Source organism: Lampetra fluviatilis, chromosome 14 (assembly GCF_964198595.1).
Source record: "Lampetra fluviatilis chromosome 14, kcLamFluv1.1, whole genome shotgun sequence".
Classification (NCBI taxonomy): domain Eukaryota; kingdom Metazoa; phylum Chordata; class Hyperoartia; order Petromyzontiformes; family Petromyzontidae; genus Lampetra; species Lampetra fluviatilis.
The window spans coordinates 13,299,480-13,443,658 of record NC_136288.1 but is presented as its reverse complement, the minus strand read 5'-3'; the positions used below and the strand labels follow the sequence as shown (position 1 = coordinate 13,443,658).

Genomic DNA, 144,179 nt, shown 5'->3' with positions numbered 1-144,179 from the left:
AAAAGGTGTCAGTTTTGTTGCCAGATAGAAGGGTAAAAAACAATTATCATATTTTTTACTGGCAAATGAGGTTCCGATGGAAATAAGAATGGTTTATTTTATTATGGGCGGGGGGTGTTTGGGGGGGCTGCGAGATGGGAGGGGGGGCTGAAGTGGCACGTGCAGGCGATGAAACGGTGAAGTGAGAAATAGGCCCCCCAAGTATTATTTGTTCAGCCTCCAGCGCCTCGGACCGCGTTCGTATTAATTTGCCCACAAGCCTGGCTCGGGCCGCTGCTCGATGCGAAGGCTCAACGCTTGATGCATCGCCGTGCGGAGTGTTGACAATGCACGGCGGTGACGGCCCTGACACCGCCGCGTCCCACGTGGTTGTCCTGCTGCTGCTGCTGCTGCTCCTGCTGCTGCTGCTGCTGCTGCTGCTCCTGCTGCTGCTGCTGCTCCTGCTTCTGCTGCTGCTCTATGGATCTCCAATTCGCTGTCGGGTTGTAGCGCGTGTCGTCCTGCACGATGATTTCGATCATTACTTGCGAGCCGCACGTCCTTCGGACGTGTGCGTCAATCCCTATGTCCCTCCGGACGTGAAAGCCAGCCAGTAAAACGTAGTGTTGTTTTCTAATATAGTATGATAAGGCTATTGCCCAAGCTCTGAGTTTCTCTATATATTAAGGTGTTATCGGGCAATTAACGAGTGTTTCCATGTGGGAGAAAAACCGGAGCGTTCATTTAAAAAAATAAAACAAGTGTGCGAGGGGGAAACACTCTATCCCATGCAGGTGGAACAGGTGGAGAGTCCCACGTTAACTCTGCCGCCTCCACCTGGCAAGCCACGGCGTGGTGCCTCCTCCTCGACGCATTGCGGCAAGGGAGTTTCACAACATTTGTGCGATCCACCGACCCTCTCGTGGCGGAGGGAACACGTCTGATGGAGGACGAACAACAACCACGGAGACGGAGCGATGACATCAGCTCGCGCGCGCGCAGCCGCTGTGTGAATCTCCCCCGGCATCGTTCGAGCGGCGGCGGGAGACGGCTCCGGCTTACGGAGATCATCATCCAGCTGCGGATAGATCATGGCCGATGACGATTATTGAGGATGGAAAGAATCGGAGCGGCACGGATGTGCGAGGGGTCCTCGCAGTTGGAGACAATGGGGGGAGGAGGAGGAAGTGGCGTGGGGGTGCGGGGGGTGCTGTGATGGTGGTTTAGCGCTACGCTGCGCTATGAACCCGGCGACGCGAGTTCGATCCCCGCTCACGGCCACCAACACCGGTGACGATTATCTGAATCGGTCTTGGGCCTCCCCTAGGTCGACTCAGCCTCAAATGAGTACCTGGTGCGGTGTGTAAACATCGCCGCTGGGGAGACAAAGGCGGCCGTGCGTGGTGTTGGCCACCAAAATCCCCACGTGTTCCGTTCCGGCCTTCATATTTTGCTACTCGCTAACAGCACTTGCCCCAACAGTCTGTTAAGGCTTCACGGGGAGGGGATCTTTTGTCTTTGAGGGGGGGGGGGGTTGGAATGCATTTGATATTGTGACATCGACGGCGAACAACAATACATCAAGCGGTCGGACAATCTCGCAGAATGAAAAATAAAATAAAAATGCCACGTGTGATGCGCCACTCTAACAATAATAATAATTTTCGATTTAAAGCTTTCGTGACTGCAGGGAAGAAGAATAATAATAATAATCAACAGCAGCATTTCCGCACAGACGCAGCCACCCCCCCCCCCCCCCCGCGGAGCCCTGTCGCAGTGAATCAGCGAGGATCGCGGCCACGCGTGGCACGTGCGGGAAGGGGGGGGGCAATCGATTATTTACGTGGCACACTGCGCTCCACCACCACAATGCCCCCCCCACCTCACCTTATCCCTCCTCGCTCCTGCCTCCCAATGCCCCAATGCCCCACGTTCTAAACAACAATCAAAACCCATGCGCACACAAACACGAAGATCCAACCCTCCCCGCAAAAACCTTCAGGGATTGCTGGGGCGAGTTCTGTTAGCGAGCGCCTATTAAGGCCGGCATCGGGTGGGTGGACAGAGTCACGCCGGGCCGCCGTTTGCCTCCACATGACCCTTGTTGGACACGGCGCAGTTACTCATTTTTTTTAGGCCGAGCCGACCTTGAGGAAGGCCCAGGACCGGTTCAGATAACCATCACCGGCGTTGGCCCTGAGCGGGGTTTTAACTAGGATCGTCTGCCCTGGGAGCAGTTGGCTGCGTCACTGGCCCACACAAGCACAAAGACAAAGATCTACCCCCGTATAGCCTTAAGAGATGGCAGGGGCAAGTGCTGTTAGGGAGCACCTATGAAGGCCGGCACGGCACACGAGGGGGCCGCCTTTGTCTCGCGGGTGGCGCGTTTTACGCATCGCACCAGGCACTCGTTTGACAAGCGCGCGCACACACGCACACAGTCGAACAATCATCTCTCTCTCACTCTCTCACTCACCCCCTCTCTCACTCTCTCTCCCTCTCTCACTCTCTCACACTCTCTCTCTCACTCTCTCTCTCTCACACTCTCTCACACTCTCTCACTCTCTCTCTCCCCCCGCGGTTTACTGTGCAGCGCGCGTCGCGACTACGACACGGTCCGTGAGAGCGCCTCTGAATGCTGATGAGCCGCAGCTCCGCGCTGTTCGCTCCACACTCACAACAGGTGGGGAGGGGGTCCACCCCCCCCCTCGCCCCATCACCACAAGCAGAGAGCAGCCACTCTCTTGCCTCGACCGTGTGTGTGTGTTGTGTGTGTGTTGTGTGTGTGCGTTGTGTGTTTGTGTTGTGTGTGCGCGTTGTGTGTGCGTGTTGTGTGTGTGTGTTGTGTGTGCGTTGTGTGTGTGCGTTGTGTGTGTGTTTGTTGTGTGTGTGTTGTGTGTGTGCGAGTTGTGTGTGTGTTATGCGTGTTGTGTGTGTTGTGTGTGTGTTGTGTGTGCGCGTTGTGTGTGCGTTGTGTGTGCGTTGTGTGTGTGTGCGTTGCGTGTGTGTATGTGGGTTGTGTGTGTGTGCGTTGTTTGTGTGCGTTGTGTGTGCGTTGTGTGTGTGCGTTGTGTGTGCGTTGTGTGTGTGCGTTGTGTGTGCGTTGTGTGTGTGCGTTGTGCTGTGCGGAGCGAGCGGTGGTGCAGCGGTTAGCGCGCACCGCGTTAACGAAGCGTGCAGAGAGCCGCGTTCGATTCCCGCTCTCGAGACTGTAGCAGTAACGAATATCTGAACTCGTCCTGGGCATCCCCTAGGTCGACTCGGCCTCAAACGAGTACCTGGTGGGGTGAGTAAACATCGCCACTGGGGAGACAAAGGCGGCCGGGCGTGGTGCTGGCCACCCACCCCCTCGTCTGCCGTGCCGGCCTGCATAGGTGCTCGCTAACGGCACTTGCGCCCGGAAATCTGTAAAGGCTGTACGGTAAATATTTGTCATTTGTGTGTCCAAAAAAGTTAGATTCTAAGCCACAGCTAACATCGGTGGTGGAACATGATTCATGCACCGCTCCTGGGACTTTCCCCTCGATGGGTTCAGCCTCAAATAAGCGCCGGGAAGACAAAGACGGCCGGGTGAGATGCCACCCACGTGGCGCACGCTGCACATTCAGTTCCGCTGCCCGTTTCGTAACAACACTTGCCCCAACAGGCTATGTAGACTACACGGAGGGAGGGGGTGGGGGGGAGCCTTTGTCTTTGTTCTGTGATCCAGGGAAAAATGGGACGAGCTGAAAGCTCCTCTACCATCAATGGAGTCCCCTCGCATCTTCCACATCCTCCAGCACTCAGAGCCCATCGATGCGTCTCTTACGCACGCATTGTTCGAGTCTGGCTTTGTGAAGAATAACATGCTTTTACTATGATAAAAAACATCTGAAACCTCTATCATTCTCAGCTCCGGCTGAAGATAGAGAACACAAGTGCAGGAATACCCCTATTTACGTCTCCCCATTTTACGTCATTTCGCAACTACGTCGTCGTTTTATTATTAATACGACGACCCGATTTGCGTCGCCTCATCCCCACACGTACGTCGCTGACAGCGTCGTCCGTCCGTTCCCGTTATCCGTCGCCTCTCAGCCATCGCCTCCACCACCACCCTCGACTACCCCGCAAGTCGCTTCGATTGACGTCGTTTCGATATACGTCGTCGCACATTCAGGAACGCATCCCCGACGTAAGTCGATAATAACGTGGCGCACACTCGCTTATCGCCGCCGTGTCTCTTTGTTGGTTGGAGTCTGAACAAATTCTTCAGCTATTTAATCTGAACTATTTTTTTTAATTTTTTTAGATAAGACCCACTGAGTTCTTCTTTTTAGTTCTTTCGGTAAAGTCACGTAGAAGGAAACTAATAAAATAATAAAAATAAAACATAATAAAATAATTCTCACGACGTTTCGGCCACAACGACAACAACGGCAAGCAGCCAAACTTTGGAAAGCTGTGCCTTAGCTAACGAGTCAATCTGAGTCGTTATGAATATTTAGGTCTCTGTTGAAAACTCCCCTCTTTAAATCGGCCTTCATCTACCTCGCCTCGTTCTGACCGTGCACCCTGCAGGCTTCTGTTCATTTCCTGGTTTCCCATGCACGGTGAGGGCGCATTGGTACGGATGAAATGCGCCACTTTACAAATCTAAATTCATTATTAGTATCATCATGACAACAGTTGCGTCGAAGAGCGGATTAGTGATGGACGGTCAAGAAACACAGAAACGACTCGAATATTCGCGGTTCCAGCGCCGATGAAATCAGCACGCGTGCAGGCGAACCGTCGTCTCGCTTGGGCCATGCGAGGTGACGACATCTTGATCTATTCAGCAGCGGATAGATCATGACTGATGGCGACAACGATCAACTGTTGTTGTTCCATACCCTGCCGACACGCTACGCAACGCTTAAGCATTACGCACGCTCCGTTTGTTTTGTTTCTGGGTTGCATTGATTTTTTTTTCATTCACGCAATGATTTGTGCCCTTATCTGTTTATATCTGCAGTCCCCCTCTTGTATAAGGGGTAGCACGTCTCACATGGCCCTCGCTCGGCTATAAATAACGTCATGTATTTATTAATACATCTATCTCACTGCTTGTTGTTGTTGTTTTTTAGCTGCTTGGCTGACTCGTTGAGTAAATTGATGGTTGAGTGAATGGTTGGTTGGTTGAGTGAATGGTTGGTTGAGTAGATAGTTGATTGAGTGAATGTTTGGTTGAGTGGATAGTTGATTGAGTGAATGTTTGGTTGAGTGGATAGTTGATTGCCTGGTTGAATGATTCGTTGGTTTTTAATGGGTGGTAGTTGGTTGAGCGAATGGTTGTGTTCGTGGTTCGTTGGTTGAATGAGGCGCAAGTTGAGTGAATGGTACATTTCCTAATTGAGTGAATGGTTGAGTCAGTGGTTGAGATTGTGGTTGGTTTAATGCATAGTTTTTCGAGTGAATGGATAGTTGGTTGAGTGAATCGTTGGTCGGTTGAATGAGTGGATGGTTGAGTGGATCGTTCGTTGCCTGGTGTAATTATTAGTTTGTTTTGATGGGTGGTAGTTGATTGAATGGTCGATTACCCGTTTGAGTAAATGTTCGCGCTGCCGGTTATGCAATTTACGTGTCAGCCAGTTGGAACGTTGAGTGCATGCATGGCAGGCTCGTCAGAATCCTCCAAAGTCAACTCGCCGTATTTTTAATTATCTCGTCGTAAACAATTGCATGAATGTATATATCGGCCGCAGGCGACACACGCAGGAGCAGTTGCATTCACTCTGGTCAGTGAACATAACCATCAAACGGAATAAAATAAAATAAAAATTCCCGGGCCAAAACACGATGACGCGAGTGCAATTACATTGCAGGGATTTGAAAGAAAAAAAAAACGTGCAAAGCTATGTGACACAGAATTCCTCATCTGAGTGCGTATTGATTAATTCATACAAGGTATTCATTTTTACAACACACTTACGCTGCGCGCGCGGGTGTCAACATGATGCATGGATTCCGCTTGAGTGATCCTCAAGACTGATGAAAGATCGTCTCAATCTTGTGGCAGAAAACACAGCCTTGCCTCTGTCATTCGCAGCAGCTGCTGCAGCTGCTGCAGGGGTAGCAGGAGCGGCAGCAGCAGGAGCAGCAGCAAGAGCAGCAGCAGCAGGAGCAGCAGCAGGAGCAGCAGCAGCAGTAGCAGCAGCAGCAGCAGGAGCAGCAGCAGGTGCAGCAGCAGCAGCAGTAGCAGCAGCAGCAGCAGCAGGAACAGCAGCAGGTGCAGCAGCAGCAGCAGTAGCAGCAGCAGCAGCAGGAGCAGCAGCAGGTGCAGCAGCAGCAGCAGTAGCAGCAGCAGCAGGAACAGCAGCAGGAGCCGCAGCAGCAGGAGCAGCAGCAGGTGCAGCAGCAGGAGCAGCAGCAGCAGCAGCAGCAGCAGGTGCAGCAGCAGGAGCAGCAGCAGGTGCAGCAGCAGGAGCAGCAGCAGCAGGTGCAGCAGGAGCAGCAGCACGAGCAGCAGGAGCAGCAGCAGCAGGAGCAGCAGCAATAGCAGGAGCAGCAGCAGCAGCAGCAGCAGCAGCAGCAGCAATAGCAGGAGCAGCAGCAGCAGCAGGAGCAGCAGCAGCAGGAGCAGCAGCACGAGCAGCAGGAGCAGCAGCAGCAGTAGCAGCAGCAGCAGTAGCAGGAGCAGCAGGAGCAGCAGGAGCAGCAGGAGCAGCAGCAGCAGCAGCACGAGCAGCAGGAGCAGCAGCAGCAGCAGTAGCAGCAGCAGTAGCAGGAGCAGCAGTAGCAGCAGCAGCAGCAGGAGCAGCAGGAGCAGCAGTAGCAGCAGCAGCAGTAGGAGCAGCAGGAGCAGCAGCAGCAGCAGGAGCAGCAGCAGCAGCAGCAGGAGCAGCAGGAGCAGCAGTAGCAGCAGCAGCAGTAGGAGCAGCAGGAGCAGCAGCAGCAGCAGCAGCAGGAGCAGCAGCAGCAGCAGCAGGAGCAGCAGCTGCGTTCACTCCGCACCGACCGCCAGAGGCCACGTGTCTGTGGCCTGGCTCCGTGCCTCCGAGTCACCGTCATTTATGATGCCTGGGAAATATCGCCCAAATATGGCGGTGCAAGATCCTCTTCATCATATTAATATAAAAAGACGTCTCGACACTTACAGATTTGTCTTTTTTGTTCGTTTACGAGGTAACTTCATTGACTCAACACATTCGTCAGCAACACTTTGTCGAAGTCGTCTAGTGACCCTGTCTCAGAGTACACGCGATGGGAGAGGCCCGACAAAGTTGCTTCTCTCTGGCGTCTCGACGTGTGCTGTAAAGAAGGGCCGTTACCTGGAACGTCGCCTATTGTATATTTTCCCTTTAAGGCCACACAGACACAGTGTCGTCATCGTCGTCGTTGTTGATGATGACTGTTGAGATCGATGTTGTTTGTGCTTTGAGCGACACTGGCAACGCTCCGATTCCCGTTATCGACGAGAAATTTGGCCAATCAGCCAAAGCCAGGAGGGCCCTACTGAGATAGAGAAAAACAATTCCCCGAGAGACTCGGCGATGCAATCGGCGCGTGTGATCCTCGCCCACGTTACTCATCACGCACGCGTCACAGTGCACACAGCGCGCCCACACACACAAAGACAAATACGCCCCCCACTCCACCTCCTCCACCTCCTCCACCTCCTCCGTAATGCCTTCGCATAATCTTGGGGCAAGTGCTGTTAGTGAGCACCTAATATGAAAGCCGGCACGGCACACGAGGGAGTGGGTGTCCAGAACCACGCCCGGCCGCCTTTGTCTCCCCGGTGCCGATGTTCTTTTGAGGCTGAGTCGACCTTGGGGAATCCCAAGACCGGTTCAGATAATCGTCACCGATGTTGGTGGCCGTGAGCGGGAATCTAACTCGGGTCGGCCGGATTGGTAGGATGGTGCGCTAACCGCTACGCTGCCGCTCCCCCTCTCAGAATGTGTTTGTTAAATGATGGCAACGTTCATGCCGATGTGTTTCATTATCGTACGAACAATCGTAGGCTGGCGTAGAGAAGCGTGGACTTGCACACAGGGATGCATTGGCGTAGGTATTTCGATTTAAAGCTTTCGTGACTGCAGGGATTCATCTTCTTGGTTCTTTCGGTAAAGTCACGTAGAAAGGAAATAATAAAATAATAAAAATAAAACATAATAAAATTATTCTCACTTATAAAAATAAAACATAATAGAATTATTTTGTTATGTTGTATTTTTATTATTTTATTATTTCCTTTCTACTTGACTTTACCGAAAGAACCAAGAAGATGGCGTACGTATGTTTGAATTCCTTCGCACCTTGCGGAGACAATCACGCATACATAGAGACCCGTAGAGCGACATAAAGATTCACATTCACAGACGCACATAAATAATGATTTAGTTGACATAGAGACCCGTAAACAAACATGAAGAGCAGTTTAACACGTAGGCGTTGGCGACCAATAATATCCATAATATAGGTTTTTGGTCAATATAAATGCCTCGTTAAACCCGCCATCACCCGACACAGCCAATTAGTAAGGTTTGTCACGTAAATAAAACATGCCAATTCGTTACTAGTCCAGCACATCGGGGTGTTGCAGAGTAAACCCACAACGTTGGCATTGGGACCCGCACACTTCCACAGACGTCCACAGACTAACACAACATTCGCTTACACACCCTTGGGTTCACGTAGAAATGCGTGGACTTACATCGCGGGATTGCAAGAGATCGTGGAGCCTTGAGAAGGCCTTATCCAGCAGCGGATTTACCATGGCTGATGATAATAATGATGATTATATGTTGTTTGTAATAACAACAAAATGGATGTGCAGCCAGAGTCAGATCTCTCCACTGCTGGTGTGATTTTTTTTGGACGGGGGGCGGTGGTTGAACAATCCGCACCTCCTGAGTAGCACAGTGGGCTACGTACGGTGCGAAAGAAGTCCAACATGTCGATTTAAAGCTTTCGTGACTGCAGGGATTCATCTTCTTGGTTCTTTCGGTAAAGTCACGTAGAAGGGAAATCATAAAAATAAAACATCATAAAATACAATTCTGTGAGAATTGTATTTTATGATGTTTATTTTATTTTAGTATTTCCCTTCTACGTGACTTTACCGAAAGAACCAAGAAGAAGTTCAACATGCGTAGCAGCCGCGTCACTGGAGCTGATTCTAATCGCGCTGAGTCGACGTCGGGCCATCTGCGAGCGTTCACAGCGAGAGCTCTCCAATGTATGAGGAATTTATTTAGATGTCGATCGTGATTTGAAGTTTTCGTGACTGCAGGTATCCATACTCGTTGGTTATTTCGGTAAAGCCACGTAGGTAGGAAAAATAAATAATAAATCACGACGTTTCGATCGCAACACAAGCAATCGTCATAAGGTAGAAAGATACAGCCGTAGCACTGCTTGTTCAGCAGGTTAAATTAATTGCTTGTGTTGCGATCGAAACGTCGTAATTTATAATTTATTTTTTCTACCTACTTGACTTTATTTAGATGTATTCATTATTTGTAGACACATTTCCATTGCAACTCTGACCCCCCCCCCTCCCCCCATCACCACTCCTCCAAAAAAAATGAAACCACACGGACAAAACAGCGACGAGATATTTATCGAAACTACACCGATCATCATCAGCAGCAGCATCATCATCAGCATCATCATCATCAGCAGCATCATCATCATCAGCATCATCATCATCATCAGCAGCATCATCATCATCAGCAGCAGCAGCAGCATCATCATCAGCAGCATCATCATCAGCAGCATCATCATCAGCAGCAGCATCATCAGCAGCATCATCATCATCAGCAGCATCATCATCAGCAGGCGACCCACAGAGGCGATGCGCGTGCCTCGTGTTTCGCTCGTTCGGCCATCGACCCCTCCTCCCACCCCCCTACCCCCGTGTTGATCATCGCTCATTCACGCGGCGCTTGATGGATTTTTTTTGATTGTGTAGATCGCATCCCGCCCACGTGAACAATGGGGGAACAAGCCGGGCAATGTTAAATCATCTATTGTGAGGTTTTTTTTTTATCCCGCTGGGATGCGATCGTTATTTTTGTTTGGTGCGCGCTGACCCGGGTGAACGTCAGGTGGTGTGGGTCAGTGTTGACCAGACACCCACAACAAAGACAAAGATGACCCGTATAGCCTTGTCATTATTTTACGGGGCAAGTGCTGTTCGCGAGTAGCACCTTATGAAGGCTGGCACTGTGGCTCACGAGGGGGTGAGTGGTCAGCACTACGCCCGGTTCGCCTTTATCTCCCTGGTGGCGATGTTTACCCATCGCGCCAGGTACTCAACTGAGGCCGAGTTAACCTTGGGGAGGCCTAGGGCCGGTTCAGATAATCACTCGCTGGTGTTGGTGGCCGTGAGCGGGAATCCAACTCTGCTCGCCGGGTTCATAGCGCAGCGCACGAACCGCTACGCCAACGCTCCCCCCCCCCCCCCCCGCTATAATTAACAACAAACACCATCACATATTCTTAGGTTTTTTCGGTAAAGTCACGTAGGTAAAAAATAAAAGTAATATAAAAATGAAATAAAAATCACGACGTTTCGGAAGCAACACAGGCTTCCGTCTTCAGGTGGAACAGTCACAGCACGATAGCTTGTGTTGCTTCCGAAACGTCGTGATTTTTATTTTATTTTTATTTTACTTTAAATGTTCTACCTACGTGACTTTACCGAAAAAACCTAAGAATATGAATCCTTGCAGTCACGAAAGCTTCAAATCTAGAATTAAACACCATCACCATCCATCATGAGCGTTACGGTTACAGCCACCACCATGAGCACTTGAATCTGTTCCAATGAATTGGATTGCACTCTGCGCCAGAATGCTTCGAGAAACTGTGCTGAGAGAGTATCCTGCGGTTCCAACGCCTCCCTCCCCTTCATTTCATTAAATTTAAACAAACTACATTAATTATTCGGGCCCATCACTTGACCACCCACAACGGAGCAGACACTGCCCACCGACCGCGCTCGCAGAATTTAAATTGCCGATGCTACGTTTGTCTTTTGCAGCACAACAAAGACAAACATCCCCCGTATAGCCTTCAACAGACTACAGGGGCAAGTGCTGTTAGGGAGTAGCACCAATGAAAGCCCGAACGGCACACGAGAGGGTAGGTGGCCAACACCACGCTCGGACGCCTTTGTCTCCCCAGCGGCGATGTTTACACACCGCACCAGGTACTCATTTGAGGCTGAGTTGACCTAGGGGAGGCCCAGCACCGGTTCAGATAATCGTCACTGCTGTTTGCCGTGAGAGGGAATCCAACTCGCGCAACGCTCACACGCACAAAGTGTATGAGAAAAAAGGCTCAGCCTTTGTGCATTATGCAAACAAATCCCCGTCAGTAGTTCCTGAGGAACTGCAGTGTGATCCTCTTGTCTTACGTCTGCTGACAGTCATTTTATTTGCCAGAAAGGGTAAAACCTATTCTTATTTTGTCATACTTTTATACTGGCGAGCTGTAAATGTTCTGGATACGCGTGGCATTGTCTTTGTTCCGTTCGCCTTTTGGGGTTCTCTGGTCTGACTAGGCCATAGAGAAGGCTGCTGTCTCTGGCGTAGGCCCACCGGTTTCAAAGACAATGCATCAGGAATGATCACAGGATGTTTGTTTGCATGTTCACCACGAGTACTTGCGGTTGATGCAGGCTTGATTCCTTGCAAAAGGTATCAATTTGGCGTTTGAACATCTTAACACCTATTGTATTCTTGGTTCTTTCGGTAAAGTCACATAGAAGGGAAACAATAAAATAAAAAAAATAAAAAATAAAACATTCTCACGACGTTTCGACTGAAACACAAGCAATCGTCATCAGGTGTGAAAAACACGGCAAGAAAATTTGAAAAAAGTGGCGTTTTTTTCTATTTTTCTTGCTGTGGTTTTTACACTTGATGATTATTGTTTGCATTGCAGTCGAAACGTCGTGATAATTTTATTGTTTTATATTTGTATTATTTTATTGTTTCCCTTCTACGTGACTTTACCGAAAGAACCAAGAATATATATCTTAATACCTGTTTTATTGACAGAAAGGATAAAACCTCTTCTTATCTTTTCATAGTCATTTCACTGTTTTTTTTCTGCACGGAGAAGCACGCTGCCTGTCTGCAGGGGACTACGAATCAGTAAGGAGGATCCTCAATAAAGAAGATTAAACAAAATAAGGGCTTCATTTCCCTACCGCGAACAAACGCCCTCGTTGATCCGAGGCGGATCTACAAACCACCCAGATGGAGCGACGTGGTGGGGGTGAGCTGAAGCTTTTAATTAGAACCCAACATTCATGATAATTCCAAAAAAAATTAAATATATTTTCCCTCTTTAATATCAGTCACGTACCAATTTTCGGGGTCTCAAGGATGGGGGTGGGTGGGGGGGGGGTGCTGTTCCCCCATCGCCTCTCCCACCACTCTGCCCCACTTTGGATTCGCTCCAGGAGAGAGGTCGTTGAGAAACGAACGTCTCAAAGCCTCGCGCGCTGCTCCTGCAGTTGCGAATAATTATGACGATGGCGGTGATGATGATAGCATACAAAGAGATGATGATGATGATACTAATAAGAACGAATGACGCGCATGTCCTTCGGACGTACCGTCCGTCCCTCCCTCCAGCCAATTAGCAAAACTTTTTTTTAAATAGGCATACAGTATAATGACGATGGTGCTACTGCTTTTGATAAGCGCGCATTATTAATAATGAACTTACTGCCACTGATGTTGCTGCTGCTGCTGCTGGTGGATGATGATGATGATGATGAAATATTTAGATGTACAACATAATTACCTTCGTTCCTTAGCGTGCTTTGTCTATTAGGGCATGTGACAGCTCTCCGAGTGTGACCCCTCGTTATTAAAAGCACTTCTCGAAGCCCTTTGGCTGCCAGGTTCACATTACCAAGGCAGCCGCTCCCAAAGGCACGGCACTCGATGTGCCGGTGGCGCATCGCACCCTGCGCTACGTCGTGTTTGCAACACCATTTGCAACAATGCCCCGTGGTAGCCTCAGTTATTCATCGCCACCTAATGCGCTGCACATCCATTAGCAGGCACAACGACAATGAAGCCACCCCCCCCTCTCCCCCGTGTCGCCTAGCAAGTGCTGTTAGCGAGCACCTATTAAGACCGGTACGGTACACGAGGGGGTTGGGTGGCCAGCACCACGTCCCGCTGCCTCTGTCTCTCCCCCAACGTGGATGTTTGCACACCGTACCAGCTACTCATTCAAGGCCAGAGTCGCCCCGGATGTGGCTCAGGACCGGCTCAGATATTCGCCACTGACGTTGGTCGTGAACTGGAATCGAATTCTGCGTAACGCAGCGCGCTATCGACTGCGCCATCGCTTCCCAACATATCTATATATATACACACACTCACAAGCGCGCATGTTACACTGCGCTCGTAGATGCGCGCGCACAGTGCATTGCACCACAGTTGGTTAATGAGCCAATTACAGCGTGCTTGGCGATTGCAATGAAGAGTGAAATGGCATGAAAAGGTTGTTGCGTTTTTATGTGTTCATTTATTTTGACCTAAATCTCTGCCAGCGGCAGTTGCTGGGATTATTGCACGTGCGCCATCATCATCGGCCATGGTCAATCGACTGCTGGATGAAGGCCTTCCCGAGCCGCCGCCGGCGCGGACCGCTATCTCTCACGAGACAGCTGCGATGTAACGATCCGGTAGGAAACTCTGCTCACGATCCTGCTGATGAAAGAGTCACCAGACGCAGGAGGATTTTCTAGGGGCGGGGGACACAACAACAAGTGTAATAAATACGAAAGAGAATCATCAAATAATGCATCGTTTAGATTGATTCCCCTTCGCACGTGAAGGGCTCACACGTGAACGCCACAGGCATCTATCCCTCTATTTAAGGAACGAAACAGGAGGAGGATTTCTCCACAAGTCTGGCTGTCTGCCTGATAATGCTAGCTCTAGTTACCGGCGAAACGTCGTACTCAGTTTGTTGATGTTGTGTATTTGCTCTCCAACACACCGGTGGTGCTGTGCTAGTGACGAATTGGCCACGTTCTGTTTACGTGACAAACCTTACTAGTTGGCTGTGTCGGGTGGTGGCGGGTTTAACGACACATTTGTTAATCTTTACGCAATATATTATGGATGGAATAAAATAGTTTAATAACCAGCCGTCCACGAGCATATTTCTACCCATTCATATCCTCGCTCTTTGTTATCGCGTGCAAGACAGAAAACACGAGCGTCCTGGTGCTTTACAGAAGGGCCCCACAGCGTGTCGCGATCATACTAATGAGCACGGAGATAGGGAGGGCCCTGGCACCATTCGTCTGCAACCACGTGTCTCCCGCGGTACATCTTGAACGACTGCCCTGATACATACAGCACGCTGGCTCGGGAGAGGGGCGGGTGTTAATAATGGCCATTGTCGCACCTCTGATAAGCATGGTTGACCGTGTACGGTGCGAAAGAAGTCCAACATACATACAGGTCAAGAGGGCGACACTGCCGAGACCCAGGATTTCGAAACGTTATGATAGCCAGCCAGCGCACAACTGTGAATAAACCGGGTTCTCGTTTAGAGGCCCACAGACTAACAGAGAGACTCGTAGACTCACATAGAGGCCCACAGACTCACATAGAGACCCATACACTCACATAGAGACCCACAGACTCACATAGAGACCCATAGAGTCACATAGAAATATATAGGCTCACATAGATACCCATAGAGTCACATACAGACGCATAGACTCACAATGAGACACATAAAGTGACATAGAGACCCATATACTCACATAGACACCCATAGACTCACATAAAGACCCATAGACTGGCATAGAGACCCATAGACTCACACAAAGACCCACAGAATTACAAAGACTTCGGGGGCTGATGCATCTCAGCCCGGTCACCTAATGACTTTAAGCACACACACACGCAACAATCATGTTAAATTAGATTTAATTTAATTTGGCTAAATTCCAGCTGGGTGGAGGATTAAACGTGGGTTTGATGTATATGCGATTAACTATCTAAAATGAGATGGGTCTCTATGGGTCTCTAATTGAGTCTATGGGTCTCTATGTGAGTCTGTGGGTCTCTACGTGAGTCTACAGGTCTCTATGTGAGTCTACAGGTCTCTATGTGAGTCTATGGTTCTCTATGTGAGTCTATGGGTCTAAATGTGAGTCTATAGGTCTCTATGTGAGTCGGTGGGTCTCTTTTTGAGCCTACAGGTCTCTATGTGCGTCTGTGGGTCTCGACGTGAGTGTATCGGTCTCTCTGTCAGTCTACGAGGACTCGATGTGAGTCAATGCGTCTCATTACTGGTGGACCTGGGGGGGGGGGGGTTGGGGGGGGTCGTATTTCTGACTTGGGCATCGTGGACTCCACTCATCCACCCATCCATCCAGCAGCCAGTCAGCCTCAACCCCTACAATTTGTATCATGACAAAGCGACCGGGGTGTTCGCTGGCTCTTCTCGGTGTAAATGAACAGTGAGCAAAATGAGACCCCGGTTTTGACCTTGAGAGGATGGTGGTGGTGGTGATGGTGGTTGCAGTGGTGGTGCTTATAGTGATATTGGCTACGTATGAAAAATGATAGCAAAGCAAAGCCGTTGTGTGCACAGACACACACAGAGAGGCACACACGCACAACAAACACAGGGATTCCCCACGTAGCCTTCACAGACTGTTGGTGAAAGTGCTGTTAACGAGCCACTATGACGGATGCAGGGGGTGGGTGACCAGTACCACGCCTGCGCACACACACACAGGCACACACACACAGGAGACCACACACAGAGGCGCACACACAAACAGCGCCGCGCACACACACACGGAGGTGCACACACACACACGCAGAGGCGCACACACACACAGACGGGCACACACACAGAGGCACACACACACTGAGGCGCACACACACACACACTGAGGCGCACACACCCACAGAGGCACACACACAGAGGCGCACACACAGAGCCTCACACACACAGGGGCGCACACACACACACACACAAAGACACACACACAGAGGCACACACACACAGGAGCACACAGAGGCACACACACAGAGGCGCGCACACACACACACAGAGGCACACACCCACAGAGGCATACACAGAGGCACACACACAGAGGCACACACACAGAGGCACACACACACACAGAGGCACACACATACACAGAGAGAGAGAGAGAGGTGCGCACAGAGACGGACAAATCGCATTGTCCTCTGCGCACCTTTGGAGCGGAACGGAGTCCACGCGTGGCCCGAATTCCAAGCGCTCACGCCGAGAGGCGTCTTCCGTGTTGGGTTCGACGGCTACTGACGTGGGCCTCACCCAAAGAGCATGTACACATTCATTATTGAGATCAACAACAAACTCAATAACACCGTGTCTGTGTGTGACCTTAAAAGGACTATATATGTACTGTATACGCAAAAGGCGACGTTTCCCTTCTTCACAGCACGTACAATAAAAAAAAAACGGATACAGATAGTGCATTGCATTGGCTCCGGAAACCTACGTTTGAACACTTACGGAGTTTAGCTCTCTCTCTCTCTCTCTGACGTGTGTTTTTGGGTTGTAGCGCACGTTGTCCGACGTTTCGCTTCACGCGCAGCAAGAACGCTGAGCACAGAGGCACAAGGACCGACAACGAGGCGATCCATCATTGACAAATCACGCGACCAGGCGAAATGCTGCTTAGCTTGCAGGATCACTCCGGGTTGAATTTTCTCGCAAGATAAAAAAAAGATCTGTCACGCGCACACACACACCAAAAAAACAACAACCCCTGAACGATGGCAGGCAAATCGTAATTTCTATTTGGCTGCTTCTCGCCCATCCCATAATAGCCCTGGCATGTTTACTGGCTGCTAATGTCTGCTACATCTACAGCAGCAGCAAAAGCAATCAATTACACGTGATTTGCACTCACGTCGCTAATGGCTGCCTGGGTGAGCCGGCTAGCGTGTTGGTGGGTGGGCGGATTGGTGGGTGGGCGGATTGGTGGGTGGGTGGATTGGTGGGTGGGCGGATGGGTGGGTGGATTGGTGGGTGGGTGGATGGGTGGGCGGATTGGTGGGTGGGCGTGTTGGTGGGTGGCCTTGCGGGTTGGTGGGTGGATGGATTGGTGGGTGGGTGGATTGGTGGGTGGGCGGATTGGTGGGTGGGCGGATTGGTGGGTGGGCGTGTTGGTGGGTGGGATAGCAGGTTGGTGGGTGGATTGGTGGGTAGATGGATTGGTGGGTGGGTGGGCAGGCGGGTTGGTGGGTGGATTGGTGGGTGGGCGGGTGAGCGGGTGGGTGGGTGTGAGAAGATTAGGCAGCACAGAAACGACCCCTTGCGTCTGCCCTCTCTATCTCGCCTGTGTCCTTTCTGCCCCCACATCCCACATCAAAGATCCCCCGTATAGCCCTAACAGGCTGTTGGGGCAAGTGCTGTTAGCGAGTGTCACCTGTGAAGGCGGAAACGGTACACGAGGGGATGGGTGGGCAGCACCACCCCGGCCGTCTTTATCTTTTGAGCGACAATGTTGCTGGGAGGCCCGGTTCAGATAATCGTCACTGGCGTTGGCCGTGAGCGGGAATCGAACTCGGGTCGTCGGGTTCGTAGTGCAGCGCGCTAACCGCTGCACCACCGTATCGACACAGCACCACCACAGAGTACCACCACACAGCACCACCACCACCACACAGCCACACCACCACCACCACACACCAACACCACCACCACACACCACCACCACCACACAGCCACACCACCACCACACAGCACCACCACACAGCACCACCACCACCACACAGCCACACCACCACCACCGCACACCACCACCACCACACAGCACCACCACACAGCACCACCACCACCACCGCACAGGCACACCACCACCACACACCACCACCACCACACAGCACCACCACACACCACCACCACCACACAGCACCACCACCACCACACACCACCACCACCACACACCACCACCACCACACAGCCACACCACCACCACCACATACCACCACCACCACACAGCACCACCACACAGCACCACCACCACCACACAGCCACACCACCACCACCGCACACCACCACACAGCACCACCACACAGCACCACCACCACCACCACCGCACAGCACCACCACCACACACAGCACCACCACCACCACACAGCACCACCACACAGCACCACCACCACCGCACACCACCACCACCACCACACAGCACAACCACCACCACACTGCACCACCACCACACAGCACCACCACACAGCACCACCACCACCACCGCACACCACCACCACACAGCACAACCACCACCACACTGCACCACCACCACCACACAGCACCACAACACAGCACCACCACCACCGCAGCACACAGCACCACCACACAGCACCACCACCACCACCACCGCACATCACCACCACCACACACAGCACCACCACCACCACACAGCACCACCACCGCATAGCACCACCACCACACACAGCACCACCACCACCACACAGCACCACCACACAGCACCACCACCACCACCACCGCACACCACCACCACCACCACACAGCACAACCACCACCACACTGCACCACCACCACCACCACCACCACCACACAGCACCACAACACAGCACCACCACCACCGCAGCACACAGCACCACCACCGCACGGCACCACCACCGCAGCACACAGCACCACCACACAGCACCACCACCACCACCGCACATCACCACCACCACACACAGCACCACCACCACCACACAGCACCACCACACAGCACCACCACCACCACACAGCACAACCACCACCACACTGCACCACCACCACCGCATAGCACCACCACCACACACAGCACCACCACCACCACACAGCACCACCACACAGCACCACCACCACCACACAGCACAACCACCACCACACTGCACCACCACCACCACCACACAGCACCACCACCACCGCAGCAGAGTGGGACGAGGGGAGGTGGAAGAGACTAGAGAGGGGGGTGGGGGAGGGCGTGGAGAGGAGGGGTGAGGGATTTGTGGAGGGATCTTGTGATGGACAGGGAGCGAGATGATGAGAGAGAGATACACGGAGCGAGACGCACGCACACACAGAGAGAGAGACAGGCAAAGGGATCGACAGAGGTAGGGCCAGAGTTGGGTTAATGTAGTGGGTTGAGGAGGTGTCTTACAGAGGAGGAGTCGGATGCTAAGTGGTGGGGGTGTGAGTGTTTGGAGGATTGCGAGAGGGTTTGGAGATGGCAGGGAGGAGACGCAAGAGCTGAGAGCCGCTGAGAGGGCCAATATGCGAGACTGACGCCTTCGCCTCTGAGCCCACGGCCGTGCCTCCCTGGTGGGCAGCCACCAGGGCTGACATCGCTTTAGCAAAGTCCACTCCCTGCACATGCTCGACAATGGTGAAGTGTAGCCGCGGGAGCCGTTCGCCGAGAGAGCTTTAACTGAGTAACCCCCCAGATATTCACGCTATGGTGTGTGCAATGTCGTTGGGCTTGTCGCCTTTCGGCGGCCCTTTGGTCTATAGCACGGGCGAGATACAACCTGCACCAGGCCGTCTCTGGTGCGTGGTGATTACGGACTTGATGCGTGGCGATTGATGTGAATTTGGTGCTGGGTGCCATGGTGGCGAGATGTTAACTACCTCGCCTGGTATACAGGAGGACGTGGGTTCGATCCCAACCCTGACGCCTGCTGTATATTCGGAGTTTGCATGTCTCTCTCTCCCCGTGGTGTACAAAACGAGAAAAAAAATATGTTGGAAGGTGACACTGACGGCTGCTCTGTGCTTCCACACACATGTTGGTGATGTGCACGTCTTCTTCCAACGCTGGGGAGCCGGACAAGCCCCTCTCTGTACCAGCGTGGACGGCACCCTCGTGGTGTTCACCTTCTGAAGCGCTCGCTCGTCACCGTGGCGTGCGCGATGACCACCACCACCACAACCACCACCACCACAACCACCACCACCACAACCACCACCACCACCACGTGACTTTTCTTTCGTGGTGTGCGCGGTGCTTTTAGCGCCACAGCGCGTGGATTTGTAGCGTTTATTTTCATTTGTTTGCTGGTGACTTTGTATATTTCATATCGAAATCGCCTCCAGTGCTTTTGCTGCTGGCGGAAATAAAAGTTGTTTAAAAGTCAGTCTCCCCGTGGCCGCGTGGATTTTTCTCCTGCTCCTCCGAGTTTTCCCTCCGCATTTATAAACATGCGTTGAGAGTATTTAGCTGCTGTAAATATCCACGTGATAAGCCACTTCGTTGAGCTATCGTTTGTGACCAGGTCGCTTCCGCAAAATAACCATTTAACTCAGTGGGGCCTTACTTGGTAAAAAAAAAAATTTTGTTAAAACATTTTCACTGTTGTATTGACTTCAGAAGGAGTAAAACCTGTTTCATATAATTCAATAAGTGCCCGATGTGGTGACCGCGTGGTATGACTGGGCTCTCAAAGCCATTCACCCGTATTGGCCGTGTAAATAAGTGGGCACGGGCGGAGGAGTTCTTTGCTACGTGAGGTGACATCGATATCAGCTCAGGATCATGAACTATCTGGAGCTGCGTTCGATGGCTGTGTAATACCGTTGTGTTTTACCCCCGTGCGGAGAGGCGGATATGTATGAAGGAGACGTATCATCTGTTGATTTATTTCCGTATTTATATTCTCCCTATATATGTTGAGAAACATGCTTCTAGGATTTCGATTTAAAGCTTTCGTGACTGCAGAAATTCATCTTCTTGATTCTTTCGGTAAAGTCACGTAGAAGGGAAGTAATAAAATAATAAAAATAAAACATAATAAAATAATTCTCACGACGTTACGGCCACAACGCAAGCAGCCGTCTTCAGGTGGAGAACAGGTCTGTCAAGTAGACAGAGTCTGAATGGAGAACAGACCTGTTCTCCACCTGAAGACGGCTGCTTGCGTTGTGGCCGAAACGTCGTGAGAATTATTTTATTGTTTTATTTTTATTATTTTATTACTTCCCTTCTACGTGACTTTACCGAAAGAATCACGAAGATGCTTCTAGGATCGTTTTGCTGCTCTGTTTTAACACGCGAGAAGCCAACTTCGTTGAGCTCTCATTTGTGGCCAGGTCGCTTCTGAAACAAGAAGTTCATGGCTCAGTGGGCCTTTCCTGGAAGGATGAACAAAAATGGTTGATAATTGTTTTTTTTTATACCCTTTTATCTGGCAACAAAACTGACACCTTTTTAACACGGAGTCATGTTTGCATAGACCACACTACCTGCAGTCGGAATGCAAACAAAAAAACATGTATGCACTGTCCTGTCCTGCATACATTATCAAAACATAACTCTGATAATGTATGCACTGTCCTGCATACATTATCAAAACATAACTCTGATAATGTATGCACTGTCCTGCATACATTATCAGAGTTATGTTTTTTGTTTGCATTCCGACTGCAGGTATTGTGGTCTATGCAAACATGACTCCTTGTAAAAAAAGGTGTCAGTTTTGTTGCCAGATAAAAGGGTAAAAATGGTTGAGTTTTATTTGAAAACATATTTATTTTAAAGTGATTTTTTTACCTTTCCTATACTTTGCACGCCCATCGTGCTTTGTGTATTGTTTGTTGTTGTAACGTTCTGACCTGCCCCGACTTGACATCTGTCAATAAGAGCTTCATAGCTCATCGGATTCCGCCCTGATGAATACATTCACTCTGATTCTGAGCCACGTCAAAGATGTTGGTGATTGTGTACTCTCTTCCATTGAGCTCTTTGCATTGGTCACTCGTCTCAGTCGCATCCAAATGTTCATTAATTAGAAATAATATATATATACATTTCCCTACAATAACGACGCCCATGGTGATATTTGAGTGAACTCGCACAAAGACAAAGATCCCCCGTGTAGCCTACACAGGCTGTCGGGGCAAGTGCTGTTAGCGAGTAGCACCTATAAAGGCCGGCACGGCACACGAGGGGATGGGTGGCCAACACCACGCCCGGTCGCCTTTGTCTCCCTAGTGGCGATGTTTACGCATCGCTTGTGCCACACACACAAGACACACACACAAGCTATAGCTAACTAGATATAAACAACATCAACAACAAAGCCACCAAGCAAGCGAGAGAACGTCAATTAATTCCCGCGAATAAATTGATTAAGCGTCAATACATTAACATAATTGGCTCACCCCCCCCCCCCCATCCTATACCCCCCCCCCACATCTGAAATTTGTCCGTAAAAAATGTTGCGCTGCCTGTCTACTGCGACACGCGCCGTTAATTGAGCAGCTGCATCTCATAATGATCGTCTACTTCGCTTCTACTCGTGCCAATTAATGAATCGGTGAATAGGAACTGCAAGACGGGGGAGAGAGAGAGAGAGAAAACTGCCGAGATGAAATGATTGCAATGACATCTTTTGAACCGTGTCTACATCACGCGAAGGGGGGGAGCAGAGTCAAGGGTGTAATGCATGGGCAAATAACACGGAATGGGAAGAGAGGCGAGGTACGGGAGTCCACAAGACGGACAAAGAGGTGAGGGGGAGGAGGAGCGCCGGGTAGGAGGAGATGAGAGGGTGATGATGATGATGATGAGCACGTGGAGTAAGCCCGCGATTGCGAGGAGGAGAAGCGAAGAGAGACGGAGCGAGCAAAAGGGAGCTGCTCGGAGCAGCGTCTACCGCTCCACACACACACAGACGAAGACAAAGATCCCCCGTATAGCCTGAAGAGGCCGTTGGAGCAAGTGCTGTTAGCGAGCAGCAACTCTGAAGGTCGGCACGGCACACGAAAGGGGTAGATGGTCAGCAACACGATGTTTATACACTGCACCAGGTACTCATTTTGAGCCTGAGTCGACCTAGGGGAGGCCCAGCACCGGTTCAGATGATCGTCACTGGTGTTGGCCGTGAGCGGGAATCGAACGCGGGTGTGCGCAGCGCTACGCTACCGCTCCCCACACTCACTCACACTCACACGCGCGCGACACACAAAACACTCACTCACGCGCGCGCTCGCTTACACGCACACGCTGAAGCGCACTGACATTTCTCTGCGACGCGGTGAGTGAGTGAGGCGTGAGGCCTCCCTCGGAGGCATGAGAGCTCCCTTCCCTGATGCAGTCTTCGTTGCACGAAAAAAAGACCCCCGTCATGAATAAATGCCTCTTCCTGCCATCTTCCCCAGGGCTTATGAAAAATCCAAGCGCCAGATGTATTCCGCGAAGCTCAAGCGAGGCGTGTGATAGCGCGATTTTATTTGTCCTATATAACAATCATCCAAATGAAAATAATTTAAATGCTCACGCGTAGTTTTATATATCGCGTCGTCCTTCATGCAAGATGTAGCCACGGTAGAGAGATGTTAACTGCCTCGCCTGGTATGCTGGAGGTCGTGGGTTCGATCCCGACCCTGACGCCTGCTGCTGTATATTTGGTGGTGTGGATTTTTCTCCGGGTCCTTCCACATTTAGCAACGTTCGTTTAGAGGCTGTGGCTGCTGTACATTTCCGCATGCTAAGCCACTTCGTTGAGCTATCATTTGTGGCCAAGTCCCTTCTGAAAAAGAGCTGCATAGCTCAGTGAGCCTTACCTGGTAAAATAAAATTGATTAACTTTCGTTTAAGTTCCATCTCTCACAATCTCTGCGGAACTACGGACAAGCGGGAAGGCAGCAGCAGCAGCACCAGGAGGCGATGAGCCGGCACCCTACGAACGATTGCCCAAGCTTCCCAGTCCTCTCCATATATTAAGATGATGTCAGTCAATCTCTTGTTATTCATACGTGTGGCAGGAAACCCGGAGGAAACCCACGCCTACGAGGGGGCAACGCTCTATCCTCTACCGAAGGCACAGATGGAGATTAGCCCACACTTTGCTGAACCGCCTTCTCACGGGACGGGAGTTTCGCAACTGCATCTGTGTGGTGATCCGTCAATCCTTGATGCTGCGCCCACAGTGCTGGATTATAGGACACGTGCAGAGCCAACAGCGCCCAGCTATATTACAGGTTGCTTAAAAAAAATTACACTTACATGAGACTATCGTTTTTGATGGAAAAAAAATAACAACGGATAACACACTGGAACGTAATAACAAATGTAATGTTATATTATTTCGGTAAAATCACGTAGAATGGAAATAATAAAATAATACAAATATTTCTATTTTATTATTTCCCTTCTACGTGACTTTACCGAAAGAACCAAGAATATGAATCCCTGCAGTCACGAAAGCTTTAAATCAAAAATGTGATGTTAACAGCTTCAAAAAGTCAAAGAGTCTCCACGTGTTCGCCATCGTTGTCAACGCGTGGCCTGGAATCTTTTCCAGGTGGTCTCCAGAAACCGGAGGCGGCACATTGCTAGTGGCATTGTTGCAAATTCTCAGAAGTGTTCAACATGTTTTTGAAGCACCCCTTGTATATACGCTGCATTGCTTGTGTCGCCTTGGTAACCCAGGTGAGCGTTGTCATGGAGACTAATCCTGGTCCCTTGAATTCGCAACTCGTGTTTCAACAAAATCGCATCGAATCTCGGAACTCACTACCCTGCGATGCCATGATCTGCCTCTCACTGCTGCACATGAGCTGCACTATTACGCCTACCATCACCATCATCAATCATCACCGCAGCATCGTCGTCATCATCACCACTACCCAGGTCACTCTTGCAAATGGAACTCATCCTGGTCCCTTGAGGTTCGTTCTCACCTGGCTACACAATATCAATGTCAAACCTGAAACGTGTGCACATGGTATGCTACTGCTGCCCAATGCAGCCAAATGCGCATAGCGAGATGGCTATGGGCATTTTGATTCGATTGTCTACGGACGGTGGCGATAGATATTATCCTCTCGAGGCAATGCCTCTCTAGGCAATGCCTATGGACGCAGTGACTCCCCATCCGTGCCGCTACGAGCCGCTGCCACGACGAGGCCACAATTGCAAGCACACAGCGGCATGTAAACAGGCGACGTGCCAGGCTCAATGGGCTCACTGCTAAGAAGACGCCGGCCACCCGAGTTCGATCGCCACCGCTCGCCGCCACGAACACCGCGCGACGAATGTCTAAGCACGGCGAGCAGCACATCACCTGCGCCGCGTCATGTGCTGACACGTCGCCGAGGATTTGCTGCGCGCAACTGCGCGCAGGTGGCGCCCAGATAAACCCGCCGCGAGCCCGTTCGCGTTGAGCCATTGCCAGCTCTGGTGGCAAACCCCGTTCTTCGAGCCTTCCCTTCGGCGTGATTAAAGGTCTGTTTGCGTGCGCGGCGCCGCGTGCGCGTAGATTGAGGAAGATTTTAATGATGGCAAAGTGCTCTTTGAATGGCATCGGCCACCTCGGGGCCCGCAGTAAATTATCCCCCGAAGAGGTGGTGGTGGTGGGGGGGTGTGAAACTTACAGGGTTCGGTATCTGCGAAGTCTCCACAAATCACGAGTACGAGACGACACGTGGGCAGTGTGTGTGTGTGTGTGCGAAGGGAGGGTAGGTGTTCGCTCACAGCACTTGCCCTACACAGTCTGTTGAGGCTATACGGGGGATCTTTGTCTTTGGAGAGAGCTGGAAAAACACCCCACTATAGGACCGCAGAACTTGTGAAATTGTTGGTCGTAATCAATTATGGCTGCTCTTCATCGCTCCTTCCTGGTTTCCCGTGGGGAAATGCCCGCACCTTACAACATTCGACAGGGCTTTTGAGATGCGATTTGCACGGACGACGATTTATGACATTAAAAACTAAATATATAAAAAACAATCATATTCACAAAGGATAATACAAAGATCCCTCTATAGCCTTCACAGACTGTAGGGCAAGTGCTGTTAGCGAGCACCTATGAAGGCCGGTACGGCGCACGAGGGGGGTGGGTGGCCAGCACCACGCCCGACCACCTTCGTCTCCCCAGTGGCGATGTCTTTACACATCGCACCAGCTACTCATTTGAGGATGAGTCCACCTAGGGCAGGCCCAGGACCGGTTCTGATAATCGTAACTGGCGTTGGCCGTGATACGGAAATCGAACCCGGGTCGACCGTGTTTGTATCGCACCGTGCTAACCGCTCCCCCACCGCTCCCCCCACCTTACACGCACGCACACAGAGAACACGAGCATATCGTATCGCTCGCCACCCTCACGGGCAACACGTGCCATGCTAAAAATAGCCACCGCCTGCTCTCCAGACCGTGCAGACCACTGCGATTGATCTCCTCACTGTCAAAGCGACCGCCCCCGACTCGCGCAATGTCGCTTCCCTTTGCCAATTAATGAATGCGTACATCTGTCGGTGCCCCCCCCCCTCCTCCTCCCCACCAAGGAGTGGATATCCCTGGGATACAATAGCCATGGACAGGACGATGAGGGAGGGGTCAGGGGGGTGGTGGCACTAAACCGGCAGAGGCCGAGAAACCATCAAGATCAATGCCAACACAACGCCAGGCAATAGATACCGACCTCCTGACAGATATAAAAAAAAACGTCACACGTTCGTCAATAACACTTTGGACTGAAAAGAAACAAATATATGATAGGCGACGTTTCGGGCAACGGCCCTTTTTCGTAGCACTTTTTTTTTGAAAGGCGGTGTTATTGACGGAATGTGTTGAGTCTGTGTGTAGTTTACTTGCGCGTGGGCAGCGACATCACCCAATGCTTTTGTTTAATTTCCTCAACGGTCAAGTTCACGGGAATTGCATTCAGGGCTCTTCGAGTGATTGAGAGGCCGTTGTGACGATGATCGCATCCCTCGTTGCGCTCATCACACACAAAGTGGTTGCCACAAACAGAACCACGATACCTCGCTGATCTCGCATCAAGGAGCATCAACCATCATCACGCCATCTCGGAGAATCCTCGCGGCGACACCGGCTTTTTGCTGCGGCACTTTCAGATGCGCTTCTGCGGCCGTCTGGAACGCTCTCTTCCTTCCAATATGAGGACGCCACTGGGAGCTATGCACTTTTAAATGAAAATTAAAAAAAACAAATTTCTTGAGAACCGCGCTTCGTGTTTAGTGTTTGATGTCCTTACTCGCTGGCACCTCCGATTAGCACGGTCGGCTACGTACGGTACGGAAGAAGTTCAACAGACTCTGTCTTCTCGACAGACTTGCTCTCCACCTGAGGACGGCTGCTTGCGTTGTGGCCGAAACGTCGTGAGAATTGTATTTTATTATGTTTTATTTTTTATTATGTTATTACTTCCCTTCTACGTGATGGCTTTACCGAAAGAACCAAGAAGATGAATCCCTGCAGTCACGAAAGCTTCAAATCTAAATTTAAGTTCAACATACCTACACACAGAGTCAACCAGAGGAATTGCCTCTGAATGCGACACACACACACACATCGGTGGGCGGTGGTTGGCTCCCGATCTGCCCCCCAGGGATCACCACCCTACGGACGCCACGAGTCTCCAGTGATACCCCGTCTCGGGGTGGGTGGGACAAGGGGTTATGCGAGGGGACCCATTGAGATGCACGGCACGCGCGCGTGTTGTATCGGTAATTGAAGGGCATTAATGACACGTGGCGTGCATTTACGGGGACTGTGTGCACACTGCAGCTGTAGGGGGTTAGATAATGATCCAGCAACCCAACCGGTCAATTCATCGATGCAATTAAATAATCTATGATGAGTATTATTATTATGATTATTGACGCGGTGGCATTGGCTCTGCTTGTTTGTGTCGCCTATGCCGGGGGCTCGGATGCCTGCAGGCTCCAGAGCCGGTACGCGGCTCTATACGAACTGCTTCGTGACGTAGTGTATGACGTAGTGAATGTATGTTATTCACGTGGCAATTGCGGCTCTTGCAATATTGAGGGTATTTGTTTTTATTTATTTTTGTCGAATACTAAAAAAAAAATCTCTGCTCGTTAGTTTGTGGTTACCGACCCCCGGGTTCTATGGCGTATGTTCAATATTGATTCTTGTTTTCTGCCTCGTTTGTTTTTTGCATTAAAAGTCCGTCTCGTTTGTATTGTTGGGTCGTCTTGCTCACTCGCTTTGCACCCGCAGCCTCGTACGTTCCCTCTCGTTTGTGATGTTACTCCGCTGCCTATTGTCTGTCACGCTGCCTATTGTCTGTCACGCTGCCTATTGTCTGTCTCGCTGCCTATTGTCTGTCACGCTGCCTATTGTCCATCACGCTGCCTATTGTCTGTCACGCTGTCTATTGTCCGTCTCGCTATCTATTGTCCGTCTCGCTATCTATTGTCTGTCTCGCTGCCTATTGTCCATCTCGATGCCTATTGTCCATCACGCTGTCTATTGTCTGTCTCACTGCCTATTGTCTGTCTCGCTGCCTATTGTCTGTCTCGCTGTCTATTGTCTGTCTCGCTGCCTATTGTCTGTCTCGCTGTCTATTGTCTGTCTCACTGCCTATTGTCTGTCTCGCTGCCTATTGTCTGTCTCGCTGTCTATTGTCTGTCTCACTGCCTATTGTCTGTCTCGCTGCCTATTGTCTGTCTCGCTGCCTATTGTTCATCTCGCTGCCTATTGTCCATCTCGCTGCCTATTGTCCGTTCGCTGCCTATTGTCCATCTCGCTGTCTATTGTCTGTCTCGCTGCCTATTGTCTGTCTCGCTGCCTATTGTTCATCTCGCTGCCTATTGTCCATCTCGCTGCCTATTGTCCGTTCGCTGCCTATTGTCCATCTCGCTGTCTATTGTCTGTCTCGCTGCCTATTGTCTGTCTCACTGTCTATTGTCCGTCTCGCTGCCGATTGTCCATCTCGATGTCTATTGTCTGCATCTTACTCTCGCTCTCTCTTCGTCTCGTTCCTTCCGTTAGGCCCGATGGTCAATGTTTGCGTGTTGTATGCACTGCATAAGACGCGCGTTAATAAGTCAACCATCGATTGTGTCACGCAATGATGATGTGCATGTTATCGGATGTGTGTAAGGGGTCTAATTTAATCGTTGCGTGTACATACGCGACAATTTACATCGCACTTTTAGACTTATATCCCCACCTGGCGGAACCTTTTAATATTGCAAGTAACGACGATTTTATGTAAAACCAAATTTCCCTCGTTCTCGTCTTAAGACATTGTTTGGGTCAAGTTGGCGAGCACCTACGAAGGCCGGCACGTCACACGAGGGGGTAGGTGGCCAGCACCACGCCCCGTCGCCTTTGTCTCCCGAGTGGCAATGTTTACACACCGCAGCAGGTAGCCAAGGGAAGACAGAACACATCAGATGAGATGGAGTTATGATGTGAGTTCATCTGCAGGTGCTTTGTGGATTGTTAAAATTGCAGGAGCGTGATATGGGGAAGGTTTGGGGAGGTCTTCATCCTTACAAGGCCGTAATTATAATATAAATTCAAATATGCTCAAAATGTCTCCCCCCCCCAATATATTGCTATAAAAAATATATAATAAAAAAAATTGCAATGCTATGTAAATAAAAGCAACAATTTGCTAAACCTTGGCCACAATATCTGGACTTGTCTTCATATAACAATGCATAGAATTCTGTTCATATGATTGTGGCTATGGTTGTACTTTATGAATCCCTAATCTCTGCCATCACAATCAATGAAAAAAGACAAGGTAAAAAAGTAAAAACAGAGCAAATGTAATACAATACACTCTGAGACATTATTGTAAAAAAACTTATAGAAAGTCCATCCCGTGTGTTAGTGAATGTTTTAATATTTTAGGCAGGAAATGGCAGGAAATTAGTTTTCAAATTTAGATTTTTTTTGGGTGGGGGGACCCCCTGAAAGATTTGGTCCTCCCCAATGTTGACTCCATGGCTACGGCCTTGCATCCTAAAGTCAACTATTTTACTGTTACTAGGTAGAGCCCACTGAGCTACAGGAATCATCAGGATCTGGAATCGAACCTCCGACCTCCTGCGTACCAGGCGAGGGAGATAACACCTCGCTACCTGACTCAAAGCTGACTGCTGATGAGCCACTGAATGTTGAAACCGCTCCAGCATCAACTTTTATTGAACCAGCGACTCAGAGTAAGTCCTGACTCTGCTGATGAGACGTTGAATGCTGAAACCGATCCAGCATCAACTTTTATTGAACCAGTGAATCAGAGTAAGCCCTGACTCTGCTGATGAGACGTTGAATGCTGAAACCGATCCAGCATCAACTTTTATTGAACCAGTGACTCAGAGTAAGTCCTGACTGCTGATGAGACGTTGAATGTTGAAACGGATTCAGAGTTTTGCTTGCTTAGAACCAACAATGCTGCTGATGAGATGTATTCATTTCTTTAGAACTATTTTTGTGTGTTTCGTGCTTGTTGTCCTTCGCCCGCGCCTCCAATCAGCGCGGTTGACTACACACGGTGCTAAAGAAGTTCAACATAGATACATGTTTAGATTTCGCTCTCTGACACATAACAGCAGATTCTTTCATTCCACTCAATTGTTTCAAAGCGATACCCTATAAGCACCCCGCTGCCTGATACGACCGATGCGTTGGTATTCATCGAGCCATACGCGAGGGCAATTGTGTCTGGGATTTATCAACGATCATCACTGGCCAAACAAACACACACGGGGTCGCGTGGCTCGATGGGATTTTGGTTTGATGTGGGGAGACAAATGTGTTCGTGCACTGCGTGTTTCGTCTCGTTGTATTCACCACAACGTAGCGATATTGTCAACATTGCGTTGTGGAGCACCTTTAAAGCAAACAAATATCACGACATTTTATTCCCGAATCATTATTTATCCTGGGGAAAAAATCTGAAGAGCTGCCAAGCTCTTTCATTTTCTGTTCACAGATGTCCGACAGAGCGCGTGAAAGTTCGCGTGATTCACACGGGAACGAATCTCGATGCATTAAGGGTTGCAACCTCGGATTAGATTAGCGCAATTAGTTTTGGATTCCTCGGAGATTAAGCGGTTATATAATCATGGCTGTCAAACCACACTGTTTACCCTGTATTCTTGTACAGGGAAATTTAGTTTTCAGGTCCATACGGCGTACATCCGTTTGAATACAGGCAGCAAAAAATGTGTTTGGTCTATTTGTTTGCGTTTCTCCCTTGTGATGGGGACTTTGAAGGATGTTGAGATTTATAAGCGCACGGGGTGACCAATAAGGTCTGAGTTGGTCTGTAATAAGGTAGGGCACTAAGGGGGTTGAAAAGTATGTTGAAATATAAGACTAGGTTTTACCCTCTCTGGCAATGAAACAGTTGTGTGAAGAGGTTAAAACACAAAACAGAAAGCTCTTTGCAAGCGATAATGTCTGCATTATAACCACACACACACGTACTTGTGGTCAGGGGCGGTTTCTTCATTAGGGCGATTGGGCGACGCACCACCAATGTCATTCAACCACAGAGTCACGCTAGCCGTCACTGTGCCTCTGGATATAGTCCAATCAGCGTCATGCTACGTTCTGTGGAGTACCGCCTCTTTTTGGGCGATTTCCCTCCGGCTGAGAATCGCCCCGAGTGGTCCCATAGACTTACATTCAAATGTGTTTTTTTTCGAACGGGGGCGCTGCAATGCATTCTCTATGGGTTCCGGGAGGGCTCGCACTAACGTGCTTACGTCATCATACGTGCTTACGTCATCATACGTAAGCACGTTTCATCCAACAATATAATTTGTCGCCACCTAGTGGAATCTTTAATAAAAGAAACTTGAGTGGTTTGTTTTAATAGTGAGTATAGAAACAAACAAGATGTATTGTAAGAGTCACTTTATTTGTCATTAATATTAAAGAAGTGAAGTTGCCTTTACATGCTTAAGCTGTTAATTTATCCATTGCATGGGTGGACCTTATCCTTATCAATCATCCAGACATTTGCTCCCCCTGAGAGATTTAGCAGGAGCCGCCACTGCTTGTGGTGAACATGCAATCCGTTACAAAGACGATGCATCACGTACTATCAGAGCATGTTGCTTTTGTGTTCAAGATGCCACAACGCGATCGAGGACTCGCGTTATACGAGGGCAAAGCAACAGCGGGCAAGGTCGAATTAATACGCGATACGGAGGGGATCAAACAGTGCACAAGCATACAGCGTTTCATTATCATCGGCCACGATCAATCCACTGCTGAATGTAGGCCTCCCCAAGCTACTGCCACCTCTCCTGCGATGGAATGAACCACCAACAACCCTGCAAACACACTGGTTTACTCGCTCCGTCTCCTCTGTGGACGTACTCTCTCGGGCGCGTTCCACTCCTTGCTCCGCCACTTTCTCATTACTCTGGACCAGGGGTCGCCAATTTGCAACACACCAAGAGCCAACAAAGTACGGTACGCATGAGTTCTGACAAAGAGTCCAGTGTGTATGTATATATGTGTATATGGATGTTGACAGTTTTCGGCACAGCACGGGAGACATTAATTTTGCTTTGCCACTGTGGTAGTGGGTTCTACGTTGTGCCCCTTCGATGGAGCCGCTTGTGTTGGATTAAAGAGCCAAAGGCGACTCGGGAAACGCCACTGCTGTTCGAGACAACTGTCCGTCATCCCTTCGAGCTGGTCACGTGGTGCCCTGCCCCGAGCACAACTTAACTTTCTGAATAGTTTCGATCGCGTCATTTAACTCGCGTACGCTTCTCTAATCCGTGTGTGTGTCTCTCTCGGTGTGACTATTTAGGTCAGCTTAAGAGGGGGAAGAAAAAAAACATGCTCGAGAGAATGATTCACTTTCAGAGACGGGAGCGATGAGATTAGCTCGTGCGCAGGAGCCCGCGTGTGTTGCTGTATCGCGACACACGCTGTCTTCATCCGGAAGTGGGGGATAGGTCACGGCCGCTGATGATGAGAACTCTAAAATGTAGCTTTAAATTCCAGTGAGATGCTTTTAAATGAGATTGGTTCAAGACCAGTTGTATTCGTATTGTCCAAACAATTTCCCGACAGTTTGAATGTGTGATAGCCCTTTAAATACAAACATTTACTGTCGTGTTGACAATCCACGATTGTCCATTGAATGACTCGGTCTGGTTGCCGGAAATTGTGTGAAATGTGTGGATTGAGTACATTTCAAGGCCTTGGCATTGCGCTTGTTCACCCAGGGGTGCCTCATAGATTATCAAGACTCTTGCTCGGTTTTCAGAGCAGTGTCTCCCCCAATATAAGTCATTTGCTCGTACCTTTCAATACAAATTTGGAGCATGACGTCGGCCTGCTCGTCTTCGAATCACGTCACGGGATCTTTAACGTGCAGTGTGAAGCAGACAAAGCATAATTCTAGATTTGAAGCTTTCGTGACTGCAAGGAATCATATTCTTAGGTTTTTTCGGTAAAGTCACGTAGGTAAAACATCAAAATTAATGAAAATAAAATAAAATAAAAACAAAAATCACGACGTTTCGGAGGCAACACAAGTCTCCGTCATCAGGTGGGACCGTCACAGCCAGATTAGCTGCATCAAGTGAGGCAATGATTCAAGATGTAATCCCTTAAAAGCGAGTTGAGGGGGGAGGAGAGGGAGGGGGGAGCTCATCAGACAAAGCATACCCTGCGTTTTGCGTTTAGTTTTTTTGCACTTCCGATGAGCACGGCTGGCTACGTACGGTGGGAAAGAAGTTCAACATACATACCACATGTCCACAGTATTCTAACCAGGGCGGCCTGCCGGATGGATACCAACTGCAAACCCCTGCAACAAATCGCGAACGCGCTACCGCTGTTCCCCATCACCACTGCTGTCTCGGAGTGCAGGGACGGTGGCATGTAGAGTTCATTCTTTCATCGTTTCTTGCAAGGCTCTTTCAGAGGGCTTTCATTTATGGGCTCCAGAGATGCTTGCCAATGGAGACTCTCGTGCTCACACATCTTTAAAAGTCCTTCTGGGCCCACTTTACAGATTCTTACACACTCCCAGGTCCTCTTAAAGTGTCCGGCGATGTGTTTGACCTCCCAGGGCTTTGAAGCACCTCTTGAGCTTATGCACTGTTGTAAAATAACATTTAAGACTTTGGCTGTCTGTAAGTCGGTATGGGTTCTATGGTTCGATCAAAAACGTCTCATGGTCTGACTTTTGTTTGATTTTCCGTGGGATATTAAGTTGTGCAGCCGTCAGCGCACAGCAACCATAGATCGGTTACCGTCTCCTGCTAACATTGGTCGGGGGCTATATCTGGATGGGATTTCGGCCCACACAGACCCCCACTGACCAACACATGGTGTTCGTGGTCAAACAACCCCCATGGCCAACGGTGTGGTGATGCCTTCATCCTCGAGTGGATTTATTTGTAATTAGTTTAAGTTATCATACAATTTCAGCGGGTTCGTTTTTGGGTTTTTCCCTACACATTTACAATTTTTACGAACATTAAATACCACCGTTAATATCCCGCCATATAAAAAATAAACAAAATAGACGTATGATTACACGCCTCGGCTATTTCAACGAACTTATTTCGCCCACAGGTTCTTAGAATAAAATTTCTCCCATCTTTCCATGGCCATTCGATTCACATTAATCAATATCCTCATTTTTCTCAGAAGTAGTTTTATGTGGCGACGCAATGCCTGCATCTATCGATTGGTACGCTTTGAAAGATGGATTTTGTGACGGTAAAAGGCTGTCAAGCATAATAGGGCCACAGATAAAATAAGTTTCTCAAGAATTGTTTTTTGTGGGTTGAATATTTTTGGAATTAATTTCACAGAGCCGTCCATGCTGTCAGCTCCCTGCTTCTGTTGAAGCCCATGACTTGGCTTCCCTCTATCTATAAAATAACTCTACCAAATGTTTATGTAGCGGGTCTTGAGATGATGTTGTACCGATATAGATGCCCCATAAATCTGAATTGGGTGAGCGGCCGTGCTGCAGTGCTTAGTGCAGTGCGCCACGAACCCGGCGACCTGAATTTGATTCCCGCTCACGGCCAACACCAGTGACGAGTCCCTGAACCGATACTGTGCCTCCCCTAGGTCGACTCAGCCTCAGATGAGTATCTCGTGCGGCGTGTAAACATCGCCATTCGGAAGACAAAGGCGGCCGGGCGTGGTGTTGGCCACCCACCCCCTCGTGTGCCGTGCCGGCCTTCATCGGTGCTACTCGCTAACAGCACTTGCCCCAACAGTCTGTTAAGGCTATACGGGGGATCTTTGCCTTTGATTTTTTGCGTGTGGCTGCTCGTCGCAGGCTGTCCGCCTGCGTACGGCTCACAGTGCGCCCTCGGATGGTCTACGATGTATTTTCCGCACAGTGTCAAAATTAAAAACGAAGTTGCTTTTGGCGTCATCTGACACCGGTGGTGAGACAGGGCCCTAAGGGGCCGTCCATAAATGACGTCACGCGATTTTGGACGATTTTTTACCCCCCCCCCCCCCTTCGTCACACGGCGTCACAAAAAGTCAGACCCCCCCTCAAAAATTACGTCACAACGCTCTGCGCCCCCAAAAATAAAACGTGTTTCAAATCGCTTTAAACTATTGTCATTGTAATGCGTATTTAACGTGGCGCTGCACTCTGATGTTGTAGGAGAAAACATTTATTAAAACGTCTATTTAATTAAGTAGAACGTGTTGTCTATATTTATTTAAAGTTGCGCATTTTGATGTGACGTCACATTTCTCAACCCCCCCCCCCCTCGTCACACATCGTCACAAATGTCTGACGCCCCCCCCCCCCACTTAGGTGCGTGACGTCATTTATGGACGGCCCCTAAAGAAGGCTGCTGTCTCTTGTGTAGGCCAATTAGTTTCAAAGACAGTGCCCATTTATTATCAGAGCAATGTTTGTTTCCATGTTCACAACAAGGGTTGTGTACGGCTAATGCGAACTTTATTTTAGATTTTAAGTTTTCGTGACTGCAAGGATCCATACATACTCCTTGGTTTTTTCGGTAAAGTCACGTAGGTAAAAAAATTAATTAGAGCACGACGTTTCGGAGGCAACACAAGCTTCCGTCTTCAGGTGGAACCCTCACAGCAAAATAACTGTATCAAGTAAAGAGCGCTCTAACCAGTATATATAAGGTCATGTCTCTTAGAGCTCTCTTTACTTGATACAGTGTTGCCTCCGAAACGTTGTGATTTAAAAAAAAAATACCTACGTGACTTTACCGAAAAAAACAAAGAGTAATGCGAACTTGATTCCCTGCAAAGGGTTTCTATTTGGTGTTTTCGACATCTGAACGCCTCCTGTATTTGTTTTTATTGCCAGAAAGGGTCAAAACCGCTTCTGATTTTTTCAATGCAATTGTCGTCCGAAGCCACGAGGTGGTAGCAGCAGAAGCAGCTGCTGCTGCTGGGCTCCGTGACCATGTGCATGGTGAGGCAGCGGTCAGCACCTTTCATGGAGTTTTGTTGTTATTGCTACTGCTGCTGCTGACACCGGCACAGTCGCACCGTCATCATCGCACAGTCATCGTCACGAGTTGAGTGACATTGGGCACAGTCCCACTTGGACGGCGGCGTCACTCGCGTGACCGTGGAACGCACAGTGCGGGTGAATAGCGGCGGGGTGAGCAGGTAAACAGCGTGATGTGTGTTCTCGCCGATGGGATTCGTGTCGTTCATCATCGTGGTGTGAGAGCTGTGCAAAGTGTTTGCCAGCCTCCACGGCTCGTGAATGGTCTCTTCGGGGTTTGTATGGAGACCCCCTAAGCTGTCGTAGGCGGGCGGGCGGGGGGGTCTTGAGGCTTGATGGCTTTTTATGACTCCTTTTTTTTCTTACTCTTATTATTCTTTAGAACGGAACCGAGGAGATACTTATGAGTCAAACGTGAAGTCGAGGGGAATTTCCACTCGCTGACGTTAGGTTTTTTTTATTGGTCCCTCTAGCTTTAAAAAAACAGCAATACAAAAGAAACCGACTGGTAAAATGTTTTACCGTTTTGTTGTTTGACGTTTGATGTGAAATGTTGCTGTCAGGATCACAATCTTAATTTATCCTCGAGAAATCCGAGAGAGCTATGAAGCTATTCTTTTCACCCATGTCCAGTAGAGGCGGCTCAGCAAGTTAACAGTGACAAACAATACACAAGAAAAAACAAACCCGATGGGAGTGCGAAATCTAGTGTATGTAGATAGCAGTGCCGTCCGTTATGTAATGCCGTCCCTGGCATTGAAACATTGTAAACAAGGAGGGGGATTGGCAGTTGGCAGGGAAAATGCAAACGGAGTTTGTAACCATAAACGTTCCCAGCTTTGGCGCAACAGCACTGTGCTTCATAATCAACGTTTTTGGGTTTAGATCGCGTTATTTATAAATGTGTCGTAACCCTCCACCACCCGACACGGCCAATCAGTACAAAGTGTCACGTTGACAAAAGACAAATAGTTCACTGCTTTAGCCCACCGGTGTGTTGAAGCGTGAAACCACAACATTTACATTTTTTTTTAGTACTGTGACGTTTCGCTGGTAATTGCATGCAGCATCATCGGGCAATTCGCCAGAATGGTGAGGCTCTGCTCTTATATAGAGCAGCAGCAGGGTGACGTCATCATTAACTCATCAACTCATCAGTACCAACAGCACTGGGCTATCAACTCGGCAACCTGAGTTGGAGTCCTCGCACTGCCGAGGATAAGTAGCAAGTGTGATCTGAGCCCAAGCCGGCTGGGTCCCTGGATCCCACCAACATCCACTGGCCGGTAAGGTGAAGTATGGTTACCGACAATGCACAGGCTGGTTCAGATACCATCTTGTTAGTCGTTGCCAAGGATTGAAACATACGTTGGTGGGTTCAAAGCACAGCCTCCTATCGTTGTAAGTAAACATGAACGGAAAGATAATCACGGGGTCTGTCATCCATGCATAGAGAGTTGGGGACTGGCATCGATAGGATCTCGTCTGAGCGGAAGGTTTTCTCTGAGATGTGTTGCATCGCATGATCGTCACTTATTAAAATCCAAGTCAAAATGTTACATTTCTGGAACTGAAAAGCCTCCCAAGTATTAAAAAAACATCGTGGCGTGGAAGCAATAACTCGTATACCTAGACGGGGGAAAAAAAACATCAATAACCCACTGCTAACGTCAGGTTAAATGTGGGCGGTCACATGTGGGCGCGTGTTTTTCAATTATTTAACGAATACAAGCACCAAAGGTTGCCTAGTACAACGTGTTTCGCTTGACATGAGTTCATTGTGAAGCTCAGATAACAAAAAAAACCGGAATGCGCTCTTTTAAGTGTTCACTATCAGCAGTCACGTACTGTTTACAGAGGTCAGGGCCAAACATCAACTCTGCTGAGGCTGTGATTTCGGTAATAAATGTGGCACTTCCTATTTTGCGTGTTGTTTGTCGAGCTCCGTTCCTGCAAGCGTGGTGGCACGGGAGCCACCAGATGCTGTGTCATCAAGCCATCGAGCGCGTGTCCATAGCTCTCTGTACCACCCCTCCCCCCCCTGGTGTGAGTTTTTTTTCCAGTGCGTACTTTAGCCAGTGCCAGTGCACGGGGACTTTAAACCCCGAGCTCTCCGATTTCTCCAAGATTTGCTGCGAGCTGCTCGTGTTGCCGGCCAGGTTTAAATTTAGTTCCGGGCTGCGGAACGCAAATAAATAAAAAATGTTCTCGACGCAAGTCGCCTTGTGACACTCCGTCGGAGACGCACCGTGGAATCGCGCTGCCGGGCCGGGTCGTTGGATGGATCAAGAAGAAGGTGGTGGTGGATCGAGAGGGTCACTCGTCAGAAGCGTTCTGAACATGTCAGTGGACCCGCTTGAGGTTGGGGAGGAGGTGCACGAGATGCTGAAGCAGCCAGAGGAGGAACAGCCCTGGTCTTTGGTAAGGACTAATTCATGGCAATCACCTGCGTTGGTTTTAATTGGGATCGCCGAAATGAGTTTGACGGCTTGTGAAGAGAGAGCGTTTAACTTACGAGCGACGACCTAATTAATTTCACGGCAGAGACGGATGACCGGAGCGTTGAAATTCACCGTTTCAGCGTAACCCATGCTGTGTCTGAATCAACTTGTGAATGCAGGTTTTTTGTGTGTATTGTTCAGGATAAGGAAGCACTTTCTGAAATATTTCAGTTGTTTTTTTACGCTTTGGCCAGTCATGATCGTTGATAAATCCCAGACACAATCATCCTCGCGTATGGCTGGATGAATACCAAAGCATCGGTCGTATCAGGCAGCGGGATGCTTATCGGGTACCGCTTTGAAACAATTGAGTGGAATGAAAGAACCTGCTGGCATGTGACAGAGAGCGAAATCTAAGTATGTATGTATATTGAACTTCGTTCGCACCGTACGTAGCCAACCGTGCTAATCGGAGGTGCGGGGGAAGGGCAACAAACTAAATACACAAAAACAAATGCCTTCAATGTTTTCTCTTACTTGATACAGCAGTCGTGCTGTGACGGTTCCACCTGAAGACGGAAGCTTGTGTTGCCTCCGAAACGTCGTGATTTTTATTTTATTTTTATTTAACTTTTATTAATTTTAATTTTAATTTTTTACCTACGTGACTTTACCGAAAAAACCCTAAGAATATAAATCATTGCAGTCACGAAAGCTTCAAATCTAGAATTCAATGTTTACGTTATTCTCTTATCACACCAACTGATCTTACCGCCACGTGATATGCCAGTACGTGTTGTTTGGTAATGTGTGCGGTGTATTTGACGGTGCCAATCACGATGCAGAGGACTTGTAGAGAGTCGCGAGGGGTATGATGTCATTGTTTAAATGATTGTGGATAAGGTGACGGATTGTAACGCACGTTATGAGTTGCCCATTGCTTTGTATAACGAAATTGGTGACGATGGCGATGATGGTGACGGTGGTGATGATGATGAGTTGATGGTTGTTCGTAACGTGTATCGCTTCGTGTCTCTTATTTACGAATGAGGCTTCTCATGCCCATACCCAAATACTAATTCACATTTGTCCAATGGGGATGAACGAGACGGAACAAACGCGAAACAATACAAACGAGACAGCGACATCGACGCAAAGAGAGTCAAATCATATTAAACCCCAGCACCTAATTGTGACGATCAAATCGTAACATGTTGGTTAGACGAGAAAACTGGGGAGCGGTGGTGTAGTGGTTAGCACTCTGCGCAACAAACCCGGCGACCCGAGTTCGATTCCCGCTCACGGCCAACACCAGTGACGATTATCTAAACCGGTCCTGGGCCTCTCTTTCCTAGGTCGACTCAGCCTCAAATGAGTACTGGTGCGGTGTATAAAATCGCCACTGAGGAGACAAAGGCGGCCGGGCGTGGTGCTGGCCACCCACCCCGTCGTGTGCCGTGCCGGCCTTCATAGGTTGCTACTCGCTAACGGCACTTGCCCCAACAGTCTGTTACAGGCTTGCAATGCCTGTGACACGTGATTTTATCTTTATTTGAAGCTTTCGTGACTGCAGGAATCCATACTCTTTGGTTCTTTCGGTAAAGTCACGTCGGTAGAAATACAATAAAATTAAACAAATCACGACGTTTCTTACCTATATAACCCCTTGCCACGGCAGCTCTCTCGCCCACTTCAGCATGTTTCTTGCTGTGGTTGTTCCACCTGATGAAGATCGCTTGTGTTGCGACCGAAACGTCGTTATTCGTTTTATTTCATTTTATTTCTACCTACGTGACTTTACCGAAAGAACGCTAATTTATGTTTTGGGGACCGCATTTTCCTTTTAAGCCGTGACGATTCCACCGTGACCATTCCGGGGTCGCGTCAATTCTTCCGCGATGCGGTGCCAACAGCGATTCGCGGCTGCCACCCTTGGCAGAGTGCCCATCGTTGACACAAAACGGCCCTTACAAGATCGGCAGCTTGTAACGAGGCTGCTTTCAGGGGGCTCCCTTCACATCCCAAACAGCCGTGCCACGTCAAGGGAGCGCGTCTCATGGAGTATTGGGTTCCTTAGCATGTGACGACGCGTGCGTGTGTGCGTGTGCGCGCAGTGCGTTGGATGGCCTGTTTAAAAAGAAAAAAAATTAACCCGTAAAAACAAAGTTTTTCACTATAAATCCTTTATATGCGTGGCGGCTAGAGTCCTCTCGTCCACTGGCTTGAGATGGCTGCCACCTATGGGTCAGATGATTGCCTGCCACCATTAAGCAAATGGTAATTAATTATTTAAAAAAAAATCCTAAAAAGTGTAAAGTTATGGAAAAAAAATTTCACGAAAATAAATTTTCACGCACGACGAGTCTGTGTGCAAAATGTCAGCTCGATTGGATCACGGGAAGTGGGTTAAAAAACGACCGAAAGATTTGCACGGTCGTAAGCGCGCAAGCAAGTGAACTTAATATAAAGGATTTAAAAACTACTTGCTTGTGAATACCTTCCGAGATACATTTGTTCAAAAACTTCTCATTGCTGGTGGCTGCATGTTAGATCCGTAATGAACGATGGATTACATGGACTTGATACTGATTCTTCGGCCTGCCGTGCACGTACTTGTACGGCCCTTTTATCACTCCACTGCTGGATGAGGGCCTCCCCTCATCCAGTGTTGTGATGCCACAATCCGTCTCAACTCCTGCACATTAACAGATCTCGTCGCTGCATATCCAGTGGCGGTCACTGAAGAGCACTTCATGTGCACGTGAAGCTCTTTCATGTGGGTCTATGTCAGAATTAATACCTTGTAAATAGAGGCAGTCCCCGAGATACGAACGAACCGCCGTGGGATTGTTATTGTTAATCATCCGACTTGCTAACGTTCGTTCGGTCGTCATTTTGTACCGACCAGCGGGACAATTTTGTTCAGCGGAGCGATCCTCCAGGAGATGTAATGAGTCCCAGCATCTCGAGTAATGCGCAATGACATTCAACCCTGCAACTTACGATAAGTGAATATAAAACAGTTTTTATTTTTATTTTGATGTTACAGTAAACCCTTGTTCATTCGACACACATGGGGCTCTGGCCTTGCCGAATTTTCCAATATTCCGAATTATGTACAACGGTACTCCCCAGTGCCTCCTGTCCCAAAAAAAATTTGTTTTCCAAACTCTTCACCATTCGCATTGTCACACACCCTGCATCAATTCTACCTAAATCTTTGGGTTTGTCTCGCAGACTAAGGGATTTATACTTCAGTTCCATTCTATTACTTCTTGATGTGGGTGTAGACGGCATTTCTCAGAGGGCTGTCTTGCACAGAGTGCACAAACAAGGTAAAGTCCAAAGCAAGAACAGGTCTTGCACTCACGCTCACCACGTGTGCCACCACCACGAGACTGAGTCGTTGTTTTGGTCGTGGCGCGTGGCGTCGCTCCAGGTTCATGCCGAAATTGAACCATTCGGTACGGCAATTCGGCTCATGGCGAATTACTAATATTCTTGGTGCTTACGGTAAAGTCACGTAGAAGGGAAATAATACAATTATAAAAATAAAACATAATAGAATAAAATTCTCACGACGTTTAGGCTACAACGCAAGCAGCCGTCCTCAGGTGAAGAAACAGAGCTTTTATTTTATTATGTTTTATGATAATTTTATTTTAGTATGTTTTTATTATTATAATTTTTTTTCCCTTTTACGTGACTTTACCGAAAGAACCAAGAATATGAATCCCTGCAGTCACTAAAGTTTTAAATCGAGAATTACTAATACTCTATATATTCCGAAAGCGCAGCCGTGCCGAATTATCCCCATTTACGAGTTATCAAATACTGAAATAATGAGGTTTTACTGTACTTTATTTAACGTTGTATTTACTGTACGGTATTTAGTACAGTTTTAAATACAAATTAACACTTTCTTATTAATGAGTTAAAAAAAATGCTTCCCTTTTTTTGTTGACCCATAACACTTTATAACAATAACCGTATGTGCAATTAAACGTTGTATTCCTAGATACGAACAAAACGACTTACGAACGGCTTCCGGGAACGTAACCCCGTTCGTAAGTCGGGGACTGCCTGCAAAAAGTAAGCCGGTAGTTTTGCGGATCGTCATTGTCAGATCATTTCCCCATGGATTTGCTTCTGTAGCGCTTGGATTATTTTTTTTACTTCTCTCTCTTCGTGGCATTTGCTGGCAGATGTCTTGGCACGTTCTGAGCTGGCCGCCTCGCTCAGAAGTCAGAGCGTGCTGAGCCAGCGATGCTAAGACCCGCGGTTCGAACATGCGTTTGAGACTCTTTAAATTTGCCCGAAATCGGCTTCTGAAGATTATCGTCTCATCTCGGTCAACAATGATAGCATTCATAATCATGTGCGGGTTCTTTTGGGTTCGAACGCGTAAATATGAATGCGTCGTTAAAGCTGCCACTTCGCGACGCAGCCAATTAGTAAGGCTTGTCACGTAATCAAAACGTACAAATTCGTTATCACTTCAGCACACCGGTGCGTCGGAGAGTAAACCTACAACTTTTATAATTCGAGTACTGTGACGTTTCGCTGGCGATTAAAGCCAGCGTTATTTTTTGGGTTAGAATAATCCAGAATAATCTAACCCAAAAAAATTTTCTTATGGATAAGTTTGGTCGCGAAAGCCTACGTATCAAAATGATGGCATTAAAAAAAACGTCAATGTGCACCCATTTGAACAGCCGATTGCATTTAAGTGTGGCCGTGGGACTGAAGTTGGCCAGGTGTTTCGGATGTACGTTTGCGTACATCGTTCTCACCCTTGTCAAACGAATACCATTGAGCTTGAGCGCGAAGCCAACATCTCTGGAACCTCCGTGGGTGTGTTTGTTCATCGTTACTTTGATCGCTGGGGCTTTCGCTGTCCACTCCACAGTGCAGAGTCTCGAGTGAGAAGCGAGCTCTTCATGCCATGAGCTTTCATTGCATCCTCAGTTCCTTTGGGCGCCGTGGTTACGTCACCGCCACTTGGTGACGAATGGCGGTTGTTGTTGTTGAATGTGTGTCAGCTGAAACGTGCACTGTTAAGTAATCGTGCATTTAATTTTAGCAGGAAAAGCTTCAACGAGTCTCGGGGCTCTTTTTTCAGGAGGGTCTTGCGCCGAGATGATTATTGAATTCCGTATTAAGTCGCGTTAATGGTTTGTGGGAGGAAACCAGAGTGCGCAGAGAAAACCCATCAGGCCTTCTGCAGGATAGCATGGACGTTGTAACACAGATATGTTCACGGGCCCACTTGCTGTACTGCCATCTCTGGCCACGGTGGCGAGATGTTAACTACTTCGCCTGATTTACAGGAAGGTCGTGGGTTCGATCCCGACCCTGACGCCTGTTGTATATTTTTGAAGTTAGCGTGTCTCTCTCCGCGTGGTCGCGGGGGATTTTTCTCCAGGTCCTCTGGTTTTCCCCTCCACATTTAGAATCCACGTGCGTTTCAGAGTATTTGGCTGCTATACATTTCCGCGTGATGAGCCAACTTCGTTGAGCTATCATTTGTGGCCAGGTGGCATCTGAAAAAGAGCTACTGTACATCGCTGAGTGGGCCTTTCCTGGTAAAAAAAAACTAAAATAGTTTACAGTATTCGAGCAGGACCAGTCCACTTATCAGCAGGCTAGGTATGTTCACGTGATTTGCTTCATATTCAACACACAATGTGGATTGACAATGTGCTGTATATTTATTGTATATAGGATCTATATGCGACCATACCTCCGGATGCTTTACACAAACATGTATTTTTATCCAAAGAGGGGCAGACAGTCGTAGGCTGAGGATAAACATCGAGGTAGTGAGCATGGATTTGAGCAGGGGCAGGAAGTCAACAGCACGGTGGACTGGGGGAAGTGTGGAGGGGGGGAGAGGAGTGCAGAGGCGGGAGAGTGCGTGGAGTGGAGTGGAGGGGGGTGGAGAGCCAAGAGAGTGCGTGGAGTGGAGTAGAGTGGAGGGGAGTGGAGAGGCGGGAGAGTCCGTGGAAGGGAGTAGAGTGGAGGGTGGTGGAGAGGTGGGAGAGTTCGTGGAGGGGAGTGGAGTGATGAGAGAGTGTGTGGAGTGGAGTAGAGAAAGGAGAGTGGAGAGGCGAGAGAGTGCGTGGAGGGGAGTAGAGTGGAGGGTGGTGGAGAGGTGAGAGAGTGCGTGGAAGGGAGTAGAGTGGAGGGTGGTGGAGAGGTGGGAGAGTTCGTGGAGGGGAGTGGAGTGATGAGAGAGTGTGTGGAGTGGAGTAGAGAAAGGAGAGTGGAGAGGCGAGAGAGTGCGTGGAGGGGAGTGGAGTGGTGGGAGAGTAGAGTGAGGCTGAAAGTCTTGAGCCTGGATGTGAGCAGGGTCAGGCAGTCAACAGCACGAATGGCTGGGTAGGGGGTTGAGGGTTCCAATCTGGAGGGTGCAGTAGAGGAAATGTATCGCTTCGTTAGTAAAGGGCAGCGGTGCTAAAAAAAAAAACCCCGAGCTGAACGCCAATTGCCGTGGGTGCTGCACCACGTGGTGTAGCTGAGGCGGTTCGAGTCGTGGATGCTTCCAGGAGAGAGGGGCGCTGGTACAAAACTGCTGCGTTAGGCAACGTTTGACCTTGTACTCGGTCGCCGTGGTAATGTTCTGTGAGCGAAGCACGGGCAATTTGTTTTAAATATTAACAAGGATCGATCAATAGGAATGCCTCTTGTGCGCAGTTCGGCACTATCGGGCACGGGACGTGTGAGTCACGTGGGTGTTTGGCCAACACGAGACATTATCACTCAGAAACGGAAAAAAAATGCTTCTCGACTTTAGCAACTTTTGCGTCTAGAAAAAATAAAAACCCGCTGCCTCGTGAACCAACCTGGATATCAGGCAGCTCCGAGCACGCGCGGCTCTTTGACAACGACGCGGGGCATGCGGGCAGACGAGCGGCAGGACGCCTCGAAGCACTCCGGGCACATTCCAGGCACGGGCTGGCGCGTCGCTTGGAGGCCCTCCGGCACTTTTAGCTGGGATCTAAGGGTGGATCAGACGGGGGGTGGAGTGGGAGGAAGGGTTGATGATGATGATGATGGGGGCGATGACAAAATCACCTCGAATGCTCCCGATCTTGTCAGGGCACAGAAGCTAAGCAACTAACGAACTATGTTTTTGTATTATACCAGGTAAGGCCCACTGAGCTATATAGGTCTTGTTCAGAAGCGACCTGGCCACAAATGATAGCTCAACAAAGTGTCTTATCACGTGGAAATGTATAGCAGCCAAATACTCGAAACACACGTTTATAAATGTGGAGGGAAAACCCGGAGGACCCCGAATAAATAACCACACGACGACAGGGAGAGAGACACGCACACTCCAAATATACAGCAGGCGTCAGGGTCGGGATCGAAGCCACGACCTCCTGTGGACCAGGCGAGGTTGAGTCTGGATAGTGCTTGAATGAGTGACCACCGCGCACGAAACAGGCGACGTGGGCTGCTGCGCAGATACGTTATCAGAGGACAGTGGAGCACATCCATTATTGTACAATACTCTACTCCGTGTCTATGCTCCCCTCCTGCAAACCTGCAGTGTGGTCGCTTGATCACCGTGAACCGCACAGTATGGGAAGCCCTCATCCAGCAGTGGATTGACAAAGTTCCGTACACAGGCTCAAGTTATTCACCCGACTAGCTGATGGAAGGTTAATATGCAATACAACCATTATGTTCTCCCTGTAATGCTACGTGCCAGCAACATTTTTTTTTACTTGACGTTCAATACCAATTAATGTATGAAGTAATACTTATTATTGGTTTGATCATTTAAGGGTTTGTCTGTTAATCGATAGTTCCTCATAGCTAATTACTTGCATGCCGATTTTTAATCCGTTTATCACGAACCATTTTTACAATGTAATTCTCATCAGGCTCCATGGTGTTAAGTGCGGGCTCTCCAACCCTTATCACGCTCTACCTCTTCCCTCTCTCTCTCGTGTGTTATGAAGAACGGCCACTGCTGAAATATTTACTTAATATCTTCTTCCTTTTATATGGTCACTGTGTTATCGGCAAACATGTAAAAAAAATGTTGGTTTATGAAGACATGAACCTTACCCTCTGCCCTTATCAGCCTTGCCTGCTTGCTGATTAATGCTTTTTCTTATTCAATCTTTTTTTGTGTCTTTAGTTTTTTTCACAAAAAAAAGAATAGTGACCCGAATCTATTGACCCCAGCCAATCGACGTGACGGGGAAACTGCCCTGCAGTCTTTCCCTGCACATTCCAGGGCTTGACGTGCACAGCGGAGCATTGGACGCTGATGAGCGCTTTAGGGGCTGGTCGATGGGAAAATACCGCTTAAAGTGAACACACTAATAATGCAGTAATAATAGTAGTTTATGTTTTAGTGCCAGTCATGCACTTGCATCTCGCAATGCCGTACAATAATTATATGCACAATCACATTCGGGACGACATCCTCTTTATAGCAATCATTAAGACAATGACACGTGATTTGACGGTGCTGCTGCTGCATTCACAGCAATAGGTGCACAAACTGCTTCTTGTGTTTGGTTTGTTGTCCTTACCCCACACCTCCGATCTGCACAGTTTGCTAAGTACAGTGCAAAAGAAGTTCAACATATATATGTAAAGACGACTTTGACGTACCAGTCCTGGGAAGATTTTCTTTATTAAGAAGCCACGTACTCACACTCGGACAGGCGGAGACCCCCACGGCAACAGCGCCGAGTCTCCTGCGCATCTTCCTTATATACGCCCCCATTCCCGAACCTTTTAGACCGCTCGCTCCACCAGCCGACTCCACCGTCTTCTTCCGTCACCTGGCCACGCTCCAATTCTCGATCATTCCCGTAGCCACCAGTCCACTCGTACTACAGGCTGACTCCCCTGTCATTATCTTCCGGGGCCACTAGTCCATTCGCACTGCAGGCTGACTCCCCCTGCCATTACCTCCCGTGGCCAGTAGTCCATTTGCACTGCAGGCTGACTCCCCTGTCATTACCTCCCGTGGCCACCAGTCCATTCTCACTGCAGGCTGACTCCCCTGTCATTACCTCCCGTGGCTACTAGTCCATTCTCACTGCAGGCTGACTCCCCTGTCATTACCTCCCGTGGCTACTAGTACATTTGCACTGCAGGCTGACTCCCCTGGCATTACCTCCCATAGCCACCAGTCCATTAATACTGCAGGCTGACTCCCCTGTCATTACCTCCCGTGGCCACCAGTCCATTCGCACTGCAGGCTGACTCCCCTGTCATTACCTCCCGTGGCCAGTAATCCATTTGCACTGCAGGCTGACTCCCCTGTCATTACCTCCCGTGGCCACCAGTCCATTCTCACTGCAGGCTGACTCCCCCTGCCATTACCTCCCGTGGCCACCAGTCCATTCGCACTGCAGGCTGACTCCCCCTGCCATTACCTCCCGTGGCCACCAGTCCATTCGCACTGCAGGCTGACTCCCCCTGCCATTAACTCCAGTGGCCACCAGTCCATTTGCACTGCAGGGTGACTCCCCTGTCATTACCTCCAGTGGCTACTAGTCCATTCGCACTGCAGGGTGACTCCCCTGTCATTACCTCCCGTGGCCACCAGTCCATTGGTACTGCAGACTAACTCCCCTGCCATTACCTCCCGTGGCCACCAGTACATTCGCACTGCAGGCTGACTCCCCTGCCCATTACCTCCCGTGGCCACCAGTCCATTCGCACTGCAGGCTGACTCCCCAGTCATTACCTCCCGTGGCCACCAGTCCATTCGCACTGCAGGCTGACTCCCCAGTCATTACCTCCCGTGGCCACCAGTCCATTCGCACTGCAGGCTGACTCCCCAGTCATTACCTCCCGTGGCCACCAGTCCATTCGCACTGCAGGCTGACTCCCCAGTCATTACCTCCCGTGGCCACCAGTCCATTCGCACTGCAGGCTGACTCCCCTGCCATTACCTCCCGTGGCCACTAGTCCACTCACACAGTAGGTTGACTCTACAATAATTATACATACAAACACAATGCATTATTGCTGACCCGCCCCTACTTGGACACCTGTGAAAAAGGAGCTTCATAGCGCATCGGATTACCCCTGCCGTCTAAATAAAGACTGATTCTGAACAACAAAGTCAACACGTCCGTCTAGTAACACTGTGCCCTGAAAAAGGAAGGCGTGTTATGAAGAAGGGGCCGTGCTTGAAACGTCACCTGCTTTATATTTATTTTTTTCCTTTTCAGGAACACCTCCACGTTACTCGTGCAGTATCACCAAATAATGTGTTTCAATCGAACATTTAGAGCAGAAAAAGTCCAGGGCTAGTTGTCAGTCAGTGAGATGTTAACTACCTCGCCTGGTGTACAGGAGGTTGTGGCTTCGATCCCGACCCTGACGCCTATGGTCGCGTGCACGTTGTCTCCGGGGCCTCCGGTTTTCCCCTCCACATTTAGAATCAACGTGCTTCTCCACGCGACAAGCCACTTCGTTGGGCTGTCACTTGGGATAGCCAGGTCTGTTCCTAAAGAGAGCTTTGCAATAGCTGAGTGGTCCTTACCTGGTACAATAAAAAAAATCTAGAGTTTATTTTTTTTCTTTGTAGTTTCAGTGAGAAATTGCTCAGCCGATGCTTCCCTGGGGATGTTGCGGTAAAGGCCGCGTTCACAATCCGTAACCCGAGCACATTCAAATGAACGTCCGTCGGATACTGCCCCCCGCCCGCCCCGCAACTCCCGATGCAGGCGACACGACGGTTCCTCTTTAGCTCATTTGGCACTCGAGTAAGAAGAGGCTCCCCACGAAGTGCAGAGCCCTGCTGAATTTCTTCCCCCGGCCTATGTTTAGCCGGAGCGCTGACACACGGTCGCTCGCTCAGCGTCACGTTACGCCGCCGAGCAATTCTAATGGCTTCATCCCAGGGGCGTGCGTCCAGCGTGTTGAGCAACCCTGCAGTACGACGGGTTTCTCATCGCTCGCGAAAATTGCTTCAGATTGGGTCGCTGTCGCCCTTAGCGCGCGGTGCAAAGCGGTCCCCACGGCGGTGAGCACGCGGCAGCTGTTGGCTGCGCTGTACTGATGATTCCTAAGAGGGATGAAACCGATAAACGCACAGTTTTCGTGACTGCAGGGATTCATATTCTTGGTTCTTTCGGTAAAGTCACGTAGAAGGGAAGTAATAAAATAATATAAATATATTATTTCCCTTCTACGTGACTTTACCGAAAGAACTAAGAATATAAACGCACAGTTGTCTCGTCGTCATGCTGCTGTCTCTGCTGTCTAAAACAGTATGACAATATTGTACTGATGATTCCAAACAAAGATGAAACCCGTGTACATTTGTCTCCGGGGTTGATAAAATAGGTACAATTTTGTGAGGAAGTAAACATTGGTTGTGCTGTGGATAGACTTCGCCCGTGCCATAGAAATGTGGAATTTTCCAACTTACGATTCAGGGCTGTCAACAGGCGATGAGCACCGATGCCCCAGTGCTGCTTATGGAGCACAGACTCACTTTGGGGTTGTTGTTGTTGTTGTTGTCGTTTTTCTCGACGCAAAACGATTGACGTGGTTGACAGCGAGAGGGTGTGCGTGCGGTTCCTGGCGTAGCATCACACTGGGCACCTCCTGCCCGCCTGTCTCCGCCTGGTAAGATTAACAAAAAAAAATTGTCGCTTTTTTTTACACGCTTTTATTTAACTCACACTGTTGTTGTTGTTGTATCCTCAAATCTTGTAACTCAATTTTAACCCACTTCCCAATGTGGTATCGACTGCGAACTTGGTAAACTTATGTCAAACTAATGACAATACTATATTCTATCATATAAAATATTTTTTTTATTTTAAAACATTGTTTTTATGTTATGTTTCGGCTTGGGTCTAATTGTCCACGGTCAACTAACGTTGGAGTCGTGGACTTCTTCCATTACTAGTACATTTCATAAAAGCGTGTTTTTAAAATATTACTTATTAAGTGAGTTGTTTACCTTTCCCATACTTTGCACTCCTATCGTATTTCTTGCATTGCTTGTTGTCGCAACTTTCTTACCCGCCGCTACTGGACGTCTGCAAAAACAAAAAAAACAAAGAGCGCTTCATAGCTCATCGGATTCCTCCAGGAGAAATGAAGATTCCGATTCTGCATGACCGCGTTGTGATTTTCGCATCGTCCGCGACATTCGGACGCCACCGTGGCAACGATAACCGACCCTACGTCGACTGCGGTGATCGCGTTGCTGCTGCGAGCGTTCAAAGAAACGCGGGGGTTGCGGTCAGTGACGCGGCCTTAATCGCCGTCACTGCCTCGTCATGGAGCTAAACGGCTAAGCCACGCCAGGGCGCACTTTTGTCCTTGACCCACGTGGGTGTTACGCGCATTGGCGCTTAAAAAAAGGGATTTTTTTTTTAAATAACACGCGACTGTGGTACACGGCCCCTCTACTTCTGTGCTCTGATGAAGGTGCCGTTGCCTGAAACGTCGCCTATTAAAAAAAATGTCCCTTCTCAGCGCCGCGGTGTTATTCAGGAATGTGTTGAGCGAGTTGTTTTGTGCGCCACTGCCAACGCAGCAGCGGCGGCGGTGGCGGCAGCGGATAATAACATAATGCGTTCGCCTCGGTAAGGAACGGTGTGTCCTGTTCTCTGCGTTTCAACCTTGGGGCCGCGCACTTTGCCTGTAGCTGGCGATGTGCGCTGGCGTGTCACTCCTAGTTCCTTGCCACAGAATAGCAGCGGGCACAGGCGGCTGTGGACAGAGGGCGACTGCCAGCCACTGATAACTCCCAAAGTGACGAGCGATGACTTAATCCTGTCCTTGGCCACCCTCTGTCACGAAGTCCACGCTGACCAGCGTGGAGAAGTATGGTCAAGCAATCCCCCCGACTAGCGACGGTGTGATTGAACATGTTGGGATACGGAGCGTACATCTTCTTGTGGTTTGGAGTGATTGTGATTGGTCGAGGTATTTACTCTAAACTTTTTTTTTGTTACTGTGGTGGAGGAATTGCACGCAGATCGGAAGATGCAGAGGTCAGCCACCCAACTACTAACGACTGCACTTTCTCACCAGTGTACCCACTGAGTTGTGCATCAGGAAGCCAATCTCTGGCCAGGTAGCACAGTGGTTTAGAGCCGTTGTTTGCAATCGGAAGGTTGTGAGTTCAAGTCGGAGCCAGCCATGACTCAGCCTATCATCCCCTCATTGGAGGCTAAACGCGTACCACGTTGTGGCAAGTCGACAAACAGTCCGGTGGTGTTTTGTTGAACAAGGTGGCGAACTCAAGAGACCAGGGTATCGTCTCGTTTGCGAGAGTGGGCACCGGCGCAGTATTAACCAGGGCAGCAGCTGCATTCGAACCTCGAACTGTTCTATCGCTAGGCCACACCACCATATTGACTCATCCCCGACATATGAACGTGGAATTTCCACCACTGGCTTTAAACAGGAGATGCCTGCTGCCTCATAATTGCTCGACAGCAGGAAACGGATTCTACCATGTGTTTAAAATGAGCCCGCGGACGTGTAGTGGAGTTTAAAATCCAGCGAGTTTTTTTTTTCGCCCAAGCACCGATCTATCCCTTAGCTCTGTAATATCCACACACCAGGATCATGCTTGATCGTGCGGCTTTGTTGAATTATAATAACGACGCATTTCCCACGCTCAAAGAACCGAACAGTAGAAATTGTTCAATATTATAACACATTCCTGCGGAGGGAGCTGGTAGGAACGTTGGGTTGCTCGGTCAATGGTCAGGGTCAACGGCGGCGTGGTGTATTCCGCAAATATGGCCGACTGTGAGGGCGGGCACAAGCCGGCGTGAGAAGGTTAAACGTTGAGCTTTATAAGGGCACCACGGGGTGACCAGCCCCTCCCCACCATCCCCTCTCCACCCAGCCCCACCCCTCCCATTTTTGGATGCACGACGGACGGACGGACACAATAATCTCCTGTGGGCTGGTGGAACCAGGTGGTTCCTACCAGTAAAAAAAAAACTATTACGTGAAAAAAACCAACGGCATATGTATGATACATAAGAGCAGCATTGATAGCATTCGAGGGACGGAATATATGAGGTGGTCAAGTGGAGGAGGAAATTCAAGGCAGGTTGTAAGACATCGTACGCTATTCTTGACAAGTGTGTGTTACACCCAAATAATAATCATCCTGGAAGTGTATTGCTTCAACACATGCAGCATTACACACGGCTTGTATGTTTGGGAGAAGATAAAGAAAAAACAGATGGGGAACAAAAAAAATATATAGAGTTGACGGACTTGTTTTTTTCACCTTTTGACCTCTGGGCTTTTTTTTGCTTGGTAACTCTTTCTCGGTTGTGGGGAGGGGTGGGGAGAGTGGGGGTGAATGGTGGGGGGAGTGTGGGTGGGGGGGGGTGAAGATTGGGGAGGGAGAGTAGGGGGGGTAGTGGGGGGGAGTGGGCGGGAGTGGAGAGTGATGGGGGGGGGGTGGAGAAAACCCTTTCGTTTTGATTGGTTGGCACAGGGGACACACCACGTTTTCTCGGGGCGCTCATTGGCCAAGCACACCAGTCCGTCTTGTTGTGCATTTCGCAACGCCCCCTTTGGCCACCAAACCCCCCCCCGCCCCAACAAAAAACAACCCCAAAACACCCACCGCAAAAATATGCTCGCAACATTCGCCACTCTTCAAAAGATCACACGCAGCCGCGTCAACGGAGCCAGACTCTGTGGCAGCAACGTTGGGGGGGGGGGGCGGAGAGGTGTCGTTCATCGGCATGCGTGTAACCATTAAATCCTAACCGCTCGCGGAACATTTACTGGGATCCAGTTGCTGCTCGTGCATGCGTGTGGTGTGATCTTTGTCCTTCGTCTTTCGTGTTGCGAATCGATTAGGTGCGATGTATGCAAAGTTATCCAAACGGTGTGCTAAGGCTTGCCCTAGTAGCAATGGCGGAGCCAAGGTTTTCAGGTATAGGGAGGCAACCCCTCCAGCAATGAAAACTGATAGAGGAGTTGTTAGTAAGTAAGGACTTGTCCCTTGCTTTTCATTCGACGCGTGTGCGGCGATGGCGCAGCCATCGATCGGGGGTCGAAATCGAACCGCGTTGTGTGATCGGCATCGCGCTCGCTGGAGGTGTTGATGCCTTCAGGGAAGTCGTGTCCTGTATACGCAACTGCGCACAATTCTGAGTCACTTATAACTGCTTTGCCGTTACTTATTGCCAATTATGGACTCAGACTATTGTCCTATCATCTCATAGAGTCCCTGACACGTAATAATATGCTACACAGTGACAGTGAGGGTCGCAAAATGCCGATTTATTACTAATATACCCCAATGATCCGATCGAAATTAGGGATTTCGATAGGATCATTGGGGGGTACGTGCCCCCCCCCCCCCCTGCCAGTGCCTAGTACAATTCAATATGTACGCTCATGTGGTAAACAATTGTGTACAAGCGAGGCGATAATATTTAGCAGCGGCGCAGAGATTAATGTTCTGCAAATGTAGATTCCACTGGTCCTTCATATTCTGCAGATGTAGATGCCACTGATTCTTCATGTTCTGTAGATGTAGATGCCACTGGTTCGTCACGTTCTGCAGATTGTAGATGCCGCTGGTTTTTCACGTTCTGCAGATGTAGATGCCACTGGTTCTTCACGTTCTACAGATGTAAATGCCACTGGTTCTTCACGTTCTGTAGATGTAGATGCCACTGGTTCTTCACGTTCTGGAGATGTATATGCCACTGGTTTTTCCTGTTCTGCAGATGTAGATGCCACTGGTTCTTCACGTTCTGCAGATGCAGATGCCACTGATTCTTCCTGTTCTGCAGATGTAGATGCCACTGGTTCTTCCTGTTCTGCAGATGTAGATGCCACTGGTTCTTCACGTTCTGCAGATGTAGATGCCACTGGTTCTTCACGTTCTGCAGATGTAGATGCCACTGGTTCTTCACGTTATGCAGATGTAGATGCCACTGGTTCTTCACGTTCTGCAGATGTAGATGCCACCACCGCCGTCTATTGCGTGGAGGTTCAACTTACGACTCTCGGTCCGAACAGGCAACCTGGACATATGGACAGGTTTGTTCGGACCTCTGAAAGAAATCAGAGGAGTCCCTGTATGTTGAACTTCTTTCGCACCGTACACTTCTAACCGTGCTCATCGAAGGTGCACAGGCAAAGGACAACAAACTAAACACAAATCAATTCTAAAAAAATGACTTTTCAATCTCGATTCAAAAGATCTGTTCGGATTGCACACGTGATCTGAGTGATACATATCGCCTAAATGGGCCGAATGACACTAAAATAATAAACAAAAATGGAACAACGCGACAAACAACGCAGACGAGATGGATTCGACCCATTACGTGAATTCCGACCAGAATCTTCATCTGAATCGTAGCATGGCCCATGAACTCGCTGTTGTCGTCGCGACGTGAATCGTCACTCGCCCTGGGTATTCGAGTCAAACTCTGAACCCCACAATCTCGGCTACCTGCTTTCACGGCACGAGCGTTGCAACAATGTGCATGCAGTGGCGGATTAATCCCGCCGGAGGAAAAACCGCAACCCGTGCCGTAATCTGACGCCGAAGCAAGGTCCAATGAGATCATAAACTGCGAGCTGGCAACACTGCAGCGGTGTTCGCGCGAGTGACCCGACCCTGAACCCCGTGGAGGAGGGAGGCAGGTAGGAAGGGCCCGTGTTGCTTGTTGCCCTCGAGAGAACCACGACGTGGTCGTTGTTGTTTTTGATGCGTTTCGTGCACGCAGAGGTGTTGACGACCCCCTGAGCGATCCGAGGGCCACTCGGCTGAATTTTGTTTTTAAATGCGGGTAACGTCCTGTTATTATTTATAAGGACGGGGATGGGGGTGGACAGAAGGCATGCATTATCTGTTGCGTGTGTGTTTTGTGAGTCATTTGTCAAATTTGCACTTCGCGGCTTTTGAATTGACTGTTAATACAGTGCCGTGCTATGGAGACGGTGAGAGTGTGTGTCTGCGTGCGGTGTGTGTGTCTGCGTGCGGTGTGAGTGTGTGTCTGCGTGCGGTGTGTGTGTGTGTCTGCGTGCGGTGTGTGTGTGTCTGCGTGCGGTGAGTGTGTCTGCGTGCGTGTGTTGTGTGTCTGCGTGCGGTGTGAGTGTGTGTCTGCGTGCGGTGTGAGTGTGTCTGCGTGCGGTGAGTGTGTCTGCGTGCGTGTGTTGTGTGTCCGGGGAACGGTACTGTAGTAGTCAGCGCACTACGTTAAGAACGCGGCGACTCGAGTTCGATTCCCGCGCACGGCCAACATCGGTGACAAATATCTGAACCGGTCATGAGCCTCCCCTAGGTCGACTTGGCCTAAAATAAGTACCTCGCGCGGTGTGTAAACATCCAGACAACTGGAGAGACAAAGGCGGCCGGGCATAGTGCTGGCCTCCCACCCCCTCGAGCGCCGTGCCGGCCTTCATAGGTGCTCGCTAACAGCACTTGCCCCAACAATATGTTAAGGCTACACGGTGTGTGTGTGTAGTGGCACACGACACACACACACGACACACACATGTACTGCAGTGTGTGTGTTAGTGGCACACGCACACACACACGTACTGCATTGTGTGTGTTTAGTGGCACACAGACACGCACACACACGCACACACGCACAAACACACGTACTGCAGTGTGTGCGTGTGTTAGTGGCACACAGACACACGCACATACACGCACACGTACTGCATTGTGTGTGTGTTTAGTGGCACACAGACACACGCACACACACGCACACACGCACGTACTGCAGTGCGTGCGTGTGTTAGTGGCACACAGACACACGCACACACAGACACACGCACACACACAGACACACGTACTACAGTCACGGCGCCACTTAATTCCTTCCCAACTCGCTCACGACTCACAGTGACTCAGAGGGTGAATGCCCCCACGCACACACACACAGACCACCGTCACCACCACTCCAAACAGGGTGCCAATTACTGCCACGAACACTTCACGGTGTACCCCCCCCCATCGTCCCAAGGGCCCTTAGGAGCCCCCCCACCCCTTCCTGTTCACTGATGCGGAAAAACGGAAGCATGCAGCACAAGGAGTTTCAGTTTCAAAGTTGACTGCCAGCACAGTCGTCTTCTGTGCCACTGGAGCTGTGCACTTTTACATCCTGATGGAAAACAACTAATTTATTTTAGAAGTTATTTTTGTGTTTAGTTTATTGTCGTCGTCCCCCCACGTCTCTTCACCCACACACATTCGATGAGCATGGCAGGCTACGTACGGTGAGCGAAACAAGTTCAGAGATGCATGCATGCATCTCTGTGTGTGCACTCCATGGCGAACATCTCACACGCTGTGAATAACAACGCTCTGTGTGTGGCCTTTAAAGGAGGGGTGGGGGGCGGAGGAATAGGCGACGTTTTGGGCAATGGCCCTCCTTCGTGACACGTACATCGCGACTGGATAATGAGAGTTGGAGACTGCACTTTACACCATTGGGAATAGATGTTGATAAATAAAACACAATAATGTAATAGTAATAGGTTTTTACCCTTTCAACTGGTACAAACACTGATACCTTTATACAAGGGATCATGTTTTCAATAACCACAACACAAGCTGTCAAAATGCAAAACTAAAATAAACAATAATGTAAACCAGTTATGTTGTTTTTTAATTGGCATATGTGCACAAAGCGCTGAATTTGTGGACGTACATCGCCCCCTTCCCCACCCCCAATGGATTTATCATCATTCCAGTGCAGAGCGTTCGGTGGTGTAATATTACAAGGGCCCCTTGCCTCTCGCGTTACAGCGGCAATGGCATCTCCCGCTTAATTGTAATCGGATGCGTGCTTATCGGTATGCGCAGATGTGCTGGAGCCGAAGATCCGAGAGTTCATTATAAAGTTGATGATATAAAACAAAGTCCGTGTCCTGATGTATAGCAAGGAGGGCAGCGCTGTCAACAAAGGATGGATGCTCACGGTTAGATGATTTTGCTGCGACAAATTTCCAAATGATGGGCCGCTTTGTTGAGCCATCATCTGTGGCCAGGTCGCTTCTGAAAAACAAGTTAATAACACAGTGGGTTTTTGCCTGGTAGGATGGGGATGGTTTTGTATTGCAGGTGTGTTTTTGGGTAATTAGTTTACCTTGTAATCTGCACTACAACTGTGTTGTTGTAGTTGTTGTGACGTTCTTACCCGCGCCTACAGGACATCTGTGAAAAAGAGCTGTATCGCTCATTGGGTTCCTCCAGTATATAACAATATATATTTTGATTATAAATGAAAAAAAACTTTTTTTAAAACGCGCTGTAATGAAATGTACCGTACGAGTAATGACAGAACTCCACGACTCCAGGAAGTGGCCCCGAGGCTTGCCATAACGTAAGGGGAGCGTGGTGATTTACAGCTAACTTGAGTTGAGCGTGGACAATTAGACCCAAGGCGAAACATAACTTATAAAAAAGATGGTTTAATTTTTTTTAAATGATAGAATATAGTATTGTCATCAGTATGACATAAGTATACCAAGTTTGCAGTCGATAACATATTGGAAAGTGGGTTAAAATTGAGTTACAAGATTTGAGGATATGACAACAACAGACAGAGTTAATAGAAAGCGCGTAAAAAGATTGTTTAAAAAAAATGATAGAATATAGTATTGTCATCAGTAAGACATAAGTATACGAAGTTTGCAGTCGATACCACATTGGGAAGTGGGTTAAAATTGAGCTACAAGATTTGAGGATATGACCCTGTTTTCTCTCCATACGGGGTCGCTAAGATTTTTGGATTGCCTTCTTCTAAGGACAGCGAGGTCAAGGCTCTGTTCCTGGGGTGATCGGGCTGTTGCCAAAGTGCAGCTCCCAGACTATGAAACGCTTTGTGCCTTTGCTCATGAGACAATCGGGAGTCGTTTGAGCGATAAAGTCTCGTCTTGAAAACTCATCTCTTAACACTGGCCTTTACACCGCCGCTAGTTGCTGCCCGTTCACCCTTCAGGTTCTCTTTATACCCTGGCTTTCCATACACGGTGGAGCATTGGGATCCACGGATGAAATGCACCACTTTACAAGTGTCGTTTATGATTACGACGATGCGCAGTGGGACAGCGGGAAGGAACACGAGCTGGCCTGGTCACTCACCGGAGTTTGGGTTCACCCGATGAACGTCCGCTCACGTGCGTGCCTGCGTAAATACGTAAGTACGCGCACACGTGAGCGTAAGTACGTACGTACGCATGGTTCACACACACACAGGGTGCGATGCTGTTTGCAAATCTGTAATTTTATGTAATTTGTCATGCGACGCTCGGTTTCACAACGCCGCTCGCACGCCTGCAAACGCAACAACGACGGTGGCCTGTCGTAGCTGCAGAGCGCTATCCTAAAGGGCCTTTAAAACTCGTATGTGTTTTCAGTAAAGCAAGAGGAAAAAAAACGGCATATGTGGCAAACAGAAATGCATCGAAATTTGTCCCGCGTTTAAATGGCAAGTGGAACACGTTTTGAGCAAGTTATTGAAAAACTTTTCAATAAGTCATAATGTGCACAACCCTCGCGGCTTTGCCGGTCGTGACGGTTGTTTGACCATACTTCACCACTCTGCGCTGTTGAGTGAAGGGGGGGGGCTGATGGTGTGTGTGCAGGGCTGGTTAAGACACCCATAAGTGAGGTTTTTGGGTTAGATCGCGTAAATATAAATGTGTCGGTAAACCCGCCACCACCCGACACAGCCAATTGAAGGTGAATGAATTAAGGCGTTTGTCACGTAAACAGAACGTGCCAATTCGTTACGAGTACAGCACACGGGTGTGTTGGAGAGTAAACCCACAACATTTATAATTCGAGCACGATGTTTCGCCAGTACTTACAACCACCAGCATCAGCCGACGGACATATTTCTGGAGAAATCATCCTGTTTCCGTCCCAAATAGAGGGATCAATGTGAATAATGTTGGTCACGAAAGCTTGACGTGGTTCGGATAACGCTCGCTCGCCCATTGACATTAGCCATGGCCGGGACTCAACGTCAGGTTGTTATGTACGATGTATGTTGCACTTCTTTCGTACCGTACGTCGCCAAACCGTGCTTATCGGAGGTGCGGGGACAAACAAAAAAACATTGCCAGCTTCATATCGCAGTGCAACGAAAAAAAACACCGCACATTAAATTCGTGCATTTTTTTTTTAAAGAGGATCTCGAAACCATTGTACACAAAATAAATATAATAATGCATATTTATATATTTTTACTTGCAGTCATTGTTGTATAACAATGAGACTCACCCCCCCCCAAAAAAAAAACTTAACCTGTACCATGACTGGGTAGATGCTTGTTTTTTTCGCCGTGCTATCGGAGGTCATTCACCTTCAGGGGGGTGGCGACAGTGACGCATGATCCTAGCAGGAGCGCGCTCGGCCACTCCTCCCACAGTCACCGCGGGTTAGATCCCAGCGGCCACCCTAGTTAATACCGCGGCCGTGCGTATCGTCGCGAGTTATTTTTTTCCTGCCATGGATTGCCCACGTGACGATGAGACACTTAGGGGTGAGCTGTCGTTCTTGGTTGTTGTCTTCTGAAGAAAAAAGCTGTATAGCTGAGTGGGCCTCACCTGGTAAAATAAAAATGTTTAGTTTATTAACCGTAGCATCGTCCGCTTCACATTGGAGCTAAAAGATCCCCTTTACGTCATTAGCATATTTTGTTTTTTTACTGGAGCAGCCAGATGGGTAAGGACCTTACAACAACAAGCAACACAAACACGCGATAGTCTTGCACATCGTTCAAAAACATCCAAATTAAACCCATTCGAGAAGAGGAGGCCGTTGTGTGCCGGCGTCAGGACCCACGTGTGCCATTTATGTTTTTAATTATCCACAAACGAACACTCAATGTGGATCACACACACGCACGGGAGCGATAATCGCCCCCTACTGGCACAACGATGCCCCCAGGTCACTCCCACAAACGAGACCACCACCACCCTGGCCTCTGGAGGTCTCACCGGCTCCCGACAACACCACGTTCTGCACCTGGAAACCCTCGAGTGGGGGGAGGGTTGTTTTTTATCCCAAAGCCCCCCCCCCCTGCTCGCGCGAGCCTCTCCCACCCACCAAAGGCCCCCCTCTGCTCTCGCGAGCCTCCCCCCACCCCACCCACCAAAGCCCCCCCTGCTCTCGCGAGGCTCCCCCACCCCCCACCAAGGCCCCCTCTGCTCTCTAGCGAGCCTTACTCCCCCACCCACCAAAGCCCCCCCCGCTCTAACGAGCCTCCCCCCACCCACCCACCCACAAAAGCCCAACCCCACCAAAGCCCCCCCCCCTGCTCTCGAGCGAGCCTCCCCCCACCCCACCCCACCCACCAATCGCCTTTCGGGTGGCGCGATCAGCTGATGTGTCCGCGGCTGTCGCGGGCCGCCGTGATGTCATCCGGCGGGCGGGTCACGTGGTTTAGCCCTGGCCACGCCTCCCGGTGTCGTCCCCCCTCCCTCCCTCCCCCGACTGAGCGTGCGACCGGGGCAAGTTGAGGAGCAATACGCGTGTCTCCTCTGTCTCGGTGTGTGTGTATCGGTGTGTGTGTCTCGGTGTGTGTGTCTCGGTGTGCGTGTCGGTGTGTGTCGGTGTGTGTGTCTCGGTGTGTGTGTGTCTCGGTGGGGGTGTGTCTCGGTGTGTGTGTGTCTCGGTGTGTGTGTGTCGGTGTGTGGGGGTGTGTCTCGGTGTGTGTGTGTCTCGGTGTGTGTGTGTGTCGTGTGGGGGTGTGTCTCGGTGTGTGTGTGTCGGTGTGTGGGGGTGTGTCTCGGTGTGTGTGTGTCTCGTTGTGTGGGGGTGTGTCTCGGTGTGTGTGTGTCTCGGTGTGTGTGTGTGTCGGTGTGTGGGTGTGTGTGTCGGTGTGTGGGGGTGTGTATCGGTGTGTGGGGGTGTGTCTCGGTGTGTGTCGGTGTGTGTGTGTCGGTGTGTGTGTGTCGGTGTGTGTGGGGGTGTGTCTCGGTGTGTGTCCGCGTGTGTGTGAGAGAGAGAGAGAAACGAACCCGGGCTGCGATGTCCTGACAAGAACTTTGTGCGATTTGCCAATTTCCCTCGCTCGCTCGCTCTTGCTACGTCCGTGCGTGTTTTGTAAATCGTTCTCGCGTTCAACCACCACCCACCCCCTACTACCCCCCCATGTGTTTGCTCTTTCGCCTACTTAACTTGCTTCCGAGCAGCCCACTGGCTCAGCAGTCACTCCACGTAAACTAGGGCAAAGCTCGCACGCCCGCCCGCTCACTTCATTCATTGCGGCTGTGCGGGTCTCCCCTTTGCTCTCCCGCGGACACAACAACCACAACAACAACCACAACAACAACAACCACAGCAGCAGCTACAGCAGCAGCAGCCACAGTGCGAAGAGGCCAAGGTAAGGATCACCACGACCGTGACGACGTCTCGCTGTTGCAGCTTCGTTCCGGCGTTTCTTCTCACTTGACTCCATCCATCCCTCCCTCCCCCCTCCCCAGCCTGTCTTGTTGGTTCTCTCCGCTAACTTTGTTGACTCTAACGCGAGAGAGACTGAGGGTGGTGGTGGTGGTTGGTTGCGTTTGGAGCGCTCGAGACGATGACTGCTAACATCGCATCTTGTCTGCCCCGTGGCGAACACAAACTTCGTCTTCGGTGGGGGGCACGGGTTGCCCCCCCCCACACACGCTGGGGCCTGGCGACTTGTTGCCCAACGCAGGGGAATGGCGAGGTTTTATTCATCATCATCATGATGATGATGATGATCATGATGATGATCATGATGATGATCATGATGATGATGTGATGATGATCATGATGATGATCATGATGATCATGATGATGAATTTAGAGGGTCGAGTCAGTGCTGGATGAAGCTACTACGGGGCCTGTAGCATCTGTTATTAAGGGGCCCTAAATAAAATAAAAAACACAAATTAAAACAATTTTTTTTAACTTGCATAGTAAATTAATTGTTTCATTTGCTATACAGCCAGATAATACGACAAATCGCTAACCTTGCATCCCACTGGGATATTTGCACAGGGTTGGTGTACGGTGATTTGTTTGCAATATTTTGCTGTCTTTTCTTAGATTTTCTGTTTGCACACAGTCACTTTAAGACGTTTTCTGGTTCATGTTTTTGTTTGTTGCGGTTGCACCCGATTCAAGAGCCGAATGGCTCATAGGGCTATACCTAATAAAGAAACTTTGAAACCTAGTCGTTCATAAAAGTTGAAGGCGGTATAGTACTACAGTAATAGAGCAAGTACAGAATCACTGAACCGGAATTGATAACTTGAAAGCATTTACGTACGTAGCTACTAGAAACCATCCATGTAGTAGGTACGCAAAAATCTTGACCCCTACCCCCTCCCTGTAGGCACGATTACTTTTTTATACCCCCCCCCCTCCCGAATCCTATAAACGATCAAGGATTAATACTATTAACGTGTTGAAGCAAACATATAGTCCACCGCCGGACTATCTAACTCATTTGTCGAGGCTTCACACCCCCCCGTTTCCTAAGCGTACATTGTCAGTAGACCCCCACGTGTTTGGGTTAATTCCCCCCCCTCCCCCCTCCCTCCCCCCTTCATGCGTATGTATTGAAAGGATGGCCCCTAAATGGATGGGCCCCAAAGCAGCAGCCGGCGGCGGCTCTCTAAGCAAAGTCGGGAACTCTCCCGGGGGGGAGGATGCGATGCGATGGCTCGTAGCGTCATCGCCGCCGTCTAGGACACGCCGCACGATGGCGTGAGTGAGTGAGTGGGTGAGTGAGTGAGTGAATGGGCGAGTGGGTGAAGACGTCAGCACGGCAAACGGCGCCGTTCTGGCCGAAGCAGGAAATTCCGTCGCGCCACCCGAAGCGAGCCGGCTTCGTGATTTGAGCGGCACACACAGACGCACAGACACACACACAGACACACACACGCACAGATACACACAGACACACACAGACGCGCGCACACACACACAGAGACGCACACACACAGAGACGCACACACAAAACCACACATACGCACACACACACAAAGATCCCCCGTATAGCCTTAACAGACTGTAGGGGCAAGTGCTGTTAGCGAGCACCTATGAAGGCCGGAACGGCACACGAGGGGGTAGGTGGCCGACACCACGCCCGGCCGCCTTTGTCTCCCTAGCGGCGATGTTTACACATCGCACCAGGTACTCATTTGAGGCTGAGTCGACCTAGGGGAGGCCCAGGACCGGTTCAGATAATTATCGTCACTGGTGTTGGTGGCCGTGAGCGGGTATCGAACCCGGGTGGCCAGGTTCGTAGTGCAGCGCGCTAAGCGCTGCACCACCGCTCCCCTTAGACACACAGACGCACACACATGCACACACACACATGCACACACACACATGCACACACACACATGCACACACACACATGCACACACACACATGCACACACACACATGCACACACACACATGCACACACACGCGTGTACTGTCGCGGCCATAGAAATCGCTTCTTTGCTTCAAGGCGAGTCTCGGAAGGTTTTTGTTTTAGCAATATTCGGTGCCCGTAACTCGGTTGTTTGTGAAGCCACGGAGGGAGGCGACTTCATTTACAGCTTCGGAGGCCGGGTAAATACGGGAATCGTAAACATGTTTTACCGTGGGGTGGGGCCTTTGTGTTGCGTGCCAGGGCGATGTGATTTAAGTGGCCACACGGGGCCCACGGTAATTTAAAGGGTCCCCCCCCTTCCCCCCCGTATGTTGCTGAATGCAGTGTCTGTGCCGGTGTGAACAAACGTGGCTATTGTGTTGTTGATGGTGGTATTAATCGCGTGGCCGCGAGAGGTATCGGCTGCTCAATCAGTGCGTTGATCGAGCGTCGATTCGTATCGCTCCCGATGCCTCCCTGATCGAGTCAGAATCAGAATGTGTTTTTTTTATTTATACTGGAGGAATACAATGATGCTCTAATGATATTTTTGTTCACAGATGGCCAGTCGATGTATTTGCGATCTGTGCAAATGCCATGCAAACGAGATGCTTGTGCAACGTTTAGGCAAAACTGTGCAAGTAATGTGTAAACTAAAAAAACATCCCGATTAACATTGCGAACCAAATTGTCAAAACAAGAAATATTTTATTGAATTCAATTGTGACCCTGAATCGAGATAGTTGATGGAATTGCTTAGGGTGTAAATCGTTGCTCTGTGTGCGTGTGTTTGGGAAGCCTTGTCAGTGAACTTTTGACACTTCACGTGGCCTGAAAGCGCCCCTAGCCTGCCACAAGCCCCGTGGTGACGTCCCCATCACTTAGTGACGAACGGTGGTTTGTTGTTGTTAGACCACTAGGTGCAATGGTTTGCTTACTGTGACCTGGGTTTGACACCCAGCCATGGGGTAACATAAGTGCAACACGCCAATCGAAACTTGTCCTAGGCCTCTCCTAGGTCGACTCAGCCTTAAATTAGTACTTGATGCCGCTTATAAACGTCAGCACTCGGGGGAGAGGGGGGGCAGACACGACTAGGGATTGTGCAGACCAGAACTTGCCAATTCGTGCAATGCGCCAGCCTGAATAATGTGGTCGATAACAGCATTCGTACCAACAGCCTACAGTAATATATGGGGGGTGGGGGGGTCGTTGCAATTGTGTCCTCCTCTGCCCTCCAACAACAACGGATGGCAGAGGAGCGACGCTCACAACAACGAGCGAAGCGCCGGGCTGCGAAACAACACAGCAGCAAGTTGAAACAGTAGAGGGCACAGGTGGTGCATCGGCCAGTCATCTCGGTCGGTGGGCCCACGGCACCTGGATCTGTCCCGTAGCCTCCTGCCCAGTGCGCCATTCGACACTTCACGTGGCCATAAAGTGCACGTAGCCTGGCACAAGCGCCGTGGTGGCGTCACCGCCACTTGGTGACGAATGGCGGTTGTTGTTGTTGAATGTGTGTCAGCTGAAACGTGGACTGTTAACTAAACATGTATTTTATTTTAGCAGGAAGAGCTTCAACGAGTCTCGGGGCTCTTTTTTCAGGAGGGTCCTGCACTGAGATGATTATTGAATTCCGTATTAAGTCGCGTTAATGGTTTGTGGGAGGAAACCAGAGGGCTCAGAGAAAACCCATCAGGCCTTCTGCAGGATAGCATGGACGTTGTAACACACATATGTTCACGGGCCCACTTGCTGTACTGCTATCTCTGACCACGGTGACGAGATGTTAACTACCTCGCCTGGTATAAGGAGGTAGTGGGTTCGATTCTGACCCTGACGCCTGTTGGAGTTTGCATTTCTTCCCGTGGTCGCGTGGATTTTTCTCCGTGTCCTTCGGCTTTTCCCTCCACATTTAGAATCAACGTGCGTTTGGAGCGTTTGGCTGCTATACATTTCCACATGATAAGCCACTGCGTTGAGCTATCATTTGTGAAAGCCAGGGTCGCTTTAGAAAAAAAGAGCTATTTTTAGCTCAGCGGTCCTTACCTGGTAAAATAAATTTAGTGTGGTTTTGGTTTTAGTTTCACCTCGCAGCCCAGCAGGCATTCTGGGTCGTTACAGTTCGCAATGTGATCCATCAACCCTTGCCTCCAAGCGCTGTTCACCATTGCACCCTTATTATCAGCAGCCATGATTTGTCCACTACTGGATGTGAAGGCCTCCAGTAGTTTTCACCATCCCTCGTAGCATCGCGATGCAAGAACATGGATTTATGGATTGCCTCCCCCACTCCCGTGTCGGTCACTTCAACACGTTGGTCAGTGGAGGTTGGTGAAGGGGGGATACCCAGGACCGGTTCAGATCTCGCTCGCCACTCTTTTGTTTGGTAGTGGCCAGAAATCAAATTCGGGTCGACCGGGTTCATAGCGCAGTGTGCTAACCACTGCGCCATAGCTCCACGCACCCTAGAAATTACTAATCATTTAATGACAAACGCACCCCAATTTTGAATCACACGATATAAATACATTGACTCGTTTTAGATGAGAGGCAATTAAAATGATTCAAGCAAATGATTTGACGAAATCATACAGATTTATTTCTGATTTTTTTCATAATTATAACCCACGTAAAGATGATTGTTCTTAACGAGTGCAGTCTATTTTATTTCCAAGTTGTGAGAAATTCCATTGTCGCTCTGCAATGCTGTCCGACATAGCACTGGAGTATAGTATTCTCCTTTGGTTGGCTACGTACAGTGCCAAGAAGTTCATCATACTATACATTGTACAGAGACCAAGTGAGAGCTCATTCTGACCTATGACCTGTGGTAAGGAACCATGTGACCTATGGTATCAGTAATGAGCTCTATACGACCTTTAACCTTTCACCCAAGTCAACAAACCACAAGCAAACATTTTTGCCACGTAAATTTTTTGGATTTTCTTTTATATACAGCTACTTCTAAATTTGCTCACCATTTTTTTTACAGTTGGGGATTAGTTTATCAAAAATGAGCGATACATATTAATTGAACATAATGTCCCCTACGACCTATGATGTTTTTGATGCATATAATGCAATAAAAAAAATTTCATTCAAAAGACACATTTTAAAGGCAAGCCACAGTAGTGCGTGTGTGGCTTTGCAACCCAAAGTATTGACCGTATAGTAAACCACTATTCTGTGCTCCTTAAACGGATGCGCTTCTGCTGCCGTCTGGAATGCTCTTCCTTCCGATATTAGAAAGCCTCTGAAGCTATGGACTTTTAAACCATCATCTAGATTGAAAAGTAATTTCTTTAGAACTGCGTTTTGAGTTTAATTTGTTGTCCTTTCCCTGCACCTCCGATTAGCACCAATTTGTGGGGAAGTCAACAGTGGTTGTTCTTCGGATGCTACCACACCCGCCATCGGAATGTGGAATTTCCACCAGTGGCTTAGGGCTGTGAACAGGAGATGAACATCAATGGCTCAATGTTCATTTGAGCAGAAAAATCACTTCAGACTTTTTTGAATGTCTGGCTCACAGCTTATGCGACAATTGTTACATTTTTTTGTAATCTTACCAGGTAAGGCCCACTGAGCTATGTAGCTCTATTTTAGAAGCGACCTGGCTCAACGAAGTGGCTTATCACGTGGACATTTAAAGCAGCAGCCAAAATACTCTAAACGTGTGACGTTGAGACCCGCACGGCGAGAGAGACGTGCAGACTCCAAGTATGCAGCAGGCGTGTGTGTGTGCAACGTGCATCCCTTATCGAGTTTGCGAAGTTCACACTTTTTTTTATGCGAGTCGCCACTGTCTACGGGATGTCACGCTGACTTCTGCTGCCACCCCGCAGAATTTGTTGCTCAAATGTCGCGTGACGGAAGAACGTCTGGCCAGACAGCCCAGCCGTGTGTTGTAATAACCATTTGCGCCTCTTAAAGCGTGGGTTAAAGGGGCTGCCCTGCGTGTGTCGTAATTTGGTACAGTGCTGGACTCTAAATAACGACAACGCCGACGGCTGAAAAGCCCAGAGTGCAACAACAAAAAGTACACGCACGGTTACTTATGAGCAATGTGTGTTATCGCTTTCAGCTGTTTGGCCAATCCACTGCTTAGTAAAGGCCTTCGGCCCCCCCATGCTGTGTCAGCTATGGCTGTTGTTTGACCATACTTCACCATGCCGTGTCAGCTATGGCTGTTGTTTGACCATACTTCACCATGCCGTGTCAGCTATGGCTGTTGTTTGACCATACTTCATCGCTTTTGTCAGTGTGGGTTGGCGAGCATTTTGCCGGGTCTGGTTTTTGCATTTTGCTCGCCACTGATGTTAGCCGTGGGCCGGGGTTAGAGCCCAGGTCTCCGGGCGCACCGCGCCACACGCTAACTCGTACGGCTCTACAAACGTTTATAAGCAGCGCGCTCCTCTTATCTACTAACTCGCACCTGCCATAGGAATGAGGAATTTCCTTCCGCTGCTGGGACGAGAGATTAGCAGTAATGATGGCATGTCGCTGATGTAGACAGTGTTTTTACGCCTGGGGACATTAATGAAAATGGTCGAGAGAGACGCAATTAAATCAACAATGCCTTGGCAAGTTTCCATTTTCACGGACATGTCGTGTTTGTTTGCCCTCGTGGTGCAGGTAAGGATCGGTGGTGGTGGTTGGTGGTGGTGGTTGGTGGTGTTGGTGGTTTTTGGTGGTGGATGCCTTCGGGGCCGTTTTATGACTTTGCTGAGCACCTGTTGTGCCTGGCGGCCACCCGTCCACGCGCTGTCGGAGGTTTGAATCTCCTTGGCGCTGGAGATCGGACGAGATCGGACGCATTCCGTGTGATTTTGGTCAAAGTCACCCGCTGGCTTTTGTTGCAATAAAAAAACGTGCTGACAGCAACAACCCCCCCCCAACCCGTACCACAAGGAGTGGACCACGCAGCGTTTCTGTGTAGTGACATAAATACAACTCAACGCATTTGTCAATAATGCTTAAGTATACTTTAGGCAATAGCCTTTCTTCTCAAGTGCAAGAGAAGAGCGGTTGAGTTGTTTGTTGCTTGCGGTTGTGCGCCACTGCCAATGTGGCATCGCCTCTGGAGTTGGCAATTTGAGGTCATTCCAAATCACAATTCAAGTGGAACTGCCAGCCGTTCGGAGGCAAGGACACTCTCTGCTAGATGCAGGCCTAAGTTTGTCACAAAACTATTTCCCATCGTCCTTGAATATAAGTTCTAGGGTAAATGTTTATTTACATTGGTTATTTATATTCGCCACAGTGACGCAAACTGTATTGCATTGCTTCTATTGCTGGTGACTATACTGCTGCTACTGATGAAGATTCTGATGATGAAGCCAAAGGCAGCCACAACATTCCTCATTGACCCAATAGCTTTTTTTCCGCATCTCTTACTCTGCAAAGGAACCCCCGCGTTAATATTATTATTTGTATTATTTACACAATTATAACTTAATAATTAACGCGATATGCGTTAACACATTTTGTGTCGTTTCTCCCTTTATTTTCCCAGTGTTTTCGTTGCCCCTTCAAAACGAGATTTGCAGAGCGACTTTGCCGCACGCCAGGTCACGTCTGCCCATTTCGCACGCGCCAAAATGGGACACTTGTGACCCCGTGTTGTTTCCCTCTAGAGTTCAGCCCCTGATGGACAGCCACATCCTCCAGCGGGGGGGGGGGCAGGCGGTTGTGGGTGGCGGGGGAGGAGGATGCTGCTGACCATGTGCGGTTTGTGTAACGAGCGACCCCGTGACGTCAATTTAGCCGGGGGGGGGGGGTGGGGGCTAATTACTGTAGCTCCTTTCGAGCGTTTTATTTTACATCTTTGAAACGGTGGCAGTCGGATATGGTGTCGCGTGTGTATATATGCAGTTTTATTTTTGGCCGAGGCTGCTGTCAGGTTGCGGGTGAGCCCGTTGTAAGCTCGGGCTTGGGAATCGGAAGCTCGGCGACATGCAAGATCGTCTGCCGCACACTTGTGTAGGGCACGATTTTTATGGATGTTCGGGATTAATGTGAAAACGCACGTGCGGCTTGTGTCGTCGTATAAGCCACGCCCGCCCCATTTGAAATCCTCCACGAATCGATGCTTTGATTGGTTTTAATGCATCGTTTCCCCAGGCATATGGCCGCAAAATGAACCGAATGATCGCTCATTTCGGCCACACTGAGACACTGAGCCTGCACCGTGGTGATTCTGGCGCGTGAATCCAGGTTTCATCTGGCCGTGTTTTAAAAATCTGGTTGTCGAGTGTGTGCAGGCAGGTTGATGATCTCAGCCTGCTTCTCAATGGCTGTGTAAAAACAAATCGCCTTGAATGTTTAGCCGCTGAATTCATAAGTATTATTATCATAGCTCTCTTGGGATGAACAACACAAAGGAATTGTCACTCATTTGCAGCTTCTCTACCTGAAAGTCGGAGCACAGCAAATCAAACGGCGTGATTTATTTCATTTTATTTTTATACCTACTTGACTTTACCGAAAGAACCAAAGAGTATCGTGCTAATCTTGTGGGATGAGATTCATCCTACGGGGATAAGGGGGGGTGGGAGGGTGGGAGGAGCCCATCCCGATACAGGGTGATGCACCGCTCTCTGCTCCAATTCGCAACGTTCATTTCTCGACTCCGTCTGTAGATGGACCGCAAGCCCGCCGGCAGTGGCACGATTATCGCAACCGCGACGACAAAACGACCACGGAAAAGCCAAACAAACAAAACAAATGGAATTTTCCCGGCAGGGAAACATGGTAGTGGCACGTGGCGTTGTTGCTCAGTGGTCCCACACTGTTGTTTATTTCTAGAAGTTGACTGCGAGGGCAGCGGTTATGAAACAGTGCGCTCCGCATCCGTGCCGAAGTTCATCTGGCAGTTAGTTACGAGTCCGCGCTGCCGGGCTGGTGTCTGTCCCTTCACGCTCGCCCCGGTAAAAGCCCTTAGCGTTAGCAGCCAAAGCTTGTCCCCCACCTTCCCATGCCCCCCCCCCCTTTCCCCCCCCCCGCTGCTTTGTGTCCCCGGTAACGTCCAGGGCAGCACGGTGGAAAAAGTAGCGGTTTTACAGGCGCTGTAGTCCCGCGCACGTATTTAGCCCTGCTGCTTGCGACGGCCGCGTGCGCATGTTCGCAGGCCGAATGCGGTGGTGAGATGTTAACTGCCTCGCCTTGCGTATAGAACACTGTGAGTTCGAGCCCGACTCTGATGCCTGTATATTTGTAATTTGCGTGTCTCCCCGTGGTCGCGTGGATTTTTCTCCGGGTCCTCCAGTTTCCCCTTCACTTTCATGATCAACGTGCATTTCGAGTATTTGGCTGCTGCTATATATTTACACGCGACAATAAGTCGCTTCGTTGAGCTATCATTTGTGACAGCCAGGTCGCTTCTGAAGAAAGCTCTATACAGCTCAGTGGGCCTTACCTGGTAAAATAGAAAATAGAATTTGTACAGGAGCCCGTGGGCCACTTATTACAGCTATCGTCAAACTTGCTCCCCTGCTCAAACGAGCAGCACTGAGAAGGCGGTGGAGGCGTTGCTCATCTCCTGAGCCCTGAGCCAGTGGTGGAATTTCCACGTTCCCATGTTGGGGTTGGGGGGGCGGGCGACTCGAGTCTTTGCTTTGGACCCCGGAGTGCGGGATGATCGGCCGAGTCTACCAACTCCACCCGGGATTTGAACCCCCGCGCGATCCCCTTCCGATCGCGAGCACGCCTGGCCGTTCCCCTAACACGCCACCCCCCACCTCTGCGCGTGCTACAGGCGCAGACCATGAACTACATCGGGCAGCTGGCGGGGCAGGTTGTGGTGACGGCGCGCGAGCTCTACAAGGAGCTCAACCCGGCCACGCTGACCGGCTGCATCGACGCCGTGGTGGTGCGCCACGCCGACGGCTCGTTCCAGTGCTCCCCGATCCACGTGCGCTTCGGCAAGCTTGGCGTGCTTCGCTCGCGGGAGAAAGTCGTACGTACGCTGCGTCCGCGAGGGGGGTGGGGGGGTGGTGGCGTGCGCGGTGGCGGCGTGGTGGTGGCGTGGTGGTGTGGTGGTGGTGGCGTGATTGTAGTGGGGGACTTTGAAGTGTTTCTCAAAGTGTGCACCTCAAAGTGCGCTTAGCCTGGCACAAGCGCCGTGGTGACATCACCACCACTTGGTGAAGAATGGTTGTTGTTGTTGTTGGTGGTGGTGTTGATGATATGATCGTGGTGGTGGTCACGGTAGTGGTGTGGTGGTTGTGGTTGCATGTCGAGTGGTGTCGTGAAAGTGGTGGTGGCAGTAGCGGATGTGGTAGTTGTGGTGATGTGATAGTGGTGTGGTGGTGGCAGCGGCGTTGGGTGGTAGTGGTGACAGTGGTGTGGTCATGGTTGTGGTGGCGGCGGCGGTGATGGTGATGGTGGTGGAGTGGCAGCCAAAGAAGAGAACACCCCGAAGAGCACGTGGGTCGTGGAGATGGAGCGATGAATCTAGCTCACGTGTGTAGCTGCCAGACAGATTACTGTGACCTGGCAGCAGATCACGTGGCCTGTTGGACCAGCCTTCAGCACCACGCTGGTCAGTGCAGGTTTGTGAATGTGGACAGCATTAATACGGGAGCATAGAAGTTCAGTGCAACAAAGGATGTTGCTGCATTGCCTGCCCACAATGCCCATACAAGCGCTATCCAGGCTTGCACCCGATTAGCTTCTGAGATCCGATGAGGTTGTGGGGGTGCATTCCAGTTCAATTGGCCAACGTCAGGGCAGTTGAATGACAACAAAATTGTTTACAAAAAAAAAGAATCCCTCATTGCTTTTAGAATATCCTCCTCGATCAGAAATTATTTAAGTGTCATTGCGACGTCACTCACCTTCCACTCACCTTCCACTCACCTTCCACTCCTCTTTCCGGAACTTCTGCTTTTTCGGTTCTGCTTTTGCTTAAAACGCATCGCAAATGATCGCCGTTGATTACGTCGCGAGATCGTTTACAGCTCTCTAAAAGCTGAACTGCTCTCCAGCAAATCGGAGTGGAGGGTGGGGGACGTTTCACTCCGGGAAACCACCAGTGAGAACTGGGCCTCAACCAAAGTACCAAAACCCCCGTATTTCGTAAGAAATGATTCGTACAGCGTCTCGGTTCCCTGCAAGGAAATCCGTGACATTAATCAGTCGCTTGATCAATACGACCACATTTTTTCTTGATGTGAAACACCACGTTAGGGAAATTCCACTGGCAGAAGGCGAAAAGCCGTAACACAGTCAGTCATTGACTCTGTTTTAGACAAATCACGGTGGGCGAGATGTGAAATACCTCGCCTGGTATGCAGGAGGTCGTGGGTTCGATCCCGACCCTGACGCCTGCTGTATATTTGGCGCCTGCGTGTCTCTCTCTCCCTTTGGTCACGTGGATTTTTCTCCGAGTTCCTCCGCTTTTTTTCCCCTCCACATTTAGAATAAACGTGACGCACTTTAGAGCATTTGGCTGCTCTAAATTTCCACAACGACGATAAGCCGCCACTTGGTTGAGCTACCATTTGTGACGGCCAGGTCGCTTCTGCACAAGAGCTACATCGTACCTCAGTAGACGCTTCTTGCCTGGTTTGTTTTGTTTCAGTTATTTCAGTTTAAACCTCGCCCCCCCCGCCCCCCCGTTGCATTGTGTGCGCAGGTTGACATAGAGATCAATGGCGAGCCGGTGGATTTGCACATGAAGCTGGGGGACAACGGAGAGGCTTTCTTCGTGCAGGAGGCGGACGACGATGGGGTGAGAGCCGCATTAAAACACCTTCCCACGGCTCGGCACGTCGGGCGACACATGCCCCGGGAAATCTTGATCCGCATCGGCCTCTTGAGACGACGCACGTGACAGTATAAGTCACGCAAGCCCCTTTTGGACCGATGCGCTTAACCTTAAGCAATGCGGATTCAACCCCTTGGTGGAGCCTGGAGAGCTGATTGGAGTTAAACTGAACTCGCAAACAGACACTTTGTGAAAGACCCAACCCGAAAGTTCCCTGGGTTTGATCTTCCACAAAGTTCATAGTCCACCCTGAATCGCATCCCACTGCATAAACCATGGCGGTAGATGCGGATATCTGATGCACAAATGGAAAATTAAAAACCCTCCAGTAGTAGTGCAGCGACTGTGGTCATCCAGAACAGACCGTAACAACGTGTAACGATGCAATCATGCCCCAATCCACAAATACGAAGAAGGAGACATCACAGCGATACACTACACTGCACCTGACACGGTTACCTGAGCTTGACCACCTGCATGTGAAATTGTAGTTGCTGCTCTGCATCTACATCAGCCGTATGAAAGAAGAAAACAGTCTCATGCGTGGACACTTTTGAAGAATATTTTTACGTCATTTTAAGAAATGCATTCCACGGAATGTGCTCAACTTCTGCTTGTAACCGTGACCTATGACGGGGTCTCCCCCACAGAACTCGCAATCTCTCCCTTGCCAGTCACTCTCTCTACCGCTGAGCCACAGCTGCGCCGATATCACATTCGCTAAAATATATACGAGTCTCAACAGCGGTTATATAAAGTGGCATAATTTTTAGGACATTAATTTGCGGAGTCGTTAATGCGCCTACCGACGCAGCCTTGGCGCTCGAGGCATCGACGCGAAGGCTGCGTCACGGGGGCTGTCGTCATCAGAATCAGAATATTTGCTTACACTGGAGAAATCCGATGAGCCATGAAGCTCTTTTTCACAGATGGTCCAGTCATCGTCGCGGGGGGCGCGCCGCACAGCGCTAATCACCTGCCTCTCGCGACCATGAATAACCCACCCAACGGGGAGCCAGTTTTTCACAGCGCTGATGAAGTCCTTTGCCGGTGACTGGCACGGGGAACAAAGGGAGGGATTGTATGCGGAGGGCTTGGATGCTGTCCCGGTCGCGATTGCCAAAGTGTCGATTTGAAGGCCCAGGGATGGGACTTGGGCACCTCTCGCCCCCCACCGCGTAGGGCCGTGCAGGGGAACGGACTTGTGCAGTTCGGCCTCCACGCTGTTCGAACGCTCGTTCATTAATTTCTTAATGAATTCGTTGGTGTCTTTTATACGTGGTCAGGCGTGAGTTCGTTGGGCCATGATGTGCTCGTTTATTCGTGCACTTTGTTTATAGCCGGGTGAGAACACCATTCGCATCGTGACGTCACGAGAGATGGCGGCGCATTTTTGGGGAAGCCTTTATCCAGCAGCGGATTGAACATGGCACATGATGATTGAGAGATCCAATTGTTTAGTCATGAATTCAGTCACCGGGATACTTTAGTTATTACTCATTTGGCGGCCCATTGACGCTGCCTGTCTCTTTCATTAACTTGTTAATTAATTACTCTCCTTTATCTCCATAAGCACGTGACGGTCCAATGATACTTGCCATCTGTTGGGCGAAAAAATATATATGTATATATTTAATTATTAATTGTGACGAGGTGAGCCGTCTCTCTTTTATAACGGCAATTGGTTAACAAATATCAATGTCGCAGCTTTGTGATTTAACGTCAATGACAACCAAGACACCTTCAATAGCTTGAAAACAATTAGCAATACAAAGCGACAAATAATTTTAATAGGAATCAAGATTTCAGTCATTTTTATATATTTTAAATCAATGGCACTTGGATATTGACCAAGCGGCGATTTTCCAATAATTGTCATTGCTTGTGGACAGCTGTTGCTTGTAGCACCGGGCAACCTGGACGCATTTGTTGAAGGCCGCTGATGAGACACAAACAAGTCGAAACCAGCCCACGGTTTGCTGCTTATTTAATTGCTGCTGGAAAGCGTTGGTTCAGAAAGCCTGTTAGCTAGCGGCCAAAATTTGTATTTCCTTCTATATTTTCCTGGCAGTGACACAGACCACATGTCTGGTCTTTCACTTTTTTTTTATTACCCACAGTCTGCCAAGACCACAATAATTAATTTGAATTACTCACTGTCTGCCAAGACCACAAGAATGAATTTTCCCCCAAACTTTGACGAGCAGCCCTCCGTGGTGTTTTCACGGACGGCGCCGCGTCACCCCCTGTGGCATTTCTTTACCTGGCCCCCACTCCCTGCTGATGCGACTCAGAGAAGTCGAAACCAGCCCGTTTGTTTTTCAACTCGAACCAATGCCGCTGGGAAACGTCGCTCCAGAACATATCATGGCCCGACGGACCTAAAACTGAAATTTTACAGTAGAACTCCTCTTTAACGACGGTAGTTGATTCGACGAAACCGGTCGTTGAGTGATTTGGTTGTTCAGCGAGTAGAGGAAATACACGTTAAAGGCTTAATTAATTCCGCTAGCATCGAATGTAAACAATGCCCCCAACGCTCATGAATGGACGTCGCTGATTGGGGGAGGACTGGTCACACTACTTTGGAGCTCACCGATTGGCCGAAATTGACGGTCGCGTACTCGTCGTAAGCCCGTCGTTAACAGGGGTCGGTAAGCGAACCACTTTGGGCTCTATGGAGGCCTGTCGTTAAGCGATTAGTCGTTAACAGGGGTTGTCGTTAAAAGGGGTTTTACTGTATTCTTTAGTGAGGACACAGACGGGCCATGTAATGATCTCGGGCGTACATTACAGACTTTTTAAGATCTGGGTAATCATTGATGTAATAATTATAATGGTTTATTGACAAGTTTTTTTTTACTGTCAGCCCATTGGGACTGTCATTCAGGTACAAATACATTGTCCGCATTTCTTAATTCGAGAGAATAGCTCGTACAATAACCGGAGTTTGGTGTCGGACGTACTCGGGACAGACTCGACGTTTTTTGCATCCACGCTGGGACGGCAGTGATGGCGCAATGCAGAATCGTGTTCGCGTCTAAACCAGCGACTTAACGCGCGAGTTGGCCGTGTATTTCCGGTTTTTTCCTCCACATTTAGCAACGTACGTTCAGACTATTCAGATTATTTCGCTGCTATAACTGTGTAAATGATAAGCAACTTTGTAGACCGATCACTTGTGGCCAGGTCGCTTTTGAAAAATAAGTTAATGCCTCAGTGGGCTTTGTCTGGTATGATGGGGAGTTGTATTTGTATGTGTTTGGGGTGATTTGATTACCTTGTACTCCTATCGTGTTGTTGTACTGTTTGTTGTTGTGACGTTCTTACCCGCCCCAACTGGCCATCTGTGAAAAAAAGCTTTCTAGCTCATCGGATTCCTCCAGTATAAATAAATAATTCTGATTCCGAAAACGACACCCTCCGACCCGCTGCCGCCAAATGTCTGGCTCACAGGCGCGGGTCCTATTTTATGATGTTTTATTTTTGTTATTTTATTACTTCCCTTTTACGTGACTTTACCAAAAGAACCAAGAAGAAGAAGGCGCGGGTTCGCCACACCTGCTTGGTTTGGCGGCTGCCAATGAACATGCCGTGGGGTTTATCGCTTGAAGCTTTGTGTACGGCAATTCGGTGGTTACCGGGTTGCGTAACCGCGCCGTGGCCATGCCACCCGCGCCTAGCCGGGCGTGGCCCGCCGCGTGTTTGTGCCTCAGGACTCTAAAAACGGTGCATGTCACGCAGTTAGGCAGGCGCACAGAAACTCGTGGCTCTGCTGCTGATGCTCCTGCTATGAGCTTCAGTCAATGTTTAGTTGCACTGTTGTTGTTGTTGCTGATGATGATGCTGGTGATCTTTCATATTGTGTCTGCTGCTGTTGATGCCGCCGCTTTTGCTGCCGATCGTGATGATGATGACGATGCTGCTATTGTTGCTGCTGCTGATTCTGATGATGACAATTGCCGATGCTAATGATGACAATGCTACTCCTGTTGCTGAATCGAACCGCGATGATGATGGGTAATGCTGCTTCCGCTGCTGATGATGATGTTCCTGCTGTTGATGATGATGACGATGACAATGCCACTGCTGCTGGTGTTGGTCACGTAGGAGGTGGTTCCTGCCCACCTGGCCACGTCGCCCATCAACACGGAAGGCGCCGATCTCATGGCCGCACACCTCGGCAAGGTGACCGCACGGCGGCCTTTCCTGCAGCGCTGCCGTTACGCGCAAACACGCCGGGTTTCCGCGGCCAGCATTAGGTCTCGTGTGTTAAGGCCACACACGTGATCGTCCGGCAAACGTACGCCACGAAACCGCCCTCCTTCGTCCGGCATGGCCAGACGAGTCGAATTATCCGGATCGCGGCCCAGTTGGAGATGTGAAACGGTAACAGTCGGCGTGGCTCGGCGCCCGCATAGAAAGGAGGTGGTCCGTGATGATACGAAGGACCATGGAGGCGGAACCAGTGGAGCCCAGGGGGCGGGAATGAGTGGAGAAAGAGAATCGTCAGGATGGTAGACCCCCACCCCCGCACGAGTGGGGAGAATGCCAAGAGGAAGAAAATTGTGATGATGATGATGATGATTTACACGCACACAGAGTGATCGCTGTAGCTGCACATTGAGAGCGGGAGGTGAATCGATGACTGCAACGCAGGGGCAAAGATTCAGATTCGGTGCCACCGATTGGACAGCGCCCTTGATGCACAATGAGTTTTGTTTTTTTAATTAACAATAAATTAACAATAAACCACTCTAACCCAAGGTGGGGATAGTGCGCCATGCTATGAAGCCGGCGACCTGGGTTCGATTCCCGCTCACGGCCCACATCAGCGATGAATATCCGAACCGGTTTTTGAACCCTCCCCTAGCTCCACTCATCCTGAAATGAGTACCTGGGGCAGTGTATAGTAAACCTCACCACTGGGGAGACAAAGGCGGTCGGGCGTTGTGCTGGCCACCCACCCCATGTGCCGTGCCAGCCTTCATAGGTGCTCGCTAACAGCACTCGCCCCAACAGTCTGTTACAGGCTTTCGGGGGGAGGAGGGGTGGGGGGTGTCTTTGCTGTCTTTGTTGTTTGTCTGTGTGTGTGTGTACGTGTGGGGATAGCGGTAGCGTAGTCGTGATCTGCGACTGTGAGTTGGATTCCTGTCCACGGGAGAAGAAGAGGGTCGTGATCGCGGTGTCCATCGTTGTCCTCGCTGCTGCTGCTGTTTCCCCGGCAGGCCGCCGGTGAAGGTGCCGACCGCGAGGGGGCGGAACTTCCTCCCTCCCCGTGTCTCCCGCTGGCCGATCCAGGATCCGGCTCCGTCTCCGGCTTCGCGGCGCCGCCCGGCTCGGCCCCCAAGAGGAGGAGGAAGCGGCGGAAGCGGTCGGAGATGGGGGGGCAGATGAAAAAGCTTGGCGAGCAGCAGCCGTCCGACGGGGAGATCTTCGAGATCGAGATGAGCACCGATGAGGAGGCCCCGAGGCAGATCGCTCAGAGGTGGGCCGCGCGACCTTGGAGAACAGGGTCTTACCTGTGTCTAGAACTTGCGATGATCGCGTCGAGTAATCGATTTTGTACAATCGGGATAAACCCAGCTCTGGATGTAGCGAGCGCCTGAATTAACATCGGATTAATGGGCGCCACGGTGGCGATATGTTAACTGTCTCGCGTGGTATACGGGAGGTCGTGGGTTCGATCCCGAACTTTGACGCCTGGATATTTGGAGGTTGCATTGTTCTTCCCGTGGTCGCGTGGATGTTTCTCCCAGTCCTACAGTTTTTTTCTCCACATTTAGAAACATTGGTTTTACAATATTTTACTGCTGCTGTAAATGTATACACGATTACCCGCTTTGTTGAGCTATCGCTTCTGAAAAAGAGCTGTATAGCTCAGTGGGCCTTACCTGGTAAAATAAAAATAGTTAATAGTTTTATTTTTACATATGCATGTGTGTGATGCCAGGGATTAACTGCTCGAGGTGCTTACGAGGGAGAATTTATAGTAGGCACCTTGGCTGCCAAAACGGCCGCCTATGACCGCCGCATGTTCTTGGGGGTCATCGAGGGGAAGATGTCAACCCTAGGAGTGTATATTCGAGCTTATGAGATTATTGTCAAAAAGCCCACACGTGTGCTTTGGTGTGAACGTGCGCGTTTGCGGTGTTGTTGATCTTCTGGGGCACGATGTAAAAACATTAAAAAAGATCGAGTTTGTATTGGTCCCCTTCCCCCCGTCTACAAAAGAAGAACATTTTGTCGATTAAAAGTAAACAAAATTCTCACCAAATTACTGAGATGCTCACTAAAGCAACCTTTGGATCCCTAAGGGTTTGTAACTGAATGTGAATCCCCCTCAATCAAGCCTCGATTAAAGTTGCACAGGGTTGTCTTTGACTAGTGCTGAGACTAAGTATGAAATGTGACATTCTGACTATATTTAACACTAAACGCATACATTTTGCCAGCAAGTATTACAAATTGTAATTGTCTTTTTTTTGGACTAGCCCGTGCGATTATCTGCCCAAATTTCTGTCGCAAAAGCCTCCACCACCACCACCACCACCAACTGACATGAGCCAAACTTAATTAAATCTTCACGCGCACGAGCGTTTAACGACCCGCCGATTTATTGTTTCGTGTTGTCTGCCGGCCGATCCACCCTTGAAGAAGAGCCTCTCAGCTCTCAGTGGGCTTCCCTCGCTAAATAAACTTCCGATTCCGATTGTTGTTTCGGCCGAAGGACGCCAAAGCGTCGTTAGGAAGATCCAAAAAGTCGGAATGGCTTCCTGAATTTGTGTTGGGTGTCAGAGGTCAAAGCGTTAAGCGCTCGTCGCGGCGTGGCGACGGTTTCGTTTTTGTCTTGGCTGTGTGTCGGGGCGGTTGAGGGGCTTGGCGACAGATACTCGGCCGAGACCGTCACTTGGCCCGACGCCGAAATCGATTTTAAGAAGCGCATCGGCGCTGCTCGGGGGACTGACGTTCGTAAGGTGAATTCTCACCGTCTTCTGTTTGGGCCTGCGTGTCAGGCCGACGAGCCTGGAGGTGTCCAGGCCGGAAGTGACCACGGTGGCCGCGTCGTACTCCAGCGACACCATCCACCCCTTCTCCGACGGCGAGTGGAGCACAACCGTGGGGTCAGCACTGCTGTTTGTCCTACCCGCTCGACAACGCTGATAAATTATTATCACGATGATCATCTCTGTGTTTACGCGGCGCTTGAATGCCCCCTTGCAACTCGGAGGCCCCTTAGCGTCGCTGCATCTCATCTCAAGTCAAACATGCCCGTGTTTGGAACGCGCTTTGTTGACTTGCGTTCCCCCCCCCCCCCCTTCCGCCTCGCCCCGTTCCTCCAGCCCCGACGAGTGCCGACCGCCGTCGCCGAAGAGCGACTCGGAGCTGGTGACTCGGCCCTCGGAGGCCGCCATGCGCCCGGAGCTGCCCATGCAGTGGACTTGGGGCGAGTTCCCAGAGGCCGCGAAGGTAACGTGGTGCTGCAACGATTGATCGACGACGCCTCTGAATAATGATGACATTTATAATGCGCCAGATGTTGCAGGCAATTCAACAACTCGGAGGCACGGAGCCAAGCCGAGGGCTGCTCGAAAGCCTGACCCAGACCGATAGAGGAGGCCTTTGGGGTGCATTCGATGTTGCTGATGTGCAAAGGGATTCGAGAGAGTTCCACACCGATGGGGCGATAGCAGAGCACTGACATGAGGCTGTAACAGTATAGTGTATTGTAGTGTAGTATATTGTAGTGCAGTGTATAGTGTATTGTAGTGTAGTATATTGTAGTGCAGTGTATAGTGTATTGTAGTGCAGTGTATAGTGACGTGAGGCTGTAACAATTCGAGACCTTTGATGTCCGAAGCAGATTTTGAGTGGCGCTGCTGCCTCGGGTTCTACCCTGAGCTTCACTGCGTCGCCTCGTATGCAGGGGGTTGTGGGTTCGATTCCGACCCTGAAGCCTGTTGTATATTTGGAGTTTCCGGTGTCTCTCACCCCATGGTCGCGTGGATGTTTCTCCGGGTCCTCCAGTTTTTTCCTCCACATTCAGAATCACCGTGCATTTAGAGTGCTTGGCTGCTATAAATGTCCACGTGATGATAACCCGCTTTTTGTTGAGCTATCCATTGAGGCCAGGTTGCGTCTGAAAAAGAGCTTACATAGCTCTGTGCGCCTTACCTGGTTAAAAAAAAAAAGTTTTTAGTATTAGCCGTCGACCCTCGAAAAGAAAAAAACAACCTTTGCTCGTTGTGTTTTCCCCCGCCACGCTGTGCGACCTCGGCAGTACAAGAAGAGCGAGAAGTCGGTGGACTCGCCACCGGCGGCGTCCGTCGATGTGCCGGCGGGCGAGCGCTCCTCCCCCGCCGACTCCCCATCGCCGTGCCCCTCCGACCCCGGCGACTCGGGCCTCGTCGGCTCCGACGACCTGAGCCACGTGGCCTCGGGCTCCGAGTCTCCGGCCCATGCCTCCTGCGCCTCTCCCCTGCCCGCCGACGACGAGGACGACGACGAGGAGGAGGAGGAGGACGGGATGGACGGCCGGGAGGACGACAACGACGACGGTCGCACGGAGATTCCCGCCACGGCGCCCCCCGCGGAGCCCATGATGCCCGCAGAGCCCACGGCACCCACGGAACCCACAGCACCCACGGCGCCCATCGCGCCTGCGACGTCGACGGTGCCCCCCACGGCGCCCGTGACGTCGACGGACGACGCGAAGGCGACAGCGGGAGGCAAGTCACCCGCGTGCGAATCTGTTGAAAGCGTCGTTCCGCCTGCCGCAGCGGCCGCCGCCTCCTGCCAGGAGCCCAAGGCTCCGTCTTCTGCGAAAGACGGAGACCAAAATGGGTCGTCGTCGAAGAAGAAAGGTGAGCCTCATTTCACTAGCGCTCGTGGGAGCCCGCGGGGAGGGCCGCAGTGAAGGGCGTCGACTGACGACGCCGCTGTGACCGTAACGATGATCGAGCGCTGCTGCCACCCACCCATGTGCAGACGCCTCCAAGCGGAGCAGACACCAGGGCCCCTCGGACATCTACCTCGACGACCTCACCGCCCTTGACCCCGAGGTCGCCAAACTCTACTTCCCAAAGAGGTTAGTGCCACTCGTGATGCGTTGCCACCTTTTGCACATCGTGTGTTTGTGTTTTTTTTTTTGTAATTTCGCAATTGGTGTTGTTGTTGTGATGACTCTCGCGACTCTCGCTACCTATCACCACCCTACCGGTCCCCACCTCCTCCTTCCCTCCCCTCCGATCACCATACTTTGTAACTCCTCCCAACCCCTCTCCACCCTTGCACACCCCCCCCCGCCATGTTATGTATGTCGTTTATTGTTAAATTTGAATCACAGTTCCTATGATCACTGTTACATTGTTTTTATAACTTTATTTTGGTGATTTCGAAAACGTATGGTTTAGCCGTGTTTGTTTGTTGAAGTACAGAGTTAGCCTGATAACTCTAATCTAAATTGTCTCAGGATTGTTATTGTTTGACTTGCATCCCACTGGCATTTTTGCACGCAGCGTTGATATGCGGTGCTTTTTTCTGGAAGACTTTGCTGTTTTTTCCTGGATTTTTCTCTTCATGTCTTTGTTTGTTGCGGTTGCACCCGAGTCAAGAGCCGCATGGCTCACAGGGCTCTACCTAATAAATAAAACTGAAACTGAAACCACGCCCGCCGCTCTTCCTGCCCACCGTCTCCCAGGGAGGGAGAGCTGGGCCGGCGCTGGAGCGTCAGCGGGTCGGACGCGAGAAGCGAGCGCTCCGACCGCCCCTCGCCCCCCTCCACCGCCACCACCGCCGTTGGCGTTGGCGGCGGCGGCGGTGGCGGCGCCGTTGACAGCGGCACGGAGTGCCAGTTCGACTCCGACTCGGACGCCCTGTCCGTGGGCCTCTCGCTGTGCGGGGGGCTGTGCCACAACGCCGAGGTGTCCGAAGGTACGGATGCCCGCCCGCCCGCGTTGCCCGTTATAGCCGCGCGACAGCTGTTCTTGTCAGCTGGCCGCCTACCGGTACCGCTGGGGCCCGTGGAGGTTAATTATATATATATGTGTTTGTGTGTGTGGAACTTCCTTTGCACCGTGACGTAGCCAACCACTGCTCTTTTATGTTTTGTTTGTTGTCCTTCCCCCGCACCTACGGTTAGCACGGTTGGCTGCGTACGGTGCAAAAGAAGTTCAACACACATACATGCATATGTGTAATGCACCTAGCATGTGAATCGCACTATTAATGATAGTATGTAATAACTTGTGTATTGTGCGCAAAACTCGCGAAGATCGTACCATCCTTGCACACTTGTACATTACGTAGGTCCCAGTGTGACCACGAACAGGCCAGAGTCCACTGGGACGCTGGTCTATTTTGTGACATGGGCATCGTTTAATAGCCTCTGATTTTTTGTTTGTTGTTATCGTCGTTATCTTTCGCAAAACCCAACCTCATCCTCGCGACAGAGAAGTTCCAAGAGCGGGTGATCCAGTACACGGACCTCACCCAAAACCCGGCCCTCCTGGACGACCCCAACCTCGTCATCAGAATACAGAACAAGTGAGAGATGCGTGGACGGCGCGGGGTGTTCCTCGGTCGAGCGAGCGCGATGCCTCTCCCTGAATGGAATCGTCATCTTGCGGTGCAAGTGGCACAATCGCAATTTCATGGTGGGCGGCGGCGGGAGGGGGGCGTGGTAGTGGTGGTGGTGGTGGGGGGGGAGGTAGCGAGGCGGGTGGAGGTGGTAACAATATTTCTCAATATTTCGATTGAAAGCTTTCGTGACTGCAGGGATTCATCTTCTTGGTTCTTTCGGTAAAGTCACGTAGAAGGGAAGTAATAAAATAATTAAAATAAAACATAATAAAATAATATAATAAAATAATATAATACAATTATATAATAATATAATATTTTTATTTTATTACTTCCCTTCTACGTGACTTTACCGAAAGAACCAAGAAGATTTCTCAATATGCTGGAATGCGATTAACACTCGTCTCAAAGTGCCGCGTAATTCACTCGTGACGAGGAGCGTTTGAGGGAGCCGGCGTCGCCCGCCCTTACGGCAGCCCCTCGTACGCCTCGCCTGAGCCCCTTTCAATAAATCACTTCAGAGCCCATCGATTAGGTGTCATCTCGTCAGCGCCCGCCGACGGGCGCTCGTGGTCAGCGGGCGACCCCCGGGCGGGAGCCGTGATTGGCGTGAGCGGCTCGGGGCCCCCTCCCTCGCAGGCCCCACGGCCGACGGGCAGCACGAGGCGAGCCCAGGGTGAACGTGTCCGCGAGTTGGCACTCGAGTCTTGCTCACTGCCATCGCCCCCCGAATTCTTTCCTATGGCTGGGTGGGGGGCGCGGGGGGCGGCGGGGAGTCAGCCCATCGGACAAGCGCATGGCAACTGAAATGGCAACAAAGTTGTTCCCGTTTTATCGAACTCGGAAGGATGATCAGAATCGGAATATTTATACCGGAGGAATCTGATGAGCCGTCGTAAAGCTCTTTTTTCACATGTCCAGTAGTGGGCGGGTCAGAACGTTACAACAACAAACAATACAAAACACGCGACAGGAGTGAAAAGTATAGGGAAGGTAAACGAATCGCTTAAAACAAAAAAATATACAAATAAAACTAAACAATTTTTTTATCTCACTGTGGACTGGGTCCGCTTGCCAACCGCGATTTTGAACTGGCGACCTTCCGATCCTGAGCGGATGTTCTTGTCCCCGTGCAGGTATTACAACTGGGCAGTGGCAGCACCCATGATCCTGGCGATGCAGGCGTTTCACAAAGGCCTGCCCAAGGTATTTCCTCTGCCCCTCGTGTACATCTCTAAGATCGTGTGCAGTGGGGGGGGGAGCGGTTTGTTCATCGACAAAACTAAATGACGTTGTGCTGTTTGAACGAGCTGTTTTGGCAATTAAAGACCTTGGTACTTCGATGACATTGATGATGATGATCATGACGAAGAAGTCGATGCTTTCAGTACATTAGTATTTATTCGTCATCATGTATGTATCTCGAACTTCTTTCGCACGCTAATTGGAGGTACGGGGGAAGGACAACAAACTAAAAACATAAAGCAGTTTTAAAGAAATGAGTTTACATCATCAGCATCGGGCCAGCAATGATCAATCCACTGCTGCCCATTACCGGGCCTAGGAGTGCGATCGAATGTCAGTTGGTCGGGGGTGGAAAAGAGATCAAGGGGGTTCGGGTTCGCTTCCTTTCGGCGTTAGTTTCCTTTGATGGCCGTCGGCGCTCTGCGAGAGAGAGGGAGAGAGAGGCCTCAGTCGGCACAGGCGACGGCGGTGGCGGCAGCAGCAGCATCCGTTGTTGCCGGCGTTGACGGAGGCGGCGTTTTGTGTGGCGCGCAGACCACCGTGGACAAGCTGGTCAAGGACAAGATGCCCAAGAAGCCCGGACGTGGGTGGTGGTTCTGGAGCCGGAAGGACACCACGGTGGGGGGTTCGCGCACGCGGTCGTGCGTGCACGCGTGTGTTGGTTGCCGTGGGCACTCGTGTGGCTCAATGGGACGGACGATGGTCTTTGAGCACCTGGAGGACAATCGCGGTTATCGTCTTGGAGGGGGGGTGGGGGGGTAGTGGGGTATTGGGTAAGCGGGAGTGGTTGGTCCGGGTAAAAGAAAATTACGGAGGGAGGAAAAACAAAGGCAGGGTGGGCTACGGTCGCGCGTGCGTTCGTGCGTGCACGCGTGTGTTGGTTGCCTGCGTAGCCGTCTTGTCCATGTTGCTTTTTGAACGTCTCAGTTTTGCTTTCCTTGACTGAATTTTTCTGTTCAGTTTGTTGTCCTTCCCCCGCACCTCCGATTAGCGCGGTTGGCTACGTACGGTGCGAAAGAAGCTCAGCATGCATAGACACATTGGCGACAATTTTGCGGTCACATGGACACCCCAGTCTTATCTCCGCGCGAGTTAGGAACTGCTAAAAATAAACCAGCCGCCCGACCACTTCCTCGTTAGATCGCTACCTCCCGCCCCCTCGTGTCATTCAGGTTGTCGCCGCGGTGGCCGTGGTCACTCGCAACCCAGCGGTCGCTGGTTCAATCTCCCGGCGCGGCAGTTGAAACAATGGGGCGAGTTTCTTAAAATCCCACCGCCTCTGCCCGCCCAGCGGCACGAATGGGGTTGCTCCCATCTCTTCCGAGACGTTGTGGCCAGTGTGCACGAGCAGGCCACAGCGATGTCCTCGTGAGGGGCTCTCTTAGACCAACCTTCATTGCAAGGCCCGCGGGTCACTTGGTCGGCCCTTTGGTGGCCTTTAGTGCGGCCCCAGACGAGCTGCCCCTTGACGATATACAAAGTGAAAACACCCCCCATCATCATAATTGTCGTGCTGCTGTCAAACCCCAATGGTTTCAAATGTGTGGCGGCCACGTTGGAGAGATGTTAGCTACCTCGCCTGGTATACTGGAGGTCGTGGGTTTGATCCTGATGCCTGCTGCTGTATATTTTAAGTTGTGTGTTTGGCCGCTATAAATTTCCACGCGACAAGCCACTTCGTTTCGCTATCATTCGTGGCCAGGTCGCTTCTGAAAAAGAGCTACATAGCTCAGTGGGGCCTTACCTGGCAAACAGATGCAGTACGGGGCGCTTCAAAAAAATGTTAACACTTCTGATAATGTGCAACAACACCACAAGAAATGTGCCTCCGGGCTCTGGAGACCACCTGGAGAAGATTCCAGGGCATGTGTTGACAATGATGGCGAACAAGTGGAGACTCTTTGATTTTTTGAAGCTATTAACATCACGTTTGTTATCATGTTACAGTGTATCAATCATTATCCGTTCTTTTTCCATTAAGAACGATAGTTTTTAGATAGTGTTAACATTTTTTTTAAGCAGCCTGTGTAGTAAATATACTGACGATGTTTTATCGCCGACAGTGGAGGCCCTCCCTCCTCCCCTCTGAAAAAGAGTAAAGAACACCGCTGGTGGAGGAGGGAGGCCCCTTCTTTCCAGTGCGTGGCGCGTGGGCGAGACGTTGCGGGGCTGCACCTCTAACCCTCGCCTCCCCCCCCCCCCCCCCGGGCTGTTCGCCGTGCCGCAGGAAATCAAGGCCGGCGGGACGGCAGCCAATGGGAACGTTTCGCCGGATTCGCCGACGCCAGTCGAGAAGGTGGACGCTGGCAGCAGGTGGGGGGGGGGTCTCTTTGCCGGTTTCCGCCCGCCGCGTTGTTATCTGCCCGCTCGATAAAGCCTTGGGACGCTCGCGGCTTCGTGATCCGTTGCGTAACGAAGAGGGGGCGGCGGTGGGGGGGCGGGGGGGTGTTGCGCACGTGGGATGCGCACGTGAACTTTGAGCGGCCGTTTTGTTGACTCTCAAATAAAAAATGCCGCCCGCTGGCTGGCAGGAAATTGACATTGGGGGGCGGTCGCAGGTCATTTCCACGTCGCACTGATTAGATTCAGGGCTCGTTCGTTCTCGAGTCATCATGAACGCCGATTCGTGGCGCCCACGTCATCGCGCATGGCGTTCCCACGAATCAGCCCGCCGCGTAAATTGTGAGTTTAGCTTCGTGCGACGGGGAAGCTTGCGGAGACCGGCGAGGTCTTTTGCTGCCCCTCGTCCAGGGTTTTGCTTTTCCCAAACTCCAGTCCTCGTGGAACCACCACACTCCGTCTTTCCATTTTGATAAAATGCACTCCTCTCTCTAGTTGTTGACACTGCTGCTGTTGCTGACACTGCTGCTGCTGCCCGTGCTGCTGCTGCCCCTGCTGCCCCTGCTGCCCTGCAGGCTGTTGGATGAGGTGGTGATCTCTGCCGAGCCGCTGGCACTAGTGGAGTGCGACGCCAAGCGGGTGGTGGTGCCCGACTCGCTGGAGGAGGCCTTGACCTGCATTTCCTTCAAGAAGTCTCTGCGTCTCTCGTCGGAGCAGATAGTACGTGCCCACCCTCATTAGGAGGGCCATCGTGAAAGCATTTGAGGGTTATCACAGATTTGGGCAGAGGCCGAATGTACAATTCAATAACTGCACTATATGTGTGTTCTTCTTTCGCACCGTACGTATCCAACCGTGCTAATCGGAGGTGTGGTGGGAAGGACAACAAACTAAACACAAAAAGTGTTTTAAAGAAATTACGGTCCAGTTTTGTTTACCTCCCTTGCCATTAAAAAAAAAAATGTTATTATACAATCGTCCCCCTTTTCCCCAATTTTATGGCGATTATGCTGTCGGCATCCTGTGTTGTCATGAAGCGAAGAATCCATTCGGATATTTCTCAGGGCATCGCACAATCCCTTTCTGTTAGCGGATGTCACAGGATCCGCTCTTTGAGAGCTCTGTAAGTGGACGTCCGATCTACACATTACGGGTGGAGGGGTGACTGAGACAATTCCTCGCTAAATTTACCAGCGATGAGATGCGCCACATTTCACTTGAAACTCGTGCCGAGCATCTTCAGGACTCGAGATCCAGGAAGCCAGAACGCATTCCCCGGTAGTCCATGCAATTTCCCTGCCACCGTGATCGCCACGTGACGAACCGCCGTTGTTGATTCTCAGCGGTGGAGTTTGATCGCTGGGGAATCGAAACCAACGTGCCTCCGATCGCACCACTGCAGCGTCATAACCATCCCAGCATCACATTGTCATCATCACACGATCGCGCCAGCCCAGCGTCATGCCATTACAGCGTAATACCATCACAGCATTACATCACCGCCTCCGATTCGCACGGTTGGCCACGTACGGTTCCGAAAGAAGTTCAGCATGCATACGTACGTACGTACGTCCAACACGACGTTTCCCCCCTTCGTGGGCGAGCAGGCGAGGCTGAACCTCCGTGAGGGACCCAACAGCGCGACGTTCAGCATCACGACGCAGTTCCAGGGCACGACGCGCTGCGAGGGCACCATCTACCTGTGGAACTGGAACGACCGCGTCATCATATCCGACATCGACGGCACCATCACCAAGTGCGCGCACACCGCTCGGCCGACGTTCGGGCCCCTCCCTCCCTCCGCCACTCCCCCCTGAACTCTGACCCCCTTGACGACGACCGCGTTCGCCGGGCGTGCATGCCGCGTCTCGTGACGCCGTGATTATTTTTAATCGGCGATGTCGGTCAACCACGTGATTGCTGGAGGTGAATAGGGAAACGCTTCTTGACAAATGATGAATGTTTGCGCGTCCCGTAGGTCGGACACGCTGGGCCACATCTTGCCGCAGTTTGGCAAGGACTGGACGCACGAGGGCATCGCCAGGCTCTACCACAAAATCCACGAGTGAGTCTCTCCCGTTTGACGCGTATCCTCGCCCGTTTGTGTATTGTTTGCTTGTGTGTGTGTGGTGGGGAGCACAGTTGTTGCATCTGCCAGTCATCTCTTTGAGTCACGCCATGGCACCTGGGTCTGTTACGTGATGACATTTCATATGGCCTCAAAAGTGTACCTAGCGTGGCACAAGCGCTGGGATGATGTCACCGTCAATTAGTGGCGATCGGCGGTTGTTGCGCGCTACGAACCCGGCGACCAGAGTTCGATTCCCGCTCGCGACCAATAACATTGCCGAATATCAGAACCGGTCCTAGGCCTCTCCTAGGTCGACTTGGCCATAATAATACCAGTACCCGGTGTGGTGTCTAAACATTAGCACTTGGTGGGACAAAGCCGGCCGGGCGTGGCGCCGGCCACACCACCTCCTCGTGTGCCAAGCAGGCCTGCGTGTAGGCCCTCCTCGCTGAACAGCGCTTGCCCCGGCGGCCCGTTAAAGGCTGCGCGTGCGGGAGGATGATCTCCGTCTTGCGTGCGCACGCGCGCGTTGCCCTCAGGAACGGTTACAAGTTCCTGTACTGCTCGGCGCGTGCTATCGGCATGGCGGACCTGACCCGCAGCTACCTCGAGTGGGTGAACGAGCAGGGCGTGATGCTGCCCAAGGGCCCACTGCTGCTCTCTCCCAGCAGCCTCTTCAGAGCCTTCCACAGGTATGCCGTCTCCTACCTATGCTAGTACGACTACTTCTACGAGTGCCTATGACGAGTATCTTTAATGCTACTACTTGTGCCTATAGTAATGCTGCTATTACTACTCGTACCTATAATACCCATGCTAATTACTGGTACCTATAATACCACTACTACTCGTACCTATAATACTACTACTAGTGCCTATAGTGATACTGCTATTACTATAAAGTCACGTAGAAGGGAAATAATAAAATAATAAAAATAAAACATAATTAAATAATTCTCACTACGTTTCGCCGTGAGAATTGCTTGCGTTGTGGCCGAAACGTCGTGAGAATTATTTTATGATGTTTTTTTATTATTTTATTATTTCCCTTCTACGTGACTTTACCGAAAGAACCAAGAAGATGAATCCCTGCAGTCACGAAAGCTTTAAATCGAAACTGCTATTACTACTCGTACCTATAATACCACTCCTACTACTATGACGAGTCCCTTTAATAACATGCCTACCACTAGTACCTATAATTCCCATGCTATTACTAGTACCTATAATACCCATGCTATTACTAGTACCTATAATACCACTACTACTAGTACCTATAATACTATTACTAGTAGTACTACCTATAATACACTTAATAGTATTACCTATAATACCACTACTACTAGTACCTATCGTACCACGACTAGTAGCGCACCTGTGATGTGCTGTTTTGGAGCTAAGGGGATGGTAACGGGGTTCGCAAGGCTCCCAACACACACTTGAGATGTTAGGTGGTCAGGTGATTGCAGCACAGAGAGTGGGATCGTGGGTGGGAGATTTTCTCCAAGGTTCTCTCCCAATCTTCTTTTCCCCGCGGCTCTGTGCGTCGAGGCAAACATTCAGGAGCGACCAGCAGGTGGCAGTACAGACATGTGTACTGCTTGGTGTGGGTTGCTTGTGAGGACTCACTCAGCGTTTACTCCGACAGTAACTATGCACGTACAGCAAATAGATAATTGAGCCCAAGAGCAGGTCTTCTTTTAGCGTCGTATCTATGTGTGTGTATGTCGAATCTTCTTTCGCACCTGTACGTAGCCAACCGCGCGCATTAAATTATTCAGTTTGCGTGCTACGATTGAGACCGGGATTTGTGGATTCGGCCGGAACTTGAGAATTCGGTCATCGTTGGTTGGTTCAGTAGCTTCCTCTGGTGGGGGAGAGGGGGGGGGGCTAGTTGGCAGGGGGGGGGGGGAGGTGCGGGAGGGGGGGGCGGTCGGTTGCGACCCGGACGTTGTAAGGCGTCGTGGATTTACATTTACATCATCTGCGCATTCCCATTCCCTCCCACAATGCAGCTGTTCCTCGTAAATATAAACGTGGATCGTACTATTATCTTAATTTTCATCTGGTTGTGTATCTACCAGCCCATCACTAAATCGCCTGCGATGTGCCAGACTCATCAGGTCTCTTTTTTTCTGGCAACAAAACTGAAAACTTTTCACGAGGATTCATGTCTGCATTAACCACAATACTTGCAGTCAAAATGCAAACAAAAACACACTATGATAATATATGCATTGTCCTTGAAACTGATTGGTCCACACCAAGGGACGGCTTTCTTTTGAGCCTCGACCCAATTATTACTGAACAACATCTCGCAGCGTTCCTCCTCCGGCAGCCACTGCCAAAATGCGGCGCCCGGCACGCGGTTATGGAGCGGATGAATGGACGCCCGGGAGGGAGAGTGACCGCGCTGTAGAGCGGTCCGATAACGACCTAAAGTGCTTCCGTCGTCCACAACAGGGAGGTGATCGAGAAGAAGCCGGAGAAGTTCAAGATCGCGTGTCTGAGTGACATCGGACGACTTTTCCCTGCCAACTCGCAACCGTTCTACGCCGCCTTCGGAAACCGCCCCAATGTAAGGACTCGCCTAAAGTGCAGCGTGACAGCGCTCCGAGCCGTGCGCGTGCAACTGACACAGTCGATGAACGCCACGTAAATCTAATTGGTCCGATGCAAGCCTGCGAATCCTGTGTAAGTCTACGCGAGAGTTGAGTTGCGGGTGCTTGGTGCAGGCCGTGGTGCTGACGCCGTCTCGTCGGGCGGCAGGATGTGTACGCCTACAGGCAGGTGGGGGTTCAGGAGAGCCGCATCTTCACCGTGAACCCACGCGGGGAGCTCATCCAGGAGCCGACCAAGAGCTGCAAGTCCTCGTGAGTGACGCCAGCACTCGTACGCACGCACGTACACACCAGCGTACACACCAGCGTACACACCAGCGTACACACCAGCGTACGCACCAACGTACACACCAGCGTACCCACCAACATACACACCAACATACACACCAGCCTACACACCAGCGTACACACCAACGTACACACCAACGTACACACCAGCGTACCCACCAACATACACACCAACATACACACCAACCTACACACCAACATACACACCAGCGTACACACCAACGTACACACCAACATACACACCAGCATACACACCAACATACACACCAACCTACACACCAGCGTACACACCAGTGTACACTGCCTGGCGGTGGTGGTGACGCTCTATGGTCCAGCACTGTAGAGGCAGCAGCTAGGCTTGTTGGATCACCGCAGAGATGGTGTGGAACTCCCTTGGCGTGGGCGGCGAGGAGTCGAGCTGTACCCTGGCTCGCCAGCGAAAGGCGCTACGACGAGTGGACTAATCGCCATCTGTGTCCATCTGTACGGGGGGTTGAGCGTTGCCCCCTAGCTTATCGCATCCGCTGCACAGCTTAGGTTTACAACGTGACTGTGCAGTCGCACACAGAGACATTGTGGTGCGGTGGCACGGTGTGGTGGGTTGTGAATATTAACTTAATTAAATTAATTTAAATACCGCGAGTGAGAAATTACTTTGAAGAAAATGCTTCTAGACGTGGCATTGCACCTGAGTGTAATGTTTCTCTCTCCCCATCCTCCGCTCTCCCTCCATCTCATTCTGTTCACCCACCCTCAAATCCTCCTCCTCTCCCTCCATCCGCACGTTGTCCCTCCTCTCCTCCCCCGTGCCTGCCACGCGACGCTGCTGCTGCGTGCTGCGGCCACAGCTACGTGAAGCTGAGCGAGCTGGTGGAGCACATGTTCCCCCTGATGATGAGAGAAAGTGCCGCGGCGTTCCCCTGCTCGGAGGAGTTCAGCCAGTTCACCTACTGGCGCAGCCCGATGCCCAGCGTCGACCTCGAGCCGCTGTGACAGACGGACGGACCGGCGGGGACCGATGGATTGCGGCCTCTGTGGAGGAGGGGAGGGAGGGGCGGAGATGGGAACACCGCACGAGGCTGGGATGTGGAGCAGAGTGGCATGGAGCGGACCGGACCCAAGCGAAAAGCGGGAGGATGAACGTGGTGTACAGCTGGCTTGTCGCCGCCTCAGACGGATATGAGAGCTGCCTAAGTCGCACTTTGAAAAGAGACTTTTGTCTCTTTTCGCGAGTCGGGGGGAGAGAATGTTGAACAAAAAAAATATATGGAAGGCGAAAATAATTTCCTGTTGCCTCTGCGGAACACGTGGGTTTCACAGCCGCTTGGATTTCCGTCTTGTTTTAAATGGGGGGCGGCTGGGTGGGTGGGGGGGGGTAATAAAACCAGTTGTACTCTGAATGTTGCTCAACGACTTAAAACCCCTTTTGCGCGATGTGAACTCCGCTCGTGAGTTTTCCGCTGGAACCCGAGCGACGGACGCCGCGGCGGGGAGAAGGCTTCGTGTACGTGCGCTGCTGCGTTCCTCCTCCTCCTCCCAGCGGTGTCGCTCAGGCGGCACTTGCGGTGCAGTTGTGGCCTCGCTGAGCAAGGGAGACGCGCGCGCGGCTCTAAGTCTTCGCGTTCGGCGACGACGCTCGCTGTCGTCGTCGTACCTTCTGAGCCGGGGTGCCGGGTCGCGGAGGCCTACGACGACTGGAACCGCGCGACGGCCGCTGCCAAGAATCGGTGTACACCGAGACGAACTCGCTTGCTAACCCCCGACCGCGCGGATTTTCGTCGTACGCCGCGCGATCTCGAGTTGCGCACCCCCCCCCCCCGCCCCACCCACACGGAATGAAACGTCGGACATCCTTCCAGACTACGCGGCGACCGGAAGACGCCGTGGAAGAGCTGTTTCTCTAAAACCCCGGCCGCCTCTTCCCCCCCCCCGGTCGAGACACCGCCGGCTCAGGGACCTCACGACCGCCGCACTCTCACCGAGGAATCTCTTGCGCCTGCACATGAAGCGATGCGAGTCAAGGGCGGGCGGGTGGGACACGACGGGAGTGGACAAGATGTGAATCGAAGAGAATCGGCGGCACACGCCCGTGTTGTTTACGGTGCTCAAAGTGCTTATTGCCGATAACTTCCCCGGAGAGAGGAGGTGAACTCTGCCGGATTAATTCTCTCTGGCGTCGCTGCTGCTGCTGCTGCGTGGTTGAGGGCACCGCGCCGATTTCTTTGGCGTGTGGTTGGCCGCCGAAGAGCGGAGCGGCGCTCGTGTGTGGTGCCGGATTCGTCGCTCCGAAGGCCGAATCGCTTTAGCCGGCACACGCACAGATCTTTGAATCGGGTGCTTTGTGCATAATTGCAAACCATATATCGGTCGTGTAGTATATATATACACATTATCTACGGTGTATATATAAACACAGCTATTGTGAATAACAAAAACTACCTTGAGAGTTGTATTATGTCCACATTCTTTCCGTGAAAGATGGGGAAAAAAGGGAAATACTGTATTAAAATAATCATTAATGTGCCATGATATCACGAATAAAGTTTAAGGCTGCTCTGTAGCCATGTAGCGTGTGCTCATTTTCATTGGCTCCTCCCATCAGTGGCCGTGGCATTCGGTGCACTTCACTTGACAATCAACGTAGATTTGCTGTGCGTGTAGCTAGAGACGCTGCAGAGCAACGTTGAGAGAGGCAGAGGGGAGATGAGGGAGGGCTCAAGTCTGGACTTCAAGGGCAGGAAGTCGACAGCACGGTCGGCGGGGGTAGCGAGTTCCAGGCGATGGGGGCAGCAGAGGAGAAAGAGTGACCTCCCACTGAGCGGAGGTTGACCGGGAACTTCGACAGAACGCCTTGGCTGCTGGAGTGGAGCGAGTGTGGAGGGGAGTAGAGTGAGATGAGAGGGGAGAGGTAGGAGAGTGAGTGGAGGGGAGTAGAGTGAGATGAGAGGGGAGAGGTAGGAGAGTGTGTGGAGTGGAGTAGAGTGAGATGAGAGGTAAGAGAGTGAGTGGAGGGGAGTAGAGTGAGATGAGAGGGGAGAGGTAGGAGAGTGCGTGGAGGAGATGAGAGGGGAGAGGTAGGAGAGTGCGTGGAGGAGATGAGAGGGGAGAGGTAGGAGAGTGAGTGGAGGCGAGTAGAGTGAGATGAGAGGGGAGAGGTAGGAGAGTGCGTGGAGGAGATGAGAGGGGAGAGGTAGGAGAGTGAGTGGAGGGGATTAGAGTGAGATGAGAGGAGAGAGGTAGGAGAGTGTGGAGTGGAGTAGAGTGAGATGAGAGGGGAGAGGTAGGAGAGTGTGTGGAGGAGATGAGAGGGGAGAGGTAGGAGAGTGAGTGGAGGGGATTAGAGTGAGATGAGAGGAGAGAGGTAGGAGAGTGTGTGGAGTGGAGTAGAGTGAGATGAGAGGGGAGAGGTAGGAGAGTGCGTGGAGGAGATGAGAGGGGAGAGGTAGGAGAGTGAGTGGAGGGGATTAGAGTAAGGTGAGTATTTTACAGAGTGCGATCTTGACATTGATCCGGGATTGGAACTTGAGCCAGTGGAGGGATCGGGGCGATGTGGTCTCATGTCGTGGTGTGGGTGAGAAGTGTGGCAGAGGCATTTCGGATCCCCTGCGGCTGGGAGGCGAGCGAAGTGGGGGGAGTTCGTGGGGCAAAGTGGCAGCTGTCGAGTCGGTGGTGGCTGATGAAGGCACTCGTGTCCCCCACAGTAGCTGTGTGTCGACGTTGAACTTCTTTCGCACCGTACGTAGCCAACCGTGCTTATCGGAGGTGCGGTCGGAAGGACAAACTCAACACAAAAAGCGTTCTAAAGAAATTATGATCCAGTTGTGTTTAGGGGCCGTCCATAAATGACGTCACGCAATTTTTGACGATTTTTGACCCCCCCCCCCTCGTCACAAAACGTCAGACCCCCCCTCAAATATGACGTCACAAAGCTCTGTCTCCCCCCCCCCCCCCCAAAAAAAAATATAAAACGTGCTTCAAATCGCTTTAAACTATTGTCATTGTAGTGCGTATTTAATGTGGCGCTGCACTCTGATGTTGGAGGAGAAAACATTTATTAAAAATTATATTTCATTAAGTAGAACGTGTTGTCTATAGTTATTTAAAGTTGCGCATTTTGATCTAACGTCACATTTCTCAACCCCCCCCCCCTCGTCACACATCGTCACAAATGTCTGACCCCCCCCCCCCCAGGTGCGTGACGTCATTTATTGACGTCCCCTTACCTCTCTTGCCTATTTTTATTTTTTAAAAATGTATTCAATCGTCCCCCTTTTCCCCAATTGTATCGCGATTGTGCTATCGGCGAGCTGTGTTCATGAAGTGAAGAATCCATTCGGATGTTTCGCAGGGCATCGCACAATCCCCTTTGTGTCGGCGGATGCCACAGGAACTGATCCATGAGGGCCCTGTAAGTGGACGTCCGAGCGACACAATACGGGTGGAGGGGTGACCGGGACAATTGGCCACCCAAATGTACCAACACTCAACACACAAAGCCGTTCTGAAGAAATGAGTTCAAGCTGGGCAGGAGATGATGGAGCCAGGAAGATGTTGAGATGTGCGGATGGGGGAGGTCCAGTTGACAAATTGACGATTCTCCACCTTCCAAAGTTGTAATCGATGTTTATTTGTTGTATAAAAACACAAAAGTTCGGCGATACAAAAGAAGTATTTGTTTTTGTTATCTGGTCTATTCTTAAATACAGCTTCAAAGATGCATATATAACAATATGCTATATATAAACCATTGCGTTTAAAATATAACAATTATTTCAGCTTTACGAAAAACAAACCCTTTGTAAAAAAGAAAAAACCACGCAAAACAGTCGCGTGGACATCGTGGCCACTCTCCCACCACCATCCTCGTATATTTGGCGACCGCTCTCAGCGCTAGGGTTAGACAATTTAAATCTGCGTCTTATAGATGACTTACTGATATAGGTAAATAGGTGAACCCCCCCTCCCATCCACACCCCCCCCCCCCAACTTTGTACAGCATCTCGCCGGTGAACCGCGACGTTGCGAGTGATAGCACCATAAGATGACGACGTTTCGTGTTGAGAGTCTCGCTTTTTAAGTCAAATTACTACTGTTGTTGCTGTTACTTAAATGGACGACTCATTAAGCCACGCACGCGGCTCTTGCCTGGGTAATAATTATAATCCAACGCAATTCAAGCGCTCCACGAACAAACGCGGAAACAGAAGGGCCCTCCACCCATCTTCGGTCAGCGCGTGCTACACGTGCATACGCTCCGTCAACGCGTGGAAACGTTAGCCCGACGTTGCATCAACGTCGGGATAACGTCGCACCGACGTCGGGCTTTGCTGGACTCCTAAACCCTGTGCGCGTGGCCGGGCAGCTTCTTGCGCCCGTTCGCGAGCGACGCCTCCGAGGCCCAGCGGAGTCCGGATTGCTTTTTGGTGATGGGGCGCGCGCGGGGTGGTGCAGGTGACGCGTGCTTGGCGAAGTCATACAAATACCAGGAGACCACGACAGCGGGCATATAAGATAGATACAAAAAGATCTCCCGTATAGCCTTAAAGGACTGTAGGGGCAAGTGCTGTTAGCGAGCACCTATGAAGGCCGGCACGGCACACGAGGGGGTGGGGTGGCCAACACCACGCCCGGCCACCTTTGTCTCCCCAGTGGCGATGTTTACACACCGCACCAGGTACTCATTTGAGGCTGAGTCGACCTAGGGGAGGCCCGGGACCGGTTCAGATAATCGTCACCGGCGTTGGCCGTCAGCGGGAATCGAACTCGGGTCGCCAGGTTCGTAGCGCAGCGCGCTAACTGCTACACTACACACACGCACACATTTACAGCCCTTACACAAAGACAACCCCCCCTCACCCACCCCCCGTATCGCCTTTAACAGGCTGTTGGGGCAAGTGCTGTTAGCGAGCACCTATTAAGGCCGGTACGGCGCACGAGGGGGTGGTGTGGCCGTCACCATACCCGGCCGGCTGGCTTCCCCCCCCCCCCCACGCCCCGTTTCCGGCGTTTACGCACCGCAGCACTCATTTTTTTAAGGCTGAGTCGACCTAGGGGAGACCCAGCACCGGTTCTAACGAGTGGCAAATCGAGCTCGGCACGCCGGGTTCGTGGCGCACTGCCGCTCCCCGTACGCACGCTTACGCACGACATATATACAGATGCACACACACACACACGCGCGTGCATTAACATACACTGACACTTATACAAGTCAGTGTATGTTAATGGGGGCCGGTGAGTGCAGGACCGGTTCAGATAATCGTCACACAGACACACGCTGACATACACACACAGAGACACACTAACGCAACGACAAAGACAAACATCCCCCGTATAGCCTTAACAGACCTGTGGGGCAAGTGCTGTGAGCGAGCAGCACCTATGAAGGCCGTCACGGCACTCAGACACACAGATACAACAACGACAAAAGAGCCCTGCACCTCCCATAGCCTCAACAGACTGTTGGGACAAGTGCTGTTAGCGAGCACCTATAAAGGCCAGAACGGCACACAAGAAGGTGGGTGGCCAGCACCACGCCCAGCCACCTTTGTCTACCCAGTGGCGATGTTTTTACGCACTTCACAAGGTACTCATTTGAGGCTGAGTCGACCTAGGGGAAGCCCAGGACCGGTTCAGATAACCGTCACCGATGTTGGCCATGAGCCAACACACACATCCACACACACACACATCCACACACACGCACTCGCACGCACACACACGCGCACACACGCACATCCACACATCCACACACGCACATCCACACATCCACACACGCACATCCACACATCCACACACGCACGCACATCCACACGCACACACACTCACATCCACACACACGCACGCACATCCACACACACGCACATCCACACACACGCACTCGCACGCACACACACGCGCACACACGCACATCCACACATCCACACACGCACATCCACACATCCACACACGCACGCACATCCACACGTACACACACGTCCACACATACACGCACATCCACACACACACACACGCACGCACATCCACACACGCACGCACATCCACACACACACACTCACATCCACACACGCACACACGCACGCACATCCACACACACGCGCACGCACACACGCACGTCCACACACACGCACATACACGCACATCCACACACACACGCGCACGCACGCGGTCACACCGCGCGCGCTCACAGCATCCCCTCCTGCGTCTCGTAGAGCATCGCGGCGCTGAACGTCGCGCCGGGCCCCACGTGCCCGAGCGAGTTGGCCACGTAGAGGGTGTCGCCCGCGTGGAGACCCAGCACCGCCAGGAAAGAGGAGGAGGACGCGGCTGCATCCCCCTCCTCCCCCTCCTCCTCCTCCTCCTCAACCTCCTTCTGCTCTCCGCCGAGGTTGAGCCACGGCCCTCCTCCTCCTCCTTCCCCCGCCGTTGAGATCCGCCCCACGGGTTCGCCGGACACCACGAGGGTCGCGCGCGACGCCGAGGGTCCGGTGCGAGCCGGGAGGGCGACGCTCACGAGGTAGCGGCCCGTGAAGGGCACGCGGAAGATGCCTGGGGAGAGAAGGGGAACGCCGGGTCGAGGCGGCGGTCATCGTTGCGATTTTTGTTGTTGTTGTTGTCGTTATCAGCACCGCCAATGCCACTGCTGTTACGAGCGTGCACCTTGCGGATCACACTCATCGCCATCGTCGCCATCATCACCAACGTCACCGTCACCACGATCATCGCCATCCTCACCATCATCACCAACTTCACCGTCATCACAATCATCACAATCGTCACCATCGTCACCATCATCACCATCGTCACCATCATCATCACCAACATCACCGTCATCACTATCATCACAATCATCACCATCCTCACCATCATCACCAACATCACCATCATCACAATCATCACAATCGTCACCATCATCACCAACATCACCGTCACCACTATCATCACAATCGTCACCATCCTCACCATCGTCACCAACATCACCATCATCACCAACATCACACTCATCGCCATGCTCACCATCATCACCATCGTCATCACTATCATCGTCATCACTATCATCGTCACCACGATCGTCGTCACCACGATCGTCATGACCACAAGTGGAGAATCGGGGAGTCTCTCCCGTGTGCGACTGCGGCTACGAGCTCCAAACCACAGTGAGCGGGTGAGTGGACACGGCGGGGTTGACACAGAGGGGTGGACACCGTGGGGTGGACGCAGCGGGGTGGACGCGGCCGGGTGGACGCGGCGGGGTGGACCTGCACCTGTCGTGGGCTCGTAGTTGTCTCCGTCGTTGAGGAGGAGGCGGTCGAACCTCACGACGTCTCCCGCGGAGCGCGAAGACAAAGACACGGAGAACGCCGCCGCCTTGGGGGAGTGGGGAGCAAGCGCCCCTGTGCACACGCACAGTCACACACACAGTCACACACACAGCCACACAGTCACACACAGTCACACACAGCCACACACAGTCATGCATCATCACGGACCGTCACGCACAGTCACGCACTTTCACGCACCGTCACGCACCGCGAGCGGGAATCGAACTCTGGTCGCCGGGTTCTAGGCGCAGTGTGCCACCACCACAACAAACTAAAACAGAGATCCACGTACACACGCAGACACCCAGAGTCTCACACGGAGATCCACACACACGGAGACCCAGAGTCTCACAGAGATCCACACACACGGAGACCCAGAATCTCACACAGAGATCCACACACACACGCAGACACCCAGAGTCTCACACAGAGATCCACGCACACGGAGACCCAGAGTCTCACACAGAGATCCACACACACACGCAGACACCCAGAGTCTCACACAGAGATCCACGCACACGCAGACGCCCAGAGTCTCACACAGAGATCCACACACACGGAGACCCAGAGTCTCACACAGAGATCCACACACACGGAGACCCAGAGTCTCACACAGAGATCCACACACACGGAGACCCAGAGTCTCACACAGAGATCCACGCACACACACACACACGAAGACCCAGAGTCTCACACAGAAATCCACGCAGAGTCTCACACAGAGATCCACGCACACACGCGAATGATCTGAGACCGGCGGATCGCGCCGCGCCACTCACCGGACGTGGCCCCGGGCGCAAGCGACGACGACGACTTCGTCGCGGCCGCCACCTCGCGGAGGCGGCCCTCCACGCCGTCGATGGCCCCCTTGAGCTCGGCCACGTCGCGCTGCTGCGAGACGGCGGCGCGCTCGAGGCGGGCGATGTCGGAGCGGGCGTCGTGCGCGGCGCGTTCCGTGGCGTCGCGCACGCGGTCCAGGCTCTGCGAGAAGGCGTGCAGCTTGTGGCAGGCGTCCTCCACGTGCGCCACGCGGCCGTCGAAGCCGTGCACCTGCGGGAGACTCGTCACGGTCGGTGACCGGCGCGGTGGGAGCACGTGGTAGCACGTGGTCACGTGTCGCGTCGTCACACGTGTCGCGTCGTCTCACGTGTCGCGTCGTCACCTGTCACGTCGTCACGAGGAGCTACCGCCGGCCGCCGCCGTCGTTATCCTCGTCAAAAGCATCGCCGCCACAGGCACCACCACCACCGTCGTCAACAACACTACCACCACCATCGTCATCATCATCAACACCACCGTCATCAACACCACCACCGTCATCATCAACACCACCGCCGTCATCAACACCACCACCGTCATCATCAACACCACCGCCGCCACCACCGTCATCAACACCACCATCAACACCACGACCACCACCACCACCATCATCATCAACACCACCATCATCAACAATACCACCCCATCAACACCACCACCGCCGCCACCAGCACCACCACCGTCATCAACACCACCATCAACACCACTACCACCATCATCATCAACACCACCATCATCAACAATACCACCCCCATCAAAAACACCACCGCCGCCACCAGCACCACCACCGTCATCAACACCACCATCATCAACACCACCATCATCAACACCGCCATCAACACCACCTATACCGCCATCAACACCACCGCTCTCAACAGCACCACCACCACCGCCGCCACCCCGATAGCGGCGAGCGCGAGCCCCCACCTCCTCGTGCGCGGCCTTGGCCGACAGCTTGCACCGCCCGACCTCCGCCACGATCTGCCCCGCGAGCTTCCCCAGCTCGGCGCGGAGCCCCCGGGCGCGCCGGTCCCCGAGCGAGATGCGCGAGCCGTGGTCGCTGAGCAGCCGCTGCATCTGCGCCACCTCGTGCACGAGCTGCCGCTCGCTCTCCTCCAGCACCGTCGTCGTCATCGATGACGACGATGACGACGTCTCGGACGGCCGCTCGTCGTGTTCGCGCCGCGCGGCCGCGTCGCGCAGCCCCTTGAGCGTGCGGTTGAAGGCGTTGAAGTTCACCTTGAGGATGGTGAGCTCGCCCTGCAGGGAGCCCACGTCCCCGTCACCTCCTCCTTCTCCCCCTCCTCCTCCTCCCCCGTCGGGCCGCCGGGCCTGCAACTCGTGGACGCTGCGGTTGACGATGCGCAGCGCGTGGCTCTGCCGCTCCAGGCGCAGCAGCGTCAGCTCGTGCTTGGCGCCGCAGTCGGCGATGCCCGCCCTGATGCCCTCCAGCTCGGGCTCGCTCACCACGCACTTGCTGCTGCACACCTCCTCCAAGTCCCGCAGGCGACCCTCGATGCCGTCGAGGTGCGCGGCCGCGCCCGACGAGTTCGCCGCGAAGCCGGCGAGAAGGGCCCGCAGGTCGCCCAGCTCGGCGCCCAGGAGGCCCGCGCCGTCAGCCCCGTCGCCTCCCGCTCCTCCTCCTCCCTGGCCGCCGATCTCCGTGATGATGTTCACGAACTTGTCCTCGAAGCCCTGCAGCTTGCTGTCGAGGCCCGTCTGGATGCCGTCGATGTCGGCCGCGAACTGGCCCCGCAGCACATCCTGCACGTACTGGCAGTGCACCTCGGCGTTCTTCTCGCTCGCGTTGATGCGCGCCTCCAGGTCGTCGAAGCGCTCCCGGAGCAGAGCGTCCACGTCCTCGGGCAGCGCGCCGCCCGCCACGCCGCCCAGTCGCTCCACCTCGCTGTCGAGGCGAGCGTTCAGCGTCTCGTGAGCGTCGCCCACTCGCGACACTCGCGACTCGAGCTCGCCGAGGCGAGACGCGAGGTCCCGGCAGCAGTCGCCGCCGACGTCCGAGCCGCCGGCGGCACCGGCCGCGGGGCCGCCGACCGACCCCGTTGGCGCGTCGAGGCGCGCTCGGAGGGTGTCCAGCTGGCCCGAGAATCCGTCGAGGGCGTCCTGCACGCGCTGGTCGCGATGCTCCTGCTGCTGCAGCACCACCAGCTGCGTGTCGCAGCTGCACTTGAGCGCCGACGTCTTCTGCTCGACGCCAGACAGGATCTGCGCCCTGGCGTCGTCGATGCGTTTCTGGAGGTGCGCGTCGATGGACGAGAGGTCGTGGCCCGCCGCCGAGTCGGCGCCGTTCCTGCTGATGTCCATGAGCTGCTGGATCTTGTGCGTGTGGTCGAGCACCAGGCCCTGCAGCTCGTCCAGAGCCTCGCTCTTCGTCTGCATTGTTTTGGGACGAGAGGAGAGAAGGGGAACGATTCGTCACGACGACGATGACGATGGTGACGATGATGGCGATAGGTCGTGATGGTGATTCGCAGCCACATTTTATTTTTTACGTGAGGCCACGTCATGAATCTGACCACATTTGTGTCAAGGTACCCCCCCCGCACCACCCAACACAACACGAACGAATTAAATCGTCACACTGACGAGCGTTTTGAACGCACCGATCATTATCGTTCATCCAGCTCACTCACCGCTGAGTTGACGGAATCATTCTCACAGTTAAGTTTAGCCGCGATTATATACACCCCGATTACACACACGCCGGTTACACACACGCCGATTACACACGCGCCGATGGGTTTGGAACCGTGCCAAGCATTGTCAAGAAAAAATCGAGGAAGTCAGAATGATCTAACCTAATTTTATATTTACAGAGCGCCTTCGCCCAAAGCGCTTGCCAATGTGTAGAAAACGGTGATCCACAACGAGACGGTTTAGACGCCGAGGGGCGTGCGAGATATTAAGGAATGAGTGACAGCAACGATAGAGGGGCACTTGGGGATCACGAGAGGGGGAGGGGAGACACGGGAAGGAGAGGCGAGGGGAGGGGAGGGGATAACAATCCACGGGGGGGGGGGGGGGGCACGTGTGCGTGTACAGAGCTCTAAGACGCCCCGACAAAAAAAAAACTCGAATCGGTATTCAGTTACTACAATCGTTAACATCTCGCCACGGTGGCGAGATGTTAACTACCTCGCCTGGTATGCAGGAGGTTGCAGAGGTGGGACAAAGTCATTGTTATGCAAGTCCAAGTCGAGTCGCAAGTCATCAAATTCATGACTCGAGTCTGACTCGAGTCCAAGTCACATGACTCGAGTCCACACCTCTGGGAGGTTGTGGGTTCGATCCCGACCTTGACGCCTGCTGTATATTTGGAGTTTTCGTGTCTCTCGCTCCCCGTGGTGGCGTGGATTTTTCTCCGGGCCCACCGGTTTTTCCCTCCACATTTAGAATCAATATCACGCATTTAGAATATTTGGCTGCTATGAATTTCTACTTGATGATAAGCCCACTTCGTTGAGCTGTCATTTGTGATTTTTCGGGTCGCTTCTGAAAAAAAAGCTATAAAGCTGAGTGGGGCCTTATTTTACACTTTGGCTTTCGTGTTCAATATTATTCATCATTAACGTTTTTGGGTTAGATCGCGTAAGTATAAATGTGTCGTAACCCTCCACTACCCGACACAACCAATTAGTAAGGGGTTTGTCACGTAAAAAAAACGCAACTAGTTTACTACTTCAGCCGAACCGGTGCGTTGGAGAGTAAATCCACAACATTTACAATTTGAGTATCTCGACGTTTCGCTGGTAATTACATGCATCATCATCGGGCGATTGGCTGCGTCGGGTGGTGGAGAGTTACAACACATGCATAGCTAACCCAAAAACCTTTATTGCAGGGATTTATCTTCTTGGTTCTTTCGGTAAAGTCACGTAGAATGGAAATAATAAAATAATAATAAAAATAAAACATAATACAATAATTCTCACGACGTTTTGGCCACAACTTTACCGAAAGAACCAAGAAGAAAAAAAACATTGTTTTAGTTTTTTCCCGTAGTTTTTTTTTGTTTTTAACCGGCACCCGGCCACCCGCGTCCAACCCACCTTGAGCACGTCGGTCACGTGCGTGACCTTGGAGGCCACCTCCTGGAGGCCCGGCGCCACCAGCTGCCCGTTGGGCCCCAGCCGAAGGCCGGCGGCGCGCAGGTCGGGCAGGAGGCCTTCGGGGTCCCGGATCGCCGTGCCTTCGGGCAGGCGCGTGTTGGCGCCGCTCTCCAGCAGGCCCAGTAGCAGGCGGCTCGCGTCCTCCTGTGCGGCCGCACGGAGGCGATCGGCCATGCCGGCCAGGGAGACCCGCAGCGTCTCGAGCGACGAGGCGAGGCGCCGGTTGTCCTCCTCCAGCCGGGACACGCGCTCGCCCAGCAGGTCGGAGGGGGCCCTGCCGCCTGGGTGGAGATAAACGGCGGCGACGATGATGGTGGTGGTGATGGTGGTGGTGGTGGCGATGATGGTGGTGGTGATGGTGGTGATGGTGGTTGGTGTGGCGGTCGCGTAACGAGTGTGGGGGCACCTCTGGTGGCAAGAGCTACGAGTTGGAGCCCCCTTGACGACCACCATGAGATGTGATTTCAACAACAACAACAGTGTAACAGAACAACAACTTTTGTAATAATATATAATAACAGCCTCTAGGTGGATTGGTGCTGAGGTAGACAACCTTTCAGAGAAGAAGAGGAAGCAGAGCCATTGTTTCGTTGTTCTGCCCTTACCCAAAATATTCCCAGAGCCGCTAAACACGCAGAGCCACGTGCACACGAACATCGCAGCAGGCAAAGAGCCGCATTCGGCTCAGGAGCCAAAGGTTTCCGACCCCCGAAGGATTGGGCCGAACAAACTGCTGATGACCGTCGCCTCTCCCTCCTGCCACACGGCAGAAGACGAGGACAGCGCCACCTCCGCCCTCGTCTCACCAGGTCCGTCGATCTTCTGGCTGGGAACTTGGCGACCTCCTCCATCGCCTGCGTGCGGCCTTCTGGGCACTCCGTCCACGGAGCCCCCCGGGACCTCATCGGTGTACCCACCGGGCCCACCTCCAGTACCCCCACCGGGCACCCCGCTGGGAACCCCACCGGTGCCCACCCCGGGGCCGCCCGTCTCGTCCTGGCAGTTGACCCCGTGGTAGCCAGGGCAGCAGCGCCACTCGAGTTCGGTCACCGACTTGTAGCCCACGCGGTACGCGGGCCGCTGGTACACGCGGTACCTGCCGGATCACGTGAGCAGAGCGCGCGATTTGTTTAAAAAACAACATTGCTACGACGTTCGTCATCTCGGCTGCACTAATCAGGTACTAGAGTGGGAGGGGGCAGGGGAGGGGATAGGGAGATTCCACCGGGAAACAACAGCCGTGTTTTTAATACTCAAATCATTAAGGTGCTCAGTCAATTCTGTCCCTAAGAGCGGCCTCTTTCAGTGACACACGTGGCAGGTGTGTTTGTGTGTTCATGCGGGGAGCGGTGGCAGAGGGGTTGGCGCACTGCGCTGTGAACCTGCCGACCCAAGTTTGATTCCCGCTCATCGCCCGAAACGTCGCCTGTTATAAACGGCAAGTCCTCGATTAACGCGTGTTCACATAGCGCATTTTCGCTATAACACGGTTTCTCTGCTAGAAATAACTTTTCGCGAAACGCGCCCGTTATAACGCGTTACGCGTCCGTTATGACGCGTTACGCGTCCGTTATAACACAGTACGCGTCCGTTATGACGAGGCTTATAAATGGTCGACAAGGAACTGTTTCCTTGAGCTGCCCGGCTGAGCTGAAATGGAAATTCTGGGTACACGTGCGTAATGATACAGTACGCGTAATGATACAGTACCCTCATCTCAGTTCCTTGTTTCGCCACGGGATGACTACCGGCTGACTTATAGCGCAAACGCGATTCCCTGTGATGTTTATTCAGCTTTTGCTCGCTGAACGCGTTTTCACTAAACGCGCCACTTGTCCGGACAACGCATCTACTGCCGCGTTCAATGTGTGTACGTATGTATGTTGAACTTCGTTCGCGCCGTATGTAGACAATCGTGCTAGTCGGAGGTGCGGGGGGGAAGGACATCAAATGGAATGAGGGATCACAGTACTTTCCTTCGAAACAAAGACAGATATGCCCCGTATAGCCTGTAACAGATTGTTGGGGCAAGTGCTGTGAGCAAGCAGCACCTATGAGGTCTGGCACGGCACACGAAGGGGTGGGTGGCCAACACCACGCCCGGCCGCCTTTGTCTTCGCAGTGGCGATGTTTACACAACAAACCAGGTACTCATTTGAGTCTGAGTCGACCTAAGGGAGTCTCAGGACTGGTTCAGATAATCGCCGCTTGACGTCGACCCGTGAGCGTTAATCGAACTCGGGTCGCCGGGTTCGTAGTGCGGTGCCGCGCTGCGCTAATCGCTGCGCCACCGCTCCTAAGGGAACGGCGTTGCAGACATAACGTGCTGCACGGGACGGTGTGGAGAAGCGTCGTCGTCATCATCGTCGTCATCGTCGTCGTCGTCATCATCGTCGACGTCATCATCGTCGTCGTCGTCGTCATCATCGACGTCGTCGTCGTCATTATCGTCGTCATCATCGTCGTCGTCGTCGTTGACCCACGTGAGAGTTCGCGAGCACTTGGAGAGTCCCCACGTGCAGGGCTGGTACTCGGCCTTCACGTGGGCATCGCTGCCGTTTTGTATGACGCACGTGACGCTCTTGGTCACCACGAAGGCGCACCAGTTCCTGGAGTCACACCATCACCACCGCCGCAGCGTCACAGCCTCACGGCTTCGTACCTTCACGTCTTCATTGCACGCTCGCACCAGTTCCTATACTCACAACGCCGCAGCGTCACACCATCCTAGCATCACATCGCGTGTGTTGAACTTCTTTCGCACCGTACGTAGCCAGCCGCGCTAATCGGAGGTGCCGGGAAGCTAATCGTAGTCGCACCACCACAGTGTTAGACCGTCACGGCATCATACCAACGGAGTATTACATCATCACATAATCACACAGTAATATCACAGCGTCATGTCGTCATGTACTAATAATAGCATCACACCACACCATAACACCGTTGCATCATTGCGCTATCATTACGCTACCACGGCATCACACCGCCCACAGCATCACATGCCTCCATACAAACACCCATCGCCACTTCACCATCACAGCGTCGTTCCTATAGAAGGCGTAATTCAATCATCATACGAAAACATGACATCACACCAACGCGTCACCATCACACAGAGATGGCGCTTGCCACGTGCCCTCTGCTCATCCGCTGCTGGATGAGGGCCTGCCCACGACGAGGGGGTCCTGGGGGATGAGGGGTGGGGTGTGGGGTGAGGTGGTGTGGGGTGACTGGTGGGGTTGAGGGGGTGTGGGGGAGTGGATGAGGGGCAGGGGGTGAGGGTGTGAGGCTGTGGGGGTGGAGGGGGTGGGGGTGACGTGGTGGGGGGTGACGGGTGGGGGTGAGGTGGCGGGGGATGAGGGGCAGGGGGTGAGGGGTGGGGGGGTGAGGGGGGGGGGTCCTGGCCTTCACCGCCCGTCTCGCTCTGGTCGGGCACCCCGCAGGCTTCTGTTTATTTTCTGGCTTCCAATAGACGGCGGATGAAATGCGCCACTTTACAAATGTGAGTGATTATTATAAATCCCCACGCGTAGCTCTCTCCCCCGCCTCGGGTTATTATCGTGCTCCTGATCCCCCTTCCCACCCCACACGCGGCTGCCCTGCGCAAACTTTTGTTCCGCTCGCTTTCCCATCGTCCACGTGTTCACGACATTGCTGGCACGCTCTGTACACAACGAGGTGCACAGCTGTGCCATCGGGCACACCCGCACCGACCAGCGTGGTGAAGTATGGTCACAATAACTCCCCAACACGACCAGGAACGGTGTGTGGTACAGGGCCATCATCCAGCGGTGGATTGACAGCAACAAAAAAATAAGTAATATAAAAAAATACTTTTTTTAAAAACACGATTTAATTAAATGTACCGTACGAGTAATGGCAGAACTCCACGACTCCAGAAAGTGGCCCCGAGGCTTGACCTAACGTCAGGGGCCGTGGTGATTTACACTCATCTTCAGTTGAGTGTGGACAATTAGTCCCAAGCCGAAACATAAGTTATGCAAAAGATTGATTAAAATACATGTTTCATTTTTTATGATATAATATAGTCTTGTCATCAGTATGACATAAGTATACCAAGTTTGCAGTCGATAGCACATTGGGAAGTGGGTTAAAATTGACTCCCAAGATTTGAGGATACGACAACAGACAAAGTGAGTTTTAACAAAAGCGTGTAAAAGAATGTTTAAAAATATGTGTTTTTGATTTCTTATGCTGGAATATAGTCTCGTCATCAGTATGACATAAGTATACCAAGTTTGCAGTCGATAGCACATTGGGAAGTGGGTAAAAATTGAGTTACACGATTTTTGTGGATACGTCAACAGACAGAGTGAGTTAAATAAAAGCGTGTAATAAAATAATAATAAAAAGGACCCGCGTTTAGTGTACAGGTAAGCATGCAGCAATGCGTGTGTGTGTGTGCGACCTAGAATGCGTGGCTGCGTAATCTCAGACTGACTGCCTGATTGGTGATTACGTCTGGGGGAGTGGTGGAGGAGGAGAGGGAGGGAGAGGAAGGAGGGGGATTTGGCGGAGGTCATGGCCCGTCAGGATCAATGATGGAGCACCCAAGCCAGTTCAAACTTATACCCTCTTACACAAAGACAAAGATCCCCCGTATAGGCATTACAGACTGTTGGGGCAAGTGCTGTTAACGCGCACCTATGAAGGCCGGCACGGCACGCGACGGGGTGGGTGGCCAGCACCACGCCCGGCCGCCTTTGTCTCCCCAGTGGCGATATTTGCCCACCGCATCAGGTACTCATTTGAGGCTAAGTCGACCTAGGGGAGTATCAGGACCGGTTTCGATAATGGTCACTGATGTTGGCTGCGAGCGCGATACGGACCCGGATCGCCGGGGTTCGTATCGCAGCGCAGGGCGCTAACCGCTGCGCCACCGCTCCCCACGCAGGCACACACACACAGAGGAGCGGGCACATGTGGTAGTGGTTACGCCGCGAGAGACGTTAATGAAGAGGGGGGAGCTACACATGGGTCAGCCCGGGATCGCAGTTTCCACGGGTCCGTGCGGACACGGCCTCTTCATCCCTCCTCCTCCTCCTCATCATCCCTGGACGCGCCTCCTCCGCCTTCACTCAACTCCAACACGTGCTCGCGTGTTGCGTGTGTGTGTACGTTAGTGTGTGTCCGTGTGTGTGTGTGTGTATCAGCGTGTGTCTGTGTGACGATTATCTGAACCGGTCCTGGGCCTCCGCTAGGTCGACTCAGCCTCAATTGAGTACCTGGTGCTGTGTGTAAAAAAGAAATACATTGCCACTGGGGAGACAAAGGCGGCCGGGCGCGGTGTTGGCCACCCACCCCCTCGTGTGCCGTGCCGGCCTTCATAGGTGCTACTCGCTAACAGCACTTGCCCCAACAGTCTGTTAAGGCTATAGGGGAGATCTTTCTCTGTGTGTGAGTTCGATTCCCGCTCACTGCCACCAACATTCGATTCCCGCTCACTGCCACCAACATCGGTGACGATTGTCTGCACCGTTCCCGGGCATCCCCTAGGTCGACTCAGCCTCAAATGCGCCCCTGGTTCTGTGTTAACACATCGCCACTAGGGAGACAAAGGCGGCTCGGCGTGGTTGCTGGCTGTTAACACCTATTATAACCCGTAAAGGCCAGCAGAGGGAGTGGGTGGCCCGGCCGCCTTTGTCTCCCCACCCTAAGACACACACGTGCACACTGATAATACAACTCGTTTATCTGTGTTGAACCAATGGTGACTTTCACCTGTGTCTGTCCACCTGTGGCTCCGTAGGGTGGTGGAGGCACATCTTTAACCAGATCATTATGTGGCCTATAACTCATGAATCAATTATGAATACGTACCGTTTATACAATACTGCACAACGCACACGTTGTCCCAAGTACTGATATTCCGCGCCGAGTACGAACTTAAGGCTGAGTCGACCTAAGGGAGGCCCATGGCTTGTTCAGATTAATCACCACTTGATGTTAGCCCTGGCCGGGAATTGAACTGCTCAGTTCGGTAACCACAACGCAACCGCACAGCACCGCACACTCCAAAGTGATCTCCTGCTCAAATGAGAATTGCCGAGGGAGTTCAAGTTACCGTTGGCAGCCCCGAGCCCTTGGTGGAAATTCCACGTTCCCGTGGCGAGGGGGCGGGTCTATCCATAGGACAACCACCGTTGTTGACTCCCCCACAAAGTGCTACCGATTTAATCAACTCCGAAGAGACGATGGGCTGAGTGAAAGCACCCCAGGCAGGATGTGAACTCGCGACCCTTCTACGATTGCGAGCCTCTTGCTTCGCCGCTGAGCCAAACGGGCGGATATCTGGTTTATAACACCTTTGTTTTTTTATTTTATTATTTTATCGCGGGCAGTGTTCACGATTTGAAATCGCTCTCCGTGAGTCAGGCGAGCGTCACGAGCTGCCCAAATGTGCGCCGTAAGAGCTCCCTCCGCCAATGTGCGGCGACCTCGTCGGGTGGCGGAGGGCCTGGGTCTTACGACACAGATTGTTGGCCCGAGATCATTCACGTTGTCGTAACCGTGGAAGAGATTACATCGCACTCTAGATTTGAAGCTTTCGTGACTGCAAGGATTCATATTCTTAGGTTTTTTCGGTAAAGTCACGTAGGTAAAAAATTTAAATTAATAAAAGTAAAATAAAAAATAAAATTAAAATCACGACGTTTCGGAGGCAACACAAGGTTCCGTCTTCAGGTGGAACCGTGACGGAACCGTCACGGTTCCACCTGAAGACGGAAGCTTGTGTTGCCTCCGAAACGTCGTGATTTTTATTTTATTTTTATTTTACTTTTATTTATTTTAATTTGAATTTTTTACCTACATGACTTTACCGAAAAAACCTAAGAATAAGATTACATCCGAGTCTGATATTAGCTCCCCCCCATCTCACTGCAGTGTGTGACTGCACGAGCTTGGGGAGCGCTGGCGTAGCGGTTAGCGCTACGAACCCGACAACCCGAGTTCGATTCCCGCTCACGGCCAACACCAGTGACGATTATCTGAACCGGTCCTGGGCCTCCGCCTAAGGTCGACTCAGCCTCAACATGAACACCTGGCACGGTGTGTAAACATCGCCACTAGGGAGACAAAGGCGGCCGGGCGTGGTGCCTGCCACCCCCACCCACCCTTAGCGTGCCGTGTCAGCCTTCGTAGGCTGCTCACTCGCTGAACAGCACTCGCCCCAACAATCTCGTTGAGGCTATACGAGCGTGCAAAGAAAACAACAACAACAACAACAAAGCAAATTTACTTGTGTTTGTTGTGGGGTCGGAATCCAACTCCGGGAGGGTGCGAGGGCCCGGAGCCCCACGAGTAGAGGTTGTATCCCAGGGGCTGGAACGTGCCCTTGGCCGACGCGAGGCCAGCCGAGGACCACAACGCGCCACAGAGGAGACACAGCGCGCCCAGAGAAGACATCGCGGGCGGGCCGGCGGGCTACGAGCCGAGCTATGACTCTGCTATCCTGCTACCGATGAGAGTGGAAGGAGGAGGAGGAGGTGTGGGTGTGAGGTGAACGAATAGGCAGGCGAATGGATGGATAGGCGATTGAATGAGTTGATGCGCGAAGTTGGTGATCGGATGGGCGAACGAGCGGGGTTGAGTTTTTTTCGGAGACTAATTGATGAGTGGTGGATAGATGTAGTGGTGGTGGTGGATATAGGCGACCTAACGGATGGGGTGGACACGCGAGTGTGTCCAGGAAAATACTGGCGGCTGAATAGAGCAACGAATAGTTCGATGGGTGAAGAGTTGAATCGACGCTGTGCTTATCGAATGAATAGATGGATGGGTGAGTGAATCTATGGGTGTGTCAATATACGCTGATTTTTGAGCCGTTGGTCGGGTGAATAGGTGGACGCATAGACGATTGGGTGACTAGATAAATAGATGACGACTATACGGACGCGTCAATAGGTCGATGGGTGGCTAGCTTGAAGGATGGGCGAACACACGATCGAGCAGAATTGACAGGTGCAGGAAGTTATTGGGTGAATTAACTAATGGATAGACGGATGGATGACTAGAAGGATTGAGGGTTGACAACTCTGGAGGTGATCGTCCACGCTGTCTTCTGGATCTACGGCATCGCCATCATCACCTCCGACGTTTTCGGCACCACCACAACCATCACTCCCATCATCTTCTTGATCATCATCACCATCACCGTCGTTCTCGGCAGGATAACAACGCGTGTAAGATCACCACCATGGCAATCGTTGCTTTCTCTCTCTCTCTCTCGCTGGCGGTCGGCTCGAGGAAGATCTCCTGGCGATCCGGAGTGGATGTAATCAATTATATCCCGGGAAGTCGATCGTGATGACAAATCATCTTGTCATTTGACAACAGTCAAACTTGTCCAGACACACACACGACCGCAGCACAATATATATGTGCTGACAGTGTGTCTATGGACTTCATATTGAATGTTCCATCGTTGCTGCTGATGATATTGATGGCGATGGTGTTGCTGTTGTCGCTGATCTAGATGCTGCAGACGTTGATGTAGATGCTGCTGCTGTAGATGTCGAGGTTGTAGATGTTGCCGGAGACGATGTTGTAGATGATGTCGACGATGATGACGATGGTGTTGCAGATGGCCTTTGAATCTAATGTTCTCAACATTAATCGGAAATGATGTTGTTACAGATGTTGGGGATGGTGATGTTGGTGGTATGCAGATGACGTTTATGTATATGGCCTTGCAGATGTTCTGTGTCGCATCGATTATGTTTGTAGATGATGTGGCTACTGGTTCAATGGAGACGACGTAGACTGTGTCAATGTTTTCTGTCGATGATGTCGATGGAATTTACAGATTACGTAGATGATGTAGACGTTGCGATTGATATGTCGATGCGATTAAATGCAGATGATGTTGATGTTGCTACTGAAGTATATGGCATTCTTAATACGCTCGATATGCATATGGATGAAGATGAGGATGTTCGTTTGTGCAGACGATGCAGATGTCGCTAGAGGCGATGTGGATGATGATGATTCTGCAGATGATGTCGATGTTATTATTTGTAGATGTTCCGAGAGAAGATGATGCTGGTGTAGATGCTATCGACGAGGCTGTCGTAGACGATGACGGTGACGACGATGGTGAACTTCTTATCTGTTCGACAATAAAACTTTTCCCACGCCGATTTCAATCGCGGGAGAAGGTGTCACGTGGAGCCCCGCGCGCGCGCACACCCACACACACACGCGCACGCACGCGCACCAACAGCGCGCGCCCGGGATGAGAGTGGAACGCGAGAGTGGCTTGGATAAGAAACCTCCACCCCCCCCCCAACACCGTGACGTCACGTGCACACCCACCCACCCAACCCCCCCCCCCGCCTCTACCACCTTTTTCTCCCCTCCCCACCACCACCACCCCAAAGACAAAGATCCCCCGTACAGCCTTTAACAGACTGTTGGGGCAAGTGCTGTTAGCTAGCAGCAACTATAAAGGTCGGCACGGCACACGAGGGGGGTGTGTGGCCAGCACCACGCCGGGCCGTCTTTGTCTCCCCAGTGGCGACGTTGACACACCGCACCAGGTACTCATTTGAGGATGAATCGAGGAAGGGGAGGCTCAGGACGGATTAAAATTATCGCCACGAATGTTGGCAGTGAGCGATAATTGAAATCGGGTGATCGATTGTTTTTGTTGTAGCGCAGTGCGCTCACCCACTGCGCCACCGCTCCCCACTACGACCCCCCCCCCCCATGACCGCTATTAAAGTGGAGAGACAGATACAGGACGAAGACATTGTTCCCGCTTAGTCTCCATTAATTCGTTAGAAGCCTAAAGCAGCGAGACGAAACGGGCTGACACGCAGCGCGATTCATGGCTGCGTGGGGAGGAGAGCGCTCGGGGGAGGGAGGCGTTTGTGGGTAACGTGATGGATTGGGGGAAGGCAGAGTGGGGTTATGGATCTCAGAAGCAGTTCGGTGGTATCTGCTTCAACTGACCGTTTCTCGAACAGGCGGTGATGCGGCTGTCTCTGGCCGAGCTCGGAGATTGTTAACGAAGCGTGGCCCGCCGGTAGCGCGATTGGGAATGAAGCAGCGACGTTTGGAAGACGACAACAAAATGACAACAAAAAAGCAAAACAACCCGAGTAGTTGTGCGTTTTGTTTCTCGATCTCTCTCGCGAGAGTGACGCAGCCGTCTACAGCCGTTTGAGCCAGCGGCTACAAAAAACAACTATTTAGAGTGAGAGAGAGAGATAAAAAAACACGGTCTCGCCATCACGCCGATCCAACGGGGATTTTTGCAAGCTCTCAACTTTATCTGAGTTCCTTTTTTTTTGGAGCCGGGAATAGTTTTACGAGATATATTCTCAGGTTTTTTCGGTAAAGTCACGTGGAAAACATTCCTTGGTTTGCCCGTAAGATGCAAATGTACAAATTTCGGCAGGGAAGAGGAACTGCGATAGCAAAATGTGGAGGTGCGTCTTATGCTCAGGTAGGCACGTACGTATGTTGAATTTCTTCATTCGACGCCGTATATAGCCAACCGTGTTAATCGTAGGTGCGGGGGGAAGGAGGTGTGTGTGTGTGTGAATCAATGTTTCTACTGCAACTCTATTGACACAGTGCACGAGCTTTGGGCGCGTCTTACTTTCCGGAGTACTCCGTAATCAAGAGAATACGGTAACTGAATTCCACGGCGCTTCTACGCTCTCAATGTGTACACGGAGGGGGGGGGGTGGCAATGGGTCCGTGTCGTGACTTGGATGACTGACTCGTGGTTGTGATGGAGACGGGAGTGTGTGTACATTCAACTGGCTCACAGCTGTGCTAAATAACGTGTTTTTTCCTCCCCAAAAAATATATAAGTTTACTATATATATTCCACGACAAAGATAACCCGTGTAGCCTCCATATGATTTTTGGGGCAAGTGTTGTGTGCGAAGACATTGTTTAGGCCGACACGGCGCATCAGCCGGTGGTTGTGGCCACAACCACCCCCGGCCGCCTTTGTCTCCCTCGTACTGATGTTTTACACATTAATAAAGACAGTAGCGGGTTTCTCGTTTACAGCCGAGGCTCATGAAAGTCGATGATACGAATGAAAAATCCATTTAAACAAAAACACGTGCCCTTCTCGGTGGACGGGTTAAAGGCAAGTTTTTAAGTTTCAAGTTTCATTTATCAGGTATAGCCCTGTGAACCATGCGGCTCTTAAGTCGGGTGCAACCGCAACAAACAAAATAAGGCAACCACGTGCACGCCCCTCATACGCTGTTGAACGTAACTAGGGCGTCGTGAGTGAGTTTTACGGGGACACGATCTCCACGTGCTCCCTCGTGTGATTCCATCCAATCGCGGACATACTTCCATTCACTGATAATCTACGTCACTAAGTGAAGGGGGCGTGGCAATTCAACCACGTGTGACAGATTTAGTTGAATCGCAAGCGGTTATAAGTACAGCTATGTGGTAAAGACACGCAAAAACACTTCATACCTCACAGCGCAAGACTCCACCGGTGGCCGTTACAGAGACATCGTTCCGTTTTGGAAAAGTGTGATAGTTGCTCGACTTATTCTGGACAAGAGGAAAACGAAGGCGACAAAGGGAAACAGATTAATGGCGGTTGCGAGGAAGTCGCCATGGGAACCATTGGCGTCACGTGGTTGGCATTGGCCCTGGTCCGGTGTATGAAATGAAACGCCCCCTAACTTCTGCCCCCATCTAATTCACCCCCCCCCACCCCTCTTCTGCGTATCCCGGCGCCTGGGCTCCTATCACACCGCAGGCCTCAGAGCAGTCGCACCACCTGCAAACTCGACGACAGCTAAGGCCACGAGGCACGGTCACCGCTTAACAATCGACGACAGCTAAGGCCACGAGGCACGGTCACCATTTAACAATCGACGACAGCTAAGGCCACGAGGCACGGTCACCATCTAACAATCGACGACAGCTAAGGCCACGAGGCACGGTCACCGTTTAATATCTTTGTAGACGTTAACTCTAAACGCTGAACGGAATGGTGCTCGCGATACGATCTGACGCGGCCCGCGCCGGGCGTTCTTCCCTCGCGCTCAACTTGAACACTGCACCAACATTTTTGGAATTGACTGAGGATTAAAAAAGAGGTGTTGGGAGTGGGGGCAGGGGGAGACAGTCGCCCTCCAGCAACAACGGAGGGCAGAAGAGCGATGCTCACAATAACGAGCGGTGTGCCCGGCGGATAAAATACAGCAAGTTGGCACAGTATGGGGGTACAACTGATGGTGCATCTACCGGTCATCTCAGTTAGCGAAGCCTTCGACGCTTCACGTGGCCTCAAAGTGCACCTGGCCTGGCACAGGCCCCCGTGGTGACGTCACCGTCGCTTAGTGGCGATTTGGGGGGTGTTGGTATTGGGGTGTAGGGCTGGTGGAGAGTCCCCTCCAGTCCAGCACCCCCCCCCCCCCCACCGCAAGGCAACTACGGCGCTGATTGGTCGCCTCGCGCTTTTTTCTGGCTTCAACGTCACACTGCACGCCAGGCAACGTACTCGGTCCACCTGGTGATGGGATCGTATCGTGATTAACAGAAGCGTTGCTTATTGCGCGTGTAAATATATAGGCACAATATGCCAACTTTCTGGCCTCCCTTAGGTGCAATGCCCGAAGCGTCTTCTATTAAATCTTATGATTATATATATATGCCATTGCTGTTCGGGCGATATTAGAGACGTGTGTGGTGATTTTTCAAGCTTTTTTTGCATTCAAATCTGCAGCACGATCACTTGGTAACGACGTTGGCACCTGAGGCTGGCCCTGCCGCACTTCGAGTGAAATCAACCCAAGCCCCACGGCTGCCACACGTCTGGGAACGACCAAAACATCGATCACCTAAAGCTCCCTTCTTGTCCACCCCAACACCAACCCCTTCCAGCAAACCACAAGCGACATGGAGATGTAATCTCCCTCGCCTGGAGCGCAGGAGGGACGTGGGTTCGATTATTTCCAGACCCTGGCGATGCCTGTTGTTGTATACAGCGTGCTTAAAAAAATGTTTAACACTTACATGGGACTGTCGTTTTTAATGGAAAAAGCAACGGATAATAAATTGTAACATGATAACAAATGTGATGTTAATAGCTTCAAAAAGTCAAAGAGTCTCCACTTGTTCGCCATCACTGCCACCACGTGCCTGGAATCTTCTCCAGGTGGTCTCCAGAGGACATTTCTCGAGGTATTGTTGCAAATTCTCAGAAGTGTTAACATTATTTTGAAGCACCCTATATCTGGAGTCCGCGTGTTTCCCCTCTCTCTCTCTCCGTGGTGGTCGCAGTGTGGATTTGTATCCGGGTTCCTCCGCTTCTGCCCTCATCCTCCTCCCCCACATTTAGAAACAACACGCGTTTTGATGATGTGTCTGCTGCTAAAAATCCCCACGTGTGATGATGGCGATGTAAGCCACTTCGATGATCTATCATGTGTGGCCGGTTCGCCTCTGAAAAATAGCTCAGTGGGCTTTACCTGCTATCATTTTTTCAATATATAAATATAGACATAAATAAAGCAGTGACCAGGGTGGTGAATAACCCCCACGATCTGCACGGCACAGTCAGTCAGTCAAGAAACCAATAAATTCGTGTTTTCCTAATTACATTTTTCATAATTTTAAGGGTAGAATCGGCTATATGTTGTGCCACGTTTCAGCTCTCCATCACCTGCACGAACATCTTAAAAATATAAACTCATCGCCCGTATCACGTATCGGATACCAGCCAGGCTGCCCGGAGTGCTCATGGTAAATGATGGCCGCATGTGCTCACGTGACCTCTGCACGTGCTCGCGCTGCGCGCAATACCGAGATGTGACCGCGAGGCGGCGAGATACCCCCCATTGCGTTTCCCGGTGTACGTCCAGTCCTCTCTTAACGCGAATTCACACAGCGCGGTTTCTCGCTCTACGTACTGCAACGCGGTTCTTCCGTTCGAGGACACTTTTCGCAAAACGCGGAACGTGCCCGTTTTAAGGCTGTTTCTGAGCTATCCATTCCTGGATAAAGGCCTATCACCCCCCCCCCCCCCCCCATTCGTAGGGAGGGAGTTAATTTGACGATTCATCACCACGTTGGTCATTGCCGGGGGTTGGTGAAGCGGGCAGCACAGACGCAGGAGCATTGAAGTTCAGTACAACCACTGTAATGATCTCCCTGCATCAATAAAGATAGCAACACTGCAGAGGTAGGAATAACAAATGCGTACGATTGACCACCGTTCATCTAAAATTGCTCTCACTTTTCAGATTGTGCTCCTATTAATATTATTATTTTGCCAGAATGTTCTTTAAATATTGGCGATCATAAAAAGGAACGCTCACAAGACTTATTATTTTGACACTACTAAGCAGATTACAGTGGCGTCACTGGGGTTGTTGTCACCCAGTGCAGTAACTCACGGTGTCACCCCCCATGGACCTCCTCCCGTACCAGACCATACATAATCCTTAGTAATGTTTCTTGGACTAATGTTACTCGTAAATCGTAATTCCCGTATATCACTGAATGTAATGGCAATAGTAGTGACAAGAAGAACTAGCAAAATTACAATTACACCTTTCAATTACAATATCATACAGCCTAAATGTACTTTTTCATAGTTAAATGTGGTTAAAGTGATGATTTGGTAAGACAACAATAGAATTCGAAGTAAAAAAAACGTTAAAACATTTAAGAACTCCATTAAATCAGATATATATATTTGCAAGAGAGTGAATAAAATGAAATAACTGAATTTAAGATTTAAGTTATATTTCTAAACATGTATCAAGAACCATAGCATTCCTGCAACCTCATGTTTTAAATTGTCAATTTCTCTATTTAGTTATTAAAGAGTTATATAATCAAAAAGTGCTGTACATGTAAGTTTATTATCAATTTTAATCATAGAATAATATGTAATATAGTTGTAAATTGCCTAAAGATAATATTTCTTAGATTATATGAATACTAACAACAAAATAGTTTTGTTAAATCTTTCTACATTGAATTACAACATTAATTAGTTACAACATTTTTAGTAACTGAGGAGAAGCCTTTGTTATACTATTACTCTTAGTTCTTTCGGTAAAGTCACGTACTGAATTCTCAAAAAGTTATTGATTATAGGTTTACAAATACTAATTACCACAATATTGTAGCTAAAACACCAGAAAATTTGACAAAACCAGCGACTATAAAAACACGAGCAGCAACGAACACGACAGCGCGTGCAGACGAGACCACGTGACTCGAAGCGTCACTGTGATTGGGTAACAACGACAGCTCCGACCGGAGCGCATTAGAAGGTTCAAAAGGTAAATTAGCATAGAGTTTTAGCTTTGTAGGTATACTGATACAGTACATGTAAGCTGGGCTTACGAAAAAAAAATTGTTGTTATAACTAACTACAGGGATATTTTTTTATTAAAAATAATAAATTTCTGCAGAAAGACTGCGACAAAAATTGTTATAGGCAGTCATTTTGTTGTCACCCCCTCTGATGGTGTCACCCGGTGCGGTCCCCACCCCCCGCTAGTGACGCCACTGGCAGATTACTTTTAGTGCTCCGTGTCCAGGAGGATTGTGAGCAGAGGATGGGCATGACAGCTGCTGTCTCGCTATTTCCTGTTGCAGAGTAACAACGGGTTCGCTACTGGCGAAAGTAAAAAAAAAACAGTAGTTTGCTATATCTTGGTTAGTGAGAATTGTTTTATTATGTTTTATTTTTATTATTTTATTACTTCCCTTCTACGTGACTTTACCGAAAGAACCAAGAAGATGAATCCCTGCAGTCACGAAAGCTTTAAATCGAAATATATCTTGGTTCTTTCGGTAAAGTCACGTAGAAGGGAAATCATAAACTTTCTGTATTATCAGTTTCACGTAGAAGGGAAATAATAGACTTTACCGAAAGAAACAAGAATATAAATCCCTGCAGTCACGAAAGCTTTAAATCGAAGTAGTTTGCTACTTAAATGAGCATTGCACCATTGATGCTCATCTCTTATTTACAGCTCTGCTGAGCCGGTGGGTGTAAATTCCACATTCTTATGGCGGGGGGCGAACCTAATTCATAAGACAACCATTGCCGACAATTCCCCCAACAATTCGTAGCAGTCATTTTATCGACCTGTGAGAGGATGATGGGCTGAGTCAACCCCCCAACCGGGAATAGAACTCGCAAACCTTGAGACTCCGAGCCCGTCTGGCTCCACGGCTCGAGGAGCGCACCTGGGCCGCGGTGATTCACTTGTGCGCGACCCAGTGACATATTTCGGCGCACGCGACATAAACTCTCCACGCGCACACGCCGTTCGTAACTCAGCTGGCGATGATAAATTCAGCGGTGGTTTACACAGCGCCCTGTTTATGGCGCTGCCAAGCGAGTGAGTGATTGGGCGCACGTGTGCCTCGATAATGAGCCCTATATTTCATGCCATGCGGAACAATAGCTCCCCCTCGCCTCCCCAAGACCTGGCAGAATACAATTATGAAGTGCATGCACTGTTAATAAGTACATGCTATATATATATTTTTTTAATCATATTTATGAAAACTAAATATTGGACAATTTGGGTTGCCATTGCTGCTGCGAGTAAGGTTCACCGTTATACATAGGGTAGTGTTTTTGCCTTTGACGATGTTTTTGGTCCGTAAACCTTACAAGTACTCCACGTAGGATTGGCACGGTGCTGATGCTGCTTTAATTTTCACGTGTGGGAGGTCAAATGCTTTGGGAGGGGTTGACCCAGCCCATCATCATTCCGGGGTCGATAAAATTAGTACCTCTCTGTGGGATGTCGATAAAGGTTGCCTTGTGGATAAACTAGCCGCTGACAGCTAATTGTGGAATTTCCAACTTTAATGGCTCTCTAATTTCCCATTCTTCCTTTTTTCTCTTCTCTCTCCCATTCTTTCTCATTCTCCATTCATTACATCCTTGACTACTCCGCTTCCCTTGGTATAACCACGGGTACAAGATCATCATCAAAATTAAAATCACAATCGACATCATCACCATCTACAACATGATCATCATCATCATCGTTACGATCATCATCAATCTTAGCACCGATATGAGTTTCACCATCTGCAGGAATCTTGACGCCACTGAAATCTGTCCCCCACCTTGATCCAACTCGCGAGATGTACGTCCCTGGTGTAAGTCCCGTCCGAATATCGGTGTATCAAAGAGAGATGCGTTCTATATTTTTTTGGCGCAGGAACAAAACAAAAACCCAGAGTGACGGAGCAGCGCTGTTCTGCTCGGGCGAGACATTTTGAAGGTCCCCTTTGTAAATATTTGGGCGTCGTATTTGAACGTTCGTTGGCTGCAGTTTCCCCCCTTTGGCGTCCCTCTCGGCGCTTTCTTCTCCCGTGAGATGACAAGTTTATGAAAGCGGTGCGGAGACGCTTTCATCATCGAGGAGCTCACCCGCCCTCGAGTGGGTGACCGGGTGGGTGGGTGGGTGACCGGGTGGGTGCGTGGGTGAATGGGGTGGGGGGGGGTGGTGAGGAATGAGCGGGCGGGTGGGTGGGTAAATGAGTGTGGGGCGATGACACAACACGAAGCGCTAGTGCGCTAGAGTTCGATTCCCCACCACGATGGCTGGGTGTGTGTGGTCCTGAGAGCCTGTGCTGAACGCTGTTGGGCGCAGAAGCATCCGCGCGCCAAGGATGTTGATTCACGACGGCGCGCTTGCCAGCGCGGCCGACGTGAACAGGGGCTTTCGACACTCCAGATGCCTGCGGCGTCTCATTAGCCCCTCCCCCCGATCCGACACCCCCCCCCCCCACACTTCGACCCCGTCCCCACACCCCCACGCGTTTCCGTCGGGTGCTGCCGCTGTGAGTGGAGCGGTGGCGCAGTGGTTAGCGCGCAGTGGGTTCTAAACCCCGCACACCCTGGTTCGATTACCGACCACGGGAGCCTGCGTCGGCGATGTGTGGGTCCATTCGGATCGATCTTTGAACCCTCGACGGCGTCAATCCCGCGTGGACCGGCGTGGTGAAGCACGGCACGACGCACCCTGTGACTGCATTGGTGCGTGTGGAGGGGTGGGGGTGACGTGGGGGGGGGAGGGGCGGATTGGGAGAGAAGCCTTTATCCAGCAGTGGATCGACCAAGGGATGTATGATCATGGAACGCAAAGGTCGCAGTCTGGAAAGTTGACCTCGGCACGTCTAATCCGCAAAGCGCGTCCCGTGTTTATTATCCCGAATCGCTCAGCGCGTGGCAGCGCACCAAATAGTCGAATCCTCAGAGCTGCAATTCGTCTGACTCGAGTGACAAACAAAATCAATGCGATAATGCAACGGGGTTTTCATGCAGTCACTAGTGACCGGGCTGAGGCCCATCTTCTCTCTCTGGACTGGAGAAACGAGTTTAATCACAGCTCAATCTATGCGAGAGTGTGGGTCTCTATGCGCGTTGTTGAGTCTCTGTGTGGGCCTATGGTTCTCTATGTGAGTTTATCGGTCTCTATGTGAGTCAGTGGGTCTCTATGTGGGTTGTTTATGTGAGTCTGTGGGTCTCTATGTGAGTCCGTGAGTCTCTACGTGGGTTTCTATGTGGGTCTGTAGGTCTCTACGTGGGTCTTCATGTGAGTCTGTGGGTCTCTATGTGAGTCTATGGGTCTCTATGTGAGTCTATGGGTCTCTTTGTGAGTCTATGGGTCTCGATATAGATCATCGGCGAGCGACCCTGAAACCAATCAACTGGTCCCACTCGACAACACCCCCCGCTTTAATCTACCGGCGGCTAAATCCGCATTCGAACCGCGGATGCATCAGCTGCGTCGGCTTAGTGCAGGCAACAGGGCCATTACGAGCCACCCAGCCCACATCTGACACATTCTTTGAGAAGCCCGGGGCTTGTGTGCCGGTCACATGCCCTTGCCTTCCGTGCCATGCGCACGGGGCTTGGCACCAGCGTGACCCTCCACTCCCCTCCCCACTCCCCACGTGTCCCAAACGACGGGTCCCGTAATCCAACCGTGGAGATCTCCGCTCTCGACCCCCCCCCCCCCCGATTTCCCCCCGACACTGACCCGCACGCTCCCGCCGGCCCTGGCTGGCTCTGGCCAAGCACAGACCACAGACTCACATAGAGACCCGCTGACTCACATAGAGACCCACTGACTCACATAGAGACCCACTGACTCACATAGAGACCCACTGACTCACATAGAGACCCACTGACTCACATAGAGACCCACAGACCCACATAGAGACCCACTGACTCACATAGAGACCCACTGACTCACATAGAGACCCACTGACTCACATAGAGACCCACAGACCCACATAGAGACCCACTGACTCACATAGAGACCCACTGACTCACATAGAGACCCACTGACTCACATAGAGACCCACTGACTCACATAGAGACCCACTGACTCACATAGAGACCCACTGACTCACATAGAGACCGATAAACTCACATAGAGACCCACTGACTCACATAGAGACCCACTGACTCACATAGAGACCCACTGACTCACATAGAGACCGATACACCCACATAGAGAACCACAGACTCACATAGAGACCCACTGACTCACATAGAGACCCACTGACTCACATAGAGACCCACTGACTCACATAGAGGACCACAGACCCACATAGAGACCCACTGACTCACATAGAGACCGATAAACTCACATAGAGAACCACAGGCTCACATAGAGACCCACTGACTCACATAGAGACCCACTGACTCACATAGAGACCCACTGACTCCCATAGAGACCCACTGACTCACATAGAGACCCACTGACTCACATAGAGACCCACAGACCCACATAGAGACCCACAGACCCACATAGAGACCCACTGACTCACATAGAGACCGATAGACTCACATCGAGACCCACTGACTCACATAGAGACCGATAAACTCACATAGAGAACCACATACTCACATAGAGACCCACTGACTCCCATAGAGACCCACTGACTCACATAGAGACCCACTGACTCACATAGAGACCCACTGACTCACATAGATGACCACAGACCCACATAGAGACCCACTGACTCACATAGAGACCGATAGACTCACATCGAGACCCACTGACTCACATAGAGACCGATAAACTCACATAGAGAACCACAGACTCACATAGAGACCCACTGACTCACATAGAGACCCACTGACTCACATAGAGACCCACTGACTCACATAGAGACCCACTGACTCACATAGAGACCCACTGACTCACATAGAGACCCACTGACTCACATAGAGACCCACTGACTCACATAGATGACCACAGACCCACATAGAGACCCACTGACTCACATAGAGACCGATAGACTCACATCGAGACCCACTGACTCACATAGAGACCGATAAACTCACATAGAGAACCACAGACTCACATAGAGACCGATACACTCACATAGAGAACCACAGACTCACATAGAGACCCACTGACTCACATAGAGACCGATAGACTCACATAGAGAACCACAGACTCACATAGAGACCCACTGACTCACATAGAGGACCACAGACCCACATAGAGATCCACTGACTCACATAGAGACCGATAAACTCACATAGAGAACCACTGACTCACATAGAGACCCACTGACTCCCATAGAGACCCACTGACTCACATAGAGACCCACTGACTCACATAGAGACCGATAGACTCACATAGAGAACCACAGACTCACATAGAGACCCACTGACTCACATAGAGGACCACAGACCCACATAGAGATCCACTGACTCACATAGAGACCGATAAACTCACATAGAGACCCACTGACTCACATAGAGACCCACTGACTCCCATAGAGACCCACTGACTCACATAGAGACCCACTGACTCCCATAGAGACCCACTGACTCACATAGAGACCCACTGACTCACATAGAGACCGATAGACTCACATAGAGACCCACTGACTCCCATAGAGACCCACTGACTCACATAGAGACCCACTGACTCCCATAGAGACCCACTGACTCACATAGAGACCCACTGACTCACATAGAGACCCACTGACTCACATAGATGACCACAGACCCACATAGAGACCCACTGACTCACATAGAGACCCACTGACTCACATAGAGAACCACAGACTCACATAGAGACCCACTGACTCACATAGAGACCCACTGACTCACATAGAGACCCACTGACTCACATAGAGAACCACAGACTCACATAGAGACCCACTGACTCCCATAGAGACCCACTGACTCACATAGAGACCGATACACTCACATAGAGAACCACTGACTCACATAGAGACCCACTGACTCCCATAGAGACCCACTGACTCACATAGAGACCCACAGACCCACATAGAGACCCACAGACCCACATAGAGACCCACTGACTCACATAGAGACCGATAGACTCACATCGAGACCCACTGACTCACATAGAGACCGATAAACTCACATAGAGAACCACATACTCACATAGAGACCCACTGACTCCCATAGAGACCCACTGACTCACATAGATGACCACAGACCCACATAGAGACCCACTGACTCACATAGAGACCGATAGACTCACATCGAGACCCACAGACTCACATAGAGACCCACTGACTCACATCGAGACCCACAGACTCACATCGAGACCCACAGACTCACATCGAGACCCACAGACTCACATAGAGACCGATACACTCACATAGAGAACCACAGACTCACATAGAGACCCACTGACTCACATAGAGACCCACTGACTCACATAGAGACCCACTGACTCACATAGAGGACCACAGACCCACATAGAGACCCACTGACTCACATAGAGACCCACTGACTCACATAGAGACCCACTGACTCACATAGAGACCCACTGACTCACATAGAGACCCACTGACTCACATAGAGACCGATAGACTCACATAGAGACCCACTAACTCACATAGAGAACCACAAACCCACATAGAGACCCACTGACTCACATAGAGGACCACAGACTCACATAGAGACCCACTGACTCACATAGAGACCGATAAACTCACACAGAGACTCTTCACATAGAGACTCATTCACGAAGCTGCTCACGTCCCACCCTAAATCGCATCCACGGCACAAACCGCGTCGGCAGATGCGGGCTACCCGATGCACACATGGGAAATCAATAAATAAATCACCTCTCCAGGAGCAGTGTGCGACTGTGGCCATGCAGAACAGGCCGTAACACAACGCGTAACGACGCAATGCCCCGATCCACACATACGACGAAGGAGACATCATCACAGTGACACCACTCCGCTTGGCCACCTTCAATGTGAAATTGCAGTCGTGGTTCTGACATCCACATCAGCGGCCACCGTACGAAAGAAGACGACGAGTGGCCAAACCTGCACCTTTACTCTGAGTTCTCAAGCCTTCCCCACCCACCGCCCGGCTCGTACGCACTACCTGAACAGGTACCCCCAGCACCATCGCTGTATGCGGTAGTAGATGCGTTCCAAAAAAAAAAACCCGGGGGGAGCGCACAAAGCGAAACCGCACAGCGTGGGCCGCACGGTCACTCATCTCACAATGTCACCGCACCGGGAGGCAGCTGCCCGCCGAGTAGCGCACACAGTACACACAGCACACACAGCACACACAGCACACACAGTACACACAGCGCACACAGTACACACAGCACACACAGCACACACAGCACACACAGCGCACACAGCACACACAGCACACACAGCACACACAGCACACACAGCACACACAGCACACACAGCGCACACAGCGCACACAGTACACACAGCACACACAGCACACACAGTACACACAGCGCACACAGTACACACAGCACACACAGCACACACAGTACACACAGCGCACACAGTACACACAGTACACACAGCACACACAGTACACACAGCACACACAGTACACACAGCACACACAGCGCACACAGTACACACAGTACACACAGCGCACACAGTACACACAGCACACACAGCACACACAGCACACACAGCGCACACAGTACACACAGCGCACACAGTACACACAGTACACACAGCGCACACAGTACACACAGCGCACACAGTACACACAGCACACACAGCACACACAGTACACACAGCGCACACAGTACACACAGCACACACAGTACACACAGCACACACAGTACACACAGCACACACAGCACACACAGTACACACAGCGCACACAGTACACACAGCGCACACAGTACACACAGCACACACAGTACACACAGCACACACAGTACACACAGCACACACAGTACACACAGCGCACACAGTACACACAGCGCACACAGTACACACAGCACACACAGCACACACAGTACACACAGCGCACACAGTACACACAGCACACACAGTACACACAGCACACACAGTACACACAGCACACACAGCACACACAGTACACACAGCGCACACAGTACACACAGCGCACACAGTACACACAGCGCACACAGTACACACAGCACACACAGTACACACAGCACACACAGCACACACAGTACACGCAGCGCACGCAGCGCACGCAGCGCACGCAGCGCACGCAGCGCACGCAGCGCACACAGCGCACGCAGCGCACGCAGCGCACGCAGCGCACACAGCGCACGCAGCGCACACAGCGCACACAGCGCACACAGCGCACACAGCGCACACAGCGCACACAGCGCACACAGCGCACACAGCGCACACAGCGCACACAGCGCACACAGCGCACACAGCGCACACAGCGCACACAGCGCACGCAGCGCACGCAGCGCACGCAGCGCACGCAGCGCACGCAGCGCACGCAGCGCACACAGCGCACACAGCGCACACAGCGCACACAGCGCACACAGCGCACACAGCGCACACAGCGCACACAGCGCACACAGCGCACGCAGCGCACGCAGCGCACGCAGCGCACGCAGCGCACACAGCGCACACAGCGCACACAGCGCACACAGCGCACACAGCGCACACAGCGCACACAGCACACACAGTACACACAGTACACACAGCGCACACAGCGCACACAGAACACACAGCGCACACAGCGCACACAGCGCACGCAGCGCACGCAGCGCACACAGTGCACACAGCGCACACAGCGCACACAGCGCACACAGCGCACGCAGCGCACACAGCGCACACAGCACACACAGCACACACAGCGCACACAGCGCACGCAGCGCACACAGCGCACACAGCGCACACAGCGCACACAGCGCACACAGCGCACACAGCGCACGCAGCGCACGCAGCGCACACAGCGCACACAGCGCACACAGCGCACACAGCGCACACAGCGCACACAGCACACACAGTACACACAGTACACACAGCGCACACAGCGCACACAGAACACACAGCGCACACAGCGCACACAGCGCACGCAGCGCACGCAGCGCACACAGTGCACACAGCGCACACAGCGCACACAGCGCACACAGCGCACGCAGCGCACACAGCGCACACAGCCAACACAGCGCACACAGCGCACGCAGCGCACACAGTGCACACAGCGCACACAGCGCACACAGCGCACGCAGCGCACACAGCGCACACAGCGCACACAGCGCACGCAGCGCACACAGCGCACACAGCGCACACAGCGCACACAGCGCACGCAGCGCACACAGCGCACACAGCGCACACAGCGCACGCAGCGCACACAGCGCACGCAGCGCACGCAGCGCACACAGCGCACACAGCGCACACAGCGCACACAGCGCACACAGCGCACGCAGCGCACGCAGCGCACACAGCGCACACAGCGCACACAGCGCACACAGCGCACACAGCGCACGCAGCGCACGCAGCGCACACAGCGCACACAGCGCACGCAGCGCACACAGCGCACACAGCGCACACAGCGCACACAGCGCACACAGCGCACACAGCGCACACAGCGCACGCAGCGCACGCAGCGCACACAGCGCACACAGCGCACACAGCGCACACAGCGCACACAGCGCACACAGCGCACGCAGCGCACACAGCGCACACAGCGCACGCAGCGCACACAGCGCACACAGCGCACACAGCGCACACAGCGCACACAGCGCACGCAGCGCACGCAGCGCACACAGCGCACACAGCGCACACAGCGCACACAGCGCACACAGCGCACGCAGCGCACGCAGCGCACACAGCGCACACAGCGCACACAGCGCACACAGCGCACACAGCGCACACAGCGCACGCAGCGCACGCAGCGCACACAGCGCACACAGCACACACAGCGCACACAGCGCACACAGCGCACACAGCGCACGCAGCGCACACAGCGCACACAGCGCACACAGCGCACACAGCGCACACAGCGCACACAGCGCACACAGCGCACACAGCGCACACAGCGCACACAGCGCACACAGCGCACGCAGCGCACACAGCGCACACAGCGCACACAGCGCACACAGCGCACACAGCGCACACAGCGCACACAGCGCACGCAGCGCACACAGCGCACACAGCGCACACAGCGCACACAGCGCACGCAGCGCACGCAGCGCACGCAGCGCACGCAGCGCACACAGCGCACACAGCGCACACAGCGCACGCAGCGCACGCAGCGCACACAGCGCACACAGCGCACACAGCGCACACAGCGCACGCAGCGCACGCAGCGCACACAGCGCACACAGCGCACACAGCGCACACAGCGCACGCAGCGCACACAGCGCACACAGCGCACACAGCGCACACAGCGCACGCAGCGCACGCAGCGCACGCAGCGCACGCAGCGCACACAGCGCACACAGCGCACACAGCGCACACAGCGCACGCAGCGCACGCAGCGCACACAGCGCACACAGCGCACACAGCGCACACAGCGCACGCAGCGCACGCAGCGCACGCAGCGCACACAGCGCACACAGCGCACACAGCGCACACAGCGCACACAGCGCACACAGCGCACACAGTGCTGTATCTGTGCATCTCTGTGTGTGTATATCTATATCTGTGTGTCTGTCTCTCTGCATGTATATGTGTGTATCTGTGTATGTATCTGCGTCTCTCTCTCTCTGTATGTACCTGTGTTTGTATCTCTGTATGTCTCTCTGTGTGCGACAGCTACTGCCCGCCGAGCAGCGTACACAGTACACACCGCATTACACAGCACAGTACACACCGCAGTATACACACAATCCAACCACACCGCACCACTATTGCTAGACCCATAATAACCACACAATGCAAACAGACCTCACCACTATTGCTCGACCCCCAAACCTCACGAGCCCCATGTCTGGCGCCCCACTCGATCAAATTCTGAACTCGTGGTTCGCTCGTTGGCGTTTCGCTCGCAGCGTTGACCGGCGAGTGACGTCGCTCCACTCCGCTGCTCGATCTTTGGGGCTGCTATTGCCGCTGCGCAAGAGGGAGGGGAGGTGGGCGAACGCCAAGGGCAGCAGGCGGCGCGGGTGAAGAGCTCACATTCCTGGGCTCAGCACACACGTGTGCGTTGTGTGTGTGTGTGTGCGTGAGAGTGTGCGTTGTGTGTGTGTATGGGGAGCGGTAATGTAGCGGTTAGCGCGCTGCGCTATGAACCTGGCGACCCGGGTTCGATTCCCGCTCACGGCTAACACCAGTGACGATTATCTAAACCGGTACTGGGCCTCCCCTAGGTCGACTCAGCCTTAAATGAGTACCTAGTGCGGTGTGTAAACATCGCCACTGGGGAGACAAAGGCGGTCGGGCGTGGTGTTGGCCACCCACCCCCTCGTGTGCCGTGCCGGCCTTCATAGGTGCTCGCTAACAGCACTTGCCCCAACAGTCTGTTAAGGCTACACGGGGGATCGTTGTCTTCGTTTCGTGGAGTCTTAAGGGCAGCGCTTATGAGCTTAAGAGAGCGGGGAGCTCAGGTTCTTATCCCCTGTAATTGACGCGGTGTTTTTAAGACGGGGGGGCGGGGGGGGGGGTAGGGTTGAAGGTCGCGTCAGCAGTGGCGATTCCAGGACGCGCTCGAGGCGAGATGCAAATAAAAAGAAAATGCCCCCGACCCGCGCCCACGGACCCGGCAAAGCCCCGCAAAGCCGTCTGGAGCACAACGTCGTCTCCACTTGGTTGTAAACGACGGGGGAGGTGGGGAGGTGAGGGCTACGTTGGCCTCAGCGTCCCCGTGTCTTACTGGGGATTCTTGTAAGGTGTTCGTTCCGAAGTGCGTTGTTTGTTTTTGTCCTTAGAAGTTTTTTTTTGGGGGGGGGGGGGGGAGGGGGGGCAGTTGGCTCCCCATGAGGCCGCGATGGGGCCCACTGTGGCCCATCCCTGACCGATGTGGCCGCTCCTCTGCATCGTGAATAATAATTCATTAACGATGATGATGATTTCAATTTGCATTTGTAAAGTGGCGCAATTTTTCATCCGTAGATTCCCCACCAATGCGCATCCCGCCGTGTATGGGAAAGCCTGGAAATCAACAGAAGCCTGCAGGGTGCACGGTCATTACTAGCCATGGGGTGAAGGATATTTAAAGAGTTGAGTTTTTAAAAGACAGACTTAAATAGTCTAACGACTCCGATTGATTTATGAGGAAAGGCAACGCGTTGTTCCATAGTCTGGGAGCTACACCGTGGCAAAAGCCCGATCACTCACCCACTAACTCACTCACCCACTCCCTCATCCACTAACTCACTCACCCACTCACTCACCCACTAACTCACTCACCCACTAACTCACTCACCCACTCACCCACTCACTCACCCACTAACTCACTCACCCACTAACTCACTCACCCGCTCACTCATCCACTAACTCACTCACTCATCCACTAACTCACCCACTAATTCACTCACCCACTAACTCACACACCCACTCACTCAGTTACCCACCCACTCACCCACCTACTCACCCACTCACTCACCCACCCACTCACTCACCCACTCACTCACTCACTCACCCACGAACTCACTCACCCACCCACTAACCCACTAACTCACCCACTCAACGATAAGACGGCTTCAACAGCTTCAACGACTCTGACTTTTTACCAACGGCGCAGAGCGTTGTTCCATCGTCTGGGAGCTGCACAGTGGCAAAAGCTGCGTCACCAGAATAGTCCCTCGAAGCATCAGTCACGAATACGGTAGCGACGCAACTTGATACAAAAGTTCCACTCGTCTTGGATGAACCTTGCGAGAGTCGTCGTGACCAGCTCGTGTTGGCCGACGGGCACACGTCCGGGCAGAGCTAATGCGTGAACACGTGGTTTTTAACCTTCGCTGGAACTCGTTCAGAAGGGGCGCCACCTGATATTCCCCGCACCTCCGATTAACGCTGTTGGCTACGTACGGTTGCGAAATAGTTGAAACACATACCTACGGTACTGGAGGTGGCTGGGATGACTTGTCTTCGTGTGCTCACCCTGAATGCTACATTCTGCGAGCGAGATGAGACTTCAAAGCCTTCGGAATTTCCTCTCGATTCTCTCTTTGTTCCAAACTCTGATAACACTGGCATAAGGTATTCCAACGGTTTTAAGGTAATTTTTGGGTGCTGATTCCAAATCTGGCATCAGTTTTTGTCTATCACATCAGGTTTTTGAGATATAAAATATTGCATTTTCGATCAAAACTGCAGAAGAAAAATATTAAATAAATGTGGATATCTACATAAAATGATATTATAAACACACTATCCTAAAAATACAGCACCATATTTTAACACTAAAGCAGTCACTGACTCGCAACAACTTGCAATCATAAGTGACAGAGTCAATTTCGGGTAAAATCAATGAAAATGGGGTATGCCGATAGCATAAAAATGAGATGTGATAGAGCAAATCTGAGATCAGATTTGGAATCAGCACCCTGAAATTATTCTAAAACAGCTGCAAAAGTCCAGGCCAGAAAAAATGTTTTTTTTTTGTTGACCAGTGTAATGAATACCAACCTCGCTCAATTCAAGACGCGTGCTACAATCTCCTCGATAACAACTTTGACGGTGCCTTTTGTTGCTGGCCGCTTCACGTTGTGTGCCTCTTCTCAGCAAACTGTGGAGGGAAAAGGAAAACCCAAAAGTGATTGCAGGTCACGATACGTCGACTGTGCAGCTGCTGCTGCGGGTTCTGGCAGAAGGAAGGAAGCGATGGCAGTGTGCGGTCACCTCTTAATGACCTTGACTTTGATTCCTTCCCCAGTTACCCTGAGTATCTCGCTCTGCTGTGTATCAGGGGGCCAGTGGCAGGTTTTGTTTTACGAAACAAAAAGGACTTAAGTGAAAGTGTATCTTAGTTCAACGCGGATTTACATCGCAAGCTTACGGGGAGAATATCACTCAAGACGTTTTATGCATCTGACCACTGAACCCCCATCGACCCCCCCACCTCCCCCCAGTCCCCAGACTTCTCATGCAATCCCCACTGGGGGTCGCAAGGGTCGGCTGCCTTACCCCACTCACAACAAATCTTATGTTGTCGGAACGGGCAATATTTGCAGACCCATCTCGCCTTGAAAGATAAACACGCTTTGCTTTTTTTAGATGGGCGGGGATGCATTACCGTGGCCGATGTCCATGGATGCATCCTCGGAGAAGGCTCGCTTCATTTAGTTAACTACCTCGCCTGGTATGCCGGAGGGCGTGGGTTCGATCCCGACCCTGACGCCTGCTGCTGTATAGTTGGAGTTTGCGTGCCTCTCTCTCTCCCCGTGGTCGCGTGGATTTTTCTCCGGGTCCTCCGGTTTTTCCCTCGACATTTAGAATCAATGTGCGTTCTGAGTATTTAGCTACTGCTATAAATGTCCACGTGATGAGCCACTTCGTTGAGCTATCATTTGTGGCCGGGTCACTTCTGATAAAACACATCTATATATCTCAGTGGGCCTTACCTGGTTAAAATAATAATAATAATAATTAAGTTTTATATTCTTGGTTCTTTCGGTAAAGTCACGTAGAAGGGAAACCATAAAATAATAAAAATATAAAACAATAAAATTCTCACGACGTTTCGATTGCAACACAAGCAATCGTCATCAGGTGTGAAAACCACAGCAATAAAATTGTATTGTTTCCCTTCTACATGACTTTACCGAAAGAACCAACAATATGAATCCCTGCAGTCACGAAAGCTTTGAATCAAAAGTTAAGTTTTAGTTTCATCGTGCCCATCATCCCCATCCGAAACAAAGATTTTTTGAACGGGGGGCTTCTCCCGTTGGATCTTGCGCGTGTGCCACGCACGTGGCGCGTGACTCCCTGACCCCCGAGAGGGAGGACAGCACTGGGATGAGCTAAACGGCAAAAGCCGTGCCAGAATCTAAATGAAAAAGTGTCCACTATCCAAATTGCAACTTTGCCAAAATCAAAACACAGCCGCTCTTATTTAATGATAATAATGATAACAATTTTGGAATGTTTTTTTTTCAACCGTCAATGATTGAGAGAGAGAGAGAACACACTGGACATCGATCGTTTCCAATCGGCTGTCTTGACCACGCACCTCTGATTAGCGTGATTGGCTGTGTACGGTGCGAAAGAAGCTCAACATTTATATAGTTTCATACGCACTACTTCGTCATTGCTCCTTCTCGCGACGCGTCCGGCCCAAGATCCCCCCTCGCTTTGGTGAACGTTTCGGGCAATGGGCCTTCTTTATAGCACACACATGCTGTTGTGGTGTTCATCCACGTAATATTAAGAAAGACAAAGTTATCCCGTATAGCCTGTAACAGACTGTTGGGGCAAGTGCTGTTAGCGAGCATCTGCTGCTGGTGATGTTGCTGCTGCTGATGCTGCTGATGATGCTGCTGTTGATGATGATGCTGATGATGATGCTGATGATGCTGATGATGATGCTGATGATGATGATGCTGATGATGATGCTGCTGATGATGATGCTGCTGATGCTGATGATGATGATGATGCTGCTGCTGATGATGATGCTGATGATGCTATCTGTTATTTTGTCACCCGCATAGTCAGCGCAGGAGACTATCGGCGCCGGGGTGAGACCTGAGTCCCGCTTCGATCGTTGGGGCCACGGATATTGGAGGATCACCCGACTCCTCCTCGCGGCTCGCTCTGACCGGGCCGTGGAAAGTTCACGGGAGCCGCGGTGAAAGATTCCCTCTCGTGGGGGGCCGGAGGTGGGGGCAGGTGGCGGGAGGGGGGGCGACAGCGTTTCGCACATGCCGTCTGTAAGCTTGGCAAGTGAACCCCAAGGGACCTCTGTTATCGCCACAGATCTGAAGGATGTGGGTGTTTGTGGGGGGGGGGGTGGCTGTGTGTCTATCTGTGTGTCTGTCTGTGTGCGGGGCTGTGTGTGTCTGTGTGTGTCTGTCTGTGTGCGTGGCTGTGTGTGTGTCTGTGTTTGTGTCTGTCTGTGTGCGTGGCTGTGTGCGTGGCTGTGTGTGTCTGTGTGTGTGTGTGTCTGTGTGTGTGTGTGGCTGTGTGCGTGTCTGTGTGTGTGGCTGTGTTCGTGTGTCTGTGCACGTGTCTATGTGTGTGGCTGTGTGTGTGTCTGTGTGTGTGGTTGTGTTCGTGTGTCTGTGCGTGTGTCTATGTGTGTGGCTGTGTGTGTGTCTGTGTGTTTCTGTGTGTGTGGCTGTGTGTGTGTCTGTGTGTGTGGTTGTGTTCGTGTGTCTGTGCGAGTTTGACCCCCTGGGTGTTGAGCGCCTCCGGGGCCTCGAGCAGACGCGTGGTGAGAGGTGGGTGGGTGGTGGTGGTGGTGGTGGTGATGGTGGTGGTGGGGGGTGGTCGAGGGGAGTTGGGGGGACAGAAGAGATCCGCATCGGTGAAACAGCACACGGCTAATCCGGCGTTTTGGGGTGGCGGGGGGTGGCGGGGGGTGGGAGCTTTCGCCACGCGGCGACAGCGTCGGGGTGAAGGGGTCAGGATTGAACAGTTTGGGCTGCACAGGTACAGAGGTTGGGGTTAGGGGTGGGCAGTTATAGAGTTAGAGATGGCCAGGAATAGGGGTACGGCAAGTATAGGAGTTAGGGTTATGAATGGGGGGGGGGGGGGGGGTGGTTATAGGGGTTGGGGTTATGGATAGCCAGGTCATAGGGGTGAGTGTTGGGGCGCGTAGTTATAGGGGATAGGGACGGGTAGTTATAGGGGGATAGGGATGGGTTTGCTATAGGGGTTAGAGACGAGTAGCTATAGGAGTTAGGGACGGATAGTTATAGGGGATAGGGACAGGTTTGCTATAGAGGCGGGTAGCTATCGGGGTGGTCAGTATCGCTGCGTCAGCGAGTGTGCGATTGTCGAGATGGAAGACGGCGGTTTCTCTGCAGCGAGCAACGCTTGCCACGAGAGAGAGAAGAGAGAGAAGAGAGAGAGAGACTTTTGACTTTTAAACAACTTTTATTGCCGCCAGGAGCAGCAGCAGCACTGGAGGCGATTCCGATATGAAATACAAAGTCACCAGCAAACAAATACAATTCACCCCCGCCCCCGAATGTTGCCCGATCTGCTCGGATCGTTGGAAGTTAAAGCGGAGTTGAGCAAATGCGGAATTTTGATTCTTGGATCGATCTGTGCGGAGCTTTGAGCGTCAACCTGTCTTGCGTGTGCTTCTGTTTGTGTGATCAATCAAATGTATAAAATACGGCAATAATGACATTGCAGTCCATTATTAATACGGTATGTCAATTTCTGACCATACTTCACCAAACACGACAATCTGGATTGCCCAGGACCGTTTCGGGTTTCACTCGCCACTGACGCGAGCCGTTGCTGCGAATCGAACTCGGTTTTGCACGGTTCACAGCGCAGTGCGCTAACCACTGCGCCACCGCTCCCCGCCGAGCCCTGTGTGTGTTTATGGAAGTGGAGCGACTTGGGAAGCAAGCTGTCTCGCCTTTGGTGGGGCTCTTTGAAGTTTGCCCTAAACGTGTCGGCTCTGCATCATTAGCACATAAACAACTAAGCCGCCTCTCTCTCTCTCGAGCGCACATGGACACACAGACAAAGACAAAGATCCCCCCGTATAGCCTGAGCAGACTGTTAGGGCAAGTGCTGTTAGCGAGCACCTATGAAGGCCGGAACGTCACGCGAAGGGTGGGGTGGCCAGCACCACACCCGACCGCCTTTGTCTCTCCAGTGGCGATTCTTACACACCACACCGGGTACTCATGTAAGGCTGAGTCGACCTAGGAGAGGCCCAGAACCGATTCTAATATTCATCACTGGTGTTGGCCGTGAGCGGGAATCGAACTCGGGTCGTCGGGTTCATAGCGCAGCGTGCTAACCGCTACACTACCGCTCACAAAGATCCCCCGTATAGCCTTAACAGACTGTAGGGGCAAGTGCTGTTAGCGAGCACCTATGAAGGCCGCAACGGTACACGAGGGGGTGGGTGGCCAGCACCACGCCCGACCGCCTTTGTCTCCCCAGTGGCGATGTTTACACACCGCACCAGGTACTCATTTAAGGCTGAGTCGGCCTAGGGGAGGCCCAGGACCGGTTCAGATAATCGTCACACACACATGCAGACACACAAACACACAGACACACTTACCCATGCAGACACACAGACACACTTACCCATGCAGACACACAGACACACTTACCCACGCAGACACACAGACACACTTACCCATGCAGACACACAGATACACTTACCCACGCAGACACACAGACACACTTACCCATGCAGACACACAGACACACTTACCCATGCAGACACACAGACACACTTACCCACGCAGACACACAGACACACTTACCCATGCAGACACACAGACACACTTACCCATGCAGACACACAGACACGCATACCCATGCAGACACACAGACACACATACCCATGCAGACACACAGACACACTTACCCATGCAGACACACAGACACACATACCCATGCAGACACACAGACACACATACCCATGCAGACACACAGACACACATACCCATGCAGACACACAGACACACATACCCATGCAGACACACAGACACACATACATCGCTCTCCAGGAAACTACAGCATTGAGGAAATTCGACTTTGTTCTATATTAGGTCTCCTCCGGTCCTAATGACTTAACGAGGTTGTGGGTTGACATCGTTAGGCTAATGATTTGGCTCTGTCGGCGTGGGGGAAGGTGGGGCGCAGTGGTAATTTTAAGAGTTAATGTTGTGTGAGTGTGCGTGTGTTTTTTGAAGAAAGCGCCATAGAGTCTTGCCGTGTTGGACAACGTTGGACAATCACCGGGGTTCCAGTTGGCAAAGCGAGAGGAGTGCATTCGCTTTAAGTCGTGTTTGTAAATCTCAGCTTGTCCATTGAAACAGCAGAATGCCAACTTTATAAACGATTACAGTTATTAATCAGATTGAATATTTCTAGCTATGGCCTACCAGTATCGACGTATACAAATGAGAATAGGTTTCATCCTTTCTGGGCAACACAACAATGTGTTAAGACGTTCAAACACCAAACAGACACCTTTCGCGAGTAACCCAGTACTGCATGTACCACACGTATTTGTGGTGAACATGCAAACAAGCAAAAGGTTTCCGTTTGGTGCTTTAACATCTTAACACCTGTTTTATTGCCAGAAAGGGAAACACCTACTCTTACAGGGAATGTATTATTGAACTTGGAATGTTTATATTTCAGTTGTTTTTGCGCCGATTTATATTTTCTTCATCGCCGTAACTTTCCTTTATTTGTTATTTTTCTTCCCCCGTACCATTTTGTTGACCCTGGTCACGCTTGCGAATGAGACTCATCATCTCCTGTGTATACTTGTTGTATGTTGTGTTATGTACCGTCTGTTCAACTTCTTTCGCACCGTACGTAGCCAACCCTGCTCATCGGATGTGCGGGGGAAGGACAACAAACTTAACACAAAACGTAGTTCTACAGGAACCTTGATCCTTCTTTGAGCTCTCACCATCAACCCGAGTTGAACCCACACTGACCAGCGCGTGTGGTACCTCGAGATAAGAAACGACGGTGATGATGATGATAACGCTCAAATGATCATATGACCCACACGGGGCATTGAGAAATCCTTCATCCAGCAGTAGATTGACAAACGGCCGAAACGTGTAAAACATACACACACATATATCTTATTTATGTTGGCATATTGACACACCGCTGTACAGGGCAAGCATTTAAACACAAACAGCACGTCCAGACAAAATAAATAATTGAATAGAATCAACACAAGAACTTCAGCCGAGCAGATCGAGGAGTGATGAGACGCAAGGGTTATGTGTGTGTGTGTGTTTTTGTTTTTTACCAGGAAAGGCTTGGAAGCGACCTGGCCACAAATGAAAGCTCACCGAAGTGGCTTATCACGTGGAAATTCATCGCAGCCAAATACTTTAAACGCGTCATGTTGTCGATTCAAAATGTGGAAGGGGAAAAACCGGATGAGCCGGAGAAAAATCCACGCGACCACGGGGAGACAGACACGCACGCAAACTCCAAATATACAGCAGGCATCGTCAGGGAGTCGAGATCGAACACACTGACCTCATGTAGACCAGGCGAGGGAGTTAACAACTCGCCACCGAGTAATCACAAACAACACGGGCCGTGTTGTGTGTGAGTACTTGCCATCGTAGTCCCACGCGGACGACTGCTGTGACGGCGTCACTGCGAGCATCTTAGCCGCACTAATCGGGTGGTAGAGGGGTGATAAGTTCGTCCCGGAGACTACCACTTTGATTTCGATTTAAAGCTTTCGTGACTGCAGGGATTCATCTTCTTGGTTCTTTCGGTAAAGTTTTTGCGACAGATCTGTTCTTCACCTGAGGACGGCTGCTTGCGTTGTGGCCGAAACGTCGTGAGAATTGTATTTTATTATGTTTTATTTTTATTATTTTATTATTTTCATTCTACGTGACTTTACCGAAAGAACCAAGAAGAAGATTACCACTTTGCTTACCATTTTCGGGTCACACTCGGTCGGTAACTTTTGTCACTGCAAGGCTGCCACTATGCCTGGTCGACAGGCTCGATATTTTTTTCATAATATCGTTATTGGAAATCGTGTGGCCTGCCAACGTTAGTTTAAGCTGCTGTTTGGACTATATCCTCACGACAGCTGCTTTCGGAGAATGTGCAGCACTTCGCATGTTTGTATGTTGAACTTCATTCACACCGTACGTAGCCACTCGTGCTCATAGGAGGTGCTTCGGCACCACGACGTACGGTCCCCGGCCTGGTAAGGTGGAAAAACAAACGGCATCGCCAAACGATTCTCAAACTTTTTGATGAAGAAAAAAATTAATACACGGAACGGATTTAGTTCAAAACAAAACAACGACCACCCCCCCCCCCTCGCCGCCGCCGCCCCGCCCCTGCGTCCCACGCTCACATCCGGCGGTCGATGTCGTACGGCAGCAGCGTTCTCCACCTCGAGTCCCGTCTCCCGTTCCTCTCGAGGGGGGCTGCGAAGCCGACAACGCCTCGGAACTCCTCCGGCGGCACGGCCGCTCAGTAACGCCGCGGTGCGCTATTAACAACAACACCACCACCAGCACCACTACTAATAGTAATATGATTATGATTGTTGCTGTTGCACCACCGCGTAACCTGAAGTGTTGGCACTGGCCCTCTCTTGGCAAGGGGCCGTGGCGCGGCTGCCGCTGAGAATTAATCCGGAACGGCGTTCTCCCCGACAAACTCGCAGCCGCCTCGCACGCAGTCAAAATAATATTTTTGGAGGCCGCTGTCGCCGCAAGCAAAATATTTAGCAACATTTCTCGCGGCGGAGATTTTTTTTCTCTCTTCGTCTTCGTCTCCTTCTTCGTCTTCTTTGGGATAGAACGCGCGGCGGGAACCTTCCTGGCCGATTGCCACGGCCGATCGTCGCGCCGTTCAATAGCCCCGCAGTTGTAATTTTAGGACAGCGGACTTAATAACGCGGTGAGCCGCGTGACTTACATTCTACGAATTTGAAAGAGCGCAGTCGGGGTCTGTTTTGAGATCGCGTTACACGGCGCGAGGATTTGGAGCCGCGGCCAGAGAGAGAAAGAGGAGAGAGAGGGGAGAGAGAGAGAGGATTTTGTGTGCTGGTCTTGATTGCAAAATGAGTCTACCCCCGGTCACTCAATAGTCGCTCAACCTGGCTGAATTAAGGGCGTCAATCAGCAGCAGATGTGACCGAGTGGTGAGTGGGGTACAATGAATGGATGATAAAGACAATGGGTAGGGGATGGGGGGGATTGCTAGGGGGAGGGAGAAGCTGATTTTAATTAAACTATAAACTATGCTATCTATTTTATTTTACCATGTAAGGTCCACTGAGCTATGTAGCTCTTGTTTAGAAGCGACATGGCCACAGATGATAGCTCAACGAAGTGGCTGTTCATCGCGTGGAAATTCAAAGCAGCAGCCAAACACTCTAAACGCGTGATGTTGATTCTGAACGTGGGGGTGGAAAAGCGGAGGACCCACAGAAAAATCCACGCGAACACGGGGAGAGAAACACACAAATATACAGCAGGCGTCAGGGTTGGGATAGCAGGCGAGATCATTAATATATTCTAGACACCGTGATAGTGGCTGCCCTAAAGCCCCAACTGGGCACCGTGGACCCCCGGTGCAGGCGGTCGCGAATGTCGTGGGATTTCCATGTCCATGTCGATCCACTGCTGAATGAAAGCCTTCTTCCCACACGCTGTTGGTCAGTCACGCGGTTTGTTTCACCATACTTCACCGCGCGTGGCGGTGAAGGGTGTGTTTGCGGCCAGTGACCGGTAGTAATTGGTTGAAAGGTACCACCATCAGCACCACAATCATCATCAGCACCACAATCACCATCATCACCACAATCATCATCAGCAACACCAAAGATCCCCCGTGTAGCCTGAACAGACTGTTGGGGCAAGTGCTGTTTGCGAGCACATGAATTCCGGCACGGCACACGGGAGGGTGGGTGGCCAGCACCACGCCCGGCTGCCTTTGTGTCCGCAATACTGATGTTTACACACCGCACCGGGTACTAATTTTCGGCTGAATCGACCAAGAGAAGGCCTAGGTCCGATCAGCCACACCACCACTAACAGTGCCATCACCACAGGCAGCATCAGCAGCACCACCAC

General features: G+C 51.3%; 2 protein-coding genes and 1 long non-coding RNA gene across 6 annotated transcripts; 1 reads left to right on the top strand and 2 right to left on the bottom strand.

Moving 5' to 3' along the window:
• Positions 1-38,249: 38,249 nt before the first annotated feature.
• Positions 38,250-96,174, top strand: LOC144935891 (phosphatidate phosphatase LPIN2-like). Of its 4 annotated transcripts, none has more exons than XM_078862746.1 (21): positions 38,250-38,651; positions 71,796-71,996; positions 73,677-73,772; positions 77,919-77,996; positions 79,037-79,296; positions 80,825-80,932; positions 81,152-81,278; positions 82,090-82,672; positions 82,797-82,896; positions 83,509-83,741; positions 84,260-84,353; positions 85,526-85,595; positions 86,169-86,252; positions 87,862-87,947; positions 88,550-88,694; positions 89,582-89,730; positions 89,953-90,039; positions 90,585-90,737; positions 92,509-92,623; positions 92,815-92,918; positions 93,803-96,174. In XM_078862746.1, exons 1-21 carry the CDS (start codon positions 38,511-38,513, stop codon positions 93,945-93,947), a joined length of 3,159 nt encoding a protein of 1,052 aa, XP_078718872.1. In that variant the 5' UTR covers positions 38,250-38,510; the 3' UTR covers positions 93,948-96,174. The 4 variants fall into 4 exon arrangements, with proteins under 4 accessions (XP_078718872.1, XP_078718874.1, XP_078718871.1 ...); XM_078862748.1 differs by lacking the exon at positions 38,250-38,651 and adding an exon at positions 61,141-62,025; XM_078862745.1 differs by lacking the exon at positions 38,250-38,651 and adding an exon at positions 64,121-64,236.
• Positions 48,573-50,846, bottom strand: LOC144935760 (uncharacterized). Its single transcript, XR_013637342.1, has 3 exons — positions 50,631-50,846; positions 50,091-50,287; positions 48,573-49,724 (listed from the first exon to the last, which is right to left on the bottom strand). It is a non-coding gene; the product is annotated as an uncharacterized LOC144935760 (long non-coding RNA).
• Positions 96,175-100,064: 3,890 nt separating the features above from the next.
• On the bottom strand, positions 100,065-113,708 carry EMILIN3 (elastin microfibril interfacer 3). Its single transcript, XM_078862504.1, has 8 exons — positions 113,486-113,708; positions 108,705-108,830; positions 107,028-107,317; positions 106,162-106,502; positions 103,022-104,485; positions 102,055-102,325; positions 101,219-101,347; positions 100,065-100,502 (listed from the first exon to the last, which is right to left on the bottom strand). The coding sequence occupies exons 1-8, from the start codon at positions 113,650-113,652 to the stop codon at positions 100,138-100,140; spliced, it is 3,153 nt and encodes a 1,050-aa protein (XP_078718630.1). The 5' UTR covers positions 113,653-113,708; the 3' UTR covers positions 100,065-100,137.
• Between the last annotated feature and the right edge of the window lie 30,471 nt (positions 113,709-144,179).

Coding starts and splice junctions, on each gene's coding strand:
- LOC144935891 (XM_078862746.1), top strand. CDS start 38,511: ATGGATCAAGAAGAAGGTGGTGGTGGATCGAGAGGGTCACTCGTCAGA. Junction 73,773..77,918: donor AGGAGGCGGACGACGATGGG/GTGAGAGCCGCA, acceptor TTGGTCACGTAG/GAGGTGGTTCCTGCCCACCT. Junction 80,933..81,151: donor GAGTGGAGCACAACCGTGGG/GTCAGCACTGCT, acceptor CCGTTCCTCCAG/CCCCGACGAGTGCCGACCGC.
- EMILIN3 (XM_078862504.1), bottom strand. CDS start 113,652: ATGTCTTCTCTGGGCGCGCTGTGTCTCCTCTGTGGCGCGTTGTGGTCC. Junction 102,326..103,021: donor CCAAGGCCGCGCACGAGGAG/GTGGGGGCTCGC, acceptor AGTCTCCCGCAG/GTGCACGGCTTCGACGGCCG. Junction 101,348..102,054: donor TGCGCCCGGGGCCACGTCCG/GTGAGTGGCGCG, acceptor GCGTGTGCACAG/GGGCGCTTGCTCCCCACTCC.